This window comes from Ictidomys tridecemlineatus, unplaced genomic scaffold (assembly GCF_052094955.1).
Source record: "Ictidomys tridecemlineatus isolate mIctTri1 unplaced genomic scaffold, mIctTri1.hap1 Scaffold_191, whole genome shotgun sequence".
Lineage (NCBI taxonomy): Eukaryota > Metazoa > Chordata > Mammalia > Rodentia > Sciuridae > Ictidomys > Ictidomys tridecemlineatus.
In genome coordinates this window covers 377,279-508,054 of record NW_027521642.1, presented here as the reverse complement: position 1 = coordinate 508,054, position 130,776 = coordinate 377,279, and the positions used below count along the sequence as shown (strand labels likewise).

Here is a 130,776-nt window from a genome sequence, read left to right as displayed (position 1 = left end):
CTTATTTTATTTAATCTATTTATTTATTTATTTATTTATTTTGCACCATGGATGAAACCTAGGGGCACTGAGCCACATCCCTAGCCCTTTAATTAATTAATTAATTAATTAATTTTTTGACAGAATCTCTCTAATTTTCTTAGAACCTTTTTAAGTGGCTGAGGCTGGATTTGAATTATGATCCTCCTGCCTCAGCCTCCCAAAGTTCTGGGATTACAGGCATCGCTCTCATTAGTATCATTGCTATTTAAATATTCAAGTATTGTTGTTTGTACCAGTTTTAGTTTCACAACTTTCACATAATTTTTTCCTTAAAGTTACTGAACTTTCATTTTATTTATATTTCTACATTAATGCTTCAATTACATCAAATCTAGATTTAATGAGTTTGATTAGTTTATTTGCATACTTGCATATATCAGGCTTTGATTGAATACACCTCTTTTGATGTCCCCCCCTTCTCTCTCTCATCCCAATATATTTTACAAATAATCTGTCTTTTTCTTCTTCTCATTGCCCTTCCTTTACTTTCCACAAGGGAGAGAATTTGTATGTTACAAATATTTTCGTAACTAATTTTATGTGACACCTTAATATCTAATTACATCAATTGTTCTGCAAATAAGATGTTTCATTCTTCCTTATCACATAATATAGGTCCATTGTGTGTATATGACACTTTTTTCCCCCTACATCTGTCTTTGGAAATGCAGCTATGTTGATACCATATCTTGTTGTAAATAGTACCACATTAAACATGGTTATGAAGGTATCTCATATGTATGTCCCAAATATATATACCAGGAGTATATATCCATTTCCATATATATATATATATATATATATGGAAATCACCCATCTTGGGGTGAGATAATATCCTAATGAAAGTTTAAAGTGCATTTACATAATTGAAGATCATGTTAAGCCCTCCTACCACACATACTTTTTTGGGCACCATAACATCCAGTTTCCTGCCCCTACCCCACCCAACCCTGTAACCTAAAAAGTGGTCATGATCCTGGTCTTCTCAGGTAACCCACAGCCCCTCTACTGTCATCTAATGTAGAGCTACTGTTATGTGAATAACCCTGTCCTGAGCTTCCAGGATCCCTGGGTGTTGAGAGCCACAGCCAAAGGGGCCCCAGCAAACTTCCAGCTGCCGGCTGATGATCCAGCTGCCAGCAAACTTCCAGCTGCCGGCTGATGATTGGCTCACAGTGGCCCCAGCAACATCTAGCTGATTGGCTCCTCTGCAGGGATGTTCATTGGGCTGTTTCCCTGTCCTTCAGACTGCCAGCTGATGATTGGCTCACAGCGGCCCCAGCAACATCTAGCTGATTGGCTCCTCCACGAAGCTGCTCATTGGGTGACTTCTTTGGCTCTGCCCACGCAACCAAGGAGAATTGGGGGAGGTTGAGAGGCTGGTGGGAGGGGGAGAGGCTTGTGGAAGCCGGTGGTGGCAGTTGGGCTCTGAGGGTTTTTCCCTGGAGCTGTTTTGTTTGGCGTTTGTAGTTCTAAAAATAAAGTTAGTTTCTTTTTGACAAGTGGCTCCTGATTTGTGCCAAGCCAGACTTCGGCACCTGGGTCTATTAAGGCCTTGGGCTCAAACACTGGTGCCCACCTCCCACCACTTTTAACATTAGAAAGAGGTCTGGCTCACTTCAGGGAAGCTAAAACACACACTGGAACCCACCTGAGCCCAGCCTGGCCCAGAGCACAACCTGTCTTTCCCCATCTCCTTCTGTCAGTATGAAGGTGGTACACTCTCCATTGCCCAGGGAACAAGGGCCACTAGAGTTGTGCCACCACCAATTTTTGCCACGCTTAGCACAGTAAGGCCACTCAAAAATTCCTGTTGGCATTCATATAGCTACTTTTGTTTGAAGACATATGGAGAGGGGCAGGAAGGAGGAAAACTTCTGCACCCACACCAGGTCAAGAAAAAGACTGAGCAGATCCTGACACCAAACCAGCTTCTCTTCTAGGAATTCTTGGGCCTGGAAGCCTGAAGTGAGAGGGAAATGTCAGGCCCAAGTGGGGAAGACAGCATCAGCATGGGAATGGCTTGGGCAGGTGAGGGAGAAAGAGCCAATGTTCACTGTATTCAAATGATGGACATTGTAGCTAAGATAAAGATTAGTTTCCAACTATAGGTAGATGCAAACTATTATTGAATTAAATAGTTTCTATTTGAGTTTCTTTACAAAAGTCTTTTTTTTCTTAAGTTATTTTGTTCTCAGGTTAGAGTATTAACAGCAGATACTTTCAGTTCATGGGAAATATAATTTTTAAAAAACAAAGAAACAAAAAGAATTCTTTGAATTAATACTAATGCTGTTAATGGAGGAAAAAATATTTGTTGAGACACATAAGGAAAATTGACAATATTAAAATCATGTTTAGGATAGACTAGAAAGAAATCATAATTAATAAAATAATAAGTGCAAATCATCCAGAAATATTTTTAAAAATTTGAAAATGCCTTTCCCCCACAAGCCTGCAAAACCCTAATTGGATTTGGTAGAAAATAGCAGCATAAAATCTTTTAGGTTCTAAGGTGGAGACTAAAGAACAAGAAAAACTGTTGATGGTTTCAGAAGTTCTTTTTCTTCTTATGAGCTTTTTAAAAATTATTATTACTTTTAATTTGGTGAAGAGGTACTGAAAAACTTCAATGGCCCAGGGGTATTTGCCCCACCTCTCCACTTCCTACTCCTTACACATGTATTTTTTTTCTTCTCAGTCCACCATTGATGGAGGAGGAGCAGGAGTAGTTGGGAAGGAGGAGTTGGAGAGAAGGAGGAGGAGGGGAGAAGAAGGAGTTGGGGAGGAGGAGAAGGAGGAGAAGGAGAGGAGGGAAGGAAGAGGAGGAGGAGTTGGGGAGGAAGAGGAGGGAAGGAGGACTTAAAGAGGAGGAGGAGGAGTTTGGAGGAGGAGAAGGAGAGGAGGGAAGGAGGAGGAGAGGAGGGAAGGAGGAGGAGGAGAAGTAGGAGTTGGGGAGAAGGAGTTGGGGAGGAGGAAAGCAGGAGAGGAGGAAAGCAGGAGAGGAGGAGGGGGAGGAGGAGGGGGAGAGGGAAGAGAAGGGGGAGGGGAGGAGGAGAGGGAGGAGAAGGAGGAGTTGGAGCAGGAGCGGGAGGAGTTGGAGGAGGAGGAGTTGGAGCAGGAGCGGGAGGAGTTGGAGGAGGAGGAGTTGGAGCGGGAGCGGGAGGAGTTGGAGGAGGAGGAGTTGGAGCAGGAGCGGGAGGAGTTGGAGGAGGAGGAGTTGGAGCGGGAGCGGGAGGAGTTGGAGGAGGAGGAGTTGGAGCAGGAGCGGGAGGAGTTGGAGGAGGAGGAGGAGGAGGAGGAAGAGGAGGAAAAAACGGTGTTGGGGGAGGATCTCCATTGAAATTAACAGCCAGGCAGCAGTTGTTAATAGGGGAACATGGCGGCCACAGCCTCAGCTACAGCTCTGGCCAGGAAGGTCAGCGCCCATGGCACCCAGCACTTGACAGTGGGACTGACTGGAGCGGGTAACCGCGCCTTCCCCAGCTGGGAGTCAGGCGGGGCAGGGGAGGGGGCGGGCGTCGGGTCCCCACTCCCAACCATGACTGCCCTTGCTGCGCGGAGCTCAGAGGAGCCTTGAAACCCGAGAGGGCTGTTATTGGGTGCGGGCACCACTGCCCGAGTGTGACGAAAACGGTAGTTGCATCCCAGAAGCCACGGACCTGGGGAGTTGGGTTTGGGAGTGGGGAGGGCTGGATGCTGCTGGGGAGACGCGGAGTCCCCGGGACAGAAAGGAGGACTCCAGCTCCTTGTGAGAGCACTCGGGAGACGAGTCCCAGAGCACGAGGCGGGCAGAGGCTTCAGCCAGGTGCGGGCCAGAAATGAGCGCCCAGGAGGCGCGGCGGGTAGACAGGGCTCGGAGCGGCCCCCACTGGAGGATCGAGTGCCTGCTGCCCAGAGGCTCAGGCTCTCTGAGGGCAGCGCGGCTAAGCTGGGCAGGTGACTCCGAGAAGGTGCATTGTTTGAGGGAAAGGCTTTGCGACTGCAGGGCAGGGTGGCTAAGGGGAAGTGATGGAGATGTGTGGAGGTGAAGCGGAGTGTCCAAGCCCACGGGCTGAGCCTCTAGGAGGAGGAGGTGGAGAAGAGGAGGAGGGAAGCCCTGGCCTGGCAGGCGGCTGGTCCATGTCAGCGCTGGGGCAGGGGGCAAGGGGCACCACTCGCTGGGGGCTGATGGGAAGGAGCTGCAGCGGGCAGGGCGGCAGCGTTCTGGGCGAGCTGGCCAGGCCGCGGTGGGGCAGGGAGCCTGGGGCCAGGCCTTACTGAGGACAGGGAACCAGGGGGCCGGATCGCGGAGGGGGAGGGGCCTGGGGCAGGGCCTTGGTGTAGGCAGAGAGCCCAGGGCTGATCTGCAGAGGCGGCAGGGAGCCTGGAGCCCAGCCTTAGTGGGGCCGGGTCTTGGGAACCAGGGGTCGGGCCTAGGTGGGCCAGGGAGCTGGGGGTGGGGCTGCGTTGGGCACGAGGAGCCTGGGGCTGGCTGTGTTGTTGCTGAGCTGCGCTCACACCTGACTTCAGTTTTTGGGTGCAGGCATGTGTGCTGGAGGCCTGCTGGGGCAAGGCGGGGGGGGGTGGGCAGGAGGGGACCACCCATATTTCTTTAGCTTGTCCCTCACTTGTTTTACAAAATAAATTAGGCACAAATGCTAAGTCCTGTGAGGTAGCTAGTGTCCAGTGGCCTGTCTTCAGTCTCCTGCAGTGAATTGAAGGCAGGGCTGTGTAAATAGCCTTTCTGCTCCTCTCTCTGTTCTTAGAAGTGTGACTGTGTGGAGGTTTAACATTGTCCACACCAGGAGGAGTACCTGTCTGGGTGTTCACTGAACTCTTTACTCTGGGCACTGCTGCTGTTTGCAGAAGGCCCAGAGGGCAACCAGAGACACTCATTTCACAGCAGAAGTTGAGACTCTCACTTTGGTGAGAGACTCCGATAGCACAGGCAACGTGCCTCCTGCGAAAGAAATGATTTCAAAGTATGTGAGATATTTTTCTGCACTAATCTAATATTTAACTACTTTTTGTAGGCTTTATGTTATCTAGTTCATGTTCTTTATTGGCCAGTAATTTTTTTCCCATGTATACATAAAATCATGCCAAAGGTACTCTGTGTAACCTTCTCATCCCAGCTAGCACCTGCCTGGTACCTGAGGAGGAGGAGGAGGAGTTGGGGAGAAGGAGTTGGGGAGGAAGAGGAGGGAAGGAGGAGGAGAGGAGGAGGAGAGGAGGGGATATAGATATCTCTTTGTTGCAATGCCTTTTTGTGTTCTTTGGATATAGATATCTCTTTGTTGCAATGCCTTTTTGTGATCTGCAACAAAGAGATATCTATATCCAAAGAGTATTAAGAAGGTAAAAATAGTATATATAAATTAGCACTTTAAACTCCAAAAAAGGTATTTGGAATAATAGACTGAATTAGAAAGAAACAAGCCTGCACTGTAATTGTAGTTCTCTTAGAGACATAGACTAGAGCAGGCACCACATGAACTGATTTTTAATTTGTAAAATGACGTAGTTAATTTGCTGAACTCCAAGATCTTTTCAGCTCAAAATTGTATTCATGGAGTTCTAAAAAAATGTTTCTTTATGAAAAGAACCAATCCCTCTCAATTTATTTTTTATTCATTATAATTAAATCATTCCTTTTTACATGGGATAAAAAAAGAAATTATTAAATTTATTTGAATACATCTGAATAACATTTGGTTATGCAGTCTGCCTATTTTAATGTTACTATGACTTGCAAAATTGAAAACTGTGGAGGAATTCTAAGTTAATGGAAAAATCTCTAAACTTCTTTAAGGACATTCATCTCAAAATGTGGTTTTAAAATTAGGCACTTCACCATCTGACACAAGAAGAGAAAGATAAGAAACAAAATAAAATACTAGCAAACTCTGAAGAAAACTCTTTCCAAAATTAGACTTACTAATCTTACATGAGAACCTCCATTTTCTACAGAGGGCTTATTCTTTAATATACAAGACTCCCTCTCCTCCCCACTAAACTTAGAAAAGTACACTGGTTTCTTGGGGCTTCTGCCCAAGTTTCTTCCTTATGAACCACTGACATTTCTGCAAACCTCCTCTAAATATTGTGAGAGATAGAAGTGGCTTTTTATTTGGAAAAGTAGTTGTGATTTAGGATTATCAGTGAAAGCCTGTGGGGCTTTATTGAATCATGTCAACAGCTGTCAGTAATAATGCGTACTCTGCTGGCCACAACATAATGTATAAAACAGTGTTATAAATCGGAAAAAAATGTTTTTTTCATAATTTATCAGCATTATTATGGCACAAAATAATGCACTCTTATCAATAATACAGAGCTCTTTGTGAGCATTATGTGTTGTAGGTAATAAATTCAGCCTGTTCTCTGGCCTGCCAGAAGAGTTGTAAAGCAGTATATATTAGTTCACCCTTGTGATAATAAATAATTTTAGTATGTCTGTAGGCTCTAGCTAACATTTACTCTGAGGTCTTAAAGAACAGTGTGCTCTAAATGGTTCCAGAAGTATTTATACTGGCTCTGACTCTCCTTGGTAATGTTTCAGTGAATGATATGATCAGATAACAAGTAGCAGTATTTATCAAGTATTGATATAGTGATATCACCTGTAGTTTTATTGCCTGGAGTAGCTGATTTTGACTTAATTGGATCTGTAGTTCTTTGTGTCTATTTTTAATATGATTTTTTAAAAAGTGGTTTATACACTTGTGCACCTGTTCTAATACATATAACCCTTCTTTCTCAGTTATTTTTGCTTGGATCAGAAATTGATAAGTCTTTACTGTTCTTGTTTTATCCTCTTGAAAAATTACAGACACCCTTATAGGAAATGTTTCTCTTGAAAATGAAATAGCCATCAATTCATCACCTTTTCATGTGTTCCAAATGGTAACATCTGCATTGGTAGCAAATCACAATTGATTATGTAAATAGAATTTAGAGACATGTTTACATAAACTTTGTGATAATAACCAAACTTTCTGTGTTTATTAATTTCTCCTATAATGACAGTAAGGGCGGTGATTTGTGCATAGGAAGAAAAACTCTGACATTAAATCATTCTTTTGGCTGAGAACATACAACTGAATTTTAACATGTTACAATTTTCTCACAGGAAAAGAAAAAAGAAAAAAATTATAAGAGGCACTTTATTGAAGATAATAGCTTTTCTAAAAGGGGTAAAACATTTCATTTTGTTTTTATTTTCTTAAAACTTCATAGACTAATTCTGAGAAAGTGCTTAAGCACTTCCTTTTATATATATATATATATATATATATATATATATATATATATATATATATATATATATTTGGATGTTGATGGGCCTTTATTTTGTTCATTTATTTATATGCAGTACTTAGATGGAACCTTGTGCCACAAACATGCTAAGCAAGTGTTCTACCACTGAGTCACAATCCCAGCTCCAGGCACAATCCCAGGTCTTTCAGGTCTTTCTTGATGTATAGAATTTCTCACCTATGCCTCTGCTGTCTTGATCTAAGTATCCATACATTTACTTCACACTGATAAAGTGATTTGATGCACATACACAATACCATTTACTGCAACAAAACAGCATGGTTTATAACTTAAATCCATTTTAAGCATTTAAGCTAATTAGAGTCATAAAGCTATAAGAATAGGGCCTTTTAATCCACTGGTATATTAACCTATATAAGATGGGTGGGCTTTTTATACAAAAATTTTGAAGTAGTCCTGAAGAATATTTGGATTGAAACAGGTGGAAAATAATGGTTGAGGCCCACTGCTCTTTTGTGTTGCACTAATATTAATGCAGAGACCATTAGGAGCACCACAACTAGCTGAGCTGAATAAAGATGGCCACTTTCTAAGAAAATCAGAATTTATATAATACAGAACCTTTTAGATCACATCAGGTTTACTCCTTTGGAAAGCAAATGTGTAAGCCATGCAGCTCACAAGACATGACAAGGCTCATCCACATTCCACATGGCTTGTACGTGGTGCTGAGGATCGAACCCAGGGCCGTGCGCATGCCAGGCGAGCGCGCTACCACTTGAGCCACATCCCCAGCCCCCCCAAACACACCTTTTATTTAAAATATAGAAATGACTGGATTTTAAAAGCCAGTCATGTAAAAAAATTCAGACATTTTAAAATAAAAGTAAACAGATCACTCACATTATATTTTGAGAGAGAGAGAGAGAGAGAGAGAGAGAGAGAGAGAGAAGTTTAATATTTTTTAGTTTTCGGAGGACACAACATCTTTGTTTGTATGTGGTGCTGAGAATGGATCCTGGGCTGCATGCATGCCAGGCAAGTGCGCTACAGCTTGAGCCACATCCTCAGCCCCAGGTTAATACATTCTTAAAAAGAAAATGCTATGTAATAACCATAGCAATGGTATATTAATTTTAAAGAGCTTTTTAAGCTACTCTTTTAATACATATTTTCTCTTATCTTTCTAAAAACTTCTAGAATGTGTAAATTTATAAATATGCACATTGAGAAACAAGAGATCCTATGGCAATAAGTAATATATCAAAGTGACAAAACCTGATAAATTCAGTGCTAGAATTAACAGTTTTCTTGAATTGCAGGTCAATAATGTCTCTAATGCAGATAGTAAGCAAAAACATTAAAATAACTAAATAACTGTAATTGAAATGATTCAGCAAACTATTTGGCATGACCATATATGTCCTCAATTTTAATCAAATATATATTAGATTTATTTTATAATACATAGGTTAATTTATTCCTTTATGATCATTATCTCTTCCTTGATAAAAGACCTCTAGTAAACATCCTCATTTGGCCTCAGGATGTACGTACAGTAACAAAAAAAATCTCAATAGTTCTTTCTATTATATTCATAATATATTTTTCACATATCCCCAAGGCCTTTCACCTACTGGTCAGTCACATACAACAAGCAATATGAAAGTTCATGAAGTTTTGCAGTATAACATTGTTATCCTTCCACGCTATTTCTAAGAATTCTGTGTGCTTTAATGAAAACATAAAGGAAAATGAATATATATTTTTAAACCCAGAACTTGAAATGACACTGGACTTAAGAGATCAAGTTTATGAAGACAGGAGTTATGTGTTATGGCTTCTGTTTATCTGCAGAAGAGCTGTCAAGGTGAAAGGGGTTGTGTGAGAATGGCTTTAGGCCTGAGCCTAAGCAACTCCTGTAATGCCAGATTCATGGGACCCCAATAGACCTCCAGGAGCTGAATCTGATGCAATCACACAAGAGTGTTTATTGTAAGCTCAAGCCTGGACTCACAACCATTTCAGATGCAGTGGTACCAAAGAGTGAATCTCGGCCCTTAGTTCAGTGAGGATTAATAGATTTTGGGGGATACTATATGCATCACAACATCACACAGCCAATCATTTCACATCACAGAAAAGTCAAACTCTTAACTTTGATTAGCACAGTCATTGGCAGGAACAAGTTGGGTAAGGGTGATTGGTTAATTCAAGTTGTGGATACATTTGAACTAATTGGTTTAGGCCATGAGGGGTTGCAGGAGTGTATATGATAAACTTTCAGAGTTTCCTAATCATGTTACCAATCAACAAAACTACTTGGAAGGTCACCTGTGGGTTCAGGTATTTTCTCTGTCTCATGCTTTTTGTGGTAGCTAGGGGATTGCTATGGGTCCTAACCTAGTGTAACTGAGTCAGAATCACTTGGCATGGAAGATCTCTCCAGTTATTTACAGACAAACAACTCAGCAGGGTGGGTATGTGCCTAGGAGCACTCTGGGGTTTTCCACCCACAAGGGTAACTCCCCCCTTTGGACAAGCTTTGCTCTGAGGTAGAGGCCGGTTTCTCAAAAATGGAGTCACATCAGTTTCTCACTCCATTTAAAAAACTCCATTTTGAAACCTGAGGTCATTATTAGAGGTCATTTATCACCAGGCACACCCACAGAGCCCTCTAATATGGCCTCAGACAAATTACTTCCCCTCACCCTGATAAATTGAATAAAGCCTCTGGCAAGCTTTCCTCTCCTGATAAGAGTGAAAGGTGAGAATATCAGGATGGAGACCACCAGATCAGATATTTCTGACCTCAGGGTAAATGATGTCATGGAGAAATGTGGTGGCACCTTATAAGAATTACAAGGTGTGGTAAAAAAAATCTCCAAATTTAGTATAAAAAATAGAGTGAATAAACAGGGATTCAGCCAGCCTAAACAAGTATGTACTCCAGTTGGAGAGCCTGATGCGGACCTACACTGACATTCCATCACTTGCCATCATTTTCCTATTCTCTGTGTGATCCTCACTGCTCTCAAACTCTACCGCCTTGTCTGGACCTTTGTGAGAGCTGCAACTTCTCCCTGTGACTCTCTCCTCAACTGGTGATCCACTCCACACCAGATGCTCATCAGTTCAAAATCTTGTAGGTGGCAGAGGAGATTACAGTGACTAAGCCTTTAATCTCTCCTACTCTTGGCTGTGCCCTTCCAAAGCCTGATTTTAGGTAGTTTTTACTGAGTCTCTGGAAACAAAGAATTGAGAAACAGAATGCATCAGTGGAAAGCTTTCCAACACTCATCCTGGTGAATATATAAATAGACTGCTACTTGCTTTCCAGATAGGCAACACCTACTATGTTCCTAAGTTTTTGTATTTTTCCAGAATTTTGGCCACTCTCCAGAAGGGGCTTGTGGTTTTGTGTCCAAGATATGTACCAGCTCCAAGCTCTGTGAAATGGCCATGTCCTGGATTACTGAAAAGAATGCCAAGCATCTCAGAAAATGCAGAAATCAGTGTGACCTTTAAGGCTCTCAATGGAGAAACCCTGCTTGGCTAGATAGCAACTCAAGTAGCATGATCAGGAGCTGTCAGTGACCTAGTGTTCATCTTGTGGAAAAGTCTGTCCCTGGGCTTCTTTCTTACCTATTGTTCAATTTCCCTGCTTGTCAGGAAGGTCTTTGCCTCAGGCCACCCCTTTGTGAAGCCTCAAGAAAGCAGTTTCAAAATGGAAATGAAGGGGCCTCACCTGTGGCTCTTTGGTAAAGTGCTTTGTGAAGGGATGTGTCTGAATCAACCTCTTGGCACTGTGTGAGGTGTGGATTAGATTCTCAGAACCCCATGAAACTAAATAAACATCCCATGTGTCCATCCAAAAGTATAATTACAGAAAAGAACAGTAATTTTGGATTAAGTCTCTCGCCTTTTTCTGGTAAGGCTCCTGACCTCTATTTAGTGAGAAAAGGGATTCTTTGGTCAAATGAGGTGTTCCAAGCCCTGCAGTTGCTAGCATATATGTGGTTGGGTTTTTTCATGACTGCAAGACACATAAAGAATCTACCCCCAGCAGTCAGTAGGCCTCTAATTTGAGAAGTAGGGCAGTATTAAACGAAGTCTCCTACTTAATCTTATCTAAAATTAGTCAAGTTCCCAATGAAGCTACAGATACAAAATTTCTATCAACATTCTCTGTTTGATTTGCCAAAGTCAGTTGTAGTCATATCATATGGAGTGATAGTCATATCCTTTCACTAACTTTAGCATCCCAGATCTGGTCTCTTTATTTTTCAAAGCCAGCTTCCCAGTTCCTTCTCTGCCTCAAGGCCTCCCATTCCCATGGGTGAGCCCACTGCCCCTTGTCTAAGGCAGTGTATTCTCACTTGAGTAACTCCTCATGCTCTGTCTAGTGAGTGTCTCCTTCAATTATCTGTTCACAAAAAGAACATGGAACTACAAACTTTGTCATTGCATCCATCTGGCAAGAACACCTTTCATGATTAGAAATTGAAAACAACTAGAAATAGAAGAAATAAAAACAGCTGGATGATATGGTGTATACCTGTAATCCCAGCTATTCAAAGTCCAAGGCAGAAAAAACATAAGTTCTAAACCACCTCAACCCCTGGACCAGATTCTGTCTCAACATTTTTGAAAGGGTCAGGATTTAGTTCTGTGGTTGGGAGAATGCCTACCTAGCATGTGTGAGACCATGAATGCAATTCTTGATACTGAAAAAAAAAATGCAAACAACAACAAAATAAAGATCACACATAAGAAATGACTTTCTAATACATTAAATAATCAAAAAATAAAATATTTTTCCCCAAATGGAACAAAGCCCCAGGCTGCCTCCAGGGCAGTCATTGCCAGTCCACCCCAGAGCACTCCACCAGCCCCACCTTGTTCTCCAGCTGGGCACCTTCTGGGTTGACCAACAGGGGACAGGTTTCCCTGGGCTCAGCTCAGAAGGGCCTGTCTAAGGCTGTTTGAGTCATGCTTGGCTGGTCTTTAGCCTCCCTGGGGGTTACCTGTGCAGACACTGGCCCAGGAGGTCCCCAAGACTAACTCACCAGCCACACTGTCACCTGCAATGTGTAATGTAGAGAAGTGTTGTAGTGTGACTGTACCCAAGGCCAGGGCAGGGCCAACAGGGAGAAAAATACTGATAATTATCCCCAAATAAATAGATGAATAAAACTTCCCCACCCACATGACACTCAGTCATTGGGTCAAGAGAGTCTAGCAAAGCCCAGATCTGGGGTCTGAGGGACCCCAATCTACCCACTGTTGTCACCCAGGAGTTGACATCAAACAGCCACACCAGCTCCGTGTCCACAGGGCCTGTTAGGTGGCCCTCAAGAAGGCCCAGGCGCAGCTCTTCTGTTAGTCTCCTGGGGGACCTTCCCAATCCCCAGTGTCATCAGCACCCCCTGGAACCTGGAGGTGCAGAGGGGGTGCTCTGGGCCTCCTGTCAGACCCTCAGTGATGTCAGCTCATTCCTGCCACAGGGCCTCAGCACAGGCGGCTCCCCTGGCCTTCATGCTGAGACTTCTAATGCTGCCTGCAGTCTTCACCATCCAGCCGCCTTTCCGACCAGGATGCCCTCCTCCCCTACTCTTCGGCTCCTCTTCACTTCCTCAGGGTCACCTACTGAATCTCCCAGTTTGACCTCCATGGTGTTTCCTTTGCTCAATGTAGGTCTTCCCACTCAACAGGGAGCCAGCAGGGTCCAAGGTGGTACCTGCACTATTCCCCAGGGCTGTAGAGCTGACCACAGACCTAGCATATAGGTGCTCAATAAAACGACTGCTGGCTGAACTCACTGATGGGCGGAGTCGGTGCTTGGGACTCTGTGCTGTGGGTAAAGGAGTGAGTGGCCATAAGGTATGTAGAAAGGTCAGTCTCATGTTCATCACACGAGTTGGCTCTGACCACATGCCCAGCCCAAGGCCTGATCCGGAAGGAACTTTCACAGTTTCTTATTGAGTTGTCCTGTGTAGAGTGCAGAGTAGGCTCCACACAACCGAGAACTGCCAAGTGCACACAGCCCTGACACACCCACAGGGACATAGGGGACAACGATGACCAGGGGCCTCCAGGATGGTCTGAGGTGAGGAAAACAAGGCTCAGAGAGAGTGATACGCTGCCCCAAGGCCACACAGCACTCTGAGGCAGGCTTGCACAGGACTCGGAGCTCTGGTCTTCGTACTCCCATGGTGGCCATGTGTCCCCATGAAGATTCCTTCCCTTGTGGCCATTGCTACATGGCCATATGTAGAGAATCAGATGTGACTGCGTTATTATTACTGTCCTTGATGGAGTTTGCCTGCAAACAGGATATTCTGTCAAGATATAGAAAGGCAACAACAGACATGCTTGAAAACGAGGTGTCTGCTGACCTTGGGAGGGCTTGCTCGCAAACGAGAGGCTCCTTCAAGGTTTAGATAGGTAACAACAGACATGCTTGAAAGTGAGGTGTCTGCTGACCTTGGGAGAACTTTCCTGCAAATGGGATGTTCTGCCAAGTGGGCTTGGAGGGCACTGAGAAAAATTTTTTATCTGTTCTAAACAAAGAGCAGAGCTCAGCATACTCCAGGCTGAGAGTAGATTAGCCATGAGAAGCGGGTCACTTCTGACTAGAAAGTAAAACTTCTGTGTGCTATGTTTAATTAGCTGAAAGACCTGATTTATTGATGTTGGAAGGCTGCCTTCTTTGTTCACAATACTATAAAAAAGATTGCTTGTACATAATAAAAGACTTTTTTCTGCTGCTGCTTTGCTTGCTCTGCTTCTTCTTTTTCTTTCTTTTCTCATGCTGACCTGCAAGTGAATTACTACAACACCATAAAGGGTCTGGGGGCTCCAGAATGGTTGGAGAGGTCAGGCACACCCCTATCCCTAACCCCAGACCTCAAGCCTGCCTCATGGTGATCTACGGTGGCTGCTTCGCGGCACTGTGGAGTCACCACTGACTGGCAGCTACCCCAGGGACCCCAGTCCATTCCAGCTTGACCGAGAGGCCTCAGGGGGTGCTCTGTGCTGACCTTATTCCAGATGAGGAGGGTGAGGCATGGAGAAGTGCCGGCCAGCCCTGTCTGAGCCGCGCGGCCGGTCTGGGAGGAAAGAAGTGGTTTACTGAGCACCTACTGCGTGCTGCTGGGAACCACCCCCACCACAGAGACCAGGGAGCAGAGGCCGACTCCACACAGGGGGAGATCCATTCTGGCTCCCAGTTGGAGGCTGGCTACTCTGCTTCAGCCAAAGGCCAGGGAGGCCATGCAGAGGGCTGTGGCGAGGGGCAGCGGCCAGCCCAGGGCCCCTGGTGGGTGGCCGAGGAGGCCAGGGGGACGGGCCCCTTCAGGCCACGTGCCCAGAAGCCATTAACTCACCAGGCTCCATCGAGGTCAGCACCCTCATGTCCTGTCCCTTCCCCAAAGCCACCTATGAACACTGTGCCCCAGGGACTAAGCCTTCCACCTGAGCTCCTGGGGACCTCCTGCCCCGTGTGGGTCACCCATCCTCACTCCTACCGGGGGCAGGAGCAGTGTGGTTTCCCGTCTGTTTCCCTGGAGACACAGGAGAGGTGACAGGAAGGATCCTGAGGGCAAAGACAGTCACCTAGACAACACAGCGGCCCATCTCAGCCCCACGCCGCCCACAAGCCCCAGACTCCGACACCAGTGAGGACTCACCTCACAGGGGTGAGGACACCACCTGGCCAGGAAGTCCTGCTGCAAGGCATGTTCCTGCCCAGAGGGGACAGGTCCGTCTACCTGTCCCACCCCTGGACAGAACCCCCAGGCCAGCAGGGATGGCTGGGCAGGCTGGGTGCCAGGGGCCCACGGGAAGGCAGGGGGCAGAGTGGGGGCCACTGGTCCCCGAGCCAAGCAGCCCCTATGCTCATGGGAGCAGGGGACACTGTGACCCAGGACTGTCACCAGGGAGGATGACGTGGAAAGGGACAGGCAGCACGAGGGCCCTGGCAGCAGAGAACAAGGGACAGAGAAGAAAGTTGGGGCCCAGGGCTCAGGAGAAGGGACAGCGGAGCCCAGACACAGAGGCCAGAGAGCACAGAGCTAGGACCAAGGACCCAGAGGACACAGGACTGGCAGGGAGGGCAGGAGATGGCCTCTGGAATAATGTCAGGAGGGAAAGGCCAGAGGCATCCACTGATGTACATCTAGGCTGGTTCCATAATTTGGTTATAAACATAGTTATGTATGTATCACTACAGTAAAATGACTTTAATTCTTTAGGATAAATAGTGAATCATATGGTGGTTACATACCTAGTCTTTTGAGGAACCTCCATACTGATATACCCAGTGGTTCTACTAATGTATAATCTCACCAACAGTGTAAAAGTATTTTTCTGCACATCCTCTCTAGCATTTAATATTGTTTGTATTCTTGATGACTGCCATTATGACTGGTATGAGATAAAATTTCAATGTAGTTTTGCTTTGCATTTCTCTAATTTCTAATGATGTTGAACATTTTTTAAAATATATTTGTTGGGCATTTGTATTTCTTCTTTTGAATAATGCTGTTTCATTTGACCTTTTATTAATTGGTTTATTGGGGGGTTGAGGTGGGGTTACAAAGTTTATTGAGTCCTTTATATGTCAGAAGTGTAGCTAGCAAAAATTTTCTCCTACTCTGTAGATTCTCTATTCACATTCTTAATGGTTTCCTTACTGTACAGAAGCTTTTTAACTTGATGCCATCCCATTTATTAAATTTTCACATTATTTGAGGAGCCTAAGGTGTACTATTGAGAAAATCATTGCCTGTGCCTCTATGCCGGAGTGTTGACCCCACATTTTCTTCTAGTAGTTGCATATTTTCTCGTGGAATTCCTAGGCCTTCAATCTATTTTGAATTTATTTTTGTGCAGGGTGAGAGGGAAGGGTCTAGATTTATTTTTCTTCAAATAGTTAACTGTTTTTTCCCCAGCAACATTTGTTAAAAGGCTGTCTTTTTCCAATGTATATTTTTGGGATCTTTGTCAAGAATCAGATGACTGTAGATATGTAGATTTATCTCCATGACTTCTATTCTGTACCATTGGTCTATGTGTCTGTTTTTAAGCCAGTATCATGCAGTTTTTGTTACTATAATTCTGTAGTATAATATGAAGTCAGGTATTATGATACCTCTAGCATTGCTTTTTTGACTAAGTATTACTTAGTCTATTCTGGGTTCTTTATTCTTCTGAATGAACTTTAGGACTGTTTTTTTTTTTTTCTAATTCTGTGAAGAATGTCATTGGTATTTTGATGGGGATTGCATTGAATCTGTGTATTGCTTTTTGTAGTATGTTCATTATAACTATATTAATTCTGCCTATTCATGAACATGAGATGTCTTCTGTCTTCTGAGGTCTTCTTCAATTTCTTCTAGTTTTCATTGTAGAGGTCTTTTACCTCCCCGGTTAGTTTTATTCCTGGGTATTTTATTTTATTTGATGCTATTGTTAATGGGATTGTTTTCCTGATTTCTTTCTCAGCAGATTCATTGTTAGCATATAGGAAAACTATTAATTTTTGTATGTTGTTTTGTAAATTGCTACTTTGCCATATTTGTATATTAGCTCTAGCAGTCTTTTGGTACAGCTTTTGGCATTTTCTAGGTATAGGACCATATCATCTGCAAATAGTGATAATTTGATTTTTTTTAGATTTTTCTCCATTTTATTTCTTTATTATCAACTGGTTGTTCTTAAGAACCAGCCAGTATAAGAGGGCAAAAGGAGATAAAGAGAAATTCCTGATGGCATCATTTTAACCATGAAATGTGGTCTTGCCCAGAAGAGTCATCTGCAGCATTTTACAGTTTTGTTACAGTCTCTCAATGTTGGTTTTAGCTGTCAAAGCCACTCATACTTTGGTTCTAGTACTTAACACTAAAAGTATTGGACTAATATAAATATTATTCCATGTTGATAAAGGTGCTTGACAATACGAATTCTCATAGGACTGTTTATTGCTGTAAGACTTTTTGAAAAATAAAATATTCCTGATCTTTAGAAAAGCCCATTAAAATTTTGCAACTAAAATTTAAGAAAGCACACACATATAAAAATAAAAATAGTTCAAGGACTAAGGGTCCTTTCTACTTCTCAGTCATATGATCTAGTAAATCATTTGATGATGCCCTTTTTGAACTCTATTTTCTGACTTTTATGGTCACCCAATTAACTGGATCTTCTCCTCCCAACCACTTCAAATATGTGTTTTGGATTTCATTCACAGTATCTTTTCTTTTGCTTAAATTTTAGTGCCTCAGGATGATACCCTCAGATCTCCAATCTACTCACCCCACGTTCTTCTGTTGATGCCTTAATTATTCACATACACTTGATGGTTTTTCAGTTCTCATCTTTCACTTGAAATCCAGATAAGTTTTTCCACAAGTCTATTTGCTACCTCCATCTGGAAGTCCTCAAATTCAACTTGTGCCAAAGGGCATGTGTTTTCATTACTTCCTAGTCTGCTACTCATCCTGCCTTCTCTCACTATGGGGACCAACTGTCCAAACTAAACACTTTATCAACATCCCATCTCATTTCTACAATTCACTGTTCTGCACCCTATGGATTGGCAACTCTTGTTAATTTACCTTCTAAATCTTTCTCAAAACATCTTCTCATCTTTACTTCTCAGATGCTCTTTCATTAAGAATTCCAGCTTTTTTGGGCTGGGGATGTGGCTCAAGCAGTAGTGCGCTCGCCTGGCATGCGTGCGGCCCGGGTTCGATCCTCAGCACCACATACCAACAAAGATGTTGTGTCTGCCGAGAACTAAAAAATAAATATTAAAAATTCTCTCTCTCTCTCTCTCTCTCTCTCTCTCTCTCTCTCTCTCTCTCTCTCTCTCTCTCTCTTTAAAAAAAAAAAGAATTCCAGCTTTTCACTATAGACTTTATGGAGGATCACTGTGGCAGGTGCCTGGGGTCTGCAAAAGTATTGACCCAGAACTCTGGCCCACCATAAGAAGTGCACAAATATGAGAAAACTGAATGGCGGACTTAATATAGATTATTGAAGGGAGTGGCCTATCATAAGGTTGCATATTAGCAAAAGGATCACCAGCAGCTGAGTACTAAAGTCTGGAACATTGGGTTTTCATGAGGTTTTGAGAATGGAGTGCTGAAATACAGGCTATAGATCTGGTGGCAGTACCTCAGCCCAGGGGAGGCTATATCTCCCAGAGGATGGTCAGTTCCAGGGATCAGTAACTGCCATTGATCTGGATTCTGAAAACCTAAACAGCCTCAACATTTGGAAACATGCTCATCTGTATATCAGGCTGTTCTCCACAGTCAAGAGATTATCTAGCAACTTTATCTAGGATGGGCCCATTTGGTGTCATTACCCAACCCAACAGGAACTTCTAGACGTTTTAATAAATTTATATGTACAACAACAATAAAGAGTTCCACTACTGTTAGCCAAGTGCAATGGTGCACACCTATAATCCCATGAACTTGAGAGGCTGAAACAGAAAAATCACAAGTTTGAGGCTAATCTCAGCAATTTAGCAAGGCTCTCTGCAATTTAGTGAGACCCTTCCTCAAAAAGAGGGGGGGTGCTGCAGTGGAGGGGTAACTCAGTGGTAAAGCAGCCCTAGGTTCAATTCCCAGTACCAAACAACAAAAAAGAATTCTACCACTTTTAGATTAACAATTTACAAATACAAATGTACAAAAAAGAACCACTTGGGCCCAGTGCAGTGTAGCACAACTATAATGCCAGCTGCTCAGAAAGTCAAGGCAGGAGGATCACAAGTTCAAAGCCAGTTTCATCAGGCCCTAAATAACTTAGCCAGACCATGTCTCAAAACAAACAAGTGATATGAGAAATGGCTCAGTAATTTGGCACCATGGGTTTAATCCCTGGTATCAAAAAATAAAATCCCCAAAACCTGGAAAGCTTACTAAGAATGATTCCCCAAAGTACAATTCCTCAAGATGTTCTGATGGGCTTGGCCTGAGAAACATTATATGAATCATCACAACAGTAACTCTTCTGATGAGTTGATTGGCTCCCCTGCTTGAAAATATTCAAAGATTCATCCCTCCCTACAAGATACACTACAACTCCTTCACATGGGAAACCATGCTTCCAAACTGCAGACAACTCCTCAAATTCTATTTCTCAATTCCTCAAAGAAGACATCTGTCTTAAGGAAATGTCTCTGGAGAATAGATATTTCCTTCTACGACTGACTTAGATCAATCCCATAATACTTAATACTCTTTCATTTAGTTCCCATTAATGGTGCTTTTAACTGTCAGGCTCAATGCTAAATTCTGATCTATGGATCTTATTTAGTTGATCTTATTTAGTTAATCTTACAGCCATATGGAGCAAATGGCATTATTTTTTTATAAATAAAGAGAGAGTGAGAGAGGAGAGAGAGAGAGAGAGAATTTTTAATATTTATTTTTTAGTTCTCGGCGGACACAACATCTTTGTGCTGAGGATCGAACCCGGGCCGCATGCATGCCAGGAAAGCGTGCTACCGCTTGAGCCATATCCCCAGCCCAACAAATGGCATTATTATTATAAATTTACCATTTGAGGAATCTGAGGCTAAAGGAAATAACTTGCTTATGATCATGGAGCTATTAAGTCCTGAAGTGGGATTCTTAATCAGGCAACAAAGTTGCTGCTACTTCTGAAATACAAATTCCTCAGGACCTCAGGGTACCAAACGCTAATACCAAGTTTTTCATATAGGAAATGCTCAATTTGTGCAACTGACTTTCTGAATGACCAATGCTAGAAGGCAGACAGGACAAGAAAGCAATCATACTGTTTATTTACTTTGAAAAATGTAATTTAATTTTCAGGTATTTTGCTCTTAAGACTAAGTAAAGATCATATGTATTGTTTACTTAATTTCCCCCAAAGGTTTACAATTTGGAAAAGTGTAGTAGTTGCAAACCAGAATATTGACATGAATACTGTCAAGTAAAAACAATTCCTGTTGCTCTTTCCTAATCACACCAACTTTCCTCCTGTCTACACATGAATCTGTTGTCTATTTCTATCATTTTGCTGGTTGAAAATTTTTGTATGAATGAATGATACAGCATGAAATCTTTTGCAACTATTTTTCAGAATTCTTTTCTTCAGAAACTAGTGATTTATGGGATGGTTTTCCACTTCTTTCCCAGTCTGCAACTCACTTTTCGTTGTCTTCAGATAGGCTTTAAAATAGAAAATGTTTTAAATTTTGATAAGGTTCAATTTATCAACTTTCCCTTTTATGGATCATGATTTTCTTTATGTCAAGGCTCAAAAAATCTGTCTAGCTCTAGATCTTTAAAAATTTCTTCTGTATTTTTCCCTTCAACATTTTGTAATTTTATATTTTAAATCTAAGTCCACCATGCATTTCGAGTTAATTTTTTTGTGTGTAGTGTGTAACATTTAGTTGGAGGATCATTTTCAGGCCTACAAACATCTGACCATCCCAGCCCCATTTGTTGAAAAGGCTATCCATCCTTCATTGAACTGCTTCTCCATGTTGGTCAAAAATGTGAATCTTCAATTGTCTCGATATAATATAAGCTTTAATTTTAGAATTCCCCATTTCAGGGTGATGAGAACTATTTGTAAGTAGATAAAGGTGACATTGTGGATACACTAAAGGCTGTGGAACTGTGGATTTTAAGATAGTTAATTTTATGTTGAGAAACTCAAGAAGAGAATGAAGAAAAGAAGCTTCTCCTAGGAAAGCATCTGTTTAATGACTTATACAACTCAAATAAGGTTTTCAAAGATTGTGTGTAGAAGCCTCTCGGCACTTTCCAGTCTATTTATCATTCAGTATTTCCAGATTCCAGTTTCTAGCTCCCTCCTTGCTAAAGTTAGGTACTGTCCTAATGTCTAACCTCCGGTAAACATTTTTAACAGTGAGGCAACATGTGGGCAGTCAGAACAGCAGCAGTTCTCAGTAGACCTAATATTTCCTGGCAATCAATCCCCACATGTCCTTAGTCATTCTTTGACCATTATTTATGTTCTCACTTCTCTTCATCCCTCTGAAGTAAAGTGCCCTCAACAGAACACTCTATTATATCATGGGGTAATCACTCCCTTTCCCTCTGAGTACACAGCTCTGGAATAATATATTTTATCACTTTTCTGGCAAGGAGTTCACAGGCTTCTGCTAAATGAGAGCAACATAGTGAGTCAAGGGCAGAGAGTCTAAGACGTCTAGGACTTTCTGAATTTCCAGGCAGTCTGGTACTAAAACTTGCTCCCATGGATTCACAAGGAAGAGGGTCCACATTTAGTTATCTGGAAAATTTCAGATTAAAAGAAATCTTGGAGGTGGCATAGGTGAGACAAATATCTTTCTAAATCTAGGGGTTTATATTGTCACAGTATGACCTGGCTTTGAGCAATCAATCAGAATTTATATCACTACATTTAGATAATCTTCAAGTGGTCAACCAAGGTCAAGCTGGAGAACCCCTCACAGTCTATGTCTTTTTAATACTTCTCGTGAAGAAAAAATTAGTCTTTAAGTCATCTAACTTTTGATACCTAGGCTATAGCTATCAAGCATTCTAAATTTAGTCCAGAAATCAGAGGAAACTGGACACAAATTTTAACATATCAAAGTGTCCTCCAACCAGACATCGTATCACATGACTAGGCATGGGAGGGGAGAGGATACCTTTGAATCCCTGTGGAATAAGCTCTTCATGGCCATGGTGTCCTGAACATAGGTTCAGGGTGAAAGAATGATGCTTTTAACCCTAAATTGCTGTGATTGTTCACTTATGTAAATACGTGTCATCTCTTCCTTCAAGCCTCAGTGACACCCCCTCAGGTAAACACGCTGCCATCCCCATTAGTATGTTAACTATTTTTTTCCTTTCATGTTATTTCCCAGAAAAGTTTCCCCATATTGTCCTTTGATGAATACTTGCATTCCAGGGAAATATTAACAGGTCTTCCACAAAACACATCCCATTTTCTCATGAGCTCAAAGAATACTGCATACCACATCTCTCCTCCAAAATCACGTTTGTTATTATGACATTAGGAGGTTGGGGAGTCCTGTAATAAACTTGCTTAACTTTGTGTTTCTCAAACCTAATTTTACCCCTCCACACACTCACACAAATATTTCATGGTGTGTGCCTGGGTGCCTGTATGTCCCAGGAACATCTCTGGAACACAAGGGGCCAGAAGGCTATTTTAAAACAACCAGGCTACACTTGCTGATTCTATTTTCTCACTCTTATAACAGTATTAAATTTGCCATCTCAGAGCCTACTAGCAATCTGCAAATAGTAACATCCAGTTATTAATTTTTTGCTTCTTCCATTAATATTGTTTTTGAAATTTCCAAAGCTAGCCCACACCTTCAACAACTACAGATTCTTCAAGCTTCCAACTTGGGATTTTTAATTCCTTGTCACTGCCATCAGCTATTTATCTCAATTTTCTTATACTCTCTATGTCCAGACCTCTTAGCCCAGCCTTCAGAGATGCACAGCAGCCAAACCCCATCTTATTTTCCATCTGTCTTTTTCTAATAACATTGGAACATCTTTATCCTCTGTCCAGACAAATCTGTTCACCACCTTACCAAAATACCAGTGCATTTCTGTCTTAGAGTTGTTCAGTTCTAGCTACCAAGGTTAAAAAGTTTCCCTTATCCTGCTGCTTAATTTTATTTGTCCTGAAAGCCACTACCCTTGCTAACCTAGCCTTCTCCCATAATTTTTATATTAATATCAGTGTTTCCTCCTTTAGCCTGTAAACTCCATTAAAACAATGGCCATATATGTGTTTCTAGTTACAAATTCTTCAGCTTAGCTCAGTAGCTGCTAAGTAATCTGTAGATGTTACAGAAGTTCAAGTTTAATTGAATCTAAATTCAATTTCTATTGCCTGTGCTTCTCATTGCTTTCCATTGGTAGTTAACATTTTGGTCTGTGCACTCCATGAATCACCTTAAATATACCAATTTCTTTAACCTTATGTTTAGGGAATTATGTGTATTTTTAACACCCTCAGCAACGAGGAAAATGGCTCATACATAATTTAAGTACTGGAGACACCTTGAAAGCTCAGCTAGTTAATTCAGAAAACAGCATAGGTCTTATCTCCCATGAAGTTTCCAATGCCATGTCTCATTATCAAGCTTCTTATTCTGGTTCCTTCCTAGTAGTTCCTATCTCTCCAGCTCATATTTATACATTTGCTTCATGTACACATATCAACTTTATTCTACTGAGCTTATGATTTCTTTTAATATCAGGGATTGAACCCAGAGGTGCTTAACCACTGAGCCACATCCCCAGCCCTTTTTATTTTTGAGATAGTGTCTTACTAATTGCGTAGGTCCTTGCTAAGTTGCTAAAGCTGGCTTAGAACTTGTGATCTTCCTGCCTCAGCCTCCCAAGTCCCTGGGATTCCAGGCACACACCACGGAGCCAGTCAAGTCTGTGAAGTCTTGAAGGGTGAAAAAAAATCTGTTTCATAGTTGGTCTTTTAGTCAGGGAAGAATGTAAGAGGAATTAATTACATGTAAATGAAAAGGAGCTGAACTGCTTACACTACAATTTCCTTTATTGTTGATATTTATGATTCAATGTTACTATTTCAATATTTAATGCACACACAAATAAATGACATAAAATACATAATGCACTCTGATAATTTTAATCATACACAAAATATGAAGTGATCAGAACTATATTACATAGATATTTTACAAGAAAAGGGGCTAATCACACATTCAGATAAAATACATCATTAAATTTGGGATGTTATATGATGTTAAATATAGATATACTTAAAACAATTACTATTTATAGAACCAATTTGATATTTTGCTACTTAAAATAATGAGTACTGTGTAAATGAGTACTTATAAAATATTTTTTTAATCAAAAAGCTACATTCTACTCATTTACTTGGCAGTTACAAAAATATATACATCTGAAACTAATAAATTTGCTTGAAGCATTAGATATTCAAATTTGAAAGTGTTTTCAAAAGTATTTCACCAACTTAGTATTCTTGACTACATACAATATTTATATGCACATGATATTAGAATAGGTTTGTTTTAAAAGATACAAGTGATAAATAAACACAGACACACTGAAGGTTTCTGAACCAAAAACCAACACAAACACTTCATCCACCAGCCGCACCATGTACAACACAAAATCTTGAAAGCATTTGTTGAATATCTACATGACATTTATTCTGTTATTTGCACCTAAAATTAACTATAAAACCTTCCTGTTTCTAGTAGAACTGTAATTTTAAAACTTAACAATTTTCTTTTTAATCAGCTAATTCTTGATGGCAAAGCCAGATCAAATAATTTCAAACTGAATTGTGAGTAGTACGGTTTGTATTCTGAATTTCTCTCAAAGGTCCAAGTAGTAGAGGGCACTACTGGTGGAACCATGCAGGTGGGGATTATGAGAGAAAGTTATGTCATTGGGGGGTGTACCCTTGAAAGGGACTGCAGGACCCTGGTCCCTTTTCTTTCCTTGCTTCCTGATCACAAGTTGAGTGGATATGCTCTGCCATGTACTCCTGCCAGGATCTGTTGCTTTGCTGCAGGTCCAATACCATGGGGCCAAGTGATCATTTAGAACCTCTCAAACTGTAAGCTGAAACAAAGCTTTTTTCTTTATAAGCTTATTATTTCAGGCATTTTATAATGGTTACAAAAAGCAGACTAAAATATACCAAACCAGCATCAGTGATTGAAAGATGTTCAACCAAGTACACTTACTACTTTGGACAGCTCTGATGTCTACATTACATACACTGAACAATTCCATTTTTCATATATTAATGTAAAACAAGACAGAAGAATCTCAGTGACTTCTATAATGAGTTATCATAAAAACAAAAGTAGTAAAGACATACAATATATATAGACATACACACAGATATGTCTCATTTAGTACACCTAGTAGACTTCAGAAATCTCTTTTCAGAGAGAGACGCAAACTATCCTGAGTGAAGTAGGCCTTGTGTCTAGGGAACAAAGGCTAAAAGACACACAGGCCATGTAACAGTCTTCCATGCTTGCTCATAGATGTTTGCCAATATGAATATTGACATTGCTTTTAATGGAAAATTGTTGAAGTAGTCAAATTCTTCTGAAACCAAAGATTAGCCATAATGACTATTATGGAATTGCAGAACCAAGGAAGATAGTGGCGGCCAATATTTGTAAAGGGAATCACCTGCGGCTATTCTTGGCACAACCCCTCTTATATTTTTCCCAACCTGTTCTGAAAGTTAAAGCTTTGCTGAGAATTATCACTAAAACTGTAAACATTTGAGAGAATACAAAATATTTTTTCATAATTAAAATTCAGATCATAACTAAACTGTTTCAAAATCTTTTCCCCTAATAGTTAAAGAAGAAAACTGACAACCCATTCAACAAACAGGTAAATGCATATATATAAGATATATATATATATCTTATATATATGAAGTGATATATATATATACAAATATATAAATATATATATGTATATATATATATTAAGTCACTATTACTATGAGTTGTCAAACTATAATTTAGTAAGATGTTACATATAAAATTAGTCCTTAAATATTAAATATAGTTTCCAAAAATTCAGAAGCAACTCAGTCCACTCTAGATTCAATAGTACTTGTAAAGGAAAATGACATTTAAAGTAAAACATAAAGTACAAGCGACCTGAAGGATGATTATTGATTTTACATTGCCTTATTATGAGTTTATAAAAACATAAGTGAATAAAAAAGGTGCCCAATAGTCAGCATTATACCATGTTATACAGAAAAAGATCTACTTCATCTAGTGAAAGAATACTTTAGTATTTTAGGTAAAAATATATTCTTAGTTTTTAAATACATGGACCATTTATTCTCAAACTAATACTTCCAAATCAATAAATACTAATCTTGCCTATAAAATGTGCTGCCAGAGGACTTGAAAAGGGTTTGCTTTCCTTAAATTAGTTTGTCCCTTACAATTTGCTTGCCTGTTCATTTTCTTGGCTAGTACAGTTATCATTAAGATCAACTTCATTTCCTTTTTCATTTAATGATCACAAAACTTAAATGAGTGGTCGTAATCAATGTCATATGTTTTTTAGTATCCTAAGAAGTTGACTCATTTTAAATTGAATATTGTTGCTGCAAAAAGAGTAGCCAAAATGCACAGGACTCTAAACCACTGGAAGAATGTACTTGAAGGGACAGAAGATAGTGTGGGACTTCAGGTTGGGATACTGGTTTTTAAAATAAAGCTTATAATCTAAATTCAACATCGCATAGCTAACAAAAGTAAAACTAGTACAGAAATTCTTCCCCATCTTTAAATTCTAATGGAAATAGATGTTTTCAAACTCCTCATACTCTTTAACAGCACACTAAATTTTATAATATTAGAAAACATGTATCAGTTATGATAGAATATTTATGATGCATTGATTTTGAATTACTAATCATTATTTTAAAAATACTTTTTAGTTGGAGATGGACACAATACCTTTATTTTATTTATTTATTTTTACATAGTGCTGAGGATAAAACCCAGTGTCTCGCATGTGCCAGGCAAGTGCTCTACCACTAAGCCACAACCAAAGCCTCACTAATTAATTATTTTTAAGTCAGGTCCTATGCAGAGATTCCAAATTTCAAAGCATGACTCTCCTTCCCTTTTAGGTAGGAAGGGGCAGATGTTCAAATCCAGAGTTTGGATGAACAGTTAGCAGGCTTTAGCAATATTTGAAGGAACCATGGTTACAGAGGAAGATGGTTCTAAAATTCAAAGGAAATTAAATGTCCAGTATCTTAAGGAGACATATTATGGTATTGAAAAAATTGATGCATTAGATGTTTTTTTGTTATGTTTTTCTACTATTACCACTGTTTTGGAATTAACAGTCAAATTTTATATCATTACATTCCAGACATACAACATATATCTAAAACTGCCATCTTAGATTATAAGGCAATGATATAAAATATTTTGTTCAGTTTGCAACAGCCCTGGGTTTCCTCAAAATGTGTATCCAAATGGTAAAATGTCCAGGAAATCCTGTGATTTTCATGTGTTAAAGGCATTTCACATAGTTCCATTCACTTTTTTTTAATTACAGATGAACACATATCTTTATTTTTTATTTATTTTTTAATGTGGTGCTTAGGATGGAACCCAGTGATCTATACATGTGAGGCAAGTGCTTTGCCACTGAGCCACAACCCCAGCCCCCATTCACTATTTTTTAAGCTCAATATGTATATTTTCATAGCAACACATGCCATATAACTCCAACTTTACTAACAAGTAATTGGTAATATTACAATAGTTGTTATATCAACATGGAAAAGCAGCATAACATATTAAGAAAAATGATTTCCTGGGTTTGAATTTTGCTTCTATCACTTGTGAGTCACACGAACTGGTACAAGTCACTGGAACATTCTTTGCTTCAATTCCTCAAATGTAAATACAATGGGAATGATAAAAAAATACCAACTAATATCAATGTTATGAGGACTATGTGAATTAGTAACAAAATGTGGGAAAAGCAATCAGAAGTGCCACTTAGCACACAGTGATCATTTAGTAAATATTAGTTATAGATATTATTACAGTAAAAAAACAGTGACTCATGTTAATATAAACCATTCAGGCTTTCATGAATTTAGTAAGTGGCATATACATTGATAGATTGTACACTTACATTTAATCCTGAAATATTATTGAGCATATTCTATTATAGAGATTTGACCCTTTAAAATATGTTAATTTGTAAATACCTAAAGAGTAGATAGTGGGGCCCAGGAGAGGTGGAAAAGTAAAATGTTTAGGTGACAGGCCTCTGATGAGGATCACTGCCAGGATGGTGACTAGAAGACAGTAATGACAACATGATAAGTACCAGCTAATTATCCAGTTGTGTTCACTCATTAGCCCTATGTTGAAAGTTATTGAATTTTCAGAACAGGAAACAAAATCACAAATTAGATGTGCCTTCAGGATCACTTGCTGAAAGTGTCAAGAATGTGAGACTTCTGAGAGTCAAGAGTTATTTAACATAGAGACTTATGTGAAGGTCATTATCTTAATTAAACTCAAAATGTCCAACTTTTTCTCTGGAAACTTTGATCTTGGTTTCCTTGTTTATCGCTGTACCTATGGGCTCAACAGAAGAGTCTCAAGTGCTTCTCTGCCAAATGACAACTATTACCTTGACCAGTAAGTTTACAGACATAATATAGAACACAGTATTTTTGTTATTCAAAACACAACTGCTAGTGATGAAAGTTTTTAATGATAGTATGAAAGCCATTATTAGATTTTGCAAATTAAAATTTAATAATGATTTGCCTAAGCCATAGTTATTTCACATATTTAGTCTAAATCCACATGCAGTCATGTGCTGCATAATGACATTCTGGTTAATGAAGGACAGTATATATGACAAGGGTCCCAGAAATTACACCATCTAATGATGTTGTAGCCATCTCAGCTTGTGTAAGCACATGATATCTGCATGATGATGAAATTGCCTAGTGACACTTTTCTCAGAGCTTCCTCTTGTTGTGAAGCAAAGTGTGGCTCTAATTATTATAAACACAAGAAGAATCTTTCCATTATTTTGAGAATTATGAATTTAAAATAAAATGTTAATTATTCACAATGATGAAACCATACTATTATATCAATGCAGAAATGACAAAAATTACACATACTTTAGGATGAACATGGAATATACTTTGTGTCCACAATCAAGGTTTCCAGTGGTCCTTTTAAAGTGTAACAAGTAAAGCTTTATTTTTCACATCTTGTACAATACTTGGATGAAGAAAGCACTCCTGATGGTGAATTCTTTTGAGTCTGACATCTTGTGGAAAGGCTTCAAAAAATTGAGTTTTAGGTTTCTTTCTAAGGTAGATATGTGAGTTTTTATATAGGTTTATTTTTTTCTTCTTGACCATTCCCCTTCCTCTCACCTTCCTGATCCCCACACCATGCCCTACCCAGGGTCACTGATGCTACAGCATGTGAGACAGGTATCCTTGGGAAGCCAGGCCCACAGCAGAGACCAAGGACAGCACCAGCTCACTGGCCTTATTCATGAGCATAAAGTACACTTGGAAGTAATGGAAGAAAGTCTTGCTGGAGGCCTGAAATCTCTCTTCTCCTCTACTGAGCAGCCCTTAGGACAAACAGAGAAGCATGTGTTTCCAGCTTCCACACATATACCCTCCTCTGACATGAATGGGGGATGGAAAACCTATGCCTCTCAGTCTATACCATTCTTAACTTTCAAATGAGGATGTGTCAAGTGTGACCATGTGTTTTTCAGTGACAGACTTCTTCAAGCAAAACTATCCATTATTACATGTGTCCATTTGGGGAAACTGAAAACAGATACAATCAAATGAATGAATCCAAGAAGAGACCAATAGTTAATATTTTTATCTTGGACATTTTTTCTATAGATTCCGGAGATGAATTTTTGTCCAAAAATGAAGACATATATCAATCTTCAGAGATCACTTTGTGAGGCTGAAGTCTGAATGAACTCCTACTCATTTCTAGCACAAATATACCAGTATAAACTGAGCATTAGTTATAAAACACCATGGGGAAACATATAGAGGAAAGAAAAAATGCAGTTCTTTTATTTTCAGTGGAGAATTCTGAACCAACATGTACTGGTTAAGGTCAGTGTTCAGAAGCTTCTACCTGCTTGGTTCCTTGGGATTCTCTTCATTCTTCTCCAGCCGAGGGAGGGGGCTCACACAGCTTGTACAGCCTAGAAGAGGCACAGGTAAGTTTGACAGCTGCACACTTTTTGTACCTTACATGAGATAATTTTATTGGTATAACAAATACATTGAAAGTAATTATTTTTGGTTCTATGAGTCAAGGACACATTGTTTACTTCACTAAACATAGCATATGAATAAGCAAACTCTAAAATTTTGGTTCTGTGATTTAGAAAACCAGGTTTCTTTGCATCTTTCAATGGCTACTGATTATGCAACATTACATTTTAAAAGCCTGCTGTTCTACTCCAGTGCTGCCAATCCAAGCCTGCTTAGCTTGCTGGTAGTAAAAAAAATCTATTCTCTGAATTCCAGGAGGTAATATTATTATAATTGCCATCACCTCTATCATTATGAATATCTTGTTTACAGAAAGTCAGCTCTTATCTCACAGGGTTCTGCTATTTTTTTGACCAGTTTTGAAGTTAACTGCATTTTGGACTATGCCTGTAGTGTGGACATTAATGGCCTGACATGGCAGATTCCTGAGGCTAGAATCTCAAAGGCACACTAGCTGAGGTTTCCTAAGGACTGGGCACCTGGTTCTGCCATCTACCACTTACCTAGTCAATGGATTCTAAAGTGGGTCAAAGAATCCACATTAACTGTGGAGATGCCTGGAGATGCTCCCCTTTGTAGCCCAGGTCTACTTGTTTGAGCACTAACAAAAAATTCTAAGGAATTAGCTAAGGTTACACAAATTCCAGTCTCCACCTTCTTTTTAATAGTTGAATCCTAATTCTAGAACCAAAGTAAAAGTGAACATGACAGCTGCCAGAAAACCCTAACTCTAGTGACCTCAAGACCATGTGCATAACTTTCAGTGTATCCTGAAAAAAGAGAGGCTGAACTAGAGTAGTGGATATTGGACTACACCTGTTACCCCTAACAGTGACCAAGGTGCCACACTGGTGCCACTGCAGAGCTTAAACTAATGACTTTAAATGTAGAATCTGACACTACCCCTTTATCTGTTTATTTATTTCTGGTGCTAAGGATTGGACCCAGGGTTGCATGCATGCTAAGCACACACTCTACCTCTGAGCTACACTCTGAGCCCCAACTTTTCCCTTTTTCAAAAGCAATTCAAACTCAGGGCTAGCTGAAGTGATTCACTCCCATTTACACATTATGTTGAACACAGTTTAAATGAATTGTTAACCTATTTAGTAAATTATAAATTCCTTCTCTTTTGACATTTAATTCCATGCTAATTCTAAATCAATGGGGAAGAATGAGAAAGCTTTAATTTAGAGTTGAAAATTTGGTTAAAAACATGAATTTTTTTAGGAAACGCAGAATGTATTATCTTTGAACGTACTTCAAGTGTGGAAGGTGGTTTATGTTCTACATGTAATCTACATGGAAGAGATGAATACTGAACTAAGGACATGTCACATTATAAAAGCTTATTTTATCTTTCCTGGAGAAGAGAATGCATTAAATTGAGCTGGTGTACTTGAAAAATTTTTTTGCAGCTGAAAGATTGGGTGTTACTTCAAATTGCTTTCTCAGTGCTGAAAAAATTGGATGATCAGAAGATTTTTTTTTCCTCCTTAATTTCTGTCCTCTTATTTCCCTGAAAGTGCTATATAAGGAGTAAGAAAGCACAGTGGCCTTACTCAGGTAGAAAAGAAAGAGGAGGATGGGTGGTGGATGTCCTGCCCCATGAGATCTGCGCTGTGCCACCACATCCATTACTTTGCTCTGCACATTTGCACAGAATGTAACTAATGCCACTGGGTAGATGAGTCTGAAATGTCTGCCTTGCAAATTGGAGAAAAGGCTACTCTCTGTGATCACCTAATGAAATAATAGTTCTGGGTTCTGTGGAGCTGGACAGATTCAGCTTCTGAGGCTTCTTGGAAGAAACTCACAGTTATTTGAGTTCAGACACATTTTTAATGTAAATTGTAGAGCTCTGGGAATTCAGAGCAGGCAGATGAAGTTTGGAAGTAAAATGTAAAAGGTAAAGAGTTGGATTCCAACTGTGCTCTGAGGCATTTGTGTTTTGGCAGCTAAATTGTTGGGCACCGGGAGGCCTTTTTTTGCCCAACATCTGGGGCTCTTCCTTTAGTTCATTACACTCATGCATACCAGTGCCCTGCAGGAGTGAGGTCTGTTCCTGGCTCCACTTTCTCCTATTCCTGTTTGGGCTCAGGAAGCCATTTTGGAGCTGGTGATTCAGTCCAAATTCAAATTAGCAGAGAGAAGAATTTTCAAACTTTATTCTATAGATCAGCCTTTTCATCTTTCTTTTTTAATCTTTATTTTTTAATTGTAGTTGTAGTTGGATATAATACCTTTATCTTATTTATTTATTTATATGTGATGCTGAGAATAGAATGCAGAGCCTCTCACGTGCTAGGTGAGCACTCTACCACTGAGCCACAACCCTAGCCCACACTCTTTATCTTTCTATATGGGAAAAAATAATAAGATGTATTAATAGAGATGACAAAGTAAATGCCTCTTCTGAGGTTCTCGTACAATGGTACTCTATCTCAAGACAATTGTCTTTATCCTACAGATTGGAAAATAGAATCTCAAAAAATGAAGACTTCACTAAGATCATATAGCAGGATCTGGGATTCCTCAAAATCACTTTTCTTCTTTTCTTCATTTTTAACCACTATAGTATGATGTGGTCTTCCCATTACACAAATAAAGTCTTTACAACAAAATACTTCCGGATTTTGTGTAACAGAAAACAAGGCCAATATGCCACAACTAGTGATCTGATATCTGGAGTGTCATATTTGGTTGTTGATGAAAATTTGACAATTGCTTTGCAAAAGAGAAAACCAAAGAGAGGAAGTCTGCCCTCAACCCCTACTTTAGTGCCATTCAATCACAACACATTCATTGATTGCCCAAATCTATTTTTTCTTTCCATTCTATTGGACTGCAAGTGCCTGGAGCATATGGAATGCTTCTCATTCACCTTGATATCCTAAAACCAAAAGTAGTTTCTGACACGTTTCAGACAATGATTCCTAGAGGGGGAGTATGCAAATGTGATGAAGCCAAGATGTCCAGGAAACCTGCTCCCAGGAGTAGACTTTCCATTGTCACTACTCAGAACCAACCTACCTCAGCACTATTAAACCCTAACACTCCTCTCTAGCATTCTGATTCCCGAAATTATCACATTCACTCTTTCTATGGTGTGACCACAGCCACTTCCTCCTTTTTTGAATTCCAGAACAACCAGCTCCTATTTTACTTCCATGTTTCCAATTGCTCTCCTTTGACTGTCACTCCTGTTCCTTTGCTTTCTCTTCACTATTGGCATTTCTCTGGTGGGTTCTGGATCTTCTCTCATCTGTTATCCACTCACCATGGCAATAAAATTCACTTCTATATCCTCACTGACTTTCTAAATTTTGATGACTCATAGAACCACAGCTCCACCTATTTGCCTCTCTTTGGCTTTGGACCAATTTATTGAACTGCCCACAAGTAAAACCACATGGAAGTCCCTGTGATCCACTATCTCAGGGGCAATAACCACCAACCCTTTATTACCCAAGTCAAAGATTTTATAGTCACTCTGGAATATTCCATTCCCCTATCTATCTTCATTCAATTTGTGTCCAAAGATTAGGAAGTCTGCCTTCTAAGCACTGTTCTAATCCACCCTTCCATTGGGGTTCTCAATAGTCCCTTTCAAAGTTCTATCTTCATTCTTAGAAATAGACCCTTCTAATGTCACCTGAGACAAATTCTAAAAGTCAGATCTTCTTCCAAGTAGGAAGATTGTTGATGCTGCCTTATTGTCTTCAAGTTAAGATGAAAACTCTGGTATGTCTCTTTCTGATCTGGCCCCTGCCTGCATCTCCAGCTTTGCTTTACATTATTCTTAAATCACTTTCAACTGTCAGTCACACAGACTAAAGTATGGTTCTCAGAATGTGATGTTTTCTCTGGGCCCTCATGTCTAGACCAGGAGCATTCTGTGACCTTCCTTCTCCCTCCTTTGGCTGGGCAGGATTCTTCCATGTTCTCACGACAATCTATGCTTGGTTTGTGTCACAGTTATTATAATATGTAGTGTACTATGAGATAGATGGGCGGGGGATTTGAACCAAAGACTATCTCAGGCAGAGAGAGCACACTAGACTTTTGTGAAGGTACCTTCGAGAAACACTACCCTAGCTTTGCCTTTGGGTGGTCTGAGCTTGAGAGGCAAATGTATCTTTCAACTTACTGCATTTGAGGATGGAGTGCTGTTCCAGCTGAGGAGGAATCCCAGCCCTCGGTGCTCAGAATCTCTTTGCACCCTCCAAGGACAGCTTTTCACATTCCACCTTTGCTTACAATGATGTTTTACTCACTAAGCCTACTTAACTAAAAGCTCCTTGAGGGCCAGAGCTACTTCTATTTCAAGTTTACATTTTTCATGAGGCATAACAGATTGGGCTGCATTTCTTGGGTCCTAAATAGATGCTTATAGAATGAATAAAAGAGTAAATAAAATCCATTTTTTAAATTACTCTTAATCTCTCTCTCAGGGTTATTATTTTAACTTTATAGCAGGCTACTTTTATTGTGCTTCATTTCAAGCATTACATAAACCAATAAAGAAGAAATTGAGTTCATCCATTGCTTTTCTTGTGGTTCAGCTTGCATATTGGCTTATTGATCAGGTTGCTAAAGTCTTATCCCAAACCTACTGTTTATTAGGTCTTATAAGATCTAGATAAAAACATCCTGTGAGCCATTATCTTGTCATTTTTTATTGAGATTTTAACACTTCAGTGGGTCTGTTATGTAATATAACATGTCTGCTCAAGGCATTGAGGAGACAATGCTTATGGGAAATGATTCTTCATCAATAGAAACTGGGAGATTCTAATCTAATCAAATGTAGAAGATAATGATAATAAGACAAGGATTAAACAGAGTTAGGAGTTAGTACTAAAAAGAAATGCAACTATAAAATGAGTGCTTCATCCATTTCCGAGTGGGGGATATGTTTTTCCTTTTTAAAAAAAATTTCACTTCCCATGTAGTTTTTCAGAATAAAATATAACTTCACAAATGCTCCAATCTTCATTCTTGCTCTGGTAATGGTGTTACAAATAAAAACAAATAAAAAAGTGTCTTGTCTATGACAGTATTTGCAGGAGACTACTTCCTGTCTAAAGGCAAATGTATAAATCCAATTGAATGTAGAAGAAATTAGTTAGCTTTGTCCCACTCCAAGATAAATGACTGCCTACCCTATTCGCCGGGGAAACTGAGAGGAAAACTTTTTTTTTTTCCTGTGGATACTAACTATGTTCATTTGTCTTAAAAGTAGATTGGAGTCCTTTCTTATGATGATGCGTGAACTGTGAATATTTAGCATCTCAGACAATAGCCCTGTTAATATGCTTACTCATTCACGTGTTCTTGAAATCAGTTTAGATATTGCATGTCTATGGTGAGCAAAGGAATAAAATTTAAAATCCATACTGACTCCTGAAAACTCTTACTCAGATTGGGCACAGAAACATGTTAACAAAATACCACAGCATAATATAATAGCATAAGGGCTATCATACAGCAATATACAAGATACCTAGGACAACCTGAGCAAAGGAACACAAATAAGACTACTAGCAGGAGATGATAACTAAAGTAGATTTTGTGGGTTAAGTAGGAGTCTTCTATATAGACACAGATAGGAAAGACAATCCCAACAGAGGAAAGAATATGAATGATAATAGAAGGATAAATGAAAATGGCATTTTGATTATTGGCCCAGCTGGATTAAAATTGTTAGTTGTATCCATGTGGATTTTTTTAAATTCATAATGGAATGTGCAAAATAGGAGGGTATCCATTTAATTATGATCATTTGTCCCTAATCACACTTAGTGGCTGGGTGTTTATGAGGTCAATCCCCAGGAATACTATAAGAATGATAGTGGGCATATCCTAAAGTAGGTATATAAGTCATGCAGAACAAAAGCTGGTGAACCCTCTGGAAAGAGAAGGCAGGGATTTACTTATCTTGGAGCTGATTGAGGGGTCCAGTCTCTCACTTCCAAATTCTTTGCTGTGTTCTGAACTCTTGCTCCCTGAAGTCAGGAAAATCACTTTTAGCTCTATACTGTATTACTATTTATTTAAATATCATTAATATCTGAATGTAGAATACTTATTCCAACAATATATTTAACATCAAGAGAGACTGGCTAAGGACTAAGAGAAATCAGCACCTGAACATCTTTGAAATTAATGCTTTTAAGAATCAAAATATGGCATGAAGGTTTTGTAAGGCTACGCATGGTGGTATACACATGTATTCCCAGTGATTCAGGAGGCTGAGCCGGGAGGATACAAAGTTCAAGGTCAGACTCAGCAATTTGCCAAGGATTTAAACAAATTAGGGAGACTTTGTTTCTAAGTAAAAAAATAACAAGAAGTGGTGGTATGCCTTAGTTGTAGATCCCCTGGGTTCAATTTCCAGTGGCAAAGGGGGGAAATAAAAGAAAATATGCTATGTTGTTCAAAATGATTAGTAATTATTTCTAAAGACATCTGAACCATTCAAGTAAGTTTAACAGCTTCCTGTTCAACATCCCATCTATATCTTTACTCCTAGACTCAATAATTAATAACTTCAAATGCTGAAAATAGGAAACAATCAAGTATAAATACCTGCTGTCCCACCACCTTCTTGAAACAGAAATCACAGTCCTGTTACAGTCAGGCACCTGTTTTCCTTAGCTAAATAGTTGACTATTTTAAACTTAATAATATTTAGCAAGAAAAGGCTTTCTGAATTAGTTCTAAAGCAATTCCTGGAAAAGCCACATCAATATGGATCTCTGAAGTTTAAGAATTTTATCTTAAAGTTTATAGTTTAAATATGATCTTCTTCTTTTCTTTGGTTTTGGGACCAGAGATTGAACCCGGGGCACTCAACCACTAAGCTATCCCCAATACTTTTTGTGTATTTTATTTAGAGACAAGGTCTCACTGAGTTGCTTAGGTCCTTGTTAAGTTGCTGAAGCGGACTTTGAGCGTTAGATCCTCCTGCCTCAGCCTCCTGAATTGCTGGGATTATAGGCATGTGCCAGAGCACCAGACAAAAATGATCATCATGAATAAAAAAGTTTCTAAAACTGGTCAAGTTCGTGAATAAAGTTATAATTACTGTCCAGTTCCTAATGGAAATCAGTTACTATAGAGAACCAAACAGCAGACTTTTTGGCTGGGCATAGATAAAGGAAGGGTGCTTAAGAAACTGCAAAATTGGAGCTGGGGTTGTGGCTCAGTGGTAGAGTGCTTGCCTAGCCCAAGTAAAGCACTGGGTTGGATCTTCAAAATACATAAAAATAAATAAAAGTATTGTGTCTATCTACAACTAAAAAATATACATTAAAAAAAGAAACTGAAATATTCCAGCTTCCAAATACTGAACTAAGTCAAGGGAAGAGAAAAAGGGAGAAAATTTTAAAAAGAAACCTAAAAAAACCAATCTCTTAAGATGGACCTAATAAAAAGGCAAATAGGGAAACAGTGATGGTAGTGGTACTGGTGACAAAAGACAGGACGGATTAAAGAATTGCAATTAAGTAGCTAAAACTTTCCACTTTTAAGTAATTTTAGATTTAGAGAAACTTTATAAAAATGGAACAGAGATTTTTCTTCATGCTTCATCGTTTTTTCCTAATGTTTACCCTTTACTTAATCACAGTACAATGATAAAAACCAGGAACTGTATTAGTACAATACAATTAACTATATGGCACATCTTATTCCAGTTCCATATTTTCCCCACTAGTATTCCTTTTCAAGAACCCAATCCTGGATCCCCTACTGCATTTTGTTTCACATCTGCTTTGTCCCCCTGACAGTTCTTTAATATCTCCTTGTGACTTTAATTAATACTTTTGATGAGGACTGGCCGTTATTTTGCAGACTGTCTCCATTTATGTTTATCTGATGTCTTCTCATGATTAGGTAGAGAAAAAGCATTTTTAAAAATAATAAAATCATAGAAGTGATGTTTTGTACTTCTCTGTGCTTTATATTTGGGGACATATGATGCTAATAGATCTTATGACCTGGAACATTAACTTTGAGCACTTGACTTAAGGGGCATCTGCCTTATTTTCCCACTGCAACGTTCCCACCTTGCCTTTGCAGACTTAGCAAAGACGCCTGGAAAGAGAGTATGAGACTTTGCAAACATCCTGCTTCTCTTTGAACTTTCACTCACTATTTTATCCTCCACTGGTATATTTTGTCTGCAACAAATTTAGTTCCACACTTGCTTTGAACTGGGATTCTGTAAAGAAGGATTATTTTCCCAAAATTATTTAATTATTCAATTATATATTTAACTCAGCATGGACTTGCATATATTGGTTTTACTGTATAAGAAATCCAATATTTTTATTAATTTTTTTAACTGAAAGCATTCGAGTTTTAGCTAATGGGGGCTCTTTCTGGTTGCTTCTTGTACCCTTTTGATATATACTCATTATGTTTTAATTTTAGTGTGTCTTTATTTTCTGCACCTCAAGATATTCTAGGTTCATTTTCTCTGTCTCAGTTGGTAATTAATCACTTTTCCAAAGGCTTATGGTTATTGTAAACCTTATCATTGGAATACAGTATTTAGAAACCAGAATTTGGATACAGGATGTACTCATTACTTTTGGTGATACAACTACTTCCAGGCCTTTCCAGCAGACGGGGCTTATTTATTAACACAAACATACTTGAACACCATATTCATTCCTACATCTGTTTGTGTCTGTGTGTGTTGTGTGTATGGACTCATTAGTCATACTGATATTGCTAATTCCAACCTAGTACCACAGGGTTCATTATATATTCCAGCCTTCACCCTTTGCTGATGTATGACTTCTTTTTCAGTAACTGAGGGTCTGATTTCTCTTTAATTACAACATCTTTATTTATTTGTTCAATCCTAGTGTACACATAAATTGGTTTATGAATTTTTAAGTCATATCCATGTGAAAGACAGATTCACTAACAAGACCCCAGTATTCACATTTAATTTTTTGTCTATAGTGTCATAATATTCCATTAAGTAGTGAATAGAAAGATATTTTTTTGCTTTCTTTAAATGTGATGCTCACCATGCTGAATACATTGCTTGGCATATTTTACCTTGTATAATATATAATTCTTCATATATTCAACTTGGATTCTCACACACTCCTTCATATTGCTCCCTTTGCCTAAATGCCCTCCCTAATACCCTTTTCTCTGTCTGCATTACATTTTTGTCTCTGAGATGCAAATAAAATATCACCATCATTTTCTAATAACAGGTTATACAGTAAATCAGGTTCTGCTCTGAGTGAATTAAGTCTATCGATTTGATTTATAGAATTCTCATAACAACACTATGAGGCAAGTGCTATTATTATTCCTGTTATAGTAGTGAAAAAAATTAAGAAATAAAGAAACTAAAACTCTTGTCCCAAATCACAGGATAATAAACAATGGAGGTGAGACTCCAATTAAGGCGGCTTGGCTCAAGAATCTGTGCTTTTAGCCATGATTAAATATTCACCTTGTATGGGATGCTTTTTCCAATCTTCCCAGCTACTGAACAAACCTCATTTAGCACTAACTTTATACTAGGTACTATTCTAGGAAACTATGATACCATAATGAATAAGTCTCAGTTTCCCAATTATTGAGGGGCCATGCTCCCTGTTCTGAATCCTGAAAGACTGAAGTTTTACACTTGCATGTGGATGACTGTATCCTGGCAATCTGCCTACATATTCCACCATGAGATTAGGCCAGGACTTCATCACACCCAAGTCTTTTCTTGGTGACTACTAGGATCTTTGATACCAAAGGTATGAAGACAGAATATGTTGGAATCCCAGCTTTTACTAAAAAGATCAAAAACAATTTTTGTATAGGCTTCCTAAAAGCACATTTTGTATGTATACTTTCTAGCATGGAAAACTTTAATAAGTTTATAATGAAAATGAAATTTTAGACCTCAATATTTTCAGATCACCTGGTTATATAAAAGAGCTGCTTATGGTTATTGTAAACATTATCAAAAAATCCAAGTTATATGGTCATTTTCCCTTCTATTTTGTATCCTTTCTTCACACTCAAGCAACAAATTAAAATACCATGTGTAAAAAATATGCACATGAAAATAATACTGAAATTATAAATAAGAATAAATCATGTCAAAAAGTTCACTTCTAGAAAGAAACTAAAGATCTTAGCTTATTCATTTTATTGTTTATTATGTATTGCAAAACTTCAATACATAGATAATAAACTATTATACCTTAAAATATAAAATTCAAATTGATAATGAAATAATTCAAATACTTCAAGTTATAGTAAAGATGAAAACTTTTCTAACCTCTCTATCTCTGAAAAGTTGAGTCTAAATGGTTAAATATTTTTCTCTGAGGTTGGAAGGCAAAAGGGACAGAAAATCCAAGTTCTAACCTTGATTTAGATTTGTATTCTAACTGCTCAGATTCTAGGTGTATAAGAACTGGCTTGGAAAGTGGATCCTGGCCAATGAACCAACCATGTACTTTGGCTGAATACTGAAAAGAAGATTGTCCTCAGAAAGAATACGTAGAAAAATCTGCTTGCTTTCCCTAAAAGAGAGCCCCAGGCCCTAAGATCTTCCACAAAGAAGTTTTAAATCACTTATTTGGGATGCATAACTTGGTGCTGAGAAATCAGCAAAAATAAAAGGAAGAAAGTATTCTAAATGTATTTATTTTAAAAAATAGGGAGCAGGAAAGAGTGATAAATACTGGAAAAATAATGCAGCTCAGAAATCAATAAAGACATTACAAGAAACTGCATGACTTTTCAGTATTTTAAATGATATTACAGATATCATGTATTAATAATGTATAAATATACCATTGTTAATGAGCTCTGCACCATGAAATGAGTTATTAGGCCTATAAAACATTGTCTTTACTTTATCTCTATTTCCATTTTCAGTTTTAGGAAGTTAAAGATATTAGAATCATAGCTATTCATTTCCACAATGTAGGAATGTATATGTAGTGACTTAACCTCTTTAGTGGAATATTCTAAAAAATGGTGGATTCTTCCCATATGTCACAATTTTGAGATGGCTCTTCCAAGTTCTCCTAGAAACATACTCTAAGAGAGACAAAATAAAATAAAATTAGCAATGCAAATACAATTCTAATGTGACTAATAATGTTTATTTTGATTTACTTTTTAAAGGATAATTTGCATATTTACTCTCCAAAAATTCTTCCTGAGCCCTCTGGCAATTTGCATCTGTGTTTGTCCTTTGCCAGCTGGACAACAGTTTATCCCATAATTCTGGTAGATCTAACCTTTACTCAGTAAATCCTTTGACCTTCTAAGATCTTGGTTGTCAATCTTCGGTTCTTGGGTTCTTACCCAGAAGTGTCATGTATATGCCCTCACTGTACCTGATCTCTACAGTGCAGGTGTCAGCTCAGTGGTAATCTTTTGTTGATTTTTTTCATTGGCTTGGTTGTCATTCTGTACTGTAATCTTGGGAGCAAGCCCAGAGGGATATATGTGTCTCCTTAGGAGTTATACACTAAATCTTTGGTAAATACAACCAGTCATAATTGCAAATGCATACCTTAAAAATTAATGACTCGCTATCACTGGACATCTTGAACCAAAGCAGCAAATAAAGAGTTTTGCTATTGTAGTAGCTTAAACGTGATAGAATAAAGTAAAAAAAAAAAAAAAAAAAAAAAAAAAAACAGTGTCTTTTGATTTTTTGTCATTTTGTAGGTTGTCTTTTCTTCTAGATTAAGCCCATTTCCCAATTAGAAAACTGAAATTAGTCCATTTTTATTTTTTAAAGAATTTTAAATGTTAAAAACTAAGCTAAAAACTAAGCTATTACTCTTTAAAAAATTATTGAGTGATGACATACAAAGTTTATTCTATTAATTCAGAAAGTACATTCTCAACTATGAGTTTTCTAGTGACCTAAACACAGCCCAAAGGATGTTTATTCATTCTCTAAAGCAAAATTTGAAGTCAGCACTTTATCCTTGAAATAAAACATATACTTCTTAGCATAGCATGGAAGTCTGAGAGATCACCAGAAGTATGTAATAAGTAAACATATTGCTCAAATTTTTCCATCTTTTTTCTTGCCTGTCCCTCTCTCAATCCATTCTTCAAGATTTACTAAATCACCTACAACTTCCAGAAAATTCCAAATGTCCTTTATCTTGTCCCTTACACAAGCCCCTAGTCCATTCCTGTCTATTTTCATAGCCGATTACCTTTACTCCTTGAGATAATTGCATAGACCTCCTTTTTTCCAGGGTTGTCCAAAATTCTTGGAAAACCCTTACCTAAGAGTCTGTACCAAGTTCTCATCCAACGGGATTGCTTCTCACCCACGACTTACCTTACCAAGTCATGTGTCTGGAAAAGTGCCCTACACATCAAGGCACCAGTCAGACACCTGACCTGATGAATGAACAAAGGAACCTTCAAACACAGGGAGTTTTAAAACTCCCCTAAACAAGCATTAGACTCACCTACTTCCGCATCACATCTGTAGCCTGCATAATGTAGCGAGGTGGCAGCCCATGGCTCCTGGGTAGAATGATGGCTTGCTCCAGTGTTACACTCAGGGTGCACCTCTGTGTGCCAAGGCAAGAGGAAGTGAGAACACACTGGTATCTAAAACACTCTTCCAGACAGTGTGAACTATTGATTTCAAGATCGGAAATCCACCAAAATCAAAGGGCTAAACAATGAACCACAGATTTCTCTATCCAGAATACCTGAAAATAGGTTATATAGTCAAAACTAAGAATTCAAAATTGAAACAAACCTATAATGAGTTGTTTTCAAAAGAGCTCCTCCAAAGGCATTTAAATAACTTTTATAATTAACTATTATTTTTATTGATATTTTATGCAACTTAGAAGAAATGAATATGTAATATTTATCATTCATTTCTACATATTGGTAGTTATTGCATTTCAATGCATGCACAAATATCTTAGAAAAATAAGCAGTGAAATTCACTGTTTCACTAAGTTCAAGTTTGATTTTTAAAAATTATTTTTTGGACCCAATCTAAAACATTATTTGTAAAAATTTTTAAAGAAATTTAAATTAGTTATATGGAAATATAATGCAAGAATAGCCCTGAGAAATGTGTCCTAACCAGAAGTGAGGGAACTGGTCAACCTTTGTTCTTTTCCTTCCACTTAAGCCTTTTTTTTTTTTTTTATACCTTTCCACCTTTTCTCCACAGCACCCATTAAAGCCCATGTTTAGTTGTTACTATTTTCAGGTACTGGGCTCTGGATTGTTTAGGGTTATTTTTGTACACACTTTCAAAAGCAAACGCTCAATAAGTTGAGATGTTTTCCCTAAAATTTGTATTAGTGGATTAGTGGATTTTACTTCCTTTCTTGACTTGTTGATAGTTTGATTACAGTCTTTTCTCCACTCTGGCACTGACCCCTGTATGGTTTGGAATCCTACTCATGCATTTTTTTTCCAGATCGGTCCAGTATTTTCTTCTATAAATAACAGTAATAAGCAACAAACAAATAACAATGGAATTGCTTCTGTGTGAGGAATATCTAACTCCTGATCCTTGGTTATGAGGCTGTAGCACAAAAAGTCCAATACGTTTGGTAGATTTTGATAGAGTTGAGTTGAGAAAAAGAGAGATTTAAAACATTACTGTTTAAATAATAGAATCTGACTATATATATATATATATATATATATATATATATATATATATATTCTAAGAAGAAACAATGTTAAGTTTATTGATTGCTCAATGACTTGAATGGCATCATTCCTCATTACCATTACAAAGAATTCTTTGGAAAACCTTAAATAATGAACTTCTCATTGTACATGATGTTCACGAATATTTACTGTATGAGTCTTATAGGAATGCATATTGTTTTCTGTGCACATTCTGCAGAAGAATCCATGCTGATGAAGGCCAAGCAGAGTAACTGACAGATCAAGTTTAAGAAATCAATTTTCTACAAAGCATTCAATTGTCTCCATACTCAACAGACCATAACCTTTTTCTCCTCTGTAAGGTCTTCTCTACTGCAAATTTAAATCTTTATTGATCCTAACATTTTAATCAATAATGCTCATTACACTAGCTGAATGACACTAAGGAAAAAAATCTTTACCTTTTTCTAATCATACTGAAACATGACTGTGCTTTCCTGGTAAAACGTGACTCACTCTACTCTACTTTTGCAAAACACTTACACACTACCAAGGTATTTTAATAGGCAGCCTATAATTTTTATCCTTTCTCTTAATCCTTTCAAACTGAACTATTCCTCCCTTCCTCAAGCTGCAGTAAACAACATTACAGCAGCAAAATATCTTCCAGAGACTAAAAAGATTTTACTATGATCAGAAAATCAATATGGCCAGTAACATGGTCCTTGATAGGGTACCTCAAAGTTTTCACTGCTTTAGAACGAAAGCACATCACCTCACAGAAAAATCCACCATCAAATGAATACATATATTTTCCTTCCAAAATATCCAAAATAAATAGCTGCACCTACATTTGTTCTTTCATATTGAATACTGTGTATATCCAATTAGGTCCCAAGATTGTCTTGAAGTTTTTAAAAATATGTGAAAGTGACAAACATTTAAATGGTGGAAATATTTTCTGTATTTGATTCAGGATTGCCTTGTATTTTCATTCACAGCATCACAAAAATTCTATCATTTTAAATTAAGCACACATAGAAAAGCCTAGCAATAATCCACAACTTTGCTGTCAATAGATCATTATTTGCCTCATAACCTTTTATTTTCTTTCAACTATATCCATCTGAATGCCTACAAGAAGAAAAAAATCAGCATTCGCAAGACATATTTTGATTCTAGTGTTCTCTAAAAGCCTCTAGACACAGAAAATGGCACATGGCTTTTCAATGGCACTTAAACGTATACACAATAGTCTGGTTTTATAAGGCATCATTTGATTTTATAGGTTCTTTAAATTATGCTAACCATGGGCAAGAGTGTGAAAGGAACATTCTGAAGGCCAAGAACTCTAAGCAAATCCCATTCAATATGAAGTTTTTTACCTGACCAGCCAATTTCCTTTCTATTTTTATCCCTAGTTTTATGTTAGTTAAATTAAAATTCATGTAAAGTTATATTTTTATATCATCTGGAAAATATGGATCTTCAAAATTTTCAGCACCCTCTAGCTGCTATGTCAGTAAAAATTTTTGGACAACTCCTTTCCTAAATGTTTCAAAAAATAATAGAATAAATGTCACAGACTAGCACTTATTTTTCCTAAAAAGACATACATATTCACTGAGAAAAGTTTTCCCATAATGTCAGTAATAAGACATTCTAAGTACTGGCTCTGCCCTGCACTTGTGAGGAAGTGCACTTGATGGAATGATAAAATTTCACAGAAATTGTTCATTTCCCCCACAGAAAGGAAAAGAGTCAATGTATCTGTGCTTCTCATTAATATATTTTCTTGACATAATTTATATTGAGAATAGAGCCCAAATCACTCAGAGTTAACATAGTTCAATATGATAAATGAAACTTAGAGTTAATGGGTCCAATTAAATGTTATGTGCATGTATAAATATGTAACAATGGCACCATTGTGTATAATTGTAGTTCATAAATAAAAAATGAAAGAAAGATGTTTAAATTATGAGGAAATGGGGTCAGAAGAACCTAAAATATCCTCTGAAATTTATGCAATTTAAATAATCACTATAATATAATTAGTTTTCATTTGCTATCCTTTTTCTTTTCTTCACAATTTTTCCTTCATTAGTGTGTGTGTGTGTGTGTGTGTGTGTGTGTGTGTGTGTGTGTGGTGTTTTGTGTGCGTGTGTGTGTGTTGCTGGGAATGAAACCCAGGGCCTCTACCATTGAGCTCCATCCCCAGCACCCTTTTCCTACATTTTAAAAGAAAATATTTATACGTTTATGTCTGACTTAAAGATATCATGTGGACTTCCTCTGATGCACCACAGTAAAATATCCAGGTCTGAATTCTTTAGCTATCACATAGACAGGAAGTCGCATTTGCCCACGCCTGCCTTCTTGAACAACATCTAGCAATCGTCTAACACCTCCCTCGACTTCCTCCCTCTCCTAGAACCTGAAGTTCTTAGTTGTATTTCTTAGAACTTTTTTTCTTCCTCTTTCCAAATGTCTCTACGATCTTGATTTGAAAAAAAAATTCTCTATGCCCTATGTGCCGTATTCTTGACCTCCCTTTATCCAAACCCTAATTACACCTTTTCATACCATTACCAATGCAAATGACTGGCACAGGAACTTAGAATAGAATCACAGTCACACTGAAGGTCCTGAAGGAGCATCCCACAGGAACCAATTTATCTATGGGGAACTCATGCCCTCTGCACCCCCTCAAATTCACTGTTTCTTCTGTTACATTCTTGTCCACCTTTGCTGCAGCACACTGGCTCATTATATGTAAGAATGCCTGCATGAAACAAGAAAAGACATTATGAAGTGAACAGAGGTTCATAAAAATTACTGGCTGTTGATCAAAATTCAATTCATTTTTTACAAAAAAAAAAAAACCCAAAGCTCAAAAATCCAATAGTTGAGTAAAATGCTGGCCACTAAGCTTTTGATAAGTGCCTAAAACAGTTTTGTTACCATATGTCAAATCCTGGTGTGTTGCTCTCTACCTGAGAATCAACCTCCTTTTATGATGTCAAACAGAGCCAAAAATGATCAAATCTATATGAATTAAATTTATCCATCAGGCTTTCTAAGTTCTGAAGTAAATATTTAGGGCCAGGGGTTCCTAAATATATAAGCATTGAAAAGTACAAAGAGACCAAAATCTAATGAAAAAATAGTATTTCTAATAAAAAAAATATCCAGGAATTGTGAGGTAACTCCCTTAGAACTGAGAGAGTCAGAAATAGATGCATACACACACACATACACACATCCTTTCCAATAACTATTTTCAGGTTCTAAATGGAATGAAAGAATTTCCTTTCCTCACTTCCACCCCATACAACACACTTTCAGGAAGCCAGAATTTAAATTTTTGGGTTCAGGTCAGAGCTCTTCATTTCCCTGTGATTGATAAATGAGCACAATAGTATTTCAAAGATCCAGGCTCAAGCTCAGGATGTATCTCAGAGGTAGACAGCTTGACTAGCATGCTCAAGGCCCTGGCTTCCATCCCCAGATTAGAGCAGGGAGGGGATAGAGACTTCTTGGTGGCCATTAAGCTTTGACTGATACCTAAATGGAGCATAATGATTGATTGATATTGAGCTTTAAAAATCAAAGTTTTAAAAGACAAGGAAAAGGAGACATTCCATTTAGCAAATCTGGTTTATACTCTCAAAACATCATCTATTAACTACATAGTGACCAGGTTAGATCATCCAGAGCCTGGGAATGTTGCTTAGTGGTAAAGCATAAGCAAGAGTCCCTGGGTCCATTCCCAGAACCACCACCAAAAAAAAATTCATTCCTTCCCTTGTCTAAGAAGTTTGCCACCACCCGCAAGTCAGGACAGGACAGGACTGTACAGGACATCAACTACTAGGGCGATACAGAATCATAGGAGAACCTCAGGTTATCTCATCAAACTAACAAAAACCTAAGGCAAGAATCATATCTTTGGTAGGTTATATTTACTAAGATTTAGGAGATTAATAAAAATTTACAAAGACTTAAGAGATTAACACAGCCAACAATTGTTCATAATGTTCCAAATTTATCATTGCTACATATTTCTAAGGACAATTTGAATATATCTTAAAAGGTTTTGTTTTGTTTTTCTTTTTCTTTCTTTTTAGGATGTAGGCATTGAACCCAGGGCTTTTTGCATGCTGAGCAAGCACTTTACTAATGAGGCACATCCCCAGCCCTTTCTCAAAAATTTAAAAGGGCATTTTTTTTAAATCTAGAAATCCTACTTCTATAAATTTATCCTAAAAATATTCAGACAATGGGTTTCAGAGCCTGGCATGGTGGTGCTCACCTACAATCCAGGAGTTTGTGACACTGAGACAGGAGGATCACCAGTTCAAAGCCAGCTTCAGTAACGCTAAGGAGCTATGCAACTCACTGAGACCCTGGTTCTAAATAAAATACAAAATAGGGCTGGGGATGTGGTTCAGTGGTTGAGTGCCCCTGAGTTCAATTCCTACTACCAAAAAACAAAAGCAGGGTATTGGATGAGGGGTCAGAACATTGATTAGAATAGGAGAAATACTGGAAACTATTGAAAGGTCTATCAATAAGGGAATCCCTAATTACACTACAGTATATACAAATGATACTTTTGTGGTTATGACAAAAGTACAACCATAAATGGAATGTGAAGGGGCTGGGGATGTAGCTCAGTTGGTAGGGTGCTTGCCTTGCATGCACAAAGCTTTGGGTTCAATCCCAGTACCACTAAAAAAATGAAATGTGAAGAAAACTACACATAAACACATATGCAAATGTGTATATAGGACAGATATTCTGAAAACATTGTCTGGTGAAACCCATGTATTAAGTAGCATACCTAATATATATGTATATCTACACACATGTATAATGTGTCTATTCATACTGAAAAAATAGGTAGCATATATACCAAAATGAAAACAGTAGTTACCTACATGTGGTAGGAAGGAGGTCTTTGTGCACCTTATTTTCAAAATATTCAGCATAACATGTTTTGTTAAAAAAAAACATTGAAAAGAAATCAAACAAATGAGCCCTCAAGAACTAAATTCTAGCATAAGCATCAACACCATCCATACTTTTGATTCTACCAATTCATCTTTCAGATTCTATAACCATAAAGACATATCAAAACTAGTTGCCCCAGCCTATAATCCCAACAACTTGGGAGATTGACACAGGAGGATACCAAGTTCAAATCATCTCAGCAACTTAGCCAGACCTTATCTCACAATCAAAAAAATTTAAAAAGGCTGGAGATGTAGCTCAGGGGGAAAGTACAACTAGGCTCAATTCCCAGTACCTAACAAAAATAAGATGCAAAAAAACACTATTAGCCCCCACTCTTTATCATCAGCTAAATTAAATACAATGAATAAGTATTAGCTTTAACCTTTATTTTTATTGAAAATATGTGATACAATTGTTGAACTATTATCTGAAGTTATACATAAATGACCATGGAAAATGATTCTTGAGTACCATTTTAATTAGTTTTATTCTGTTTAATTTTTAATTTTAATTTTGCTTCTCTTGAGTATTTTCCAAGGGCTCATACCAGATATTCTCTTTAGATCTTTTTATTTAGTCTTAAAATAACATAGATGGTTTATTTGCCTAGTTTACATTTTACATTGACCACACAGTAAACATAGAACCTCTCGTGCAAGTAGAATTTAAACTTCACCTCTGCAATTATGAACCCCTTCTTCATAAATAGAACTCAGTCACATTATGAAATCAAAAATTTTAAAGCTACAAAGTTGAGTCAAAATGTAAGTTAAAAGGGAACATACAAACTAATAAGGTACATCACATCTTTATCTGACAATTTTTTAAACTTCTTATCCTCCAGGACAGTATGAAATATTTTGTTAAACTGTATATATAAGGAAACCTGGGACATGCTAGCATCTCTGACCAAGCATTTATTTTTCCTAAGGGCTTCATTTTATACAACATTGAAGGCAGATTTAGATGGTTTACTGGAAATGCACAATCATGAAAAGTGTTGACATTTTTTAGAAAATGTTTAAGTCTTTCTTCCTGAAAACAAAAATAAATACATGTTTTCAGAACCACCCTTTAACAACCAGTATCCACAGAGTTATTTCAGTCTTTGGCAGTTGAGCATTTAATCTTCATATCAATCAAGGAAGCACTAGTAATCTAGTCAAATATATATATGAGGGATTTTATACACTGTTTTCTGTCTGCATTTATTTATTATCACTTGTCCACAATTTCATTAGAATTAGACAATCTTCATTTTGACACAAGTGTATTGGAAAATAAGCATTGGAAATCAGCTTTTAATGCCAGTGATTCTCAAACTCTATATTGTATTTAAGATTTAGAGAGTTTCTCCTAAATGTAGATTCCTAACCCTAGTCCTGGAAGGCCTGATTCAGCAGACTAGTTTACAACTCAGGAATCTGCACTATGAGCAGGACTCCTCAGTGACTTGCATATTGGTCAAGGGACCACCTTTTGATGGACAATCTCTGATGTTTATTCTTCCAGATGGAAAAAAAAACAAGGCTTAGAGGAGCACATATGTGACTCTTAATGGGAAAAACAGGTGCGTTTACTTCATTCTGACTCTGAACTCAAGTAATGTTATTTTTGTCCATCACCTTCATATTCAACCTTGTGGGGCTTTTGGGTCCCTGACCAAGGATTGCTTTCCACCCCACCCCATGAAAATTACAACTTGGGCTACACACTGGTCATAATCATCTCAGAAGGCTTGAGAAATACAGAGATAGGTGGCTGAAATATGATAGGATGTGAAATTTGGAGTAAGTGAGGCTGGCAGGTGCCACTCCAAGGACTTTTCAACCCACAGGTGTTACAGCAATACACTCAGTACTCCAGCATTCCTCTAACAGTGGCACCATTCAACAACTTCCTAGGTACCATTCCAATCATGAGCCACTTTTTTCCCACTCAGAGAACAGAAATTGTTTTCCTTTTATCATGTATTTGATAAAAGCACATGTTAAATTAAATATGCTGATCAAAATTTCATAACCCTAAAAATGTCACCAATTTGCTGCCAAGAGGTCAAAAAGGAGGAGGAAACTCATTAAGAAAGAAGAGGAAAATGACAGCAATCTCTTTTCTCCTTGTTTGTACATCTGCGCTGCTGCTAGTTCAATAGTAAGGCCATGACTTGCAATAATTTCATTCTCCATGTATAATTTTCTTATCATTATAATGTTCTAAATAGTCTCCCTCAATTTTGTCCTTCCCCATTCTGTATCAATCCAGCACTGTTAGCCAGTTTTTCATTGCTATGACCAAAATACCTGACATTAAAATCTTAAAGAAGCAAAGGTTTATTATAGCTCCTGGTTTGCAAGTTTTTCCATCTATTGCTCTGGGCATGAGGTGACGTAGATCATCATGAAGGAAGGTCATGGTGGAAGAGAACTGCTCAGCTCACAATGGCCAGCAAGCAGAGAGAACGGGTGGAAAAGAAAGAGTGGGGGGAAGGGACCAGGGACAAGACAGTCCCCAAGGGCTCAAACCCAGTGATCTACTTCCCCCAACCACGACAGTTTCCACTAACTCCCAATAGTGCATTCAGTTATCAATGAATTAATCCATAGATGAGGTCAGAGCCCTCATGATCCAATCATTTCCCAAAATCCCACCTCTGAACACTGCTGCACTGAGGACCTAGCCTTCAACACACAAGTTGTGGGGAGACACTTTTTACACAAACCATAAGAGGCACACATAACAGATCACTCTCAGAAGTCCCACAGATTTTACATTTTGGATTCTAGACACATGATGCCAATATGAATTTCACAATGTCATATAGGCACTAATCCTTATTTTTCCTATACATATTCTACATTCAGAATCATCTTACCAATACCCTGTCATCTAGGAAATATGGCTATTTAGTGTGGACAGAGATAACATATTATATGCAATGGCAGAAAGGAAAAATTTCAAAGGGGCTACACCGATATAGGAATAAAAAAGTACATTCATTTTAGGAAAACAAATTTAAAATAAAAATTGACTGTATTTTCCTTTTATCTTTTGAATTTAAGTTAATATCATCACATCACAGTTCTTTAAAAGATCAACTTTTTTTCCCTGAGAAAAAAATAAAGTCTTAATAAATAAAAAAAAAACTTTCCATTGAATTTGCCTTAATCGTATACTGCCATTTTATTGGAATGGTAAAGACTGAAACAGGGGAAGGGTTTGGGATAAGAGAATCAGAGTTCATTGTGGCCACGTTGAGTGTGAGATGTCTACTGGACACCTATATGGAGATCCCTAGCCAGGAGTTGGCTGTACCAATCAGAGCAGTTCTGTGGGGGAGATCAGGGCTGAAGATAAGGAGTGTCACTAGCATGAGCATATAACCAGGGAAAGAAAAAAAAGAAGAGACAACCAACCCATGTCCACTGGAGAAATTGTATAGATGGAAAAGATAAAGGACCCCAAGAGAGAATCTTAGGGCAATCACATTTAGAAGCCAGGGCAGAAGAAATGAAACCAAAGAAGGTAATAACAGGCTTAAGAAGAAGATGGTGTCACAAGAACCAGGAAAATAGAGAGCTTTGAGAGCTTTCTCAAGAGTGAAAGACATCCAGTGATATAAAACATATACAGGAATTGACAACTTGAAGACTGCTTAATATATCAGAAATTAAATGTGAGGATTTTTAAAATAATTATTAATTAATTAATTCATTTATTTATAAATTTATTTTGAAGTTAATAATTAAAATTTCAATGAAAAGTATATTATTTTAAATATTTGGAAATTTCTTCAGTGCTTAGCTGAATAGAAAACATCTGAATTCTCATGAATGCTCTGGATTTGATTTGTTATCATATGTGGTTTTAATAGAACTATATGAAGAAAATACACCCCATTGCACAAAATAGTTAAAAAATGGAAGAGTATGTTCCTTGATATAACTTATTCAATTATGGGTATTATTGCTCCATGCAATGCCAAAACTCAGTAAATGGCAGTTTCTTAAAAGTCACTAGTAGTATGGAATTGGAAATCATATCTGTTAAATTTTCATACAGTTACATTAAAATCCATTGGTCTATCATGCATGTTGAAGGGATAATTTCAACCATGTGTGGCTTTTTAAAATATTTTTTTCAGCATTGATTCACTGAGAATTATAGCTATCTTCCAAATAGTGTCATACTTCATCAAATACTGAAAGAAACTTATCACATTTATTAATACCATAGTCAGCTAATCAGAAAAGTCATTATGTATTAGAAAGCTGTCAATCTTACTGGAGTGAGATGATATCTTAGGGTGGTTTTTTTTTTTTTTTAAAGAGAGAGTGACAGAGGAGAGAGAGAGAGAGAGAGAGAGAGAGAGAGAGAGAGAGAGAGAGAGAGAGAGAGAGAATTTTTAATATTTATTTTTTAGTTCTCGGCGGACACAACATCTTTGTTGGTATGTGGTGCTGAGGATCGAACCCGGGCCTCACACATGCCAGGCGAGCGCGCTACCGCTTGAGCCACATCCCCAGCCCTTAGGGTGGTTTTGATTTGCATTTCTCTGACTGCTAGAGATGGTGAGCATTTTCTCATGTACTTGTTGATTGATTGTATGTCCTCCTCTGAGAAGTGTCTGTTCAGGTCCTTGGCCCATTTGTTGATTGGGTTATTTGTTATCTTATTGTCTAATTTTTTGAGTTCTTTATATACTCTGGATATTAGGGCTCTATCTGAAGTGTGAGGAGTAAAGATTTGTTCCCATGATGTAGGCTCCCTATTTACCTCTCTAATTGTTTCTTTTGCTGAGAAAAAACTTTTTATTTTGAGTAAGTCCCATTTGTTGATTCTAGATATTAACTCTTGTGCTATGGGTGTCCTATTGAGGAATTTGGAGCCCGACCCCACAGTATGTAGGTTGTAGCCAACTTTTTCTTCTATCAGATGCCATGTCTCTGATTTGATATCAAGCTCCTTGATCCATTTTGAGTTAACTTTTGTGCGTGGCAAGAGAAAGGGATTCAGTTTCATTTTGTTGCATATGGATTTCCAGTTTTGCCAGCACCATTTGCTGAAGATGCTATCCTTCCTCCATTGCATGCTTTTAGCCCCTTTATCAAATATAAGAAAGTTGTAGGTTTGTGGGTTGGTTTCTGTGTCCTCTATTCTGTACCATTGGTCCACCCGCCTGTTTTGGTACCAGTACCATGCTGTTTTTGTTACTATTGCTCTGTAGTATAGTTTGAAGTCTGGTATCACTATACCACCTGATTCACACTTCCTGCTTAGCATTGTTTTTGCTATTCTGGGTCTTTTATTTTTCCATATGAATTTCATGATTGCTTTCTCTATTTCTTCAAGAAATGCCGTTGGGATTTTGATTGGCATTGCATTAAACCTATAGAGAACTTTTGGTAATATCGCCATTTTGATGATGTTAGTTCTGCCTATCCATGAACAGGGTATATTTTTCCATCTTCTAAGATCTTCTTCAATTTCTCCCTTTAGGGTTCTGTAGTTTTCATTGTATAAATCTTTCACCTCTTTTGTTAGGTTGATTCCCAAGTATTTTATTATTTTGGGGGATATTGTGAATGAAGTGGTTGACCTCATTTCCATTTCAGAGGATTTGTCGCTGATATACAGGAATGCCTTTGATTTATGTGTGTTGATTTTATATCCTGCCACTTTGCTGAATTCATTTATTAGCTCTAATAGTTTCTTTGTAGACCCTTTTGGGTCTGCTAGGTATAGAATCATATCATCTGCAAATAGTGATACTTTAAGTTCTTCTTTTCTTATTTTTATGCCTTTAATTTCTTTCATCTGTCTAATTGCTCTGGCCAGTGTTTTGAGAACTATGTTGAACAAAAGTGGTGAGAGAGGGCATCCCTGTTTTGTTCCAGATTTTAGAGGGAATGCCTTCAATTTTTCTCCATTCAGAATGATGCTAGCCTGCAGCCATTATGAAGTCAAACAACAACAAGTGCTGGCGAGGATGTGGGGAAAAGGGTACACTTGTACATTGTTGGTGGGACTGCAAATTGGTGCAGCCAATTTGGAAAGCAGTATGAAGATTTCTTGGAAAGCTGGGAATGGAACCACCATTTGACCCAGCTATTCCCCTTCTGGGTCTATTCCCTAAAGACCTAAAAAGAGCATGCTACAGGGACACTGCTACATCAATGTTCATAGCAGCACAATTCACAATAGCAAGACTGTGGAAGCAACATAGATGCCCTTCAATAGACGAATGGATAGAAACAATGTGGCATTTATACACAATGGAGTATTACTCTGCATTAAAAAATGACAAAATCATAGAATTTGGAGGGAAATGGATGGCATTAGAGCAGATTATGTTAAGTGAAGCTAGCCAATCCCTAAAAAACAAATGTCAAATGTCTTCTTTGATATAAGAGAGTAACTAAAAACAGAGTAGGGAAGAAGAGCATGAGAAGAAGACTAACATTAAACAGGGATGAGAGGTGGAAGGGAAAGGGAGAGAGAAGGGAAATTGCATGGAAATGGAAGGAGACCCTCAGGGTTATACAAAATTACATACAAGAGGAAGTGAGGGGAAAGGGAAGAATAATACAAGGGGAGAAATGAATTACAGTAGAGGGGGTAGAGAGAGAAGAGGGGAGGAGAGGGGAGGGGAGGGGAGGGGATGGGAGAGGGGATAGTAGAGGATAGGAAAGGCAGCAGAATACAACAGACACGAGTATGTTAATATGTAAATCAATGGAAGTGTAACTGATGTGATTCTGCAATCTGTATACGGGTTAAAAATGGAAGTTCATAACCCACTTGAATCAAAGTGTGAAATATGATATATCAAGAACTATGTAATGTTTTGAGCAACCAATAAAAAAAAGAAAAAAAAAGAAAGCTGTCAAGCTCACAGAGACGAACACAAATTTTCCAAACCCCAAATTCACTTAAGAGCTTGAATTCTATTATCATCTACAGTATCAGTTGTTTTCCTTGAAGTGACAGACTCTCTTTCAAAACTTTTTTTTGAGGAAATGTCTGCCAAATACCCAAATACTCTGAAATAGAAACCATAGTTTGTCCTGCAAACTTTGATTTCAAGTCAATATGATGTTCCTAGTAACTCAAGCCAACACACAGTTCTTTTCCTGGAGATCATCATCATACTTGGGCAAGCAACAGAAGCACTTCCGGATACACAGGGTATTAAAAACGATGTGCTCTAGAGCCAAGGTTTTAATAAAACTCATCTTTACAGTTTTAGCAAGAATATTCTTAAGCAAAACTATCTCTTCCCCTACCTCTTACAAGTGGGTGACAGTAAAGTCCACAGTAACTACTTTGAGTAAAGGTTCATGCCACTGTTTTGATTCACACTAAAGCATCAGCGTTTTAAGCACCATTGCCTTTGCACCATCATTGCAATTGTCAGAATAATAAAAAAAGAAAACCAAGTCCGCAGCATTGCTTTGAAAATGGTTTTGACCTTGTGTATCTCCTGAAACATTTTCACAAAACGCCCAATGTCTGCAAACTACTCCTGGGGAAGCACTGGTCTAGGCATATGGGACATACCAATAAACAAAATAACCAAAAGTCCCTGCTTCTATTCTGGGGGAAGAAGCCAGATATACAATAAATAGTAAATCATCTGGTATATTAGTAGGTAAGAAGGTTAGGCCAGGCACAGTGGCACATGCCTGTGATTCTAGCTACTGAGGAGACTTAGAGAAGATTGCAAGTTCAAGGCTAGCCTGGTCAACCTAGAGAGACCCTATCTAAAAAAATAAAAATAAATGGCACAGGATGCAGCTTAGTAGTAAAGCACTTGCCTAAAATATATGAGACAAAAAAAAGTTAAGTGCTAAAACTGTGTAATAACTTCAGTACAATAACTTGAAAAACAAAATATTTGAGAACTCTTATAGTAATTCCATATTTAATGCTCAAGATTCATCACCATAAATCTGTGCCTCTCAAGGCTACCATTTAATTGAACTCAACCTTTCTCTTGCCATGTCCCAAGCATCACTTCTCACACAAGTCAGCTTCATTTGCTCTCCTTCCCTAGGTCTCTCCTAGTCTGGCCCCTGCTGTATACCTAAGACTCAGTGTGAGGGGAAGCCCTAGGCTCCCTCTCCATTTCCTGATTACCCCCCAAAAAAAGGATACCAGGATTCTTCCATCTCATTTTTGGCAAGAAAATAACAAAAATTGCAAACTCATGAAAATGACCAACTCAAAATAGTTTTACCATAGGTTTTAGACTTCTTATTATTAACTTCTAGACTCTATTCCCATCTCCCTAAACCTTTTCTCTATGCAATTGTCAATGATCATTTTTGAAAATGTAAAGCAGCCTGACTATCCAGCATAAAATCTTCAAAGGATCCCTTCTTGCAAATAATATAATGTAGACATCTTTCCTAGGCCCCTAAAGTCTGTCTTAGTCCAACCAACCTTTTATGACAAAACAGCTTAACTTGGGTATTTTATAAAGAATAGAAATTTGTTACTCACTGTTCTAGAGGTTGGGCAATCCAAATAATTAATTTCCCTGGTATATCATCTTCCCAAATACGCATGAGCAACTTGGAACAGGGCAGCACATCATCTCCTTTTCCACCACATGTGGCAGCATAGCTGGATCCTGACACCACTAACATTTGGAGCTGAGTAATTTTTTTGTTGTGCAAGACTTCCCTGTGCACTCTAGGGTGGTGAGCAGTGTCTTTCCCACTCAGACACACAAAGCAGTTGTTATAAAATAATATTGGTTTGCACTCCTGCTTCTCACCAGACCACAGATCCCTACAGAACACAGGCTGCATATTTTCATCTTTGGAAGAGTCATTCACTGGTCCTTCAGCTGTCATAACAAGGCTCCATCCATACAAAACTGCAACAATGTACAGATAATAAATCACTTGTTAGTTATTCAGTAGCACTTAAAACCTGCCCTCAAGGGTATTCACCTCTCTGCAAGCCACTGAAAGATCAAACCTGGGTTACTCAAATAACTGCCCACAAAAGACTGCAGGCCAAACCCCCAGTGAAAGACTCTGATGGTAATTAGGATTCATAATTATAGGGACTTGTGTCACTGTTACTTTTAATATCTGCTCAATTTCCCACAAGAGATGTTTTACTCCTTCTCAGATAAACTGAAACTCATTCATCTCAGAAGCTGAGCAAAAATAAATTTTTATCTTATCCTTTAAACTGTTTTTTTAAAGACTCCCTTAGCCAGGATTCAAAGACAATTAAAACATTTGTAGTGTAGTCTCTTTCACCTCAATAAGCCAAAAAATAAATGTAATAAAACTTCAGAAGTTTTCAGGAGAAAAAAATTCACCATTTGTCCACATGACAGGTATATTTCATATAAGACACAAATTTTAAAGACATTTAATAGATGACTGAAAAAGTGAACAGTGAAGTTGGAAAAGATGAAAGAGAAATCCAAAACATTAAAGAATTACAGATATGCATGAGATTATTAAAATTAAAAGTGAAAATTGGGAAACATTGAGATGCCAATAGTACAATACTACAAAAATGTAAACTTTTCTTAAATGTGCCTTTTGTCATTGTTGTTGGTTTTGTTTAACTTTTTTAAATTTGTTTTTGTTTTCTGCAAATTCAATTCCTATAAATTCATCTCACAACTCAACCTGCAAAAATATTATTTTAATAGGGACATTTAACTTTCCATTGTCCTAAAACCACAAACTCTAATGTAGAGGTCAAAAACAATGGAGATATTTCTAAACATAGCACAATGCAATTAAAATATTGACTTAACTTCTACTATTTAAACTGGAGGGGAGGGAAGCATTCACAAAGAGTCATAATAACAGTCTCTGAATTTGCAAACACCTAGAGAAACCCAGGATGGGGCTTATCTATAAGCCTCAATGGTAGCAGGCTAGAGCTGAGGGGGGGCAACATATTCACTTTAGTTTGCCACAGTCACCACTATTTCCTATTAACTCTATACCAAAGTTTGATGTTAAATGGCATGTAATCCCACATTAATATTGTTTTCTTTTTCTTAATGCAAAGCCTGCTTTGCTCATTTTTCTGTAATCACAATCTTGAGTCTTTGCTAAGGTTCTTTGCTCTTACAATTTTTTAGTACTGATCATTCCAGAGTTCTAAGTTTTAAAATGGCACGTAAATTTAAAGTGTTTAAGTGAAAAAGCACTCCCATGATGAGAGGGAAGACATTAAAAACTCAAAAATAACCTGCAAAAATCGGGGCCTATTTTACTTAACTTTTACTTTCCCAAGGAATCTAATATTAAGTGGGATGTTAACCCTCAGAAGTGATATTTGCTACAGTCATCTCTGACAGTCATGCATATGGCTAGTTTTCACAAGGATTGGAGTCACTTCTTGTTCTTTATTTTAAACTGTGTTTGTAATGAGGCAACTTGTTGGCAATAACCCCTGCTTAGTATATTCATTTGAAGGATCATTTGATTCATGAAGATTCTGTGTTCCCTATATTGTCTGGAGTGATTAATGTCTCTTTCCAGAACAGCCATGGATACATGAAAGTCTAGGGAGAATTCAATGGAAGAAAGTGAAGAAGACTCTTTGGAAGCCCTTCAAAATTTACTCTACCTTCTCCCTCAACACACCTGGAAATATTCACTGAACACATACATAAACACAGATGTCTCCTGGAGGTGGTAATCTGTTCTGTGGTAAGCATTTATGAGATACCAAAGGCTCAGAGTCTCAGATTCTTCACCTAATATTTCAGGTTAGTAATAATAGCTGCTTCAGAAAGATGGAGAGGATTACATGGAGGTCTTTGTAGTTGGCACTTGGCACAGTACAAAGACACAGTCAGGGGCCCAAAAAAGTGTTAGCTGGTATTTCTGCTCCTGCCACTACCATCACTATCTACATCTACAGCCATATTTCTTAATCCTAACACTCAAAAGAACAAACCTACAAGGGAAATCCACTGCTTTCTCTTCTCTGCTCCTCTGTTAATACCAAATCAATCTAAGGGACTCTTACTTTTGGATAATTCCTTAATATCAAAACAAACATAATCTAGACCTCTGGTGGAAAATTTTACAAAATTTATAGAATATCCTCAATTTATGGAGGGGGTCACATGTTGACAAACTCAATGCATATTTGAAAATATCCTAAGTCAAAAATTATTTTGTTCACCAAACCTACAGAACATCCTTGCTTACAACAAGGTCCTTTGTACAGTATGAGTTGTTGTCCCTCATGATCAATAACAGAGGTTTATTTGGCTGCCTGAGAGCTGGGCTCAAGGTCACTGCCCAGCATGGTGAAAGGACCAGAGGGCACAGCACTACGAGGGAAATGATTCAAATTTGAAATTCAAAGTATTATTTCTATTGAATACACAATTGTTAAATCAAAAACTCCAAAATCAAACCATTCTAAATCAGAGGCTGTGTGTGGTCTTAAAATATTGGATCTTTCACAATGTATTGGATTCCAACTTGTCCCCCCAAATCATGTATACATATCAATCTTTCTATTCATACATGTAATTTTTCAACATTCCATAAATTTGGAAATTCACCAAGAGTGGAAGTGTGGGGGGAAAAATCAGGATCAAACTAAAAGATCTCACAGAGATTGATGTCTGCCTCCTCAATCCTTGACAGGTCTTAGGGTACAAAGTACTAATAAAATTTGGGTAACATAAATGAAGCACAGCCAGAGCACAGCTTTTATTTCAGTGAGATGCTGCAAGGTCTAAATTTAGATGAGAATCACATAGGCTGATTGAAGGAATATGACAGGCCAATCTCAGATGGCCTATTCAGAAACAATGCATGACCACTAGTCTTGAAATTGCCCTTGTTCTTCTCTATTTAGCATCCAAAGAACAATGACATAGTGACAATTGCTCAGACAGGTTTACAAAAATTAAAACAAAATGTATTCCTTTATGTCTGACAAATCATTACTTTTGTAAAGGCACTTAACATTGGAAAAAAACAATAAACTTTTAATGAGGTTAACAAAGAAAGAGAAAAAAACACACACAAAGAAATAAAGAGATTTCAAGTACCCCATAATTATTCTGGTGGTATTTCACATAAAAGTGTGTTGCACAGTGTCAAATGGTAATCATCATGGAAGAAAATGGATATCTAAAAGTAGTTCACAAGCTTATATGAACATATTTGTGAATTGTTTTTCCTTAGTAAGACATTGGCAACACAGCCTTACTTTTATTTTTACAGAAATATTTATACTGAGATGTCAGTGGACTATTGTGTCTCTGATATAATGCTTCATATTGTGCTGGTCAGGAATTTACATGGATAGCAGATAAATAACACAGCACAATGAAAGAAAAGGCAAAGCGGGAAGTATGAAGTACACTATAGAGATAATATTCTCAAGCACAGACTTTTCTCTAGCACAGGAAATGGTTCATTTTTCAAATTTAAAGTGTAGAACACTATTCCTGTTCAAGTCCTTATTCAAGAATTTGGTTCCCATGAAAAGGAAATGTTACCTGAGGGGGAAGGAAAAGTATTTGATGCTGGAAAACAACTCAAAGAAATGAATCAGTAGGGCAATGTGAAGCCCTCTTTCCTCTCCCTCTACTCCAACTCACTTCCTAATCCTCTGAGGGACAGAGAGAGGATTTACAAATGGCTTCATTATAGATGTTTGCTCCAATTAATAAAAGGACCTTTTTTATTCTTGAAATTTACTATCCACTTTGCCTCTAAATTTTATACCTGAGAAATTTAGGTACCTACGTTACTGGTTCTTTAAAACTGACTTCTAAAATTGCCCACCCTTTTCCTGAAAACACACAACTATAACACAGGTCAATACCCTCTGGCTCCTTCTAACTTCATATATCCCTTCCTCACCTTTTCTCATGACCAAAGATTGTCTTTATTTTCTTCATTCAATATGCTGCCTGTTTCTTAAGTCTACATTTTTGTTTCCCTTCCTTCTTAATTCTACTCATTCTCTATTCCTAAAAGGAATTGTTGTATGGTAATTGAAATGGTTATCTTTAGGATAATTTACATACAAAACATCAAAGGCATTGAGATGCTCTGGAAACATCCCAGGTGGTAGGGATTCAGTATTTGAAACAGAAAGCATTTCAAACCAGTAGAGAAAAAATGCCAGGTGTTAGAAAAATAAGCAATCCAATTTGTAGATCTGACTAAAATAAAACAAAAGATAAAACTGATTTTTAAAAGCTCCAACTCTGGCCAGTGTGGTGGTGCATGCCTATAAGTTCAGCAACACGAAAGGCTGAGGCAGGAGGATCCTAAGTTAGAGGCCAGCCTAAGCAACTTAGTGAGGTCCTAAGCAACTTAACAAGACCCTGTCTCAAAACAAAAAAAAATTAAAAGAGCTGGGGATGTGCTCATTGTTAAAGTGCCTCTGGATTCAATCCCCAGTACCAAAGACAAACAAACAAAAAACACTTTAGCTCTCTGGGTTCAATCCCAACTCTGCCAAATACTAGTTAACTTTACTCCTCTGAGACAGTTGCAAATTAATATTGCTTCTATCCCTATCAACTTGCTGTAAGAATTAAATAAATTAATACATGTAAAGAAACTGGCATATCCAGTATTAATATATAAGTGTTTTCTGTTACTAATTCATTTGTATTTTCTTTTTATCATTAACAAGACTTGTTGGATGCTGTTTTCATTATTTTCCTTTTTTCTTTATTTAAACACTTAAAAATTTATTAGGAGCCTATGAAGTATTTATTTAAAAATTTATTTACTGACATATACAAGGGTACCATCTCATCTACCACCTTATAAAACTAACTACTTAGTTTGGCATAGATTAGTAATATTTTATTTTATTTATTTATTGGTGCATTATAATTAAACATAATAGTGGAATATATTATGCCATATTTATACACCAAGCAGGGTGCCAGGACACAGAATAGAACCCTTCCCTCCAGGAGTCTACTGGAAGTGATGAAATGCAATTGATGACTTACACCCAATGGGACACTGCTTCACAGAATGCCACAGAGCTCAGGAACATATCCAGCCATACTATCTAGACCCTCCCTGCATGTCCAGGTAATGCAGTATACTGAGTACATCAGAACCTTTGCTCTCCTAAATGTCAGTCCAGCAGGGTATGCTGATAGGTACAACCAGAGACTGTGTCACAAGACTGCAGTTCAAATATTAGCTCTGTCATTTACCATCTGGGTGATCTGGGCGGCTCCTCAATCTATCCACATCTCAGTTCCCCATCTGTAAGAACTGGGGAGTGATGATGTCTACCCTCTGAGATTATAGTGGGAAGTAAAAGAATCTCTACATACAAAAGTAGCTCATATTGTGCCCTGGATACGTAACCACGTTCATCAATCTAACCCAATTAGCCCAATGTAGAAAAGCACATTTGTCTTTGCCCCATTTGTCCTGTCTCCAGCCAAAAGAAACGTTATGAAAATGAACTTTTCCCTCAAAACTTTTCTACCAACTGAGTGAAACTAACCTTGAACTTCCAACTCCCAAGGGATGGCTGGTCTGAGATCTTTCCACCACTATGTGGATTTCTATTCACAGAGTTTCCTTACAACCTCTTAGGGAGGTGTGTTCTCTGCTAGAAGCCTCATGGTCCTGACAATAAAATTAAAAGGTCATCACTCTGGACAGCTCTGGTGGGGGACAACCGGCTGCTTTCGTGGATGAAGCAGCCATTGTCCACAGGAAAACAGCTGCCCCACGTCTACCTGCACCAAAAAGTCCTACCTTGCACCACCGCCCAACAATTCCCTGCAAATCTGTCTGACCATGCGGAGAAGAAAGTCCCTCTCCTAATTCCCTTCCATTCTCCCAAACTCAACCACCTCCAGGGATTTCAGCCTCTTATTTTAAGATTCACTGTTTAGTAGTGAGAGCTCTGATTTTCCAGAGCAAACAGTTGTTTTCCTAGCCCTGACAATAAGGTAAATGAAGTTCCATCCAGGCACAAGTAAGTCAGCACACAGATAAGATGTTCTGGTATTGACATTTAAATCCAAAGCAAACTGCCTTTTCAAAAATTCATCATATTTGTAAAAGGAAAACACGGGAGGGGGAAATCCTTTGCTACTACAATAGCATCAGTGCTAAGTATTGCCTAGATACTGCATGACTTCAGATTAAACATAACCAGTGGAATTAATTTTTATACCATGTCAGAAAATTAGAAATAATCCTTAAGGAAAAGTCAAATTTCCCACGAAGCTTCTTGGCAGAAAGCATCTCTTTTATTCTCATCTCTCTAAATTAAAATCTGTTAATTAGCTTGGCAGCAAAGCCTACCCAGTGCTGGTGATTGATTGTTCACAAAGCTATTGTGCTTGGCTCTGAAAACAAGTCATGATTAGGAAATTAAGATGGGAAGCGTACTTCAAACATCCAAATGCATTTGCTCTGCCTAGCAACTGGCAGGAACTTGGTGTTTTGTCTGCCTCTAATGTCATGTTGCTCTGATCACTAGAACAACATAGTTGCTACAAAAAGGGGGGTGGGGGAGAACTTCTGCATTTCAGCACAGCCTGAAAGCCTGAATGAGGACCTGTGTGACTGGCTAAGTGCCTGTCCTAGTACTGGCCAAGGAAAGTAGAGGCAGTGAGGAACACCCCACAACACCCCCTGCTCTATTCTTGCTTTCCTCCTCACCCCACATGGCAGCTAGGGACCTTCTGCATTTTCTCTTCAGGGAAGGCTGGGAATTGGCTATTTCTTTTTTTTTATTGTTGGTCGTTCAAAACATTACACAGTTCTTAATACATCATCTTTCACAGTTTGATTCAAGTGGGTTATGAACTCCCAACTTTACCCCGTATACAGATTGCTGTATCACGTCAGTTACCCTTCCATTGATTGACATATTGCTTTTCTAGTGTCTGATGTATTCTGCTGTCAGTCCTATTTTCTACTATCCCCCCTCCCCTCCCCTCCCCTCCCCTCCCCTCCCCTTTTCTCTCTCTACCCCTTCTACTGTAAATCATTTCTTCCATTTGTATTATCTTGTCTTACCCCTCCTTTCCTCTTATATATCATTCTCACTCCCTTTCCCTCCCACCTCTCATCCCTGTTTAATGTAAATCTTCTTCTCAAGCTCTTCATCTCTACCCTGTCCTTGTTTACTCCCCTTATATCAAAGGGGTCATTTGGTATTTGTTTTTTAACGATTGACTAGTTTCACTTAGCATAATCTGCTCTAATGCCATCCATTTCCCTCCAAATTCTATGATTTTGTCATTTCTTAATGCAGAGTAATACTCCATTGTGTATAAATGCCACATTTTTTTTATCCATTCATCTATTGAAGGGCATCTAGGTTGGTTCCACAATCTTGCTATCGTGAATTGTGCTGCTATGAACATCGATGCAGCAGTGTCCCTGTAGCATGCTCTTTTTAAGTCTTTAGGGAATAGACCGAGAAGGGGAATAGCTGGGTCAAATGGTGGTTCCATTCCCAGCTTTCCAAGAAATCTCCATACTGCTTTCCAAGTTGGCTGCACCAATTTGCAGTCCCACCAGCAATGAACAAGAGTGCCCTTTTCCCCGCATCCTCTCCAGCACTTATTGTTGTTTGACTTCCTAATGGCTGCCAATCTTACTGGAGTGAGATGGTATCTTAGGGTAGTTTTGATTTGCATTTCTCTGACTGCTAGCGATGGTGAGCATTTCTTCATGTACTTATTGATTGATTGTGTGGCCTCCTCTGAGAAGTGTCTATTCAGGTCCTTGGCCCATTTATTGATTGGGTTATTTGTTATCTTATTGTCTAATTTTTTGAGTTCTTTGTATATTCTGGTTATTAGGGCTCTATCTGAAGTGTGTGAATTAAAGATTTGTTCCCAGGATGTAGGCTCCCTATTTATCTCTCTTATTGTTTCTTTTGCTGAGAAAAAAACTTTTTAGTTTGAGTAAGTCCCATTTGTTGATTCTAGTTGTTAACTCTTGCGCTATGGGTGTCCTATTGAGGAATTTGGGGCCCGATCCCACAGTATGTAGATCATAGCCAACTTTTTCTTCTATCAGATGCCGTGTCTCTGATTTAATATCAAGCTCCTTGGTCCATTTTGAGTTAACTTTTGTGCATGGCGAGAGATAGGGATTTAGATTCATTTTGATGCACATGGATTTCCAGTTTTCCCAGCACCATTTGTTGAAGATGCTATCCTTCCTCCATTGCATGCTTTTAGCCCCTTTATCAAATATAAGGTAGTTGTAGTTTTGTGGATTGGTTACTGTGTCCTCTATTCTGTACCATTGGTCCACCCGCCTGTTTTGGTACCAGTACCATGCTGTTTTTGTTACTATTGCTCTGTAGTATACTTTGAAGTCCGGTATCGCTATACCGCCTGATTCACACTTCCTGCTTAGCATTGTTTTTGCTATTCTGGGTCTTTTATTATTCCATATGAATTTCATGATTCTTTTATCTATTTCTACAAGAAATGCTGTTGGGATTTTGATTGGTATTGCATTGAACTTATAGAGAACTTTTGGTAATATCACCATTTTGATGATGTTAGTTCTGGGAATTGGCTATTTCTATGAAATGAACATGACCCAGAAAAGCATTCAGCATGATCAGCCCATGCACTTGAGATAGTCCTCAGCTGTACTTCCCATCATAAAGTGTCTGAGCTCCTGTTTATTAAAGCACAGCTTTGAACCAGCCGACACATAGTCTTCCAGGCTAACTGTCACAGATCCTTGGCACTGGACCACCCCAACTCCTGTCTTGCAGTTCTACAGAGGAAGTCACAGGAATTCATTTCTATTAACTATCAGAAGTCAGTGAATAGAGGAATAACTCACAGAAATTAATTCTATTTAACCAGGCATATGCTGATTAAAGGACACACATGTAGCCATTGCTGTATACATGCATGTCAGCATAAGACAATGATAAAATACTTTGAATCCTAGAACTTGCAATGCAATACCTCCACCTCTTAAAGTCACAAAGTGCTTAATTTTTCGATTTGAAAAACACAGTTCAACAATTATTTATTGAATACCATGCGCCAGGCACTGAGCTAACCTCCAAGAATTCAACAATGCTGAGTACATCAGAACCTTTGCTCTCCTAAATGTCAGTCCAGCAGGGTACGCTGATAGGTATACAAACACTCAAACTGAAGTGTGCTCTATATACTTTTTGTTTGCAAGGTTCAGAAGCAGGACAGAGGATGAAGTGATCTGTTCTGAGGGTGGAAAGGGTGATATGAAAGGTTTTTACGAAGAGGTCAATACTTTAGAGGGATTTGAAAAGATGGACAAGAAAATTCAACACAGGGAGAAGGGCAGGACAATGGCATGAGTTTACCAGCTCCCAGGGCACAGAGTGAAAGGGCACACACCTCGCCTGTGCCAGGATTTGTTCTATGCACTTTCCAGGCATCTCCTCAATCCTGGCAACAATTCTTTGATGCAGGCCCTAATGCTATTTTCATTTCACAGATGTGAAAACTTAAGAACCACTTCTAGGACCACACATCTCTTGATACAGGTCCAGAGAATGCAGAAGATACCCCAAATTCCCAGTGTCCCCAGATACCCCAACCACAACTAAGTGCTCAATAATATTTAATGAATAACCAATAGGTAAATGAGTGCAAACAATTAAACTTGGAATTTTGAAGCAAAACGTTCAAGGAGTCTGAAGAAGGGAGAGGACAAAAAGGGTCCTGCTGAAAATTCAGTGGAGGAGGTCATGGAAGGCTGGGGGCGGGTGGGGGGCAGCTTCACTGCCAGGAACCTATCCTGCGACCCTTCTGGCTAGGAAAACATGATCACTGTATAGAAATTCCCCTTCACAGCAAAGTGAGGAACACTGCCAAGTCAAGAATGAAGACAAGGGGCCAGGGGTGTAGTGGCACATGCCTGTAATCCCAGTAGCTCAGGAGACTGAGACAGGAGGATTGCAAATTCTAATCCAGCCTCAGCAATTTAGCAAGGCCCTAAGCAACTCAGTGAAACCCTGTCTCTAAATAGGGCTGTGGATGTGGCTCACTGATTAAGCACCTTTACATCCAATCCCTGGTGTCAAAGGAAAAAAATAATGAAACCAAAGGGCTGACCTGACCATGTATCTCAGTGATAGGGTGCTTGACTAGATGTGCAAGGCTGTGGGTTCAATCCCTAAAAGAGAGAAAGAGAGGGGAATGCAAACAGGAACCTCAATTATGGGACTACTATAATAACTCAGGCGAGAAACTCAGAGCACAAAGTGAGTGATAGAGAAGATGGAGAGTTGATAGACCTTACAAAGCACTTGCATATCAAAATATCCCTGAGCCTGCACTCAGCTGGGCAATGAAGGGGAGAACCACATCTTCAGGTGGACAGAGCTGGGTCAACTAGGGAGAGTATTTTATTATCTGATCTTTTTTCTGGAAAGCTCTTTGGCACAGGTCAGAGTGAAACCAAGAGAGTTTCTTTCACCACTGATTCACAATCATCGGTATGCAGCTACCAAACAAAGAATCTGAATCGGATCTCATTAAAAGTAATGTTTGTTTTTGAAGAAATACACAAACTTAAAAAATTTTAGGAATTATCATATGTGTTTAAAAGAAATACTACCAGTAGAGCTTCTACACAGCAAATGTTCTGCAGATGTCCCTCACTGTTTGTCTGAAAGGATCAGGAAAAGAGATGAAAATTATAGGTCGATATAGCTTTGATTGACTCCACTCAGTCAAATAAAGATTTGAGTCCCCATACACCAAAACTAAACTATTCCAAAAAATACCACCAACAGAACACTGAAGGTCAGGCCTAAATAGATCTTTAGATCCACTGGAGAGGATAAGAAAATAACATAAATAAATATACTGTAATGTAAGGAACAATATCACAGGAGAGTAAGAACATTCTAGAAGGACTCTAAGGAAAACACAGGCCTGTTTCATTTTGAGGGTCAGAAAAAGTTGTACAAAGTAAGTAGCATTTTTAGATTGACTTTGAGAGATTTTGTGCATGATGAAGGAAATACAAAGACAAAATGTTTAAAGCTGTTCTTTTTTATAAAAATGTAAGTCTACCCATATCCCCATCAACCCCTTGGGGGCTCTCTACCCAATTCTCAAACACGATGCATAAGTTTTTAAATATTTTCCCTGTAAAGAATAAAGATTCCGGGGCCAGGGTTGTGGCTCAGTGATAGAGCACTTGCCTAGCATGTGTGAGGCACTGGGTTCGATCCACAGCACCACATAAGAACAAATAAGATAAAGGTATTGTGTCCATTCACAACTAAAAAACAATCAAATAATTAAAATTCTAATGTTTTTCTATATATTCTTTTGCTAATGATCACATTTCCCTGCCATTCATTGCCACAGGAGGGATCATCAAGGTGTTGTAGTGAAAATATTCTAGGCTTTGTAGCCACAATGAATATGAGAATATGAAGGCAGACTTCAACACTCATATTTTAACCACACAGCCTACCTGTGTGGCAAACACCATTATTCACACTCCTAAATGGGGGAGCAGAGACATAGAGCTATTATATAACTTTCTAAAATTTCTAAAGTTAGTTAACACGACAGCCAGATGTAAGTTGTTTAACCTCTATTTATTCACTGGTAAAAAGAGGGTCGGATTTTGTTTTTTCCTCTTAAAGTCCCACCATCTATGTTTGTTATAAAAATTAAACCAGATGACATGTAGCAAGTGTCAGCTGAGCAGACACTGACAGGCATTGAATCCGCCCCTAGTAGCTGTGATTATTATAGAAGCATCAGAGTTTAGCAACCAAGTGACTTCTCACCCATAAAACCTCCAATAAAACTTCTCAGCACATGGCCCTCCTCATTACCAGAGCTCGAGGGCCCAGGGCTCCTAAGTGCATCCAGCTGAAGCCACCTGGAACATACACCGCTTAGGGAAACTGAGAGTCTAGATTTTGCTCTCAGACATCATATAGTGACACCAACAGCCATTCAGGTGAAACTGTCACAGCACACAGCATCCTCAAAAAGGTGGCTCCATTCTCTGCTGGAACTCTCCCAGTAACAGGGAACTCATTATCTTCAGAATTTTTATTTCAGTGTTGTTTAGTTTTCTGCTCACAATGAAAAGCATTAGGAAAATCATCTCATCATAGAACCAAAGCTTTCACCCTGGGCTTGTATTTAGTGGTTGTTGTCTTCCTTCCAGACAATTCTTCCTCTCAGCAACTGTCTGGTCACTTTAACTCAATTAGAGGGTAAAAAAGCCTCAGTTTCACTATCTATTTTGCCTGCAATATTGTTCCCAGAGTTTTCATGACCCTGGTTTCTTTCCCCTGGCCATTCTCTTCTTTGTAATCATTGGCTTTTAAAGATGGCATCTAGAACTAACTGAAGTGCCTTGATGGAAGGTGGAGAGCCTGGAGAGGTCCTGGGGAGAGTCCCTCTTCCCTTATCCAGGTCTTTCTTCCCTTGTAAGAGGACACTTGCTTCTTTGACAGTCTCATGATACTGTTCCCTTACATGTTTTATACACCCAATGTCTTTTTCCCAGTAACTGAACTGTGGAACTTAGAATTTATGTCTTTTAATTTCACATTCTCATTCCCCATCTTCTCATGAAAAATATTTGTTGCTTTATCACATTTACAGCTATTGCATCCAACTGCCTTCTACAATTTCACACAGGTCACTGCAGAGAGAGACAAAGGCATGCAGACAGCCTGGCCCAAGGCCTGTAAAACTCTCTAGAGTCCTCCCTTCAAATCCTACTCCCAGTCCATCTTTAGTACCTCTCTTTTAGGAATAGCTAACTGATTTGCTTACTGTTCTGAGAACATGCTGGGCTTTTCTCCCCATTTTTCATATCCATTTTTTTCTTCTTTTCTTGAATATCCAATCCTATCCTTTTTGCTACTCAAAAATCTACCTTTTCAGGGCTGGGTTGTGGCTCAATGGTAGAGTGCTCGCCTAGCATAGGTGAGGCACTGAGTTTCATCCTCAGCACCACATAAAAATAAATAAGTAAAATGTTGTGTCCATTTACAACTTAAAAAAGTATATATTTTTGAAAAAATCTACCTTTCCTTCAACTCCTGCCATTTCCACAAAGGGTTACCAGTTCCCAAATAACCGCAGCATTCCAAGTTTAAAAGGTCAGGAAAGGATCTGGGGAAAGGCTGGGTGGTTAGTTAGTTTCTGGCTATGAGGTCAGCAACCTACCTCATCCTTACTCTTCCCATCTCTCTTTTCTCCCAGCATGCCCTAGGTTTCATGTCTCAATTCAAATTTTACCTGCTCCATAAAATTTTCAGGACTCCCCTACATAGAATGAATTAGTCTGATCTACTTTGCTCCTATATCTAAGAGATATCATATTGTGAGTATTGGTATTCAAATCTGATATCCCCAGGAGAGTGATCTTTTCCAGGGAACAGCTGTGTCTAAAGAACTGGAACATCTCAGAGTGATATTCACTCCATGCAATAAAAAAAAAACACAGAATAAATAAATGAATGGTAAATGCAAGAGACATCATAAAACAAGCATAAACCAAGATAGAAAGTACATGGCATTTGTTTGTAAACATATATATGTTAAGCGTGTTTTGTTTTAAGAGGGTCTCACTGTGTTAACCAGGTGGCTGATGAAAAAGAGTGTGCTTAAGTGATCCTCCCACCATAACCTGGAGCAGCTGGGAGTGCAGTCACATTCCCCTTCAGACAGCTAAGTAACTTCTTGGTATTAGCCTTTGTACAATCAGTTGCAAACAAATTCTCAGAATTTGCATGATAAGTAGTAGGAAAATTTTCTCACACTCATGCTTGACCAAAGCACATTATTTTAATCTATGCAAAACAATAAAAATGTCAACCCCCCTTCATTTATCCTTTTGTTATTCTTTATTTGGGAAAATTAGCTGCAAAACTTAATAAACTTAATAAACTATGATATTCATAGGTAGGCTTTTAGCTATTCCATCTAAGACTATGTTATAAAGTACGATACCTATTAAAATATATTTTCATAGTATAAAAAATAGTCATAAATTTTCATTTTAAAAATTGACTTTAGGAGAATGCTTTTAAAAACTCAGCCAGGCATGGTGGCAAAGGCTTGTAATCCCAGCTACTTGGGATGTTGAGGCAATAGAATTGCAAGTCCGAGGCCAGAAAGGGCAATTTAGTGAGAACGTATAATAAAATAAAAAATTAAAATGGCTAGGGATGTAGTTCAGTGTTGCAAGCCATCCGTAAGCTGTGTGTGTGAGCTATGCACATCTAAGTATATGAGGGGACTGGTCTGCCATTGGGAGTTGATTGAGCTATGTGATGCATGAGTCCCTTTCCTCTTGCTCCACCTGTGATCCCACACAGCACCTGAGATGAGTGTGACTAGCCAAGATGTCAGTCAATCTGCTGACCACAGACATCACAAAGCAAGACTCCACTATTGAAACCCTATTTCTTGCCTTATTTGGAGAAGAACATTCCATAGAACCTTCCTTGTGTGTGTACCTCCTATAAAATAAAAAAAATCCAGGTGTCTAGCATGGAGCTGACCTTTGGGGACGCAGAGAAGTCCCACCCTCCATCATAGAAACTCATGTTTGTGTGCTGCGTGGTTTCTTTGCAATTTTCTTCGTTATTCAGATAGCCAGCTCCTTTGAACCCAGTTCATCTCGCCAGCCCAGCCATCTGGGGTTAGTTCAGTGATGAGAATTGTCCAAGAGTTCAATCCCTTGCACTGCAAAAATTAAAATTAAAAAAGCATACCAATTTTCTTTTCTTTCTTTGTTTTCTTTTTATCTTTTCAACATAGCAATCATCTGTTTCTTCTTAATCAAGATACTGGCAAAATTATATTTTTCCAGCTAAGTCCAGAGAAGTGTCACCAAAGCACCACTGAGAGAGGAACTGTCACACATGAGCTTCCTATCATTTAAATAATCCTAAGAAAACTGAGCTTCAGAGCACATCCAAGCAATTTGGGGCAATCATTCACTTTTACTCTGATTTTCAAGTGCATAAAGATAAACAGTTGCCTAATTGAGAAAATATTTGCCTACTTACTTACAGCATTTATTGCTACAAATATTTCAATCAAGACAACATTTCATTCACATTTCTTTGTAAAAGGCATACACTGGTTTCCATGAAAAATATCAAGAAAACTAAATTTTACAATAAATAAAATCACCTTGAAATTTGGAATAACTGAAACAGCATTGCTCTTGACATTAATTCTTAGGTTCTATTTTCATATGTAACTCAGTACCTATGTGTTCTGAGGCTCATACTAATATTATCATTCCCAACTGTAGAATGTCTGACTCCTTAATTTATGAGACACAAATACAATAATGCTTCATAAACTATGATGTGCCAGAGAAATAATGACTTCAAAAACCAAATAAATAATGAAAAGACCAAAACCACAAAAATATAAAATATGTATTAGCAACAATAAAACCTGTATGAATTCACAAAAGGTAATAGTGGGGCGGGACTTACTATTTAGTAAGGGGTATCATTATGGAAAGGTGGTATTCGAATTGGATCCTGAAAAGCATTTTAACTATGAAGAAGGAAAAGGCATCCTAATTAAAAAAAAAAAGCACAGACAAAGGCAGAAAGGTAGCAGCAGAAATATTTTTAATTGGATTACTTCGAAACCAAACTAACCAACAGAAGGGATTGTTTAGAGGGAGATATAATGATCAAATTTGGACAGATAAGACTTAAGGTCTGTGTGTGTGTGTGTGTGTGTGTTTTCTAAACCCAGGGGCACTTAACTACTGAGCCACATCCCCAGCCCTTCTTAATTTTAATTTTGAGACAGGTTCACACTAAGTTACCTAGGGCCTTACTGAGTTGTTGAGGCTAGCATTAAACTTGTGATCCTCCTGCCTCAGCCTCCTGAGCCACTGGGATTACGAGCATGCCCCACTGCACCCAGCTGTTAAGGCTTTTTTATAAAAGTTCTAGAATGCCAAATTGAAAAATCAGGATACTTGAGAAGCAAGGAAGTGAGGCCTATGACAAAAACAGGTCCCCTTATCAAGAGGTTCTGTATTTGTGGATTTAACCAACTGCAAATTGAAAATATTTTTTAAAAATTGTATTTGTACCAAATAGGTATAGACTTAATTCTTTTCATAATTCCCTAAACAATATGGTATAATAACAATTTACATAACATTTATATTAGGTTTTAGAAGTAATATAGAGATTATTTAAAGAATATGGGAGGATTTATAGATTAAAGAACTTGAGTATCTGTGGATTTTGGTATCCACAAAAGGCTCTACAACCAATGCCCCCTGGATACATAGAGACTCTTCTATACTATTTCTTTTTCCTATAGGCTCTGCAGTGTTGCTACATAGTTCCTTAGAGTTAAATCTGTCCTTGCATGTTTTGTGCCCTGGTGCTTTATTTGCATCACTATTACTATGCATTAGAGCCATTAATGTTACTGAAAAGCAAGTGCTTGCAATACCATGACAGTCTAAAAGTAACTAATGTGAAGGTAGCATATACAACATGGATACATTGGCCAAAGAGATGACTTACACCCCTGGACAAGATGGAGTGAAATACGTTGGAGCTGTTTATTTCTAGAATTTCCAGTTAATATTTCCTGACCACAGTTGATAGCAGGTAGCTAAAACCTTGGAAAATGAAGACATGAGTAAGGGGGGAACTACAGGAAGATTAAGCTGGGCATATTTGTGGGAGGGATAGCACTCTGCTCATTCTTTCATTGTCATATCTCCTCTGATGAAGGGAGATCATTAACAGAACATGAAGTGGAGGTACAGGGGAAAGGGGTAAATATAGAGACATTCAGAAATGGAAATCAACAGGACATTGAGACTGGATTCATAGGGGAAGAAAGATAAGTAGACAAAGATGACAGCAAGCCCTGCAATATAACCTGAGAATGTGAATTACATAAGTGGGGTAGGGAGACAAAGAGGTTGAGTGTCTTATTAGAGAAAGTGAAGGGTTCATTTTTGCACATATTGAGTCAGAGACAAAAGTGACATGTTCAATGTTCTTTAAAGGATAAGGGATTCATTTCATCAATGAACCCAAGGGAAATAGATAGGGAGGGGATTTCAAAAGAGTAACATTGATCAACCAAGGCAAATGTCAGGAATACAAAATGAGATCAAAATTGGTAGAGTTAAGAAATGTGGTTAAAAGATGATCACAGGAAAAACCCAGATGGCTCTCTTCCAAAGGCTAATAAGTTCAGGAATCTAGGCTGGGAAATGGCTACAAGAGGGCAAGGAAGCTTGGGAGATAATTTACACAGAAGCTACAGGAGGCAATGAGACTCCAGACGGGTCTTCTGCATCCTTTTCAACAAGAAACACCTGCCTAGAGCTGGAAGCATGACCAGAAAAAAAGTAAGAGTACCCTTTTTTTCCTTAATGAGTTCTGTGGATTCCACCAACAGACTCAATTCTTTTATTGCAGAAATTACAGCAATCACAGATTAAGATCTATTACTGCAAAAAATAAAGAGATCTGAGCCTCTAACAGTACCAAACTTTAATTATACCTTTGGACCCAATAGATGAGATGAAAACAAAACAAAATTATTAAGGACATTAAAAGAAAACAAGTAGCTTCACATAAATCAGTTTCTTGCATTTCAGATCTTCCTTGGTACACACGTGTTCATGTTCACAAATTGGCACTTAGAAAATAACCCTCCATAGCTCATCATAACAAAGACCTTTGGAAAATACATCAGTGCCCTGTGGGAATCCTCAAAAGACTTAAAAATATTAATTTCTATAACATCCTTATTTCCCAAAGTAGCTTACTTCCTTTCCCACATCAAAAGTACTTCCTGCTAATCATGCTTGGATTTTGCTTCACACAAATACATGGAAAATAAATTGACTTTTTCTTCTTAGTTGTATCAAAACTTTAACAATATCTTTTCCACTACCAGAATTTTTTTCTTTCTATCAAAAAGTATTACTAGGTCTTAATATCTGGACTTAATATCTGCTTATAAATGCAATCTCTTGGATGATTTTATTTCTTTTTTGGCTTCCTTTTGTTAGTCTTTTTCTTTATTTATTTTTTTAAAGAGAGAGAGAATTTTAATATTTATTTTATTTTTTAGTTTTCGGTGGACACAACATCTTTGTTTGTATGTGGTGCTGGGGACCGAACCTGGGCCACATGCATGCCAGGTGAGCGTGCTACCACTTGAGCCACATCCCCAGCCCCTTGTTAGTATTTTTCTAATCTGATTTTGTCTCTGCATCTCTCACCACTTGTTCTATTATTGATATTATCTATTCTATTAAACACATAGCATTTATGGATCAGACTTAAGTTTATAACCCTTTATTAGACCTCTAATTTCTTTCCAATATATGATAATTATTTCCAGGGTTTTTCTCAACAAAAGGTTTTTTTTTAAGAAAATATTTCCTTACCTTAAAATATTGAGCACTAGTCACACTAAGTCATTCAAATGACAGTAATTGAACACATACTAAGTGTTCAGCATTTGTCTAGGGGCTGAGTAAAGAGCAATTAAATATGAGTCACTTCCCTAATGAGTTCACTTTCTAGTGGAGAAAGCAGACACAAACAAAATGATTAAGATAATGAGTATGTCAGCAAGTGCTACAGAGAAATTAAAGCAGGAAAGATGGTTGGGAGTGTTGGACTAAAGGTGGAATGATTATAACCTGGAACACAGAGATCAGGGAGCCAACTTTAGCAAAGACCTAAAGGAAGCAAAGGAGTTGGACATAAAGGTACCCAGGAGAAGAGCAGTCTCAAACACAAAGCAATAGTGCAAAGGCCCTGAGGCATGTAGAGCATCAGCAAAGAGGATGTAGTGATTAGAAGAAAGTAAGGGGAAGAATTGCAGAAAATGAGGTCAGAAAGGAAATGAGTAAAGGTGCAGATCATACAGTCTCACAGACTATCAGAAGGACTCTGGCTTTTGCGCTGATGGAAATGAGAAATACAACCAGCCCTGAGTATCTATCTGAGGATTCTGCATCTACAGATTCAACTAAGCACAGATGAAAAATATTTTTAAGAATCCTCACATCTGGACCGAACACATATGGATTTCTTTTCCCTGTCATCATTCCATAAACAATACAGTGCAATGACTATTTACATAGCACTTTTGTTAGGTATTAAAAGTCATCTATCAATGACTTGAAGTACACAGGAGGGTGTGCCTAGGTTATGTACAAATGTTGAACCACTTTACCCAAGATTTGAGTGTCTGTGGATATGGGTGTCTGCAGGAAGTGCTGGAACCAATTCTCTGCAGACAACAAGAAGCCACAGATAGTTTAGAGCATACTAAAATGGCCTAACATGTTCTAAAAGAAACACTCAGGCTACTGGATTAACCTGTGGCTACAGAGACGCCAGAGAAGAGGAAAGAGATTGCGGGTTCCAGGGAAGCCACAAGACTAGGGTAACAGCAGTAGACAAAAGTGGCAAAAAGTGGTTAAAGTCTGGATGTTTTTTAAAGATAGAACTAGAAGGATTTTTCTGCTATTAGATGCAAGATGTGAGAAAAAAGATTTAAGTTTTTTATTGCCTGGGTAAGATCAGGGGCAATTAAGGGAGCAATCGGGAGTTCTGTGTTGGCCATAAGTCCGAATTGCATACTGGACATCCGGAGGGACAGACAGGCAGACAAGATGGAATCTCAGGGTGATCACCAAGGGAGTCAGTGTCAGTAGGGAAGAGAAGGGGTGCAGGGAATGATTCCTGGGGAATCAGGAGGAGGTCAGGAGGAGATCAGAAGAGTATAGCATTCTGGAAGGGAGTGTCCCAATGAGATGTGGATTGAATATTTCTTTAGGTCAAGCAAACCAGGACTAAGAAGCCAATCACTGAATTTAGCAATATGAAACTCTTTGGTGACTTTGGCAAAGGCATTTTTGAAGGAATGATGGAATGAAAGCCAGTAGGGCTGGATTCAAAAGACAATGGGAAGACAGTAATGTGAATTTATGGGTTTTCAGTCCAACCCTTTTCTTTATTCTTGGGGTATGATAAGGGAATTCTGCTTTCTTATGTAATCTCCTTTATCTTCATTGTACCTGAGGATACCGTCCATCTGGGTTAGTCCATCTGGATTATCACCACAAGAACTAATCATGACGGTAATAATCTCTGTGCTTTCCTTAATGAGAAAGCATTTCAAGTTTCTCTCACCTATACTGAGACAGACTTCAGAGCGAGAGCAGGTATATGTTCTCTCTCAAGTTAGGAGAAAAACTTTTGATTCCCATTTTTTTCCTATAACATTGGAGGCTCAGCTCCCACACCACAGGACTGGTGTGCAGGTTACTGATAACATTTATAAATTCCTATTACATGGGAGTTGCATATTGGTTATTCTCTCCTTTTTCCTAATGAGCAGTGGAAGAACAAGAAACCAGATTTCACTGCACCAAGGAGCCAATTTTAACTCTCCCCTGCACAGTACATTTTAGAAAAAACAGGGTTGGGAGGTATTCTTCTTTTCAAAGATTCATGAATCTGGAGAATTAGAGTAAACCATGAAAAGAGAAAATCAAAAAATCCCTAAGCACATTCAACTACAGAAAAAGCCTGTTCTTTCCCTCTGTTGCATTTCTGGCCACTGTGGCCCATCAGCAAGGTCTCTCTCTACTGGTGGTCTTCCAATTATACCATAAACACATTTCAGTTCTCAACTCATTTTCTTTTCTTCTGTCATCTCAGAGTTCTCAAAAGCAGTCACACCATTTAAAGTACAGGAATCAAGTTTCTAGGGACACACTGGAGAACATTATTTATCTCAATTCTTGACTGACATGCATATGAATTCCCTGTCATCCACCTCCCTGTATTTCTCAAGCCTACCTACAAATTAGAATCACCTGGGGAGCTTTTAAAAAAATTATTCTTCTCATTCTTAGGTACAAGTTAAAAAAATCCAATCTCATAGATGTAGAGAGCAGGACAATATTAGAAGCTGGGAGGAGGAGAGGAGAGAGGATAGGGAGAAGCATGTTAATGGGTACAAAATTATGATTAGATAGGAGCAATAAGTTTGGGTGTCCTATAGCATAGTAAGGTATCTAGAGTTATCAATTATTTATTGCATGTTTCAAAACAGCTAGAAGAGATTATTTCAAATGTTCCCATCACAAAAAAAGGGATACATGTTTAAGGTGATGGGTATGACAATTACCTTGATTCATCATTACATATTGTATCAAAATATCACCCTATGCCCCATAAATGTATGCTATTATTTGTACTAATTAATTTTTATTTCAAATACCAATTACCCCTTGCCTCTCCATTATGATATTGTAATGAAAATGGTCTGGGGTGACCCAGGCATATATCCCTCACTGAGTTAGTACTTCCCACATTTGTTGGACTTAATGGGTTGACCTCTCTCCATCTCCACTGTGCCCAGCAGAGCCATTCAACTCTCTTGCTAACCCTCCCCATTAAATGACTCCTCTGAATCAAGGCTCAGTTCTGTGATTCCCTTGCTCAAACACCTTACCTAGCCCCTCACAGTCTACTAAATTAATTCTAAATTCCTACTTTTGGCTTTCAAGGCCATCCAGCTTCTGGCCCAGAATGCTTTGATCACCCCAATCCCATTCTGCACCTCTACCATCCACCAATCTGCAGTCAGACCATTTCAATCACAGTTCTACCAAAGCAAAACCTGGGGATGAGACACCCTTTCCAACAATTCCCATCAAAAGTAATAATCTACTCAAAAGTCACAGGCTTTCATTCTGTGTTACCAGAAAGATATATAAGAGAGAATATGTCAAGCCTGTAATTCCATTGGCTACGGAGCTGAGGCAGGAGAAACACAAGTTCAAAGCCAGCCTCAGCAACTTAACAAGGCCCTAAGCAACTTGTGAGACCCTGTCCCAAAATAAAATATAAAAAGGGCTGGGGATGTGCTCATTGGTTAAGTGCCACTAGGTTCAATCCCCAGTACACACACACACACACACACACACACACACACACACACACACACACACACATACACAAAGAGAATCTGTCAAGCTCAGGTAAATAAGTAGGTGCTTAGGTAAATAAGCACACTGGCTTCACATAGTACCAACAGTACAGGCCTCACTAGGTCAGCAGGTGGGTAAAGTGAGCTGAGCAACCCCAGCCTGTATTGACTCTGACCTCCTGACATGAGGTCTGGGTAAGCTAGTGGATGGCATCAATTGTATCCCCATTGCACAAGAGGATGATGATTTGATACTGATATTTTTTACATTACTTACTCCGAAGTCAAAAAATGATTACCTTTGGATGAAGAAAACATGAGTTTATAGCTACTAGTGTGAGAACTCAACTGCAAAATTTTTTTATGTATTTTTCCCAAACTAGTATCCCAGCCCAATCTTTGTAGGAGGTTGGTGGGGCTGAGAACTGCAAAGTGAAATATCAGGCTTTATTTGTAAATTGGTTCCATCAGAGACACAGAACCATGGAAATAGATTAAGGGTATAGTTATTGTTGTTGGGATAATTAATTCCATTTTGTCAAAAGACAGTTAATCCTTATAGTATTTCTTCCTATAAATAGGAATAGCTCTCATTTGAAGTTGTGAGGCTTGGGGTTTTCTATTCACATCTGAGTTTGTCTTGGGGAGGAAGTTTGATGACTAAACGGTATCTGGACTTCACACTGCCTTACATGAAGTTTAGGGGCTATGGTTCTAAGGAACAGATCTTAACCTGACTAGAAACAACTGTTTCTCAAATGCACACATCAAGTTAATAAACAAAACCACTTTGCACGTTAGTTTTTCTACAGTGTGGGTGACTGGTTTCCCCTCTTGCTATTTTCCCATATATTCAGAACTGTTAGACAAATCATAAAAATAGTATAAACAATCAAGGGGAAGAAATATTTAAGGGCCTGTGGACAGAATTTTTTTAGGAAACAAATCTAATCTCAATAGAGACTATTCTTACATCAACGTCATCATATTATGCTAAAATGTAATTATGTAGATGAAATCAAGACTAAACACTCATCCCTCTGAGCAGAGAATGGGTTCTTGCCCTACGATTAATACTCCAAAAATCAGAATTAAGAAAGAACCCCATTTAGTTCATGGTTCATTCGCTACAAAAGAAAAGTCAATTCATTCTGCAAGCAGCTTCCTGATGTATACATATTCAGACTAGGAAACAAAGAACCCAGGCAAGTCAGCCAGTAATGCTGAGGCAGGGTGATCCAATGAGAGCAATCTTGGAACTTGGGGAGAAAGAAGGCAGGTCTGCGGACCCTGAGAGCAGGACCTCCTTGTTCCTGCACAAGCTAGGCTATGTTTATGTTTCATGCAGTTTCTAGGATTCCTCGCTTGTGCTCACCTTTAGTAAACAGGAACAACTTTTGAAGGTTATAGCCTGTCCCAAGTTAGGAAAAGCAAGGAGAAGGCTTCTCTGTATGCTGTGTGGACTGCTAGAGAAGCCTGTGTGAGGAGGCCAGGGAGGTGGGGAAGCAGTAAGCAAGGAGAGGGATCCAAGGAGAAACTCAGCCACACAGATTCAGGAAATCTTGGCCTGGCAAATTCTTTCCAGAGGAGACCCCCATTCAGTGCCAACTGTGGTGGTCTCAGACCTGCTTATTATTGAAAGAACCAGTGTCCCCTCACAGTTGGTTCCTCATTACCTAGAGAAGACGTCAGAATTCTCAAGAATGGAACTTTTCTCAAGCTGGACTGAACTTACTTGGTCTCCTTCCAATACCCCCAAACACAGGACTTTTTATGTCCAGTCATTAAGACTATTTCAGCAGCCCAGGGTGCCAAGCTCTACCATAACAATGTCACACTGCACATGCTGCTAGGGAACAGGCAATTCTCCTTCCAATTTAGCACATTCCTCCTCACTCTTGCTGGGTCAGCTCATGGTCAGCTCTCCCTCACTCCTAGTCTTGGGGACTCCTATAATGCTCCCATGTCCCCTTGCTTATGACTCAAATATTGCTCTTGCCACACTGCATCATGGTTATCTGTGCATTTTTTTTTCTTCCAGCAAATAATGCACTTACTATGGATAAAACCAAGCCTGACTCCTCTTGGCATCCCCAGTGCCTAACAATGAGCTGTAATTGTCTCCTAGGCTGCTATAACAAAATATCACAAACTGAGGACCTAAATGCAAACTTATTTCCTCACATTTCTGAAGGTTAGATGTTCAAGATCAAGGTGTCAACAGATTTGGTTTCTGCTGAGACCTCCTTCCTTCTCTTGCAAATGGCCACCGTGTGTGTGTGTATGTGTGTGTGTGTGTGTGTGTGTGTGTGTGTGTGTGTGTGTGTGTGTGTCTGTCCTCCCAAGGGCTTGCTTCTCTGAGCCTCTGGTGTTTCTCTGTGTCTCCAAAACTCTTCTTTGAAGAATCTAGTCACACTGGATTAGGGTTCAGTGGAAGAGCCTCAATTTAACTTAATCACCCCTTTAAAAGCTCTATCTACAAATTCAGTTCTATTCTTAAGTACTGGCAGTTAGGACTTCAACAAATGAATCCTGGGGAGAGAATGACAATTCAGACCTTAGGCACAATGTGTTGAATCAATTGATATTTGCCTGGATGACTCAGGTCATGACTGAAAGAGATTGTTTTCAGATTCATTCAAACTCAGCTTTGTTTGCTTTTGCTTTGTTTGCCAGTTTGTTTGTTTTCATGAGTACCTGTTATTTACCAAGCACCATGTTCAAGCCAAGAAAAGCCCACATAGGAAGTAAACTCACAATCCCTGTTCAACGGGAACTGTTCACTGGGAATTTACCATTGAGATAAGTGGTTTTACTAACTGCTTTTGTTAAAGCACAAATATAAAGAAAGTGGGTTGTGCCTGGAAGAATCCAAGGTGGGCAACCCACAGTCATAAAATTCTGCTCCCCCTGGCCCCATGTAAGAGTCCCTGGAGCTCCAGGGAGAACCATGTGAAGGAGCTAAGAGACTTGTAATCCCAGTGACTCAGAATGCTGAGACAGGAGGAATAGTTCCAAACCAGCCTCAATAACTTATCGAGGACCTGAGCAACTAAGTGACATCCTGTCTCAAAATAAAAAACAAAAAGGGTCTGGAGATGTAGCTTAGGTGTAAAGCACCCTAGGTTCAATATCTAGTACCAAAAAATAAAAAAAAGAAAGAGCTGAGACACTATGTGCCAAGCCAAATCACATAGCAAATATGTAAATTCTTAGTGTAAACAATAAGGCACCAAATTAACTTTGGTGATTATTACACAGAATATAGAGTTGTTTTTTCACTGTCTTAAAGTCAATTAGCACATTAAAAAGAGTACCATGAAAAGGACTACATTGACAGAATAGAAATACTTGGAAAGAGACTTGGAAACATAGAAAAGCATAGAGGAAAATATACAGAGAAAATTATATCTATTGACCATTCAAACTTGACTCTTTCTAACTGTAGTATAAGAGGAAATAACAGGAACTGCTTAAGGTCCTTCTTAGGAGCCAGGCCCTGGGCTGAGGACACAGCATGTGGTACTGCAATCTGAGAAATGGTATTTCCCCTTTTTACAGACAAAGAGAAAAGAGGCCTGAGAAGTTTAGGAATGTCTTATGTTACACAATAAACTGGAGACAGGACTCAAATTCTAGAAAAATCTGAGGTCAACACCTAGACGTCTGTCTAGATTTTGACAAAAGTCAAAATCTTATATTTACAACAAGACTCATAGCTGAAACAATTTATCTTAATATGCCTATAATGTGAATAACCACGTCTTCTGGTATGCCACGAACAATCCCTGTTTGAATCTGTTTCCAGTATAATTAGTGACAACCCTCCCTTTCTCTCTCAGAAGTGTAAAGCAGACAAAACATTAAATAGTTATCCTGCTTCAATGCCAGTGGCCCATGATGAAACTTGTCTACACAATTTTCCACTAAAAAATAAAAATTGGAGGACCCCTTGTTCAAAAAGCAGGGGGGGGAAATACTAGTAAAGGTTTGGAAAGACAAAGCTTTTTTTTTTCATATATCTGCTCTGTTGGTGCCCCACTGTCCCTCCTGATCTCACTTGCAAAATAAAAGATAAAATCAGTAAGAATTTCAAGATGGCAGTAGCTGACTATTGAACCCTGAGCTCAAAGCCCTGTACCACTACGCAGAATGCACACCCATGAAGAGCCCTGAGTCTGCCCTTTCTCCGTCCACTCAAATGGGTCTGTGATCTTGGCATGTTGTGTCACTGGACTGCAAACAGGAATCAGGTCACAACCTTCTATTGTCCACACTCCAGACAATAAATACTGGATATTAGGCCTATGAAATCATTTGTCTAGAAGAACTGTTTTATGGTATTTCTAATGCAACACAAAAATTCATTTCCCAAACAGAACAAGATATAAAAGTAAATTAAGTAAATACAACAATAAATTAAATCACTCTCTAGCATTTTATCGATGATCTCAAAAACAATTCATCTAGATTATGTAACCTACCCATGATCTCAAGTGAAAATTCAAAACACCTGAGATGAAACAATAGTGCATTACAAAGTCTTTAATATCTCAATGCCTCATTGAAGACATGATCCCGGTTTAAAGGCAGGTATATATCTCATTTGAAACTTGTTGTGGCACGAATTCAAATGTGTATGAGCAAAGCTTAAGAAACTTAAGACCAATTGGGGGCAAGGGGAATTTGAATGTTCAGGATGATTGAGGAACTATCCTTAAAAATAGGGTTAGGAGGATGCAGGATGCATCAATTCATTGATTCATTCCATCACTCAATAAGCATTTATTGATCAGCCACAGTGTTACAAGAACTGCACATAATTCTGGGGAATCACAGACAAGCAAAATATATATCCTGGTCCTCAAGGAGTGTATAGTAGAATGAGACAAAGGGAAACAAATAAATGCATCAACTAATTTGGCTTCCAGAAGAAGTAAATATGAAGTCCTGTGGGTATAAAAAAGGGAGTAGTAAATGGGGTAGAGAAGTAGATACAAAGCAGGGAACAATGCAGAAGGAGAAAACTGAGCCTTGAAATCACCAGGTACAAAAAAAGAACAAACGTTGAGGCCTGAGAAAACATGGCACATCATGGGAAGGGTAAGTCATTCTGAATGAGGACAGCCACCTTAAAGCACAGAGCTTTGGCCAAACAATAAGTGTGTGCCTGGGTGCCTGGGCAGCAACTAAAAAAAAGATGCATATGGAATGATATTATGGTACAGAGATAAGAGAGCTGAACATAGGTCCTCTGGGGGATGAGGTAGGAGAAAAAGCACTATATTCATTTATTTATTTTTGTGGTGCTGGGCATTGAACCTAGGGCCTTGTGTATGTGAGGCAAGTGCTCTACCAATGAGCTATATCCCTGGCTCCCAAAGCCCTTTTTAAAAAGGCCAAAAAAGGTAGAATTGAGGAAACAGGACTCAAGGATATTTAAGATCTTAGTAACAAATTTTCCCCTCTGGTTCTATAATCTGTTTTTCTTTTTTGAGGGGGTAGAGGATGGAGCGGGTACCAGGGATTGAACTCAGGGGCATTTAACCTCTGAGCCACATCCCCAGCCCTATTTTATATTTTATTTAGAAACAGGATCTCACTGAGTTGCTTAGCCCCTTACCGTTGCTGAGGCTGGCTTTGAACTCGCAACCCTTCTGTCTTAGCCTCCAGAACCCAGGTGTGCACCACCAGCCAGGTAGTTCTATGATCATTTTTTAATTTTTTTCAAGATTTTTTTTGGTGGAGTGCTGGGGATTGACCCCAGGGCTTTGTGCATGTGAGGAAAGGACTCTATCAACTGAGCTATGTCCCCGGCCCACTATGAGATATATATATATTTTTAAAATGCCTTTATTTACTTATATTTTATGTGGTGCTGAGAATTGACCCTGGGTCCCATCCGTGCTATGTGAGCACTCTACCGCTGAGCCACAATCCCAGCCCACCACTATGATCTTTTAATCAAAGGGAATAATATCATTTGTGTTGCTCATTCGTGGATCTATAAGTAAAAATTTGTTGTTAGAACTAAAAATGTGTTTTCCACCTCTTCTTCGTCTTCCTAATAAAGTCACGCTTTATTCACATCAGTATGGCTTAAGGCAATCACAGAAATCTAAACCAATGATTAATCAAATATTGAGATTTGACTTAGGAATGCACTATCAATTCATTGCAACATATTTGTTGCTCAATTTGTTTAACAGTATGGTTGAATTTTTAAAATAATTTTAATTGTCTCTATTTCTGCTCATTCCCTTAGAATAGGCTTCTATAAGAGAAATTATCAAGCCAAAGAGTGTGAATATTTTTAAGCTCTTGGTACATGTCAGTTGTAGTCTAATATGAAAACTAGATTGATTACATCAACTACAGGTGACCAAGTAAATTCATAAGGGGATTAAAGTTGCTATAATAACTCCTAAAAGAGAAAACTGAATATAATAATTTAAAATAGATTTTTGGCTTCGAATAACCAGTCATGACCAAAAATAAGACAGAGTAACCGTTTGTTTAAGGTGACATTCAGGTCAATAAGTGCATTTGTGTATGTAAACATACACAAGCACAAATACTGGGTGAAGTGGAAGAGTTCATAATTTCTAAATAAGATTAAAAACAGTGAAATCATAATATAATCTCCTACATGTAAAAAGGAAAATGCAATTTATTTTAGACTTCCCATACTATTTCATCTTGCTGTCTATATAGGAATAATAAGTTTTCAATTATAATAATCATATGTTCAGATGAGAGGAAAAACTGATAAAGATCAACAAATCATTTTTTACAGTAGATTATGTTAGTAGTATATTTCTCCAGCTTAGCATTCTGCAGGGTACTTTTTCCAGCTATTTTCAAAAAACAATTCCTCTTTAAAAAATGACTCAAATTCTTCAAAAGTCAACAGACTTTATCACCCACAAAGTATTATAAAAGCCAAATCTGAAGCTACTAAAAGTTAAATCTCCTTAAAAATACTCTTTTCACAGTCCCTATGGGAAAGAAATGTAAAATCATCCATGTATCACCAATTGCCAGGATATTCTCAAATACCTGAGCCATTGCAAATAACAGGACTGAACTATACTGATTTTGAGAAATCAAGCAGTAGCCAACCTGTGCATTTTACATCATTTGAGACATCCTTCTTTCCTTCTTGACTCAGCCAAGAAGTGAATTTCCTCTATGGGGACTGTAAGCAGAAACTTTACAGATTTTATACAACTGGGCAGGAAGTTTGGCACTTGAAATATTTCCCTTCAGACAGGAACAGAATGAAGGAAGTGGAAGGTTAGAGGATTTGAGTTGAGATTGCAAAGCTTCTTTAAATGATGCTGTCGCTGGCATCTGGGTGGACAGGAGCCAATCATCAAATTCTTTATCTTGTCAGCAGTGAACAGGAAAAATGTACTGTTTGAGTGATGTCTCAGAAGTTACTTTCACTAAATTTTGTCCCAATATTTCATTCATTGCCCTAAAATGAATGAAATATTTTCAAAGCACACTTTCAGTGAGTCAAATTGAAAATTGCAAACCAAGTTCGTGCCCAGTTCTTGGAAATCCTGAAGTTGTTAGATGCGAGTTTTATTATACCACTCTCATGGGCTCATGTGCATAGCAACAGAGCAGAAGATAAATTTAAACCAGGAGGAAGGAGATTGTAGGACCAAGGAAGTGGAAGCGCACATGTGGCTTTAATATCCAACAGCTGCGATAGAATGGTAACCCCCCCAACCCCCCTGCTGCTCCTTCTGCACCCGCCCCGCCAAGATGTTGCAAAGATTATAACTAAGGGGACTTCACTGCCAGGTTATCTGAGTAACTCCAGCTCCAGTAGATTTGAAGAATTTTTCAAAACTACATGTACCTAAATGCAGCAGATTAGATTTTAATCACCAAGGCTTTATAACAAAATCTCCAAGGTTAGGAGACCTAGGGAGGGGGTGGGGGTGGGGGTCACTCTGCAAACTGATCAAACTGCGATGGAGGAAATAAAAAGTGAGGGGAGATCAGGCAGCCAGGATTTCCCAAACAGGATGCCTTTCTTTGAAGCTTAACTTTTCAGATTCCCAGCTCTCCAAGGCCCTGGTCACTCAGTGGGACTCTAACCATTGACAAATCCCTGGATCACCGCGACCGCGAACTCCCTGTCCCAGCGCAGATCGGATGCCCCCACCGGTCCCTTAATGCCCATACAGACAATGCCCCAGAGGCTTCCCGCGGAAGCTCCAGCACCCACTCCCCCTCGCCGCCCGTGGTCCCCCTGCGTCGCAGCGCTGGGGCACTCACCGACACTAGGAACTCCAGGGTGCCCACATAGTCCCGCTCAGTCTTCTGCAGCTCGCTGAGAACTCACACGCGAAGCCAAAGCTGTTTCTCCAAGTCCTTGGCGCTCTCAGCCCGGCCATCCCATCAGCTCTCCTAGCTCATGGTGGGCAGCGGGACGCTTGCAGGCATTGCTGCGCGCTGCCCCTTGTGCTTCTGCTGCTCTGCTCCCAGAGGCTAGAGAGTAAAGTTGCCGCCTCCGCAAAGTCCGAGGAGGGACGGAGGACTTTACATGCTGTGATGAGAATAGGGAGGTGGGAGAGGAGGGCATTCAGACTGGAACTCCCGCGCGACTGGAGCGGGGCTCTGCACAGGAAACTCCTGGGAGAGCAAGCTCCCGCTGGGGCTCTGAGCGCCCAGCCCCGCTGCTCCAGCCTCACGCGGCCTGAGCCCGAGTGTAGGCGGTTCCAGCAGCCACAGTGTCTTGGACATTGCTCCAGAGACTCCCGCCTGTTGTTAAGCTTTAATGGGTTTTGCACAAATCCTGAAAGTAAAGAAACAAGTCCCGGCGGTTACATAACTTGGTGGGAACAAAAGTAACCCCGGTATTGACCCTCCCATGTTTGAAAGGAAACACATTGATTTCTGGTTTTATTCAGGCACAAAACAGGTTTGCATTAAAAAAAAAAACTGAGAATATTTCACAGAACAGATACCCTCCTGTCTTCACTTGGAAAATCAATTAGCATAATAAATGAGGATGCTATAGGAAAGTGACAGCCCCTGCAGACTCCAGATACAATAAGCACCACCCTTGCTCCGGGGTGTTTAGACATCTTTGCATGTCTATAACTTTTCTTCAATGTCCACATAATATGTAAATTCAAGGAGAGGCAGAATCTTTGTGCTAGTTTTGTTTCTAAGACCTGCTGTGATTTAAAAAGGTAAAACTGTTATTGAATGCTCATGGAAAAGAGACAAGAGAGAGAGAGAGAGAGAGAGAGAGAGAGAGAGAGAGAGAGAGAGAGAGAGAGAGAGAGAGAGATTATCTTACATTTGAAGATAGAAACAGAGCATTCTGATTTTAAGGTTTAAATTCATTGCCTTTTCTCACTCCAGGAGCTGATTTCTTCTAATGAATGTAGCAAACAAAATAACCCATATATATTTTCATCTAGATGTTAACCACATATTTTTCAGAATCATTTTTTTTCTATTTAAAACAACTTTAAACAGTCCACACACAACTAATGGCATCTTAATAAGTTTATTTAGACTAGTGAATGGTTTTGATGCAAGAAAGGGGCATATTAGTTTGTTCCCAGAGTTGAAAACACTTGTGAAACTCTAAAAGATTCTTTCCTCAGTATTTACATTAAAATCAACATCAGTTTGATGATGATGTCTTTTCAGAGCATGATTTTAGGCTCTAATAAATAATGAGACAAAGAGGAATTGTACTTTCTTGAAGGAAAGAAGTAGTTTTGTGTGGAGCTGATGAAAAGGATGCAGATTTCCCCCTTTCTTTTGCATATGGCTAAAGAGATAGCAGAGAGCAGAGAACAAATAATGTAAATAGCTTTACACCCTAAGGCAGAAGAATAAAGGGCAAGGCACTTTAAAGAGCAGACCTCACAGCACCTGGTCAACAATAAACAAAAGAAAAAGAAGAGCTAGGAATCACACATCCAGTGGTGAATGTAAAACTCAAACCTTACCTGCCTCTCCATGCACTACAGACAGCAAGGAATGAATGCATCTTTTCCTGTTTAGATGTCCACCCTTCCACAATGAAAAAAATTAAGTTATCTAGAGCTTTTAATTAGAAACTTTAGATAATCTAGAGTAAATTTATCTAGAGCAAATTTATCCAGAGCTTTCCTCCAGGAACTCTAGATAGAAAAGAATCCTCTTAAAAGTATCCCCAAACAGAAAAGTACTTATGCAATTTCCTTTTATCAACAACTTTAATCCTTAGGCAATCCACTCAAAATGGTGTCTCCCCTTTGCAAACTATATACTTGATTATGAATCACCCCTGAAGTTTAACCCATCCAAAACATTTGCCTTGGCTTCACCAACATGCCTCCAAGACCTTGTGAAGAATATAGTGTTAAGGCACCAGGAGTAGAGGTGCACTTATTTGTAGGCAAAATTTCTCCAAGTGGACCATAGACCATTGCATTACAACACCTATGCTCTGCTTAAAGTCGAATATTCCTGGGCTCTGCCCCCAAAATGTATTAAATAAGTATCTCAGACATTACACTTTAATGTCTTTTAACAAAGCTCTCAGATTATTCTTAGGCTCACTAATATATGAGAACCACCCCATGTGAGGACTTAACAATAGACTCAGGTCATAAATAAGTAACTATATTAAATCAAGGGGCAATGAATGCTTTGCCAAAAAAATGCAATGGAAGATTAAAAAATTAATAAATTAATTTAAAAATTTTTTTAAAATGCAATGGAAGTTCAAAGATACTCATTTATTTGTGCAGATTCAAATTTGTCTCAGAAGTGCCTGTGTATAAAATATTATATTTACAGTTTCTGACCATTTTTATGCTCCTCAGTCTGCTCCTCAATATCATTTATAATTAATGAACAACTCCAGGACACCATGGAAAATGAGGTCTTTCATAAACTCTGAATGTGTTGTATCCCTTCCCACTTCCCCTATTGAAATTTCAGGCTCTGCGTGCCAGGAAAAGGAAAGCAACAACCAAAATGATGGATAAGATCCAATTTTTTCCTGAAATACTAATGAGGTTGAAGCCTCCAATAAAAAGAACATCAAGAGAAGAAAAGAACATCAAGAGAAGTAGCTGAGTACTAAACTAGCTTAGCCATTAAATTTATTTCCTATGCATGAACTTGTTGTGGTTAGAATCCATTCTCATAAAGTTCAAAGAGCCAAAGCTCAGGAGCACAGTGGGCTTCCTTTGGTTAAGTCCAGAGAAGAAAAACTCCCGGACTAAGATACTGAAAAATCCACGGCTGGTTCTTTGCCACAAGACAGCTCTCCAAACCTATTCAGAAAGAGGTCATTTTAGCCTCTTCATCATTTTTATATTACTATTTGCCTGGGCAAAGAACTAAATCAAATTAGATACTGAAGATCAGTAAACTATATAGCTAAAAAAAGCAAGATTACTTTAATGCATAATCATCTTATTAAATTGAGGAATCTAAATATTCTTTATCCACAGGTAAAATTGATTCTGTAATTTTCTTTACTGCTCTCATCTATGATAGATGTCCCTATAGTATATTAATGTAGAAAAATATTACAGACACCTTTCATTTATGTTAATGTGTATTTTAAGTGTCTTCATCAAGAAGTAATTCTGATAATATTTATTAATTTAGTTAATTATTCCTGCCTAATCCCTCAGTTACTTGCCCTTCACTTTGTTGATCATTTAACATAACAAGTACAGTATGTTCTGGAGCACATAATTAATTGTATAATACTGATACGAGTATTTAGAATGTGTCTTGATTTAAAAAGAAACAAAATATAGTTTACATAAACCATATTTTAATTTCCAGGACAATATTTTATGGCACAGCAAACTAAATAAATGTTTAGATGATGTTACTTTGGCTAGACTCTAAAGTTCTTAAAGATGTGATCATTTACAGATTAGCTGGATTAAGAACAAATCATCCTCATAGCCATAATCTAACATGTAATGGTTCTTAGTATGAGGACTTAACTTATAACCATCCCAGCAAAATCAACAGGCAGTTTGGGTCTGTTATTAGTCTCAGAAGAAGATCATCCTTGCAGTGTTCATCTACCTGCCAATCTCCCTCCCTGCAACTTCCTTAAAAAATTCCTCTGACTCATATACCTTTAAACTACACCCTATTTCTCTAGTCCCTAGAAAAATGATTCTAAAGAGTTCTACTAGTTTCCTGTGATAGACAGAATAATGCTCACAAATATACAAAGACACCTTCATCCTAATCCCCAGAACTACAAATATGTTGCTTTAAACACCAAAAAGGTCATCACATACAGGTGTGTTTGAACTAAGGATCTTGAGATGGAGGGAGTCTCCTGGACAACTAGAGAGACTGGGCTTAGGGTGGGAGGACCTAATCACATAAATCCTTAAAAGCAGAGAATCTTTCCAGGTGTGATTACAGAGGGAGATGTGACTGTGAAGGATGGTCAGAGATGTAGCACTGCATTGAAGATAGAAGGAGCAAGGCACAAGCCAAGGATCACATGCAGACTGTAGAAGCAGAAAATGGTTCCCTAGAGACCCCATAAGGAATGCACCCATTAAAACCTGATTTTAACCCAGGAACACAAACCTTGGACTTCTTTTTATAATTTTTTTTTAGTTGTAGTTGGACACAATGTCTTTATTTAATTTATTTTTATGTAGTGCTGAGGATCGAACCCAGCGCCTCACATGTGCTAGAGGAGCACTTTACTGCTGAGTTACAACCCAAGCCAACCAACCTTGGACTTCTCATCCTCAGAACTATATGGTAATAAATGTGTGTTGTTTTAAGCTACTGAATTATTATTCAGCAATATAATCTAATACATTGTCTTTACCTTCCAATTTTTTTCCCAAATTCCTGTAATATGATTACTCTCTGATTAGTGAAATAGCACTGATTCTGTAAGGGTCACCAGGGTCTTTATGCTGCATCTGATGGATGCTTTTCCTTCCTTGTCCTATTTTATCTTCCTGTAGCATTTAACAGTGGTGGCTGTCTCTCTCATCCAGGTAAAGCTCTTTGCTCTACTTTCTATGGTATTGTTGTTCTGGTTTCTCTTTAATCCTTTTTTCCTTTCCTTGCAGAGTTCTCTTCCATGGCCCATTTCTGAAAGTTGATGTTCTTGGGAGTTTGGTTCTAGGTGACCTTCTTTTTATTCATTCTTTTGGCCCTTTATTTGTCATCTCCTATTCTCAGTTAGGTAAGGATTGCCCCACTGGCATTAACTGGTCCTTGTAGTTTCATGTTACCTATGCATAAGAGCCTAGAGTTTTTCACAGAGAAGATTTGAGCCAGAGGTAAAAAAAAAATAATCACTTTTAGACTGTTCTTATGTGAAGTTGGTCCAATCTTTTGTAGAAATGGTTCTATGATCATCAGGAATAAGAATAAAGGTCAAGAGGGTTTTTTCCTAGGATACAAGAGAAATGTGATCCTCCTTCAAATCCTTCAAGATAAGGGCAAATGTTATTTATGACCTAGCCTCTGTGGCTTCAATCTGTGCCAATTTTCTAACTTGCAATACGTACCCTAGTCAGACTAGAGTGCTTTTCAGAATTGTTAAAATGTCAAGCTCCATGATAAAGTACAGTCCTTTCCCCATTACAGCACTGATTATGCTTTATCATAACTGCAGGACAACTGACAACTCTGTCCGAAGGACCCAGAGCCTCTCTAGAACCTGGCAACCTGATTGATCTCATCAGGCCTCTTGTGAGGGAAAGTATGTTGAGACAATGTAGAAAATGCTTTGACATATTGAAGGTGAGCATGTGATGTCAGGTTGAGTGTTCCTGCTGGAAGGAACTCAAGGGAGAACTCATGGGTGCTACCTGCCTCTATACTTGCAGCAAGTAGTTATACTTTCAAGTTCAAAGACTTAATTGACTTGTCTTAAATCATTATGGCTTGTGTATTAAAAAGTTTTGATACAGAACATTCTGTAGTATTAAAATTAATAGTATTTCTCATTAGTCAATAGAAAAAAAAAGCAAAACAAGCCTTACTGGTCAGCTCTAAATTTCCTAACTTCTAAGCACATTCTTATTAAGTAGCCAGCAATGAAGAAAGTATTTTATGTTCAGTTCAATCAATACAACTGAGTATATAGTGTAATTTTAGACCCAGATCTTTTTCTTTGAAAGGAAAGGGACTGTTATGGTTTGGGTCTGAAGTGTACCCCAAAAGATTCTGTTGTTAGTGCAGGAATATTCAGAGATGAGATGATTATATTATGAGAGCTGTAACCAATCAGTCCTTTTAACTTTAAATAGACTGACTGGGTGGTGACTGTAGGTAGATGAGACATGGCAGAAGGAAGTGAGTCCCATTTGGGGCATGCCCTGGGAGGCTTCATTTTCCCTGTGGTCATATGCCTTTTATTTGCTTCCTGAATGCCATGAATGGAGCAGTACTCCTCTTCCACCATGTGTGCTGCCTCACCTCAGGCAAAGAGCTGTCTATGGACTGAAACTTCTGAAACCATGAGCCCCAAATAAGCTTTTCCTCCTTTAGGTTGTTCTTGTCAGGCATTTTGTCACAGTGATGTAAAACTGACTTACATATTCATAAAACTTAAATCAGTAAGAAGCTTTCATAGTACAAATATCTTATGGTAATTTACCAAATATGATAGAAAGCTGACAGTAATCAGTGACATAATCAATAATATTTCTTTGTAAGCCCAAAGAGAACAAGTGCTCTTCTAGGGGAGAAATTGTAAAGGCTTCTCAGATAAGGAGGTGTTGATGCCAGTCTTGAAGAATAAATAAGGCAACTAGGGATAAAGATGATAGAAAGAGAAAGGAAGACCACTATAGGGCAAACAAAGGAACAGTCTGAAAAAACCAAGAAGACCATTCTGATAAATATATCTTCAGTTTGGATAAAAGAGTCATAATTTCAGATAGCCATATACTCCTGTCATATTTCTCTAAGAATTTTCATATTTTCTACAAATGATATTGCTAGTTTTTAAGTCAGTTGCATAAGTCGAAGTCTTACAAAAAGCAGGGTTAAACATGGTAGAATTTTATTAGAGTTAATGTCTGTGAAAGGAAATGGGGAGGGACCTAGGAAAGGCCAACTTACACATTAGACCATAATGTGTGTTTGCCCTCAAGTAAAGATAGGAAGTAGAAAAACAAATTAGTGGGAGAATCCTGGGCAGCTTCAAGTGCACTTGTTTGGAAACTTCCCCAGGCTGTTGAGGAGTCCTCAACCAAAATCACCCATCAGAACAGTTTCACATGAGCCAGGAATGTGTCTGCCATAGTATTTCCACCACATTCTGTCACTGAGAGCAGCATATGGGAAACACGGCCATGGTACCAACATGGTGGTGTTGAATTTCAGAGCCAGGTAGGAAGGTTAATTATGTTCCCTGCTCTAAAAGACATAATCTCATGGTGGCCAGAGCAATGAGTCAGCTCCTTAGGCATGCCCATAGGCATGGATTCAGTATAAAGAAGGAGAAAATCTGTACACCATACACAAAAGGCCAATGTATAGTGACACTATCCTGCATGGAGTTCCACTAGAAGTCATCAATTAAAATCAGGGGTTCCTTAAGGTTCCCTATGGAAGGCCTGGGATGCCTTGAGAGTGAACCTTTTAAGATGTCACAGGTAGATTTAGCCTGGCCTAACTGAATAGTGTTTTCCTCTTTAGACAACAGACAAGGGCACCAGGAAATGTGCTTACCTTGGAGCTTGCTCTTTAAAGCCATATCTAGTAACAAGAATCTTCTCAGGAGTTCCAGAAACAAACATTAATTGTAAATATATTGACCACTCCAGTGAGGTTTTGCCTAACAAACAAGAAATAAATCACCTCATTTCAAATGACTTCTGTGGGGTGCAATAAAACAGAATAATCTGCTATTTGTAGCCCTTTGTGACTTGTAGGTTCAATGGTTTGCAAATAAGCACAGTTTGAATTTTCAAAATTCACTCCATTTTGCATGATAAAGATAGACAAAAATAGAGCGGCATGTCAAACACTGTTTTTTCTAGCTGCTTAAAACTTGTCATTCACAATCAGTTCTCAGTGTGCACACTTTGGTTTGTTCCTGGAGGATGTAGTTCTGAGCAGAAGAATGCAGGAACAGTTTTTACCCACTCACTTTAGGAGCTAGCAAGATAACTCCAATATACAGAAAGAGGTGCAAAAATTGTTTTTAAGATTTCTTTGATACACAGCAGTTTTCACCCTTTAAATAAACACTCTTTGAGGCAAAGTTTGAGACTTCTATGTTCAATTGTTTGCACACAGGAACAGTTTGAATTTTCATGTTTCACTTTGTTTTCCACTATAGATTTGGATAAAAAATAGAGCTACAAATCAAACAAGGTTTGTGCTACATGCTTGAAACTTCAAACACACAATTTGTTCTAAGTGTTCACTCTGTGTTTTATTCCTGGTTAAAGTTGCTCTAAGCAGAGAAACTCAAGAATGGCTTTCTCTGTTAGCACTTTATAAGCTAGCAGGAAAATTCCCATGTACTGAGAGAGCTTCCATATTTTTTTCATTGTATTTCTTTGATACTCGGCAAGATTCATACATTCATTAAACACACTCTTTTCTCCGAATTTTGTCCTCCAAGTTTAATGGTTGGCAGAAAGCAACAATTTAAAATTTCATGTTTCATTTTGTTTTTCTCTATAGAGATGGATGGAAATAGAGCTACACATCAAAAACGGTTTGTGCTAGATGCTTGAACTTCAAATACACAATCCAATCTAAGTGTTCAATATGGGATTTATTCCTACTAAAAGTAGCTCTAAGCAGAGGCACTCAAGAACAGCTTTCTCCATCAGTGATTCAGGAGCTAGCAAAAAATTCCCATGTACTCAAAGAATTTCAATTTTTTTCTCATTACATTTCCTTGATACTCCACAAAATGCATATGTTCGTTAAACACACTCTATTCTCCAAGTTTGGTTCTCCTACGTTCAAGGTTTGGCAGACAGGAACAGTTTGAATTTTCATGTTTCACTTTCTTTTGCGCTATAGAGAAGATGGAAATAGAACTACAAACCAAACACAGATTGTGCTAGAGGCATGATCCTTTAAATACACAATCTTATCTAAGTGTTTATTCTGTGTTTTGTTCCTTGGCAAGGTAGCTCTAAGAAGATGCACTAAGAACAGCTTTCTCTATCAGCTCATCAGGAAATGACAGGAACATTTTCATGTGCTGAAAAGGCTCCAAAATTTTTTTCATTGAATTTCTTAGATACTCAGCAAATTTCCTAAATTCATTAATCACACTCCATTTTCAAGTTTGGTTCTCCTATGTTAAATCATTGGCAGACTGCAAGAGTTATAATTTTCAGGGTTCACATTGTTTTGCACTGCAGAGATGGATGAAAATAGAGACATAAATCAGACACGGTTTGTGCCAGCTGCTTGAAACTAGACATAGACAATCAGTTCTCAGTGCTTACTCTGTGGTTGTTTCTTGGTGGATGTAGTTCTAAGCAGAAGCATGCAAGAAGTGCTTTTACTAACTTGGTTTAGGAGGTAGCAGGAGAGTTCCAATATATACAAGGAGCTCCAAAACTTCTTCATTGTACTTTCTTGATACTCGGTAGGGTTTACCATTTCAATAATCTCAGTTTTTAACCCAGTTTGGAACTCATAGTTTGAAATATTTGCACACAGGAATAGATTGAATTTTCAGTTTTTACTTTTATTTGCAGTAGAGAGATTGATGAAAATAGAGCTTCAAATTGAAATTGGTTGATTCTAGATGATTTTCACTTCACTCTCAGAGTCAGTCATTAGTGTTCACTCAGTATTTCTTGTATCAAAGGAGTTCCAAGGACAGGCACACAGAAAAACTTTTCTTTAGCAGAACTTTAGGAGCTATCAGGAATTTCCAACGTACTGAACTAGCTGAAACAATTTTTTCATTGGATATTTTTTGATATGTTGCAAGATTTATTATTTCTCTAAACAAACTCTTTTCTCCCAATTTTGTCTTTCTAGGTACATGGGTTTGCAGACAAGAACAATTTGAATTTTGAGGTTTCACGTCATTTTATACTCTACAGATGAATAAATACAGAGCTTAAAATACAAAATGGCTTGTCTTAGTTGCTCAAAACTTGTTATACACATTCATTTCTCAGTTTTCACTCTGAGATTTTTTCTGGGTTGATGTAATTCTAAGATGTAGCATGCAGGAACAGCTTTTACTGACTTGCTTTAGGAGCCAGCAGAAGAATCCAAATTTACTGAAATAGCAGCAGTCCACATCCTCAGACCACAGGTGGTCAGCAATATATTTCACACCTTCCAGGGTTTTCTGTATGCAAGGCGACAGTAAGATCTCAGGCTCCCCAGAGGGAGCCTCCACCCTGGGCCCTGAGGCCTGTGGGTGCAGGCGTCTGCAGCCATAGATGATACCCATGGAGGGGGCTGGGCGGCCTGCACACACCCATCTGCCTTTCTCCTCCTCCTCCTCCTCTGCCTCCTCTCTCTCCTCTGCGTTCATGTTGGTCTCCAACCAATAACAAGTTGGGCCTGGGGAGTCTGTGGCTCTAAAGGAGGCTGGTTCATCAGCAGCCACCGGGGCACAAGTCCCAGCAGGGCCACCTGCACCCAGCGGGGCATGCTGTGGGTGCTGGGGGAGCTGTGGTGCACATTGAGCATGAAGATGATGATGACAATGGAGAGGGTGACCAAGATCATGGTGAAGAGCAGGTACTCGCCAATGAACGGGATGACCAGCGAGGTGGACGGGATGATCTCAGTGATGAGCAGCAGGAAGATGGTCAGCGAGAGCAGCACGGAGATGCACAGCGTGATCTTCTCGCCACAGTCGGAGGGCAGGTAGAAGACCAGCATGGTGAGGCAGGAGATGAGCAGGCAGGGGATGATGAGGTTGATGGTGTAGAAGAGCGGCAGCCGGCGGATGACAAAGGCATAGGTGACGTCAGGGTAGATCTCGGCTCAGCAGTCATACTTCTTGCTATTGTAGGTGCCCGTGGCATTGATGATGGCCCACTCACCACTCTCCCAGTAGTCCTTCAGGTCCACCGTCTGCTCCATCAGCTCCTGGTCGATCTTGGCCTTGTCATAGGTCCAGGAGCCAGACTTCATCTTACAATTCTGCTGATCGAAGGGGAAGAAGGTGACATTGATGCTGCAGTAGCTCTTGTAAATGGCAGGGGGCACCCACGGCACAATGCCCGTGGAGAAGAGGTGCGCTTTGGTCATGTGGGTCACCGCAAACTCCCCATCTGCACTGTGGAGAGAAGACCAACTGAGGGCTCTGCACACCCACCCGACCCACCCAGACTGCTGCAGAGAGCAACGTGAACAAGGCAGTTCTCAAAAAAGTGTCCCATCTTTTGCAAGGGTATAAAATTTCCCAAGAAGATAAATATACTTGAGTTTTTTTTTTCATAAACATCGTTTTAATTGCAAAAGGAGGAGTTTTGAACACTGAAAGTACCAAGAATTTTTAAAATACCCACTATTAACATTGTGATATTATACATGTCTATTCTACTGTCACCCAGACAATGTTTCTGATGGCTTTGCGTATTTGAGGTCACAGGGTGTATGCAGTTCCATTGCCTGTTCTATTCCTTTAATATTTAAGAGTGATAATTTTGAACTGTACTTTCCTAGCACACAGTGAGCAAGCAGCCTCTTAGGTAGAAGGTCATGACTTTTTCATTTGGATCTTTTGTTCTTTGCTCAAGAGACATAAGATTTTGGCTAGGAGTCCATGCATCTAACCTCAACCACTAGGGCCCCCCTAGGAGGCAGCTTGGCACCAACAGGAGGCTGGCTGGAGTGCTCAGGAAGGACTCAGCCAAGGGAGGGGAGGGAGCACCATAGCAGAGGGCCCTACAGGAACAAGAAATAGCTGGGGCCAAGGAAAACCTTAACAGTGCTCACTGGAGACACCAGGTAGATGAGGTTGGGGTCTTCATAGGAATGAGAATCCAAAGACCCACAAGGACTATGGGGACACTGGAATAATGGTGACCAGTCAGATGGGACTTTTTCAACTCCCCCTTAGCTTCCTACGGTCTGTCCTAAAGTCCAGGGCATCAGAATACAAGGGAGTTTCCCATGGAGTAGTTCCATGGTAGAGAGACAGACTGGCTGGAAACAGGAATTTTGAAAGAGAGTAACAAATACATCTGGCAAAAAGTCAAAAAGAATGTGTCTTTATGTGTCTACGGAAGTTTGACTGGACCTTTCTTGTGAAAATCGTCTTAGTGGTCATGGCTTTATTGACAATCCTGAAATGTGAAGTTGTATTTGACCCTAGGACTTAGCTCATATCTCTGCCAAATGCTCAGGAAGCAGAAACTAGAATGTTCCTGGGTGCCAGATCCTGGGTACAGAGCAATGGGGTGGGGGTGTGAGTCAGCAAACACAGGTACCTGCAGTGTCAGACCTGCCAGGTCACCCAGTGGCAAGTGTGTATTTACCAAGACGGCTTAGGTGAGAGGGCGCTGGGCCTGCCTAGGACCAGACAGTGTAAGGAACTGGTGTAAGAAAACACTGACCTCTCTGGAGGTCTAGAAATGGACTCTCTCTCTATGTTTTATTGTTCAAAAATATCATTTCCAAGGTAGGGTCCGAGGGATTGGGAAGTGCTGGGTAAGCTGGTTCTTTGCTGCAGGACTTAAAACAGCATTTAAAACACTATTGTGCTCTGCTGGCTTCCAAAGTCCTTGGCAGGGGATGACAGACATACAGTGTGATACAAAACCATGACCACAGAACCTTGTCATAGCTATTAATATTTTAATATCTTAAAGCAACCTGCTTTAGAAAATGGTTTTAGACAATTATAACACCTTTTTTTAAATTTGAACTTCTTAACTTCTCAATGAAGAATTGCCTGATACCAAACATACTAATAAAAATATAGATTTCTATTTCTCCTATCAAAAAGTATCTTAATTCATTGATTTTTGCCCACTGGGAATCTCTATAGACTCCTCCTCCTGCCCCCCCCCACCCTCCAGCTTCTGTTAGCTTCTAGTTGTTAGGGTGAGATTGATCCTTTGGGTCTTGAATCCAAGGCAAGTATAAGAAAACATGATTAAAGAAAAAACATGCCCAGTGAGTTTGTTCTTCAAAGGTGCTACTATAGGATGCCACTTACCTGGTCAGACAATATTGCCATCCTCTAAAATTTCAACTCTTAGGTATTTTTAGAGAGCCTGAACCACATTTTCCAAAGGATACTCAGAGTTGGCAAATCTGTTCCACTATCACCATGCTACAAATGAATGCATCTTCAGTGCCCAGTAAATGTTAGTGTGTAGGAGGGAGAGAACAGAATGAAAGGAATAAAATAATACAGAGGAGGGTGTTCTCTGCTAAGCATTAAGAGGGAAATGATGAAGCCCTCCAAGTCCCCTTTACCATCCCTCCTGGTGGTCTTCTCAGGGCTCCATGGCTTCCTACTTGTTGTAAAGGACAATGTCAGGGATACAGATCATCTCTGAAGGGACCCGGAGGGAGGTGATGTTGCCAAAATCAGCGAGGTTCCAGTGCAGCTTGTAGTAGCTCCACTCCTGTGCAGGGGAGGGGTTCCATCATTTCCATGCCAGGGAGGGGCCTCTGTCAACCTAGGCTGAGCTAGGGATTCCGGACCCCCCAGAACCCCACCCAGCCCCACAGAACAGAGAGGCTGCAATGCCAGGAAAGGGCTCTGACCAAGGAACCAGGCACACCCTCCCAGATAAACACCCTCCTCACTTTGCCCCCACCTCAGTAGCTAACTCCCAGGCAGGTGGTGTCCTCAGCCATGCCCCTGGTCCTCTCTTGCCTCTGTGGCTGGCTCCAGTGAGGCACTCCAGGATCTGAGCTGAAGCTGCATTTCAGCACATCACAGTTTACAGAGGTGGTTAGATTCTCTATCCAGGAAGAGGCTCCAGAGACAGCCGGCCAGGGCATGCCAAGCAAGTGGAAGTGAGGACCACAGAGGGGGAAATGCCACCTGCCAGAGGCATGCAGCTGAGGTTCGGAGGTATTTGTGACCTCCAGACTATGTTTCAGAGAACTCTCTACCCAGGGGCCGGCCCAGGAGGGAGCAAGTGTTGCTCTGGAATTCACTCCTGCTCTCCCCAAATCATGTCCAAGTGAACCTATGTTTCTCTCCCCGGATCAGTTTTTATTCTCTCTCCATTTCATTCAGTATATTTTCAGTTCCAACCAACATTTTGGGGAACCCACATCAAGTTGGGGCATATTACTGTCCTCAGGCATGTGGTAGTAAGTTGAATCACATTCATTTTATGTCGCGACCCCTTGCCCACAAGGAAGACGCAACTCAGGAATCTTCTTTCAGCAGTTTATTCAGGCCCTTGATATTTCTTCTACTAATCCTCGGATGCCCCTCCCAGCCTTAATAAAGCATCTCAAGCCCCAATGCGAAGCTGCCACGTGGAACTTTCTCATAGGGTGCTGAAAAACCATGCGCCAACTCTCCCAAATAAGGAGTTGTTTGTCACAAACCACAGCGGAGCCAGCGCCATCTTGTAATGGCGACCATAATCTGCATAAGAGGCAGAGGCGGCTCACCACAATTTTACAGATGAGGAATATGAGGCTCAGAGAGCTGAATAACATGCTCAGCATCTCAGGGTAGCCAGAGGTGGTGACGGATTTATGGCCCAGGTCCCACAGCAGGGTATGTCCTCACCTCCCGCCCAGCCCCTGTCCCAGGTGACCATACCATGGGGACAGCAGCAGTGACCTAAGTTCTAGGGCTACCCCAACTACACACACAGTACCTTCCTTGCTCTGGTCCCCAGTTGGCATATCTGTAAAGATGAGCCTCCTGACGCGCCAACAGTTCTGGGATGAACAGTATCCACTCAGAGCCTCTGGACCAAGGTCTAATTTAAATAAGTAGCTGAAACACCCCAACACCATCTGGGGCCCCCTGGGGGACGGGAATTACAGAAAGGGCACTGAAGGGCCAGGCACCCATTCAAAGGACTCAAACAGAGATGCCAATCAACATTCTGGTGGGTGTGGCTCTCTGCATGTTTACCTCCGCCCAGGGACAGTCAGGTACAGGTGGGGCAGGGCACCAGCTCCTCTTTCTCAAATTCTACTGCCACCTCCATGTCAGAGGCCTTCAGAGCAGCAGAACAAAGCAGGAGGTGTAAGATGGGAAGGAACACACTGGGGTTCTCATGAGACCTGAGCTCTAATGAGTCTGCCCTAGGAGTGGCTTATCCAGGAAGGCCACGTGCTCTTTGGCTGTCCTTCCACTGAGAGGTGGGGTCTATGGCCCCTCCCTGAATCTAGCTGGACTCCTGTATTTCCCTGACCTACAGAATATGGCAAGATGGATGCTGAGCCCATTCAGGCCATCAGAGACCAGCAAGTTCTGCTTCTGTCTGGGGACCCTCTTTCTGGGAGGCCTGAGCCACAGGTGGGAATCTGTCTTCCCTCCTGGAGACACTGCAGGGAAAGACCCCGAGAGGTCCTGGGCAGGGCCAGGAGGTCAGCCAGGCCCACCCTTTCAGAACTTTCCAAACACCCCTGCTGTGAGTAAAGTTTGTCCTTAACCCTTCAGTACAGGACAGCCACCAGCCAGATGCTCCCAAGTAGTCACCATGCAAAGCAGAGGAAACACTCAAACTCCTGACCATGAAACTGATATACAAAGCATCCAAGTGGCTCTAGTTGGCGAGCTTCGGGTTTGTCAGGCAACACAAACAGGGATACTCAGCGTTCTTTGGTAGAAGGAGCAGAGACAGGCACACCTGGGTGCCCCCTTTACTGGCTCAGCTGCACCCTGCTTCTCATTTTCCTCAGCTGTAAAATGGGCAGAAAGAGACCTCCCTGGGGTTTTGGTGAAATGCACCCTGTCCCCAAGCAGCAAGGACTATGAAATGTCCATTTCTAAGAAAGGCATCTCTCACTCTCTGGTGACATGTCCAGGGAGTGGACTCAGAGCCTGGCCATGCAAGCATAGTCCTCTGGAGAGGCCACTTGCAACCAGATGACCCAAGTGGCAGGTGTTCACCAACCTTGAATGCAGCAGCTTTCTCCTGTCAGGGAAAGGTACAGGGAGGGGTGGGGTGAGGCCCAGCGATGACTGTCCCCTCCCTGCTGGGAGAATCCTCACCTGCTTCAGCTAGACATTGGTGGTCATTGCCAGGGTCTCGGCTTGGCACCAGAATCACGAGCCACCATACACCTTTGTAGGTTCAAACAGCAATTCTTTATTCCCGCTCTCACACCGCCTCCACACAGGTCCAGGGGCAAATCGCGTTCTGCCGTCTGCCCGCACAATTCACCTACTCCATGAGGCTATCTCCAAATCCCATTTTAATCTCACGAGAACTCAACGGGAACAAGCAGCAGGAACACCCTAATCCCAGCAATAATCTTCAACCTCCAACTTCCTTAAAACCCATTGTCTTAAACTGGCAACACCTTAAACTCAAGGAGCCGGTTACTTCCTCAAACCTGATCAGCTCTAAACCCGGATCTGCCTTGGTCATTGAGCAAGGTCACCTTATTAAAGCATGCATGCAATGTCCCATCGAATGTCCTCTAAGCAGCATGGGGTATGCTTGGCAAGAAAATTTCGATGCGTCATTCCTACTTGGTAATGGCCCTCAGCAGGTCATCATTTGGTTCTTCTTGTCCTGGCCGGTAAGAGGGAGAGGGCAACAGAATCCAGAGCATGGGATGAGTGAGAGGGGCTGCCGGGACCCCTACCCACAGGAAGAGCCTCTGTGTGGCACCCAAGCCCAGCGTCCCTCCCAACACTCTCCTGGACTCAAGATTCTTCAGAGTCACACAAGAAACCCTCCTGCTGCCCTCTGCTGCCCAAGAAGGGGATCTGGGCGAGAGAGGGGAAGGGGCTATGGCAGCCCAGGAGGAACAGGCTGAGGTCCCCGCTGTAATGGAGATGGTCTGGGAGGCTGGGACTGCAGGGGGAACCCTGGGGAAGAGCCTGGAGTCTGGAGGCTGATTCTGAGGGGCCCTGGATTGGGAGACAGGCCCACCACATCAATGGGCTGGGCAATGGACAGTCCAAAGCCCATGATCACCACATCTGAGGTGTTGAGCACCAGCCGAGCCTAGAAGTTATAGCCCTTGAAGAGGTATTTGAAGAGGCGGTCCTCAGCCTGGGTGTGGGAGCTTAGCTGAGCCAATGCTGTGGGATAGGAGAGAAGAGGAGGGGTCTCCAGAAGCCAAGGAGGCAGCGGGCATCTGGCTTCCCATCAAAGCAGAGGCCCCGCCATCTGTGTGAGCTTCAGCTTGCTCATCTGTCAAGTGGGATGTGAATTCAGATCCCACTTCAAATCCTGTGGAGGACTCACTATGATAATGTTCATCAGAGTTGTGCACAGCTCCATGGCCACAGTGCACTCGTTCATGTTGGTCGTCAGTACTGGATGTCAGTACCTGTGTGATATTAGATAACAAAGCCAGAGTGCTGTGGTAGGGATGGGGGAGATCCAGCCCAGGTCGCAGTTAAGCTGCAGGGAGGGGACTTGCCCCATGACAGCAAGCCTGGTGGTGAGCAGTGTTAATTCCACCCAGTTGTCACAGGAACCAGCAGTACCAGCCGTAGCCCTCGCCACTGAGGGCACCTCCCTGAGTTGTTCCTAAACCCCTGGCACTTGCCACCTCTCATCAACTAGGCCAACCACTGTTGATGGGTCTCTCGGGGGGTTGTCAGTACTCTGCCAATGGCTTTGTGCTAGGCACAGGCTTTCCTTCTATCCGCACAATAGCTCTAGGAGGTCCACAGCACTATTTGTGTTTTGCAGATGAGAAACACTAAAGCTGGGGACATTCAAGGTGACACAGCTGTTAATATCAGTGCCTTGACATCCCCTCCACCTTCTCCCTATGGAACCAGGCACCAGCCTATGACCTCTAACATCCTTGCAGCCTTGAGAACTGCAGTGAGCCCACCTGCAGGATATCCCCCCACCTGGCACATGAGCACAAAGTGGTGAAGTCACAGAGATAAGGCGGCCACTCACCTGCTGGGAGCAGAAGGGGCCACCACAGGCCAAACTTCATCCAGGGTGGCATTGCAGAATGGGAGGGGCCCATGGTGTCAGAGGAGGGCCTGGCTTCCCCTGCACATCCCCTGCTGTGCTGTGGTCTAATCTGGCAGGATGTCACCAAGCTGGCATGGCAGGGGGCCACTGGATTCTGCAAGGCTCCTTCTGCTGAACCTGATCAAAGCCAGAGAATGACTCCTGAGTCATGCCTCCTCAACACTCCACAGAGGGATGGAAGGCCTTCCAGGAGCACCAGGCTCCTGGACTATCCCCAGCTTGACTGAGGAATCCACGTCTCCCTCTTTCCAGAGTCAGCCAGCTGATCTCCCTAGACAAGACTGACCTACCAGGGGCCACCAACATTCCCATCACTCTGGCTTCAGCACCTAATCTGTAAAACAGGGATAATTGCACAAGCTAGTCAGCAGAGGAACACAGGTACCAGTCACAGTAGTCTAAAGGTGGAAATGGTCCAACATCCACCAGCTTATAAACATATAAAAAAAGCCATTGGATGGATGTGATGGAATGTGATTCAGCCACAACAAGGAATGAGGTGCTAACATGGAGCCACCATGTGGAGGAAGCTGGGAAATAGCCCAGACCCCAAGAGGCCAGACACAGAAGCCCCTGTAGGATGAGGACAGGAAACTCCACAGAGACAGAAGGACAACCAGAAAGTGGATCTGGGGAGGGAGGGTAGTGAGGGATTGCTTAAACATCATTGGGGGGGTTCCTTTTGCAGTAACAAAAAGTTCTGGAAATACACGGTGGTGATGACTTCACAATTCTGGGAGCATTGCTAAAGGGGGACTTCTGTGCTATGTGAAGTATACCTTGAAAATGCTGTCCTTAAAACATACACCTTCTGGATTAATAAGAAGCAGCCACTCTTGGGCCATGAGGCTGGTGGTGTGTGCAGAACACAGCAATGAAATGGAGGCAGCGTCAAGAACGGTGAACTTCTTGACTTGTCATGGCAGCGAGAGTTGGGGAATGCAGTATTTTAAGTCTATATATTATTGTATGTCCTATGTGGTTTAAAACTTCTCACTAAGGTAACGTGTTGAGTATTACCTTTAAAAGTGGGCCCATTCATGGGCTGGGATTGTGGCTCAGTGGTAGAGTGCTCCCATAGCATGGGCACGACCCGGGTTTGATCCTCAGCACCACATAAAAATAAAGGCAATATGTTGTGTCCATGTACACACAAAAAAATATTGGCCCATTCAAATTAGTTTTATTTTTAATGAGTTGTTTTTAATGGGAGAGGAGATGCCCTCTGCTTGGGTACACTCTGCATATGGGGTGCAGACATAACATTGGCTTTCTGCACAAGCTGTGGGAGCAAGTTCTCTTTTGGGGATGGTGAGAATGTTCTAGAACTAGATAGTGGTGATGGGTGTAATGGTAAGTTTTATGTTAAGTGTATTTTAAAAACAATTTCTAAAAACAAACAAACAAACAAACAAGAACAAGGCTAAGAGAGTGCTTTAAAAATGTAATCCACCTCATGCATGAAGGAATTAGAATAACCGTTAATGGAGGCATGAAGCCACATTCTCCTACTCAGCCCTCGTTGTCCCAACATCTCAGCAGTGAGTCCAGACATCACCCATAATTTTCTGCTTCTCCCCAAACCTGTCACACTGCTCCCTTCTGCCCTCTTACCAGGAAAGGAGAACTGGCCTGGAGCTTGCAAATGTGGCTCTGGGTCCTGGCCAAGTCACTAGGCTCTGCTGGGCTTTTGGCTTATCTTTCTCCTGCCCTGCCTATCTCCAGGACAGGGGCAGGGAACAAGTAGGATGGTTGTGCTCCTGGAAGCTCCTGGCCCTGTGGTGGCTGGGCTGGACACGCTGCTACTGGGTTTGTCAAAACACCAGGGCCCAGTGGCATCACACAGAGACAGTTCGTGCCAACTGGAGAAGAGAGGGTGGGAAGGGTTTGAGGACAGTGTCAGTTCTGGAACTTATTTATTGCAACAGGCTCTTCCAGGGTGTGTTTTGGGGCAAAAGGCCTCCCCACATCAGTTTCCCCAGGAGGTATCAACCCAGAGACTCACTAGAAAGTGAGATTTACGTTTGTCCCCTGTTCCTTGAGAGAATGCTGCCCCTTACCACCAGCCACCCTTTCTCACCTGGTGCCACACTACCCCACTGCTGCTCTGGGGTTTCCTGCTTCATTCTACCTCTCTCAGAGGTGACTGGTTCCTTTCAATCCCCCAAATGGTTCCCAGAGGTGGCTGCTCTGGAGAGCTCTCCCAGAAGAGGTCTCCACATGGTAGAGACAGGGGTTCTTGGGAGCTGCATCCCACAATAGCTCCAGGCTCAGATCCCTCTGGAGCTGCTCTGTCCACACACCAGGTGCTGTGGCAAAGCTGCCCAGGTTCCAACGGGAGCGCAGCTTCATGTACTCACCAACTAATCATCCCCTGAGTGCCACATAAGGTTTCTGCAGCACCCACCCACCTGGGATTGGCAGCTTCCCTGACCCTGGTGAGCAGAGCCGCTTGGTCTGGGGTCTCTAGCTCTCACAGGGGACTGACACCTTCCTCCAAGCAGACCCTCTGCAAATAAAGCAGCATAGCCAGGCTCTTTCTAGGGAAAGCTCTCGTTGCTGTCCTGCTCTTTCCTCTTGTAACCGTTTCCTCCAGGTACGTATACATCACCTGCTATCTCAGGGATTAGAAGCCATTTTACTTGTCTTTGACACTTTCCACACTTCCCAAATTTCCAACCATAAGATACATCAGTTACTTAATACAATAGTGCGTTTGTTTGTTTGTTTGCTTGCTTTTATACTCAGCAATGCCTGCTATACTTGTATATGTTCTCCCTCAATCTCATAGGGAAAGGGGCTCACAAAATATCATGTAAACTCCATCCAAACAGAATTCAAGGTTTTGTTTCTGTCAGAGTCCTTGCGGTAGTTGTAGTAAACTAGTCTGCTGACAGTTCTTGTCATCAGGCATGCACGCATGAGTTCCCCTTCTTAACCTCTCTGCTTCATTTGTTTACTGTTTTATTGAGTTTTGACACAAGTGACTCCATTTTGTTTCTGACACCTTTCACAATGGCAATTTTTCAACCTGAACTTGAAAATAAAGTTTTGGAGGGGGGCCTACATAACACTAATAAAGGAAGAGCCTCCCCTGGGGAGAATACCAGCATTAAATGACTGATATCCACAGACCCCTGTAGGGTCTTGGAGCTCTTCCTCCAGCACCTGGGCCGCCAACATCCAGGTTCCTGTCCATTGAAAGACCGACCTGCTTCCTGGGAGCTCATCAGCAGAGTCTCCAGAGGTCATTAAGACAAGGTGGCCTCTGAGACAATCAGAGTGGGACTGCAACAGCCTGCTTCACAGGTGGCAACAGAGTTTCTGCCTTCTTGACTCCAGCCCTTGCCCCATCTGCAGCAGGTTTTGCCAGGGTCAGCAAACAGGGGAAGGCACAAATGAAACACACACATACAAAAAAAAAGAAGAAAGAAAAATATCTGTAACTCTATGTTGTGACTGAGCATGTTTCAGCATTTCTGTTTTTAATTTGATATTTGATTGACCATGAGACCCAGACTTGGCACTACCTGCTCAGGCCAGATGCCAAACTCAGTTGAAGAAATTTTAGATGTTGATATAGATTTGGCTTTTGGCACTTAAAAAGCAGTTTAAAAAGATGCAGTTTTGTTGTAAAGGTACCATCTCTAAACTGAGAGCTGCCAAAAATATCAAGAAGACTTTTTAGGTTGACACATCCTTAAAACACCGAAGCCAGGCAGCCTGGGGGCTCTGAGAAGAGGTAGAGGATTCAGAAAGGCAGAACTTTCAGTGGCTCCACACAGGGAAGGAGGGAAAGTAGTTGCCAGGTTGGGGCTTCACAAGAAACAATGATATTTAAACTGTATGGATATGGACCACATCTGTCAAAATTCTTTGGTTTTACATGACTGAAACCCTGACCCAGAGAGCAGGAACAGAATGAAATTAACTGACACTTGTAAATGAAAAGTCTGGAAGTCATTAAGCTACAGGTTCTGCTGGATTCAGGGGCCAGAGTCGCCTCTGGCTTGTTTCTCCCTCGCTCTCATCTCCCTCTCCCGCTATCCTGGTTTTCATCTCTGAGTTCAGATGTAATAAGATCTCCAGGAAGTTTGTACTCTCAGCCTCAAATCCATTAAGCAAGAAGAGTCAGAGAAAGTCTCAGGGTATCTCATTAGTTGTTATGGGGTTACATGCTCATGCTGAAAGAGTTGTTAAAGATGGGAGAATGGAAAGCTGCAAAGACACAAGCCTTCCTTTTAAAAAGCATCATGTACCAAGTACTATACTAAAGACCTTGTTGTGCATTTTAAAGTTGATTTTTAAGACAATTCCTGAGAAATGTATCTGATCTTCCTGAGCTTCAAGCCAGGAAAGAAAGATTCAGCAAAGGTTAAAACATGCCTGAGTCACCGAGTATGTGGTGGGGATGGTAGGTAATGCTGTAGTTAGCACTTTTAACCCTTGAGTTAGAATGGAGCTTGGAACCACCCAGTCCAATTAAGAATCAAACAGACAGCATTCTTGAGCAATGTTCCCACAGCGTTCATAGCATTCCAGGGATGCATACCAGTTTAAGTGAGCCCAATCCATACAATAGATAGCAAGTTCTCTCTTATTTTGAACTTGCATTTATACACCTTCAAAGTTTCTTTCTCCAAGGTGTTTGGACATTGACATCTATTCAGGCTATATCATCTTTTTTCTTGTATTGTTTTTAATAGTGAATTATAGTTACACATAACAGTGAGATTCATTTTGACATAATTATACATGCATGAAATATAATTTGTGCCATTTCAGTACCTACTACTTGCTCTTTCCCTCCCCACTTCTTTCCCTTAGTCCTCCCCAGACTCCACTCTAAGATCTTGCTTCTTGTTGAGAGCCACGGCAGGTCAGAATGATGCCTGGCATTTGCCAGAGGGAATGTTTGAAAGGTGACGCCAGCAAACCATTGAGATGATGATTTGAGTTAAGCTATATATAATTGCTGTGATGCTGGATTGATTGTATTGTATATTTGACCTTTACTGTTGGGCAATGGGGCAGCTCTTGCTGCCTTGGGCGCCCACTACTTTGGAGTTCTCACAGGGATTTCCGGAGAGTTCTCATTGGTTGGGGAAGTGCTGGAGAAGCGATTTCCAGAGGAGAGATTTCCAGAGGAGGGATTTCTGGTTGATGTGTGGTGTGTCCTGGGAGAAGGCCGCATGGGTGGTGTTGGCGGAAAAGTGCGTGTGCAGTGTCGGTAAGAGTTGAAATAAGGTAGTTGCTGTTTGAACCTACAAGGCTTTGTGCCCAGCCAGACTGTGGCAGCTTCTATGTATTTATTGTTTGTTTTTTTAATGGGCACTTTGTAGATATACATAAGGAGAAGTTCACTGTGGCATATTCACGTATGGGTACAGCATAATAGGGTCAAGTTCCTTCTGTGGTTCTTTCCTTTTCCTGTCCCTCCCTCTCCCTCTTTATCCTCTTCCTCTACTCCACTTATCTCTCTTTTATTTTCATATGATCCACCTATATCCACCACTTTCCCCGCCTCACTTTTCTCTAGCTTCTGCATAGAAGAGAAAACATTTAACCTTTGACTTTCTGAATCTGGTTTATTTTACTTAGCCTTATGTTCTTCAGTTACATCTATTTACCAGCAAACTCCAGTTTCATTATTCTTTGTGGCTGAGTAAAGCTCCATGGTGTATTTAGACCACATTTTCTTTATCCATTCATCAGTTCATGGGCACCTGGGCTGGTTCCATCACTTGGCTATTGTGAATTGCACTTCTGTAAACGTGGATGTGTCCACATCACTCGAGTATGCTGATTTTAGTTCTTTTGGATAAATATCAAGGAGTGGGATATCTAGGTCATATGGTGACCCATTTCTAGTCTTTTGAGGAACCTTCATACTGTTTTACAAAGTGTTTGTACCAACGTATAGTTCTACCAACAATGAACGACTGTGCCATTTTCCCCACATCCTTGCCAGAATTTATTATTTGTATTCTTGATGAATGCATTCTAACTGGAGTGAGATGAAATCTCAATATACTTTTAATTTGCATTTCTCTGATTGCTAAGGATGTTGAACATTTTTTTTTCATATATTTGTTGGCCATTTGTTTCTTCTTTTGCCCATTTATTGATTGGATTATTTGGTTTTGGTTATTAAGTTTTTTATTTCTTTATATATTCTGGATATTAATACCCTGTCAGCAGAGTAGCTGGCAAAGATTTTATCATTCTATAGTCTCTCTCTTCCTACTCCTAATTGTTTCCTTTGTTGTGCAGAAGTTTTAAAATTTGATGCTGTATGACTTATTGATTCTTGGTTATTTTTGGTTTTTGTTTCCTTTAGCTTCAGGGGTCTTGTTAAGGAACTTGGTGCTGATACAATGTAGCATTGAGCCCATGTTTTCTTTTAAGGTTGCAAAGTTTCTGGCCTACTTCCCATACGCCTTGATCCATTTTGAGTTGACTTTTGTGCTGGGTGAGAGGGATCTGGTCTCATTTTCTACATATGGATATCCAGTTTTCCCAGCACCATTTGTTGAGTCTGTTTTTTCTCCAACAGATGTTTTTGGCACCTTTGTTGACTATCAGATGCCTGTGCCTATGTGGGCTGGTCTCTGTGTCTTCTATTTTGTTGGTCTTCATGTCAATTTGAACGCCAATACCAGGCTGTTTTGTTACCATATAACTGTGGTATAATTTGAGATCAGGTATTGTGGTGCTTCTGGCATTGCTTTTCTTGCTTATTAGTACTTTGGTTATTCTGCTTTTATTCTTTTTATTCACATTTATAAATAAATTTTAGAACTGTTATGTTTCTAGTTCTGTGAAAAATCTCATTGGTGTTTGATGGGCATTGTATATAATCTGTGAGTGATTTTGTTAGTGTGATCATTTTGACAACAGTAATTCTGTCTATCTGAGATTATAGAGGTCTTTCCATCTTCTAAGTTCTTCTTCAATTTCTCCCTTCAGGGATTTGCAGTTTTCATTACAGAGGTGTTTCACCTCCTGTGCTAGTATTTTATTCTTAAGGTTATCTTGAATGGGATAGTTATCCCTATTTCTTTCTCAGAAAATTCATTTTGGCGTATAGGAAAGCTATTGATTTAGGAATGACGATCTTGTATCCTGCTGCTTTTCTGACTTTGTTTGTGAGCTCTAGAAGTCTTCTGGTGTGGTTTTTTGAGTCTTCTAGATGTAGGATCAGGTCATCAGCAAACAGAGATCATTTCACTTTTTCTCCTGTTCATATCTCTTTGATTTTCTTTTTATACCTGATTATGATGGCTAAAGTTTCAAGAACTAAATTGTGTAAGAGAGGTAATTGCAGACATCCTTGGCTTGTTCCTGATTTTATAAGAAATGTTCTCAATCATTCTCTCTTCAACATAATGTTAGCTTTGGGTTTGTCATATACAGCCTTTATAATGTTGAGCTAAGTTCCTTACAATGCTAGTTACTCTGGCATTTTTAACATTAATTGATGCTGGATTTTTTTGAAGTCTTCTTCTACTTTTATTGGATGATCATGTGGTTATTGTCCTTAATCCTGTTTATGTGGTGAATGACATTTATTGGTTTCACATGTTGAACTGTTCTTATGTCCTGAGATGAAGCCCAATTGCTCTGATTAAGCAGAGGCCAGCTCCACTCTCCAGGACTTCCCAGCTTCCAGAACCAGGAGCCAAATACACTTTAGAAATCACCCCATCTCAGTATTTTGGTATAGCAATAGGAAATTACCCCAAACCAGACACTAACTCCACTCAGGGTGGTTCCACCCTCATGACCTAATCACCTCCTGAAGGTTCTGCCTCCCAACACCATCACACTGAGATTAGGGTTTCAAGGGGTTGGGGGAAAGGGTGACAAACACTCAGTCCAAAGAATTCTCTCACTACCTAATAAGGCACCTTGGACAGGTCACTTTCTTGTCTGAGCCTCAATTTCCCCGATAGCATAATAAATAGAAGGATTTGCAAGGTCCTTTCCAGAAAACTTATTCTTTGATATCTACTTTTTTTCCTTCTCACCCAGCAATGAGTTCAATGAAGCATTCACTTCTTGCTATAATGGTTTTGAATTTAGATCTATTTTAAAAACACTCAGAATTTCTTGTGGGCATAAACAGCAGCTAGGTCAATGTCTCCCCTATCATGTTCTCAGCTCGTCCATTTATTTATTGTAGATTTTTTTTCACTCTCTCTCACCCTATTTCAAAGGTTTCAATGACAAAGTAGTGTCTTGCCTGTCTATAAAAATCTCACCAAGTAATTCTTGATGATGAGAGAAGTTTGCCATTCCAAAATTTGAATACACACTTCTAAGCAACACCCACCAGAAACTTCTTACAGGCCAGGGACACATTAGTTCCTGTTCAAAAAGACAAGGAATCTGTGGACTTGATTCAGATAGCCTTTTCTGTCTCCTGTGTTCACGCCTGGCCTAGTAGATTCCAGGAGCTTCTTCTCTACCAGCCAGCTCAGGTGACCCACCTTGGAGCCCAACACTATTTCCACTTCAAGCACATTGCTTCAAGAAAATGCACATTTATTCATAAAAACAGCCCTGGTTTCTGTACTATGCTAGATGTGCTCATTTTTCAAAGGAATAAATTATAAGCCTGTGAAGTACATGTTCAGCTTATGAATGTAAAAGAATGGAAAAAATATACAATTAATTAAACAGATTTTGTTTGCCTGAGAGAGTGCCATTTGTCAACTTCACACACCCTATACCTTGATTACAAATTCCCATCACTGGAAATATAAATGAAGCCTAGAAACTTGTTCCAAAATATAATTTGTAAGGTGTTGGCACAGGTTATTAAAACATCCAGTAATAGTCACTAGACTAACAAGAAGATTTTACTTCAAATGGAAAAATCATTACAGTCAACAATAGGAAGACATAAAAATAATTAATGTTTTCATTTTCTTTTGGTCTTTGGCATCAGTCTGTGGCATACAGAGATGGCATGGAAGAGAAGACTCTGGTCTAACCGGAAGCAGCTATTTAAATTTGGCCTTTCATGACTAGATAAAGTGATATCCTATTTTTTGGTCACTCTTTTGTTGATTATTTACTACTCAGTCAAATAACAGCCCTAAAACAATGGGTCTTTCAAGTGATTGGCCGACTCTGGTGGATCATGGAGGAAAAGGAGGTATCACAGGAGTGTGGGGAGGGCTGCAGAAACAGACAGGAGGGAATATTCCAGGCACAGGTGCCAAAATTCAGCCTCCAAACTACACAATCAGGAACCCCAGCGGCTGCTGCTGCCTGTGGGTGCCAAAGGAAATCACATTTACTCTCTGTTGTTCATCAGACAACTAGGAGAAGCTGCGAGAAAGGCACCCATCAGTCTGAGTGAAGAACTCCATCCAATTCTCCCGGTTTCCTGCTCCATTTATTCATTCCAGATATCCTCCTTGGATCTCACACCCAGACCCAATGAATTCACTGCAAAGACCAAGAACCCCTTAGATTAGCAGGAGCTGGGTTTACCCTCCCACCTTAAGCACCTTGAAAACTGGACAAAATGCCTTTATCTTTGGACAAAGGTCTACATAGGATTGTGGTCCCCAAGTGGAAGAAGACACCAAGATGAGCCCTGAAATATCAATACTGTTGGGGTCTCAGGATGCCTGCAGGCAAGGAGGGACCCCAACAGGACTTGAGTTGAGAAGAGACAAAGCCTGAAGTTTGGGGAGGCCAAGGAGTGACAGATGTGGGAAAAAGAAAGCCACACACGGGTAAACTAGTGCTGTGGTCTGAATGTTTATGTCCTCAGAACTTCACCTGTCGGGGTAATGGTATTAGGAAGTGATTGAGTCCTGGGCACAAATCCTCATGAATGGTACTAGTGCCTTTCTAAAAGGGACCCTAGAGGGACTCCTGGCTCCTTTTACCAAGTGAGGTAACGGTGAGGATTCTGCAGTTTGTAACATGGAAAGACACCCTGTTCAAGCCTGACCATGCTAGCAACTCAATCTCGGACTTGCAGTCTCCACAACTGTGGAACGTGCATTTCTATTGTTTATACGACACTGTCTCTATGGTAATGTGCCATATAGTAGCCCAAGCTGACTTAGCTGGACAGGCCATCCTCCCTTGAGCCTGAAAAGCCCCAACCTTTTGTCTTTACTTCCTAGGTTCCTCCTGGACCAAGAACTGGATTTTCACACGGTCTTCAGATACACTGAGGCAGAGTCGATTAGTTTGCAGATCTCCCCTGATAGCAATTTGATCCTAGACCATTCACCTTTTGCCTGGACAAGAGTATTTCTCACAGATCCCAGGGCATATGTTTAAAATGACCATTCCTTGAGTCACTTCTGCAAGCTATTAATTGGCTCAGAAATTCCTTACCAGGCATTACATAAGAGATAGAGGTTGACACTCAGTCAACCTTAAGTTACCCTTAAGCAAATCACCCTAGCAAGGAACTCAGAACTGACTCACACTCCGCAAGGCACATTCTGGATGACCACATTTTTAGAAGGGAACCTTCATTTCACGTCCTGGGGACATCTTTCTCCAGCTTTTTCTGTGACAACTGCAGGCATCTTGACTATCTGCAGCACTAACTTACCAATCCTCATGTAGAATTTTTAGTAATGACTTTGTACTCATTTGTGAAATTGAACTGTTTTAAATACTGAGACCAAGATGTGCTGGAAGATGCTTCCCTCCCAGCAGTCATGGACACTGATGTACTCTCGCCACCAAGCACCTATTCACTCTGCTGCTAATAATAATGCCACAACATTTCTCTGCCCATGTACATTAACCCCTGTTAATTTTCCTTTGGTCCCAGGACTCAGACATGACCAGTCAGAGCATGGCATTTCCCTGGTCACAGTGATTGACCCAAGGAGGATGGGGTTACCCAATCAGAACTAATGAAATTTAAGGAGACCTTCCCAACTTTTCCTTAGAAGTAGGAAGATGTGAGTCAGGAGCTGACAAGGACCACCACACAGTCCTGGAATGAGACCAAGGAGGCAGAAGTCAGAGCCAGGGGACAAAGGGACACCATGCCTTGATGGTTATGTCAGAACATCTTAGGCATTGCTTACCTCAGGTTTTTTCAGGCAACGAGCTAATGAGATTTGTTGGGTCCTCTTAGTTTAAGTTGGCTTTCCTAAGTCTTGTTGAAGGACCCAGCTTCACCAGAAGCTAGGAAAGGGAATGAAGAAGTTCTCTCCAAGGCCTGCTCAGCAACACAGCCCTGCTGACCTGCAGCACAAGACAGTAGGTCGGTGGGGATCTTCACAGCAGCAGAGGACCGTCATTCAGACTCTGTCCCTCTGTCTCTCAAGTGTGCTTATCTTCATGAGCTACTTAAGGGATATTAAAGGACAGTGAATCATAGTACTAATTATGTTCCTATATCTATTTCAAATTTTATTTAACCCACCAAATTTGAGTTAAATATGTTTAAAGAGGAAATTTCTAAAACTGATGGAGCTATCTTTAAAATGAATCAGTCCCCCAAATCAGTCCTCTGTTGATAAAAACAGTGGATTTCAATGTTTATGGTCAAGATTATACAGTCTTTTAATATATCCAATATGAGATAAAATTTTATAGCAATTAGTAAAATTTGTATAATTTCCTTTTTAGAGATTCTCTTGGAATAGCCACATAAACTTATATATCTTAGAATATGCTTTTGTTATTTTATTTCTGCATGGTCTTAATATGAAACAACAAGAAGAAAAAAAGAATGGGAATCTTTGGAGTGCCAATTGATGATTTGGCTGAAAGGCTGGAAGCAATTCGTTTATCACACACTATAGGTTAATTGATCACTTCCCCTAGAGAAGATTAGGTTAGCACACAGAAGTAAAGAAGGGTGCCCGTTACCAGGGAAGTCACAATATTATATAGTCGGAGATCCCCTGATATGATCAAAAATAAACAAAAAAGAAAATTAAAAGAGCATATAACACCCAGAAAATCTGGTTTGGGACCATTTGATTTAAAAAAATTCTGAAGAATAAAACCACATCTGTGTGAGTTAATACTACATAAACTTGTATAGAACAAGCCTCCTATTGATCAACAAAGGTTTGACCTACATAGGTAAATATATAACTCTTCCCAAGTATTTTTATTTGTTCAAATTTTCTCTAAACTATGAACTATTCTTTAAAAAGTATTGGTTGGTGATTTTAATAATTTCCCAAGACTAAGAAGAAATAAACTTTCCTCAGGGAAAGGAACCACAAGACACTGTAATGGATGGTGTTCAGAGACAGGGTCCACCCTTACCAAGAATGTTAACCGGATTTGGGGAGTGCACAGTGGAAGGAAGGGTGTCCATTCTTTCGGAGCAACTCAAGGAAAGAAGGAAATGGAGCACACAGCAGAGCAGAGACACACGTCAGAACCATGTGGTGCATCTGGGACAGTCGGACCTCCCTCCCTCCCCCTGCCACTTCCTTTCCTGGTGCTGCTGGATTCTTCTTTCTCCATTCACTCTCTGAATGCCAGTCTTCCTGCTCTGTGCACTTCCTTCAGCAGTCAGTTATTCCCACCGTCCACAGTTGACCAGGTACCCACTAGTTTGTGTCTCAAGGTCGAGAACTGAATGAGAGACTGCTCTGTCAGCTTCACCCCACCCCACAGCATGTGCAGGCTGGGTCCACTTCCCTCCAGCCTTCTGAAACCCCTCTTTCTATACCCCCAGCCCAGGCAGCAGTATGGGCATTCTCAATTCTTCCTTCTCCCTTCCCTGCCTGTGTCAGTTCCCAACCTGACAGTCCTGATATTTCTGTTCTACACGTTCCTCCTCTTCCCGCATCTCTGCATCCATCCAGCCCTTATTTCCTCTCACCTGGAATACCACAGCAGAAGCCTCAATGGCTTCCCTTTTCATGGAATGAGTCCCTCCACTCTATCATCTACGAGAGATTCATCCTTCTTCAATATACATCCAGTTATGCTGCTAGACATCTTTAATTCCTTTCTAAGAACTGTTAGGTTAGAGTTTGAATTTCAATAACCTTCACAATCAGTAACTGCCCCAATGGTAGCTCCAACTGTCTACCTATACTTGTCCCTCCAGGGACAAGCCATTCGCCCTTCTCCAAACTTCAATAGGCACCAGAATGTCAAAGCCATTTCCTTTATCCATTCAGTGACCTCACACATAAGACATTAAGTTCAGACATTAAGCCACCATTATGATCACTTTGGTTGTGGGATTCCTATAGGCTCAGCAAATCTGACCTAACCATCCCAAATAATTGGTTACCCACAAAGTCTTTACAGTGGGTCCTCTCTCTACCTGGAATACACACTGCCACCATTTAACTACTACCTGTCCCTCAGGTAGTAGTCGTCACCCTCAGGCAGGGTTCTCTGAGTCTTTGATCACATGTGGACCCCCCTCCCTGCCCCGATGGCAAGCCTCTCTTATGCCCTCATCTCTCTGTCTGGCAGTCATACCTGTGTTTGCTTTGCAGTTTCCTAAAAGAGAACAGAAGCTTAAGGTCATTCTGGGCATCTTGCAGTCTTGAGATCTTGGTACCATGCCTGGTCAAGTAAAATCTTGCATAATATAGAGATATTTAACAATTAGCAAGTCAGAAAAAATAGTCTGGTTTACCCCTCTGATAAGATAGAGAATTTAAGATATTATTAAGATTTATATTTATGTGTTGTTAAAGTTGATATGATATTTTTAACTTCTTGGATACAAATCATCCTGTGTAGAAAACGATCCACTTAATACCCCTACTTACAGGTTACAACTATATTTGGTAAACTTCATATTCCTAGATTTGAAAAAAAAATAATCAAATGTTCTCTGTTTGTGGTACTGTTCAACAGCTCATTAACTCAGCCAATGAAAATACTTCTACTTGTAGAAGATAATTGTGAATAAGCTAATATATATAAACCTAAGTTTTTGGATAAAAATGATAAAAAGAATCAATAATATAATTCATGGAAAATGCTGCATAATTGTTGGATCATTATTTGTAATTTTTATTATCATTACTATCCTCCTTTTATATTGAACTGAAATTTGGAAATTGACCTTCAAATGGTCTGATTCATATAGAAAATTACATTTGAACTCAATTTGGATTGATAATGCTATTGGTTGCTAGATCAGCAATAGAGGCTTGAAGAGAGGAAAATTTACACATTCAATGGCTCATGTATTTCCTGCCCTTAGCCCTAGAAAAAAAGGCAGAGACAATGTATTTGTACAGATTGTTCAAAATCCTCATCAGTGTCTATACCTTTCCCTCACTTATCCACACATACAAGTGGCTTTCATGGTTTATCCACTGGGATGAGCATGTTATCACAGTTGACTGCAAAAAAAATATGCTTTATGTGTAAAAAAAAAATCATCCTCTTTCCTTTTCGCCTTTCTGTTTTGTTTTGTTTTTGCAATGAATACAAATTACTGTCCAAATGGTGATGATTGTTCATTGGATTTAGAAGTGGTCCATTAACAATATGATTAAAAAATAGCATTGGAGTTACAAACAATATTGATTTTAATAACAATTCAGTTTCTCATTTGTGCTTTGATGTTGGCAGAATGCTTAAAGGAGGAGAGAGACAAAATAGAACAAGGGTATATTATAAAGTGTTAGGTAACTTTGCACCATCACCTCAAGGTAGAAAGGTTTTTGGGTACTTACAGCAGGGAATTGGCCACAGTATCTAGAAGGGTAACAAATGGATATCACACATGAGTTAGAAGGCAGAAGGACGGGATTCAGACAAGATTCACTGGAAATTTTTATCCTAGTAGCCAAGCACTGAAGCAGGGCATATGCCAGGGCTTTGGGGTTAATACAGAAAGATATAGACAATATTTTGTAAGTAAAATATGACTGAGAAGGAGTGGAGCATTTGATGCAATAAGGCATGAAAATGACAGATGAAGTGAAAAGATGAATTGAAAATGGTCTTGTATTTTCATTTGGCAGAAGAGAAAATTATTCATTATTCATCTCATTTTCTCCTATCTTTGGTAAACCCATTAACTGGAAAACATATATGTTCTCAACAGATGGAATATATTTATTTTCCCATAGATATTTAGACAGTGATTAGCATCATATAATATAGAATATTGTATTATGATTAGTATTCTTTTCTTGTATGCTATGGGCAAATTTTTAACAATTCATATGACTTCCTAACACATTTGTGTATTGAAATTCATGATATGATAAAAGTGTTGCAAAATAAGTTAATATATTTAAAACAGTAAAAGCAAAGTTTCATGACAGCAATATTATGAAAGAGCCAATATCTGATATGTTAATCTCTTTCTTACCCTAAATTCTTTGAAAGAATTTAAAATCTGAATTCCTGAAAATTCAAATAGGTGTTCGACAGCCCAAAATAATAATAATAATAATAATAATAATAATAATAATAATAATAATAATAATAATAATATAGTAGAAGTATAGACTTGAGATAATAAATTTATGGAGATTTGGTTTAATTTTTTGATATTTTAACAAAGTGGTAATATTATTTGGAGCTATCATGTTATATAATTTAGTCATTAAAAATAACAATATAAAGAATTTGAATAACATTTATACATTTAGCTTTTTTATTTGCATGTTTTTACAAAATAAAGTTAAAATTGATTATAGTTTGATAGGATTTATCTTTGATGATGCTGTTTTTAATTAGTAATTAAGAAATAGATTTGCAAATAATATTAATGCTACTACTAATAATAGATATAACTGATTGTAGAAATGAAAGTGGTTACACAATTTTAATAACTTTTAAAAATTTGCAAGAGTAGTTACAGTACAGTATGGTGTTGGCTACTTTGTCTTGTCAAGGCTACCTATATTTGCTCTATATTTAAATTAATCTGCAAAGAACTTGGTCTTCATAATCATCCATAAAACACCATATGCTATTTGACACTCTGTTCACTGGATCTGATATTTAAAGGTAATAATTATTGTTAGATATGTTAATAAGAAAAATGCTTAACCATAACCTGGAACATAATGTCTCCCTCAAAAAAAATTGTGGTTTTGCATCTTCAATGAAGTTTCCATGTTTCATTGGTGTGGGATATATCAGGATTTCTTATAAAAGTGGTAGACATGTTTGTTTCTCCTTATTTCCATATAGAAAATGTAAAGACTCAGCTCTTAGCAGAACTTTCAATATTTTAAAAGAGACAACATATAACACATTGCAATGTGCTTCCTCAAAGTATTTACCAAACCACATGGTAAGGCTACCTGTTTGTAAGGAGATCCATGAAAAGAAGTGGCCTTGCAGTAAATGCAAATTCGAATACAAGCTGTTCTTCTACTAAGGCCTAGGAATTCAGTGATGCTTAAAGTGTGGCAAATTAAGATTTTTTATATATAATCCTTACAAACACAAATTAAAAAAATACAAGGACAACTTTTAATAGTTTGAAGTAAATCAGTTTTTCTCTTCTGAAAATAAAAAATCCTTATTCTGAGAATTAACTTCTGCCTTACAATTAGGCCTTGAAAAAGAACAAACAAGATGATATTAAGTGACCATGAATTCTGAGATTTTCAATTTGCCCCACCTATTCATAAAGTTTGCATATATACAGAATTAATCTATTTTCAAATATAAATTATATATAAGTCAATGGTTTAGGTGGAGTAGGATGTTCATGTGAGTCTCATAAGCTAGAAGTCTCATTTATTGAAATGTTTGGGTTATTTATTTCAATCATTGTAGTACTGAGAATAGTGTGTGTTATGGACTTTTTCATTAAAATATTTGAAATTATTATAATATTTCACTTACAGATGTAAGATTATATTTTCCTTTGCATGTGAATATACAAAAGATGGGTTCTTTTTATTCACTTAAAATATTAGCAATAACAACTACTAAAGCAAAATTATGTAAGAACTATGATTCTCTCCCTTTTTCAAATGCTGGGATGGTAAAATTTTTAAAAAGGTTTTCCCAGTTCTTATTCTGAAGTCAATTGATATATGATATATTTATGAATCTAATATTTTAACATTAAAAATTTAAATATGCTAAAGGGAACATGAATGATATTTATGTAAGCAAAAATTTTATTCTAGAATAGAAATCATAAGTGAAATATTGATAAACTTAGCAATATTCTAAATAGGTAAAAGTTTCATCATGAAAAGTCAGTAAAAGAATAAACTAGGGAGTGGCTTTTAACTTATAATACAACTTCATGACTTACATTGTGTCCTGATGTGTTAAAAAAACTTACAAACCAATAATGAAAAAAAGATACAGAAAAAATAAAATATGAAAAATTCCAGTCCTAAAAGTACACAAATTACTTGTAAATATAGGAAAATCTTATAAGTCTCAGTCATAATTAGATAAAATGAATGAAAAATCAGATGGTATTTTAAATTTAGATTAGGAAACAAAGGGCTTATTTTTAAATAGCTCATAGTTTAAGCTAGTTGATAGGAAATAGGATTTATCAGACAACTAGACAATATAAATTAGAGGAGAAATTGGTAACCATTAATAATTGCATATATACTTAGAGATAACAAATATTGACTTGGGAATTTAGCCAGCAGTTTCACCTCTAAATAGAAAGAAATATGAGAAAGGATACCCTTGAGGCAGTATTGGTAAAAGTAGAAGAGCAATGGAATACACTTGTATACCTGAATTTAACTCAAAACACAACACATTTGTAATTCAACCCATTATATTATTTCTCATACTGGCTTCATTTTATATGCTTTCTCCCATGAACATACATATAAATGACATGAAATATCTTGGACTCACTATGCATTACTGCTATCCAATGAATCTTTCCATGAGGAAACAAAAACTGCCTGTCTATGCTTTCCAGTATCACACATACCCACTAGTCACATAAGGCAACTGGACACTTGAAATTATCTAATGTTACTGAGGAAATATTAATTAATATGAAATTAAATGCCATAGGCACATATGGTTAGTGGGTATATCTTCTAGACGGTGTAGTTTGAGGCAAATGTTCTTTCTTTGGGAAGATACTAATTTTCTTTTTTAATATTTATTTGTCCTTTTTAGTTTCCATGGCAGTGGAATCTATTTTGATATGTTTAAGCAAATATGAAATATATCTTATTCTAATTAGGATCCATTCTTATAGATGCACACAATGCTGAGCTTCACTGTGGTGTATTCATATATGTACATAAGAAAGTTATGTCAGATGCATTCTATGTTTTAAATCAGCTTTATTTCTGACTTTTATCTTGTTCATCTTCATTATTGTGCATCTTCCTAAAAGGTTAAAGATCTCCATCATGCTTGCCTCACTCTAAAGTTATCCTTTAAGAGGTTTGAAAAATATAAAATTTAGTCACTTAACAAACATTCATGTCCTGATGCCATCAATATGTCCCTAAATTCTCCCCAGTCTCATACTTGAGCCAAATCTTCAAAAAAACCTACCCACTTCCAGATACAATGCTTCTTAAAAGATTCCACTGAAAAACAGAACACATCATGCTTTTCTGTGTATCCACAGCTCTCTCTGGAATGCTTTCCTTACTATTTTCATTTTATTTCTCTAACTGTTCTGTTAAGTCAGAGTTTGGCTATAACCTAGCATTCCTTAAGTGTCCTTAAGCAAACTTTCCAGAATCAGACCTATATGTGATCTTTCTTCATAATTCACATAATATCCAGATTTAACTTACTGGTAACTAATAATTTAATAAATACATACAGTAAAAAATAAAGATCAGTAGATCAACAACTAAAATATCAAACAGATGTTCAGCATAAACAAAAGGAGAACCCTTGAAAAGTGTCAAGAATTACTAGAAATTGAGGAAACATCAAATTTGATAGTTTGATTTTTTTTTTGTTTTGAGAACTCTCTATTTTCACTGATTTTTAAAATATTTTCTTAGTAGAGAGTACCAGTGGCAAGAAGGTCTTGACTGGGAGTGATTAAGACTGTGTGGAACAAAACAGAGTACCAAGTCCCTCCTCGCCTGTCATGGAGTCTTGCTTTCTACTCTTCCTGGTAAAGTGCAATCAGTGAGAATAAGGAAGTGATCTTCTTTGACAGTCTAGCGTATGGAGGACAGAGACAAAATATCTGTTAATATAGATGCACCTCAAAGGCATACCCAGGCAGCCTACCTGTCTTTCTGGAACTTCATCTTATTAATCATTCTTTTTGGGGGGGTGTATCGGGGAGTGAATCTCGAGGAGCTTAACCATATTATCAGCCCTTTTTTATTTTATGTTTTATTTTGAGACGGATATCACTAAGATGCTCATGGCCTTGCTTCATTGCTGAGTCTGGCCTCCAACTTGCAATCCTCTTGCTTCAGATTCCTGAGTCTCTGGGACTTACAGGGGTGCAGCACCGTGCCTGGCTCTTTTCACCATTCTGGATTAAATGTTTTCTACTTTACAAGTCTGCATTAAGCAAATTAGGACTTTTTGAGGCCTTATATTATGCAAGATAGATACACATTCTTATCATTTCCACTTTAGTAAGAAGTTAAGCATTTGTTCTATATTTGGCTGGTAATTTTTCTATCACCCCCAATCTTGTTTTTTGTCCTGTCATAATAAATTTGATGCAAATCTTATCAAAACTCCAGCATGGTTAAGTATGCCGAACTTCCAAACCTTATGAACATAGGAGTAATATTAAAATGATGATGATATTGATTACTTTTATTATAATAAAAGTATTTATCTCCATTTTAAGTACTTCATACCTTATTAGGTTGGAGATTTTCAATACTTACATATAACAACTCAAAGAATTTCGGAAGACTCATAATGAGTGAGGGCTATTAAAGTTATTTGATATCTAGCAAAATTTAGAATTGTTATCATTCAAATACAAAGATTTATTAGTCAAACTGAGCTTTGCATGGATACAACTTAAAGTAATACGCAGTGAGTTGCCTCTTTTATAATATCATCCAACAGAGTGTCATCAGAACTGTGACTTGCTTGCAACAGAATATGGCAATGGTGTTGGGGTGACACTTCCATTTTTATATTGCAATACATCCATAACTTCATCCTGCTGGATTTTCTTAGTGATCTTCTCGGGCTGTAAAGAACTAAACCCAGATATATGGAAAGGGCTTCATGGCAGAGAAATGCAGGCATCCTCTTGGATATGAGGGTTCTCTCTAGCCAAGAGCCAGTGAGGAACTTGAGTCCCCAAGCCTGTCATACTAGGAAATAAATTCTACTAATTTTGAATGGACTTGCACAAAGATTCTAGAGCCCATCCTCCATGTGAGAAAGCAACTCATGTTACAAAATTTTTTGTAGCCTTGTAAATTCTGGAAAAATAGACACAGCTAAACTTTGCTTACAATTCTGTATTGAAAATTTGAGATAATAAATACATGTTGTGTGTTGTTTTAAGTTTCTAATCTTGTGGTGATTTTCTGTGAAGAATTAGAAAACAAATACAAGGTGCATCTGAGGGGAGAGAAAATGAGTTGTGGTTTTAATCAAATTGTCTCTTTAGTAAAGAGTCATTGTTTTTCCCCTCTTACAAATTCTTACATATATATAACCATAATTTGTAAATTCATTGATAATTTTGGAATATTTACTTAGATTAGTAATTAACTTTGTTCAAGAAGACTGAATTTTTTTTGTTGTTCACTTCTATGTGAAATAATTATATACTAGAAAATATCCGGCAGCCAAGATTTAATTTAGTGTATATTTAAAATATATAATTAAAATGTAAGTTAATTCTTAATGTTTACATGGATTGAAATCAAAAGTGGTGGTAACTTTTTTAACGTGAGACTATAACATCATAAGGAAGGATCAAATGATTCAGAAATTGTTTTCTATAATATCTTACTTTTAATGAAACCATGTTAACTTAATTTTTTTTTCCTTAAGAAGTTATATTTTTATTGGCGACATTAAAATCCTGATTTTCTTACATGCAAAATATAAACCAGAAAAATTCCTTTAAAAATTATATAATAAGAAACAGCTTGTCACTATTTAGAATTAAATATCCATGCATTAATGAATTACTTCTATTTATAATTATATTTTTTGATGTTCAGTGTTTATACATTTTATAAATGGGAGTGTATTCACATTGAGAATCTCAACCTTGATAAACTTTCCATACATGCCTATTTTCCATTTATTTTCCTTGTTATCCCGATGTCTTGAGTCATAAAAGTTGCATTATGGGAATAATTACTCTTAAGCTTATGTGTCCTTCATTTCACTGCACATTTAAAACACCCAGTATATAAAAAGTTCAGAGTGACTTCCCTTTTCCCTGAAATAACTACCAATTCAACATGGTGTTTATTGGTGGCAGCATGGTCCATTAACACAATCCCTCAGGACTTGCACTGCTGTGATGAGCAGATTCTTCTATGGAAGAAACATCCCTAGAAATAAAAATATATTCTCTTTTCAAAGACATTACTTTCAGCAATTAAATCTTTAAAAAGTTGAAAACATATTCTTAAAATTGCTAAGAGAGTAGATTTTGTGATTTTGCCACACACACAAAATGGTAAGTATGTGAGTTAATACATACAAAAATTAGTTTGACTTGGCCACCCCACATATATATATATAGATTTTAAAAGAAGATGTTGTACACTTTTAATATATGGAGCTTTGTAGATTAATCCTTAATAAAACTGGAAAGGATGATGCATAAATAAAGATGAGACAGTTGAAATTTTTATTTCCCTACCAATAACTTCCTCAACTGATTTGCACTTTGAAGTTAGTTTGAGCTGCCCAAGTAATCTTGCTGTTTGATGAGTGACTCTAATATAAACATTTTCAGATTTAAAATGCTTGTTTTGTAGTAAGGGTCATTTATGACTTCAGTTTCCAATTCTATATAAAACTAGATGTGTTAGAAAAACTAATTTGTAAAAACTAAATTATGTATTAATTGATGAGAAATGAGTAAATGCAAGATGTAGTAAAGTATTAATGTGAATGAAAAGAAGGAATCATAGGATAACATGAGCTTCTGATATTCTGTAGGTGAGTACTGCAACGGAGGGAGATAGAGCCTGGATTCCATCCAAGATAGAATCTAACAAATAATTCCTCTCAGTACCCCATCAGCTCTCACACATACACACAGACACATATAAATTCTATCAATACTCTGATCAATATGGGATACACATGTGAAAAAGAAAATAATTTTTTTAAGGAGGAACAATAACAAAAGCTGTGTATCTTAATATTTTCATACTGAGAAGAGGAAGGAACCTGAGTTTTGCCTGAGAACATTTAATATCTAGTAGACCAAAATTACATACACTATATTATAGCAATAATTTGTTAACAAAGAAAACATCAAATAGACCACAAACAAAATAAAACAAAACAAAACTCTCCAATGTGAGAATTTTTTTGTAGTCAGATAGTAATATTGTCAAGCTTGGAAATATACTGTGAGGTATCTAGTTTAACTGTATGAGGAGAGAATTTTATGGGTAGTGCAGCATGCATGCTGACCAAAACTTCATTAAGGTCTGTTCATAATTGCACCTACCATCAATTAACATCCATTTCTATCAATATACTTGACATAAAATCAGGTAGTTTTTATATTGTGTTTTTAACTCTCAGACATGAAGAATTGGCATTATGTCTTCATTTATCAAGAGAGGAAATTGCAACTGAATATCAAACATGGGTAATTAGCTAAGCCAGTGTGTTATAGCTGCTGGAGAGTTCTGCAACTGCTTCTCTAACAACCCTGTCAAGACAGAAACTAAATGAATGTAATGTAAGTGATAAAGTAGAATATGCTAGCTATTTTAATTAGCATTTCTGTCAAAATTTTAGTAAGACAATTGTAATAGATGTTTGGTTGTGTTTACTCAGCACAAATAAATTTTCTAAATAGAATGTAAAATGACTTTACTCTTTTTCATTAGAAAAGGATATGTAACTACAAAAGGGGGTTATGTGGAAAAATTAAAAAAATATATATGAGCAGAAACATTTGATGGATAAAAATCTAGAAAATAAGTGAGGATTCAAATATTATAAGTAATTATTTTAAAGACATAATGAGTTAATTCATTTTAGCATTTTAAATCGACAGTGATAGAAAAGAAAATATACTTTATTTTTAAAAATATCTAGAATCCAAGCTATTCAGAGTACATATTTTATCTTTTTAGAAATTCTACTATAAAAATAATGACATTTTGAAACTATTATCAGTTTTGGAAATGAATTTATCTCTGCTGAAATAAAAGTTCTGCCCTTTGTTGTTTTAATTGTTTGATATTGGGGTAGTTATTTAGACATTTTTATTATCAGGTAAAATGGTCATAAAACTAACCACATTAACTCCATCTCTACTTCTGTAGGTTGTGTTTGTGTGTGTGGGGAGAAACTAATTGAAATAAAAAGATCTATATAAATGATCTGACTCCAGATATATCTCCTCTTAATTGTTTAATCAATTTGATAACACTTATGACTCCAGAGAAATCATATGGCAGGGTCTAAATGAGTTTATAATCATAGGGATTTTTTAATTATTTGAAAGTGACTTAAAAATTATCCCAAAGATATGTTGTTTCTAATTTTCAGGCCCATGCAATTGTTAGACCTTTGACAATGCAAATTGCTTATCACTATGTATTTCAATAGAGTTTGTTGGAATTATTAACATACTTTGGGGAAAAATCTATATTTCTTAAATAGCAGATGTAAATTACTTTTCTTTAAAGAATGAAGAATAGGTTAAGAATCAAATTATATATATATATATATATATATATATATATATATATATATATATATATTTCCAGTTTCCTGAAAATGTAACACAAGTAAAATGAAAGGTACAAAGCAAAATACAATACAATATTTGAGGTAGAACTGTCACTTTTGATATCCATTTTGTAACTATATTGCAAATGTATTTCAGATTAACTTTATTTACAATTACAAATTATTACTCTAATTTATCTATAATTACTATAATTACTTTATTCACAATTAGGGCATCAAAGACCCAATTATGGTCCCAATTACAGGATAAGATGGGATGACTCCCAATTTTTGAAATGAAACTAAAACAAAGAAAAGGGCTAAAATGATAAATGTCAAAATGGCACCTAGGACATGAAGGACGTTCAGGAGGGTAAAATATTGAAGAAACTGAGCAAATTTGACAACTAATTTTAAAAAGATTCAAAGGCATAATATTTACCTTCATGTATTGTTGCATAGGTACATTAAAGAAATTCTTTCCTCTTTTTTCTTTGTTTTATTACATTTCTTAAAAAAATACTTAATTTAGTATTTACTCATTTTGATTTCTGATATTGACATTTTGAAACCTAGTGACTGGATTTTGAACCTTTTTTATGTCATTCTCACACTGGCCTTTTAGTTGTTATCATTAAGGGGGTAGTATCCATTTAAATTTAATTCACTCCCATAAGCTAAAATTCCAAGTTACAGTATCCATCTATATGAATTTTAATCTTTTGCTAAATTTACTCTAATCATTAGAGAAGCTTTTCATTATGTAGTGGGTCATAAAGACAGTGATTTTTTAGAATTTTTAAACAAAACCAAACTTCTTTCATTGCAAATTTTAGCAGTCCTAAGCAGCAAAATTAAAATGAAGAAGTCAGCATTTATTGTACTACACTTTCATTGCTATAAGCTCTTCCCAGTACTGCTATTTTTAGACACTTTGAAATGAAACATAATCAAATTATTGAAGACATATTATACAACTTA

At 38.9% G+C, this 130,776-nt stretch overlaps 2 long non-coding RNA genes and 1 pseudogene across 2 annotated transcripts; all 3 read right to left on the bottom strand.

Moving 5' to 3' along the window:
- Window positions 1-29,119: 29,119 nt before the first annotated feature.
- Window positions 29,120-88,631, bottom strand: LOC144372930 (uncharacterized). Its single transcript, XR_013432744.1, has 3 exons — window positions 88,193-88,631; window positions 42,693-42,795; window positions 29,120-30,134 (listed from the first exon to the last, which is right to left on the bottom strand). It is a non-coding gene; the product is annotated as an uncharacterized LOC144372930 (long non-coding RNA).
- A 9,277-nt stretch (window positions 88,632-97,908) lies between these two features.
- LOC144372928 (neuronal acetylcholine receptor subunit alpha-2 pseudogene) lies at window positions 97,909-99,186 on the bottom strand (annotated as a pseudogene).
- A 15,137-nt stretch (window positions 99,187-114,323) lies between these two features.
- On the bottom strand, window positions 114,324-120,998 carry LOC120883680 (uncharacterized). The gene is made up of 3 exons (XR_013432743.1): window positions 118,841-120,998; window positions 117,078-117,237; window positions 114,324-115,458 (listed from the first exon to the last, which is right to left on the bottom strand). It is a non-coding gene; the product is annotated as an uncharacterized LOC120883680 (long non-coding RNA).
- Window positions 120,999-130,776: the final 9,778 nt, after the last annotated feature.